The sequence below is a fragment of the Schistocerca americana genome, chromosome 8 (assembly GCF_021461395.2).
Source record: "Schistocerca americana isolate TAMUIC-IGC-003095 chromosome 8, iqSchAmer2.1, whole genome shotgun sequence".
In the NCBI taxonomy this organism is placed as follows: Eukaryota; Metazoa; Arthropoda; class Insecta; order Orthoptera; family Acrididae; genus Schistocerca; species Schistocerca americana.
The window spans coordinates 112,236,411-112,370,281 of record NC_060126.1 but is presented as its reverse complement, the minus strand read 5'-3'; the positions used below and the strand labels follow the sequence as shown (position 1 = coordinate 112,370,281).

Below are 133,871 nucleotides of genomic sequence, written 5' to 3'. Positions count from 1 at the left end.
CAGATAAAGCACTTAAAAAAATTTCACTGGATTCTTTGTCCCTGCCACCCGTTATGAACATCTGAGTCTCCCAGTCTATATCCGGCAAATTAAAATCTCCACCCAGAACTATAGCATGGTGGGGAAATCTACTCGAAATATTTTCCAAATTATCCTTCAGGTGTTCTATCACAACAGCTGCTGAGCCAGGGGGCCTATAGGGACATCCAATTACCATGTCTGAGCCTGCTTTAAGCGTGACCTTCACCCAAATCATTTCACATTTCGGATCTCCGTCAATTTCCTTCGATACTATTGCACTTCTTATCGCTATAAACACGCCTCCCCCTTCACTGTCCAGCCTGTCTCTGCGGTATACATTCCAATCTGAGTTTAGGATTTCATTACTGTTTACGTCTGGTTTTAGCCAACTTTCTGTCCCTAGTACTATATGGGCGTTGTGACCGTTTATTAATGAGAGCAGTTCTAGGACCTTTCTATAGACGCTCCTGCAGTTTACTATTAGCACATTAGTATTGTTATTCCCTGTTGCATTTTGCCTACTCCTACCTTGCCGCGTCTCAGGAGGCGTCTTGTCGGGCCTAGGGAGGGAATTCTCTAACCTAAAAAACCCCCATGTGCACTCCACACGTACTCCGCTACCCTTGTAGCCGCTTCCGGCATGTAGTGCACACCTGACTTATTCAGGGGGACCCTACATTTCTCCACTCGATAGCGGAGGTCAAGAAATTTGCACCCCAGATCTCTGCAGAATCGTCTGAGCCTCTGGTTTAAGCCTTCCACTCGGCTCCAAGCCAGAGGACCGCGATCGGTTCTGGGAACGATACTACAAAGAGTTAGCTCTGTTTCCACCCTGCAAGCGAGGCTTTCCGCCTTCACCAATTCTGCCAACCGCTTGTATGAACTGAGGATGACCTCTGAACCCAGACGGCAGGAGTCATTGGTGCCGAAATGAGCAACAATTTGCAGTCGGGTGCACCCAGTGCGCTCTATCGCCGCCGGTAGGGCCTTCTCCACATCTCGGATGAGACCCCCTGGCAAGCAGACAGAGTGAACACTGGCCTTCTTCACCGACCTTTCCGCCCAACGTTGGAGCTCCCAATAGCTAATAAACCACTCCCCCCATGTGCCTGCTCGGACCTTGCTGAAGGAGCAGCCACATGTCCACTCACAGGCAGAGCGGGTGATGCCACACGGCCAGCCTCCACATTTACCCTCCGCCTCGTGTGACGCGAACGCCGCTGAACCCGCCACTCCCCTTGGGGAGAGGGTGGCCCAACCGCGCCCGGTACCCGCGAATATGTCTCGACAGCAGGGACAGTGGGTGAAGCATGTAACACCTGGGGTGTACCTTGCGACGCACCAGACCCCCCACTGCCACTACACTCCGAGGCAGTAGCCTGAAGACAGCTGACCACGGCCATCAATACGCTCAGCTGCTCGCGAACAGTGGCCAGCTCCTCCTGCATCCGTACATAGCAGTCACACATCCTAAGGAATCAATTTACTGAAGAGAGTTAATCAACTTTTAACTAGACTGCTAATTCACTAAAGGCGGCTGATTATTGACTAAACTGCGATTGCTAGCCACTTCTTGTAGAAAACAATGAAAATAGGACTACCTGTCTCTGGACTGTATTGAAAACAAACACTAGCACTACTGGCACTATGGCTGATTAAAGGGACTCTCTCTGACTGTATTCAAAACAAACACGAAATCTATGGAACGCTATTAATAGCACTCGACAATTAAAGCTTCCTAAAAGCCAGTAAAATGGCTACATAGAGTGGCAAAATTAGGAGAACTCCGTATCCTACACTTACGATACAACTGGAGGAAATGGAAGAGGCAGCTCAGGAGGATGCAGCCATTGCATTTCTCAGTTTTGTGAGGCGTTACCTGCACAAAAAAAAAGGTTGAATTCTTCAGAAACATCAAGTGAAGACTGTCTTCCATTCAAAAAATAAATCACAGGCAGTGCTGGGGAAGACAATCTTGGATTATGAAAATCTGAGGTCTATCAGATACTCTGGCAATGTGGCAAGTAATATATAAGTTAGACAGTGTGGACTGTCACAGATCATTGCAGAAAAACACCAGTGGTATACCATATTGCAGCAGCGTGACAAATTGGCTGTCACCGAACATTGCCTTTTGAAATTACACAAACGGATTATAATCATACTACGGTTCTGACACAGACATCTAACTTCTGGGATTGAGTTATTTAATAATCTATTGAGAGTCAAGTAAGGGAACTGCTGATCAACTGCGATAGTGGCTACATCGTTAATATGGCTTGGGATCAGCATTTAGTCTGATTCAGAAGAGGAAGGAGGTATCACACAACCAACTGACTTTGGGAGTATGCAGGGCAACAGTAGATGTGCTGTCAATACACATCACTGGGCATGAACCAAGCATGGAACAACATGTCAGCTGGAAGAATGGGAGAAGAGCTGCTGGGCATGGACAGCAGACAGAGCAGCAGGTCAGGAGGGATGAGAGAAAATTGCCATGCCAGCTATTAAGCATCAATTCATCTGACAATAGTGAAATGTCACATCAAAACACCTTCAGCCGTCTAAATTTCCAGTTGTTATTTTATTTGAGCAACCATTTTCAGCACTACATCACACCATATTCAGGGCCCCTGAGCAACACGTAGGAAGAATCCCACCTCATATCCAGTCAAACCAGGGGCCAGCACTCAGTGACTGGCATCCATAGATTTCTACTTGACACGGTGACCTCTTCAATCATCACTTGCTGACTAACAGTCAGAAAACGGTGATCTAAGGGATCGGTGTGTCAAGCAGAAATCTATGGATACCAGTCACTGTATGCTGGCCCCTATCTCAACCGGACACAAGGTGGGATTCTTCCTTATATGTCGGTCAGGGGTCTTTAGATGCATGACATAGTGCTGAAACTGGTCACTCAAATAAAGTAACAACTGAAAATTTAGATGGTGAAGGTGTTTTAAATAAATTTCCTTTACTTCACATCAATGGTCACAAATTTCTTTGTCATCAGACTACTGGTTTGGTCTATAATGACCAACTTCAGATCTGCAGCAAAATTTGGGAGAAACACAAATACACTAGCAGATTGTCTACAGCTTAAAACAATAAAATAGACCATAATGAAAAGTATCACTGACATACATGTGCACTTTGAATATGAAGAGGCATACCTGTTTTATAAAAACATGTCCTAATCTACTGGAGCCATAGTAGCATCGTCAAACGTTAAGCACAAAATCAGCACCACCATTGTCAAATATACATAAATAACTATTTGATCATGAATTATTCCCAGAAATGCTGAAGAAACATAGTACCTACACTGACCATCTGTAATGTGAAATAAAAACTTGCTCTGTCCACTGATTTCTGTTTGTTTTGTTTATGTCTTGTAGTTTTTCATTGGCATCTTCTGAAACCCCAGAGGTACTTAAGAATAACATTGTATTTGTACACGATTTGATAGGTCTGGTTGACTTTACAGCAAGTATTTGTTGGCAGAGGTGCTTGCAAGTATGGGTGCTAGTACCTGCTTCCACCGATGATACTCGGATAGAGAAATTAATAGTCTGCTAAACTTGTAGTCACAGCAGCAAAATAACATTGAAAATATTGGCGGCTGTGTATACCAACATGGGTCAAATGGCGCCAAGCACTATGGGAGTTAACATCAGAGGTCATCAGTTCCCTATACTTAGAATTACTTAAACCTAACTAACCTAAGGACATCACACACATCTATGCCCGAGGCAGGATTCGAACCTGCGATCATAGCAGCAGCGCGATTCCAGACTGAAGCGCCTAGAACCGATTAGCCACAGCAGCCAGCAGACCAATATGCTACTTTTCCTTCAGTATAAGGGATTCTCTTTGTGATTTTGATATCTTTTCCTTTCAATGAGTGCTGACCACTTGTGACTACAGACAGCAAGATTCCCAATGCAATTAATGCTGGACAGAGACGAAGAACATGGTGTTCAAAGCTCACGAGGTGATTTACCACAAGCAGTCTGATCTTTGTAATTTATAGTGTTGTGCCCACAGAACTGACATTATGAGCAACACATTGGATTTGGCACATAGTGATTACCCAAGACGAATACATCCACCAGCTCTGCTCTACTCCGATATGACTTAAATGATGAAATGAAGGTGAATGCAAATTGCAGCTGTTTTCTCGCATGGCATCCAATAGTTTCATTACACTTTGTATGTAAAAAACACTTTCATCTTCTCAACTCTTGGATATCTGTCCCTGTCAAATCTCTGCATGTTTAGCAGCTTGTGAAGCTCTGTAAATATTGGATAATCGCTAAGCAATCTTGACTTTTGTTATTGGCTGGTCTGCAGAGAAGCAGATGCTTCTACAAAAAAATTTTTGGTGTTTCCATCTGCAGCTAGGGATATAGAAGTCCACCCAAACAGAACTATATTTGCTGGAGCATATTTTATACAACTGAGCTGTGTCATGTTTCCCAGAGTGTGTTGCTAAAGACTCTTTCATCACAGCCACCAACAATCTCATTAGTTCATAGTACACTTTTCTTGTCTTTTTCAAATGGGGTGATGGGTGTGGTTAAATCAAGATCCTCACTGCCTGTGCCACAATGCTCCACATCACATTAGCATCAGTGAAGTGTTCACAGAGCTTACAGTAGAAGGTGGTTGACAGCACTTGTCAGTTTGCAAACCAGTAGCCGGTCCGCAAAGACCATGTTCTCTTAGGCACTTGCCAGTTGGGGCAACCCAACAAGCACGTGGCCACAAACACAGTGAGCATTATCCTCCACAATGGTATATCACCTGGGAGGACACTCATGACGCCCTGCCCCCCCCCCCCCCCTCCTCCCTCGCCCAACAACCTCAAAGTCTGACAGGAAGTGAGAGTGCGAGTTACTGTTCCTGCTAATGAGCCTCCCCGCCCCCCCCCCCCCCAAAAAAAAAATCATTTAGAGATGTAACTGATCTACAGGCAGAGCCAACAATAAAATTACTCTCTATGTCAACAAATATGCAATTAGTATTTTGGTTGAAGCCATTTTCACTTGTAACTAAGTCAAACTGTCCCATCCAACCATATGCTGGACATCTTGAACCTCTTGTAACTCCAACTACATTCTTGCCCTGTCCTGTCATGTCATCAGTTTCTGTGAAGAAGTGAAAGATCTTGTAAACCAGAATAGTTCATGTCTAATCCATGGCTATATTACAAAGAAGAGAGTGCCATATATAATGCATCAGGCCTTTTCACAGTGTTCTGACATAGCAAGTTGGTAGTATTCCATCTGTAGTGACTTCAACTCATATTAACAACAATTATTTTTCCTTTGCTTATTTGTCAAATTTTGTCCGTTTTCTAAATTGTGTACAGGTGGGAGGGGAGTTCAAATACTCCAAAATGTCAATTAAACTGTTTCCCACTTAGATTCATTATTCAAGACAATAATTTTGACATGCTAATCGAAATACTGCACTTAGTATTACTGGCAAATCAGTTAATTAAAAGTAGTACATAACTGAAAATTCCATCTCATTATATGACAGGCAAAAACCTTGTGAGAAAATATATATTTCCGGGCATAGTGACACTACTGGTTTTCCATCCAAGCCCTTAATATACATACGGCTGCTTCTCTTTTTTCCAGAGTCTCTAATTTTCCTGTAGGTGGTATCTATCTTCCCCCTATTGAAATGTGCTTCTAAAACTACATTCGCAAGCCAACTGTATGGTGCATGGCAGAGGGTACCCTGTACAACTAACAGAAACTTCCTTTTCAGTTCACCTGAAGTAGAGTGAAGGAAAAATAGTCTGTCTAAGCCTCAATATGAGCCCCAATTTATCCTACCTTATCTTCATGGTCACTATGTGAAATGTATGTTCGTGGCATGGCTCCCCATAAACCATGGACCATGCCATTGGTAGGGAGGCTTGCGTGCTTCAGCAATACAGATAGCTGTACCGTAGATGCAATCACAGCGGAGGGGTATCTGTTGAGAGGCCAGACAAACGTATGGTTCCTGAAGAGGGACAGCAGTCTTTTCAGTAGTTGCAGGGGAAACAGTCTGGATGATTGACTGATCTGGCCTTGTAACATTAATCAAAACGGCCTTGCTGTACTGGTACTGCGAACAGCTGAAAGCAAGGGAAAACTACAGCCGTAATTTTCGCCAAGGGCATGCAGCGTTACTGTATGCTTAATTGATGATGGTGGCCTCTTGGGTAAAATATTCCGGAGGTAAATTTGTCTCCCATTCGGATCTCCGGGCGGGGACTACTCAGGAGGACGTCATTATCAGGAGAAACAAAACTGGCATTCTACAGATCAGAGCATGGAATGTTAGATCCCTAAATGAGGCAGGTATGTTAGAAAATTTAAAAACGGAAATGATAGGTTAAAATTAGCTATAGTGGGAATTAGTGAAGTTCGGTGGCAGGAGGAACAAGACTTTTGGTCAGGTGAATACAGGATTATAAATACAAAATCAAATTGAAGTAATGCAGCTGTAGGTTTACTAATGAATAAAAAAAATAGGAGTGCGGGTAAGCTACTAAGAACAGCATAGCGAACACATTATTGCAGCTGTGATAGACACAAAGCACATGCCTACCATAGTGGTAAAAGTTTATATGCCAACTAGTTCCGCAGATGACGAAGGGATTGAAGAAATGTATGATGAGATAAAAGAAATCATTCAGATAGTGAGGGAAAATGAAAATTTAATAGTCATGGGGGATTGGAATTCAATAGTAGTGCAGTGGCACCACTGTTAAAGATGGGAAAAGGTTAGCTTTGGTGCAGTATTTCTGAGCACACAAGTTACAGCCAGGTGCGGGCCTGTTGAGAGTAAGTTATGCTACCAGCGGTTGCGAAGTAGAATGGAGACCACAGGGCGGTAGACCTGCTGAAAAGAGTAAATGCAGTGGCTTGCATGGCGCATGTTACAGGCAGAAGGAGCCCACTGGCCTACCTAGGCATTACGAGTACATGACTTGGAGCGGGGCGTTAACAAAACAGAGGTGCACAGCCGCGTATATATAGGTGCTGGTTCACTAACAAGCATTCAAGTGTGCCAGCTCTCCTGGACTGTGGGGCATGTCACACCACCGGCTACATGCAGCAGCAGATGGGGCGCCAGCGTTCCAGTCCACGGCAGGTTGCTGGTTCGACCCTCTGAGGTCAACACATGGTCCGCAGCCAGCCAGCGGCGGGCCCCGCCATATTCCGCTACTGCAGGCAGTCTTGTTGGCTTCTAACACATTCCGAAGGCATCCTGAGGTGAGGGCCGCAGATTTGGATGCCGGATCACAGGCGCTTGTTGTCACCATGATCTTAGCCATGCCGGCGAGGAAGCACGCCGTGGGCGCCTTGCCGCTTCCCAAAAGCGGCACTGAGGTGACAGGGCCAAAGACCGCTGAGTCGACTGCCGGCACCTCCCGACATTGTCACAACTCCGCGGCCATATGAGGCCAACACACAGCTGTGCACTGTATGGGTCGCTGAGGCAGCCATTCCACACTAAGCCATTTCGCAGACAGCGAAGTGGTGTCCTCAGCATTGTGGGACCCGGAGACGCAGACTGAGGGGAACGAGGCCTCTGTAGCTGAAAATAAGAAATCACTTCAGAAACTCAGACGAGTTTTAATATGGCACATCCCAACAGTTTCCATCCATGTCCAACATCCCCTCTACATTTAGAGTCACAATGGTGGGCGTTGTCTGTACAGTACGACGTTGTCTGTACAGTACGACGTTCAGCATTGTGGGACCCGGAGACGCAGACTGAGGGGAATGAGGCCTCTGTAGCTGAAAATAAGAAATCACTTCAGAAACTCAGACGAGTTTTAATATGGCACATCCCAACAGTTTCCATCCATGTCCAACATCCCCTCTACATTTGGAGTCATAATGGTGGGCGTTGTCTGTACAGTACGACGTTCAAGTCCATCACCTGCATTACAATCACAAAATGTGGTGAGAGTTGACCGATTTTTCTTTTTGAGTGTTGGACGTTTTCTTTCTTTTCTTGATGATACTGAGTATGATGGTACAGACCTGTAGGAAGTCAGGTTATTCTTGTACTTAAATGTTTTGTTTCGGGACTAACTGTGAACGAAAGCAACACAATGGCAGAGTCGGGGACGCAAGGTGTGTCGGACCCAGAAGCGGTACAGATTTTGTGGGAAAAGGCAGCACAACTGACAGCGGACAATACGCAATTGAGAAGTGAGTTAACGTCTAGAAATGAGCGGGAAACCGCATCGGATCAGTTGTTTTTGCCTAGGATGCCACAGCAGGAGATTGATCCAGCCATTGCAAGTTTGATTATTCAGTTTTCTAGCAAGGTATCTGAGGATGTATGTTCGTTTGTAGAGGACTTGGAAACTTCAGCTGTGATGAATGGTTGGTCTGATGAACAGTTGTTACATGTAGCCAAGATTAGATTAACAGGTGAAGCAAAGACATATGAAGAGGTTCTGAGGCCTTCAGGAAGGTGAGACAGTTTAAGCAGTTGAAGGAGGGGCTTTTACAGAGCAATAAGAAACAGAATAGAGCTCGGTACTTCATGGAGAAGTTGAGTACAATGACAAGGATGCAGGGGGAGATGGTAGAGAAATTTGCAGACAGGATAAGAGAAATTAATGAGTATACTTACGAGATAGGTCAGAGCGATGAAGAAAATGGTGTTCGGTTGCAGGAGGCCGAGCAAAGGGCAGTTGTATTTTTGAGGGTGTTACTGGCGCATATGTCGTGGAAAGTGCGTGAAGGGACTCTGAAAGAATTGTGCTTGGTCATTCAGCTGGCAATCCAATGTGAGGAAATAGACATGGCAACAGGGGTACATGATAGACTAGCAGTGTTTACAGTGGTTATAAATGTTATAATTGTGGTCATGCGGGACACAGGCAGAGGCAATGTACCCAGTCACCGAGGAATAGAGGAAGGAGTGGAAATCAGCAGTGTGGAGGATGGAGAGGTGGAGTTGGTAGAGGTGGACAATCGTTGAATGGCAGAGGAGGCCAAAGACCCACCTTAGGGAGCTCCCGTTTAATTTCAATGCTACAAATATGTATGCAGAGGTGGAATGATCAGTGGTAGGATTCATAGGAACTAAAAATATTAAGATTTTGTTGGACACAGGGGTACAAGTGTCAGTGGCTACTAAGAGTTTAATGGGACGAAGAAAGTTAGACCCACCACGTTATAGGTTGCGTGGAGTGGGGGATAAGGAGATTACACCTGTGGGGCCAGTGACAATTGACTTTTCCATAGGGAATGTCTGATTTGATGCATGCATGGAGGTAGTAACAAAGGTAAGCGAGGGCTATGATCCTAGAAGTAGATTTCTTGCATCAACATCATGCCAAAATTGACCTTGGACAACAAACTGTAGAACTTGAAGGAATGTTATTTCAGCTAGGGGAAACTGTTGTTGATGCAGAGCTGCCGCGAGGGGCGTTCAACATAATGAACAAACCAATTGAACCGCATACATTAGCATTAAGGCTTAATTCGCATGAGTGTGTGTCTAGTGGCACCAGGAAGTCGCTTTGGGTAAGTGTAGAGTCAAATCTACTTGTGGGTATGGTATGTGTTATTGGAGGATAATGAACTTTTGGATCGATTAAGTTGTTTTGTGAAACATAGTACTGTACGTGTACAAGAGGGAAACGGTGGGTGAGTAGTCCCCGTGAACATGGATAATTTTAGCATTGTAGACGTGAATTTGAGAAAAGGAGTTTTAGTAGTGAATTTAGATGTTCCAGATGACAAAGACTGGGGTTGGAGAGGTAGGTGTAGCGATTAACCACTAACTGCCGATAGAACTGCATTGTATAACAAACTTTTGCATCTAAAGGAGAAGAAAAAGAGCATATGGAAGAATTGTTGTGGGAATTTAAGGATTTGTTTTTTCTGCTAGGGCTGTTACCAGCAACTCCATTAGTTCAACATAGGATACCAACAGGGAATGAAGCACCTGTTTACTGTAAACCATACAGAAAACCGAGGTATTTGCAGCTGATTGCCAAGGGTTTCATTGATCAGCAGCTTGTGGACGGTATTACAGAGCATAGTAATAGTAGCTGGGGAGCGGTCATTGTTGTTCTGCCCAAAAATTCTATGGATGGAATTAAGAAATACAGGTTCTGTTGTGACTACCGATACCTCAATAACAAGACAGTAATGGATGCATACCCCATTCCGAAGACTTTGGATCACTTAGGACAGTGCCAGGATTTGACAAGTGGTTATCATCAGTTCGAGGTGGCTCCAGAGGATCGTCCAAAAATTGCTTTCTCTACTCTGGGAGGTCATTACCTGCACATCAGAATGCCATTCGGTTTGAAAAACATTCCGGCAATGTTTCAGAGGTCATCAGACAGTGTGTTGAGGGGTTTCAAACCACGGCAGTGTCTTGTCTATTTGGATGACATTATAGTGTTTTCAAGTAATATGGAGCAGCATAGACAGCGGTTAAGGGAAGTCTTTATGAGGTTAAGAGCAGCTCGTTTAACGTTGAGCCTGGAGGAGTATCATTTTGCATTGGAAGAAGTGAAATATTTAGGTCATATCATCAGTAAGGACGGAGTGTGAACAGATCCGAGGATGGTTCAGGCTGTAAGGGATTTTCGGGAGCCGAAAACAGTTAAGGAAGTGCGATAATTCGTTGGAATTTGCAATTTCTATCGAAAGTTCTTGAAGGGTTTTGCAGATTTGGCACAGCCATTGATGCGATTTTTATGAAGGGTGTGAAATTTGAGTGGACAGAAGGGTGTCAGAAAGTGTTTGACAAACTGGAAGAAGTGTTAACATCAAGTCTGGTTCTTGTGCTTCCAGATTTTGGAAAGGAACTTATTCTAGCATGCGATGGGAAAGAACATCCTGTAGCCTATGCATCTAGACAGCCTAATGCAGCAGACAGGAATGACTCAACAACAGAGAGGGAGATGCTTAGCATAATCTATGGAATCACATATTTTAAATGTTATTTATATGGGAGAAGATTTCGGGTAGTGACAGATCAAGTTGCGTTGCAGTGGTTGTTGGGGTCGAAGGATCTGTCCACTAGACTTGCTAGGTGGGCTGCGAGGCTTAGTGAATTCAACTACGAGGTGGTGCACAAGCCTGGGAAGAAGCACGGTAATGCGGATGCCCTGAGTAGAAAGGTGGCAAAAGTAGAAGTCAGCAGTATGGCAAGAATTTCAGCACGCTGACAACAATTGTAAAGTGTATTGGACACAGCCACAATTTAATATGTGTGATGGTCTTCTGGGCAGGGCCAAGGATAGTGGTGCCAGCGAAACTGAGAGATAAGGTTTTATAGGAAGCACATGATCACGTGTTATCCGGTCATGGCGGGTGTAGAGTGACGAACAGGAGCGTGGCGGAGAGGTATTGGTGGAGAGGTATGGAAGTGGACGTGGAACAGTATGTCAAGAATTGTATACCATGTGCGCAGAGAGTAGATTTGAGTAGGCAATGGATACAGCTACAATGATTGCCGGAAGCGACATGTACATTTTCTATGTGAGGAATTGATGTCTTTTGACCTTTCAGTCAAACACCATTGGGGAACAGATTCTTTCTGACAATAATAGACCATTTTTTGAGGTATGTGGAGATGGTGGCTATGCCAAATCAACAGGCAACAATGGTCACGCAAGCGTTAGTAAATAACTGGATTTTGAAGTTTGGTGTACCGAAGACAATAATTATTGACCAAGGGACCAACTTCATGTTGGATTTAATGAAGGAACTGTGTAAATGGTTGAATGTAAAGAAGTTGAGGAGGAGTACGTTGCATCCACAGGCGAAAGGAAGGACAGAATGGGTACACAGAACAATCGGGAAGATGTTGAGTTTTTATGTGGATTCTCATCACCATCAGTGGGACAAGTATTTGAAGCATATTACATGCGCATATGATGCAAAAGTTCATACCAATACTGGTTTGTCTCCGTATGAGGTAGTGTACAGGCGATAAATGTCATCACTGATTTAGTGAAGCTACAGAAAGGAAGGACTGGTGATTCTGTATGTCAATTCGCGAGAACAGTTCGGGATGTTCGGAAATGGATACAAAAGGTGAATTTGAAGGCTTTGGAAAGCTAGGCACACACAGTGAGGCAGAAAGGAAGTTTACTGTAGGGCAATGGGTAATTCTATCCAGGCCCTATACGCCAAAAGGGAAAATGAAGAAGTTCGCCACGAGGTATCAAGGGTCATACCAAGTAGTTGAAACCGCATACCCCATTAATGTTAAGCTTCAGCTGCCAACTAGAACAACGATAGTACACATTGGGCGGCTGTGGTCATTCAAGGGTTGTCCGGATGTGATTCCAGGCATGTCACAGGGAAGGAAGAGGAGGAAGGAGAGAGTGAAGAGAGGTGTTTGGTGCAGAGAAAACCAGGAGTACAGCATGATGAACCATATGCTTTGTGATTCAGGAAGTAGTGATGTATTTGTAGTTTTCTTTTTTTTTTTTTTCCTTGTTATGTGTCGTTGGCTTTGCGTAGGTTAATTAGGCATTGTATTTTCATATGTTGTATGTGTTTTCAAGTATTGTGAGCCTGCTAGGGACAGCAGTCTTTTTGAAGAGGGAGGAAGGATGATAGTGATACTCTGCCCTCAGGTCACTGAGGATGTATTGCTGATCTCAGCAGTTAACAGCCAGTACGCCGAGATGACAAGGGAGCAATTATGGAGTTGCCATAGAGGGAAGGTAATGGTATGGCCAGCCAGGGTGATAAGCTTTGATCTGGACACAAGCATGTGCAGTTATTTTTAGCCAGGAGGAAAGAAATAGACTGTCCAAGGGACACTATGGAGCCAAAATTGAGCTTCCACAGGTCGAGATGCATTAGATCTTCTCCACCTACGAAAAATTAAAAGTAGTAGCAAGTTGTTTTGAGCAGGGAGTATTTGCCGAAGCGGAACATATAGAGCTCAAGGGGAGTGGAATTTCAGTCAATGGAACTAAGTGTGATAAGACCAACCTTCCATCTGCCAGCATCAATTTTGGTAGTCACGCAATTGAATGTTACACAGCCACAGCTGTACTGGCCAAAAGCAACTTAAGAGTTTTTGCCAAGACAGAATCTGACCTTGTTAAATCAAACTCTGGAGTCAGGTCTGTTGAGATCCGTAAACCAGTTCATTTCAGAGCGAGAGGGGCACATATCAGCCGAGCAGCTTGTGCAGCATGTCACTCAATGTAGGGAAAGGCAATGACAAGTAACAATCATTTTGAGCACCTCTGTGCCAAGTGCCATTGCAACCTTAACTTTGTTGTGCATTATTTTCATTCTGATCAGGCGGAGAGTCAATTCCAAGAGGCAACCGATGGTAGTCCAGATCCCAGTGGATTGAATACTGAGAGCATAAGGGGTTGATCGAGTATTAGGTGGAGTGGTCATCCAGTAAGGAATTTTTACGTTTTGTCTCATGTCGTGTTTTAAGAGGACTAGACCAAATCTACATTTCCTAATAGTAGTAGTAAATATATCAGAAATACCTGCCGACCCAAACAAGTTTAGGAGTAGTTAGAGATCGACCCAGGGAACAGGCCTTTCCAAAGGAGGGGGGAAAATGTAGCGACACGATCATTTAAGATGGGAAAAAGTTAGCTCCAGTGCAATATTTCTGAGTGCAAAAGTTACAGCCAGGCATGGGCCTGTTAACAGTAAGTTATGCTACCAGCAGTTGCGAAGTAGAATGGAGGCCACAGGGCCTTAGACCACTGAAAAGAGTAAACGCAGTGGTTTGCAGGGTGTAAGTTACAGGCAGGAGGGGATCACTGGCCTTCCTAAGTGTTATGAGTGGATGACTCAGAGTGGCGCGTTAGCAAAACAGAGGCACCCACCCATGTACAAATAGGCGCCGGTTCCCTAACAAGGCAATCATGTGACAGCTCTCCTGGACGGTGGGGCTGTCACACCACTGGCTACATACAGCAGCATATGGGGCACCAGCATTCCAGTCCACAGCAGGTCACTAGTTCGACCCTCAGAAGCCAACGTGAGGTCCGCAGCCAGCCAGTGGCGGGCCATGCCACGGCTCACTACCACGGGCAGTCTTGTTAGCTTCCAACACATGCCGGAGGCATCCTGAGGCAAAGGCTGCAGATTCGGAGGCCAGATCGTGGGCGCTTGTAGTCGCCATGATCTTAGCCATGCCGGCGAAGAAGCATGCTGCGGAAACCTTGAGGCTTCCCACGAGCGGCACTGAGGCGGCAGGGGCAAAGACCACTGAGTCAACTGCCGGTGCCTCCTGACATCGTCACAGCTCCGCAGTTGTACAAGGCCGACACACAGCAGTGCACTGCAAGGGTTGCTGAGGCAGCCATTCCGCACCAAGCCATTTCGCAGACAGTGGTGATGTCCTCAGCATTGCGGGACCCTGTGACGCAGACTGAGAGGAATAGGGGCACTGAAGCTGAAAATAATAAATCACCTGGAAGACTCAGATGGGTTTTAATACGGCACATCCTGACAGTTTCCATCCACGTCCAACATCCCCTCTACAGTAGGAAAAGGAAGAAAAGAAAATGTAGCAGGTGATATGGACTGGGGGTAAGGAATGAAAGAGGAAGCCACCTGGTAGAATTTCGCACACAGCACAACTTAATCATAGCTAACACTTGGTTTAAGAATAATGAAAGAAGGCTGTATACATGGAAGAGACCTGGAGACACTGGAAGGTTTCTGATAGATTATAATTATAATGTTATGACAGAGATTTAGGAACCAGATTTTAAATTGTAAGACATTTCCAGGGGAGATGTGGACTCTGACCACAATTTATTGGTTATGAACAATAGACCAAAACTGAAGAAATGGCAAAAAGGTAGGAATTTATGGAGATTGGACCTGGATAAATGGAAAGAACCAGAGGTTGTAGAGAGTTTCCAAGAAAGCATTAAGGAACAATTGACAAGAATGAGGGAAAGAAATATGGTAGAAGAAGAATGGGTAGCTTTGAGAGATGAAATAGTGAAGGCACCAGAGGATCAAGTAGGAAAAAGACAATGGCTAGTAGAAACCCTTGGGTATCTGAACAGATATTGAATTTAATTAACGAAAGAGAAAATATAAAAATGCAGTAAATGAAGCGCACAAAAAAGAATACGAAGTCTCAAAAATGAGATCGACAGAAAGTGCAAAATGGCTAAGTAGGGGTGGCCAGAGGAAAAGTGTAAGGATGTAGAGGCATGTATCACTAGGGGTAAGATAGATAATGCCAACAGGAAAATTAAAGAAACCTTTGGAGAAAAGAGAACCACCTGTATGAATATCGAGAGCTCAGATGGAAAACCAGTTCTAAGCAAAGAAGGGAAAGCAGAAAGGTGGAAGAGGGTCTATACAAGGGCGATGTACTGGAGGGCAATATTATGGAAATGGAAGAGGACGTAGATGAAGGAGAAATGAGAGAGATGATACTGTGCGATGAGTCTGACAGAGCACTGAAAGACCTGAGTCGAAACAAGGCCCTGTGAGTAGACAACATTCCATTAGAACTACTGATAGCCTTGGGAGAGCCAGCCCTGACAAAACTCTACCATCTGGTGAGCAAGGCAAAATACCCTCAGACTTCAAGAAGAATGTAATAATTCCAGTCCCAAAGAAAGCAGGTGTTGACAGATGTGAAAATTACCAAACTATCAGTTTAATAAGCCATGGCTGCAAAATACTAACTCGAATTCTTTACAAATGAATGAAAAAGCTGGTAGAAGCCGACCTTAGGGAAGATCAGTTTGGATTCCATAGAAATGTTGGAACACATGAGGCAATACTGACCCTACAACTTACCTTAGAAGATAGATTAAGGAAAGGCAAACCTAAGTTTCTAGCATTTGTGGACTTAGAGAAAGCTTTTGACAATGCTATCTGGAGTATTCTCTTTCAAATTCTGAATGTGGCAGGGATCAAATACAGGGAACAAAAGGCTATTTACAATTTGTACAGAAAACAGATGGCAGTTATAAGAGTTAAGGGGCATGAAAGGGAAGCAGTAGTTGGGAAGGGAGTGAGACAGGGTTGTAGCCTCTCCCCGATGTTATTCAATCTGTATATTGAGCAAGCAGTAAAGGAAACAAAAGAAAAATTTGGAGTGGGAATTAAAATCCATGGAGAAGAAATAAGAACTTTGAGGTTTACCGATGACATTGTAATTCTGTCAGAGACAGCAAAGGCCCTAGAAGAGCAGTTGAACGGAATGGACAGTGTCTTCAAAGAAGGATATAAAATGAACATCAATAAAAGTAAAATGTGGGTCATGGAATACAAACAAATTAAATCAGGTGATGCTGAGGGAATTAGATTAGGAAATGAGACACTCTAAGTAGTAGATGAGTTTTGCTATTTGGGGAGCAAAATAACTGATGATAGTCGAAGTAGAGAGGATATAAAATGTAGACTGGCAATGGCAAGGAAAGCGTTTCTGAAGAAGAAAAATTTGTTAACACTGAGTATAGATTTAAGTGCCAGGAAGTCTTTTCTGAAAGTATTTGTATGGAGTGTAGCCATGTATGTAAGTGAAATATGAACGATAACCAGTTTAGACAAGAAGAGAATAGAAGCTTTTGAAATGTGGTGCTATAGAAGAATGCTGGAGATTAGATGGATAGATCACGTAACTAATGAGGAGGTACTGGGTGGAATTGAGGAGAAGAGGAATTTGTGGCACAACTTGACTAGAAGAAGGGATTGGTTGGTAGGACATGTTCTGAGGCATCAAGGGATCACCAATTTAGTATTGGAGGGCAGTGTGGAGAATAAAAATTGTAGAGGGAGACCAAGAAATGAATACACTAAGCACATTGAGAAGGATGTAGGTTGAAGTAGGTACTTGGAGATGAAGAAGCTTGCACAGATAGGGTAGCATGGAGAGCTGCATCAAACCAGTTTCTGGACTGAAGACCATAACAACAACAACAACAACAACAACAACATGTTGGTGGCAGTAGCATCATTCTACTAACAGCTTCAAATTCCATTTCTCTAACTTTTCTCAATAGTGTTCCACAAAAAGTATGTCGCCTTCCCTCCAGGGATTCTAATATTTGAGTTCCCGAAGCATCTCCATAACACTTGAATGTTGTTCGAACCTACCAGTAACAAATACAGCAGTCCATCTCTGAAATGCTTCAATGTCTTCTTTTAATTCAACCTGGTACAGATCCCAAACACTTGAGCAGTAATGAAGAATAGGTCGCACTAGCATATTTTTCTACATTCTGAGCTAGCTGTCATTCATCACACCAGTTAGAAATTTTGTCCAAGTCATCTTGTATCCTCCGACAGTCACCACAGCCTCGCCAGCAAACAACTGCAATATTTTGCCCACTCTGTCCATCAGATAACTTATGTACACAGAAAATAATAGCACTTCTATTACATTACTGTGGGGCACTCCAGATGATACCCTTGTCTGATGAACACTCACCATTGAGGACAACATGTTGGATTCTATTACTTAAGAAGTCTTCAGACCACTCACATATCTGGGAATATATTATGTATGCTCATACTTTCGTTAATCATCTGCAGTGGGGTACAATGTCAAATAATTTTCAGAAATCCAGATATATGGAATCTGCCTGTTGCCCTTTATCCATAGTTCGCAGAATACAATGTGAGAAAATGGCAAGCCAAGTTTCGCACAGGCAAAGCATTCTAAAAAAAAACCATTACATTTGTTCTATAGCCATCCCTGCTTAGCCATCATGTGCTTCCTACCAATCTCACTTTTCATATGTTCGTATTCCCTTTCACCTGGTTTGTTTTTATATTTTCTCCTTTCATTCGTTCATATCTCCTAGTGATATCAAATATTTCTACTAGCCTTGCCTTTTTCTCTCTTCGATCCTCTGCTGCCTTTACTGTTTCATCTCTCAAAGCTACCCATTCATCTACTACCATATTCCTTTCCCCTGTTCTAGTCAACAGTTGCCTCAAGTTCCCTCTGAAACTCACTGCAACCTCTGGTTCTTTCTAACTCGTCCACGTCCAATTTCCTTCCTTTCTGCAAATTCTTGAGTGTTAAAATACAGTTCATAATCAATAAATTGTGGTGAGACTCCACATCTGTCCCAGGAAATGTGTTACAATTTGGAATCTGGTTTCAAAAGCCCTGTCTTACCATTATGTAATCAACTTCTGGTGTCTCCAAGCATCTTCCATGTATACAACCTTCTTTCATGCCGACCCCCCCTGAATTCCAGTCCTATGTCACTATTAAATTTTCGTTTCCCCTTAACTATCTGAATAATTTATTTTGTCTCATCATAGATTTCTTCAATGTCTTCATCACCCTATAGAGCTAGTTGGCACATAAACTTCCACTGGTGGTGTGTGTGTGTGTGTGTGTGTGTGTGTGTGTGTGTGTGTGTTGGCTATGATAATGCTTTCACAGTGCTATTAGTAATAGCTTACTCGCATTCCTTATTCATTATTAAACCCGCTCCTGCCCAAGACCTCTTTGATTCTGTATTTATAATACTGTAATTAACTGACCAGAAGTCATGTTCCTCCTGTCGTCAAACTTCACTAACTCCCACTACATCTAACTTCAAACTGTCCTTTTCCATTTTTAAATTTTCTAACCTACCTGCCCGATTAAGGGCTCTAATAATTTGAAAACCCTTACTTGATTATCCTCTTCTCTCTCTCCAAAGGATGATCACAGGAGTCATGTAAAGGAACTTTAATATTTGTACACAGTTATGTTAAATGTTTCTGTAATGCCACTATAGCCTGACAGAGAGATGGTAACTCAAAACATGTTGCTGAATAAATAATTTAGAAGTCAACAAATTTTGTGACTGGTAGCTGTATTTGAAAACTTCTTCATAACGGATCTAACATTCCATGCTCCATATCATATCAAGAGCTCAGATAGAAAACCAATGGTCAGAAAAGCTTTTCTGAAGATGAGATACTTGTTAACATCAAATATAGATTTAAGTGTCAGAAAGTCTTTTCTGAAAGTATTTGTCCAGAGTGTAACCATGTATGGAACTGAAACATGGATGATAAACAGTTTAGACAAGGAGAGAACATGAACTTTTGAAATGTGGGGCTACAGAAGAACGCTGGAGACTAGACGGGTAGATTGTATAACTAATGAGGTGGTACTGAAGAGAAGTGGGAAGAAAACAAATTTGTGGAACAACCTGACTTGAAGAAGGGGTTGGTTGATAGGACACATTCTGAGACATCATGAAGGAATCACCAGTTTAGTATTGGATGGAAGTGTGGGGAGCAGGGAAGGTAACAATCATAGAGGAAGACAAACAGATGAATACAGAAAGATGTAGGTTGCAGTAAGTATTTCGAGCTGAGTCTCGTACAGGATAAGGCAGCCTGAAGAGCTGCATCAAACCAGCCTTCGGACTGAAAACCGCAACAACAGCCCACCAGTTACAAAGATTGGCAGTTCAACTTTCAAGTCCCATATTTCAAATTCTATAAACTAATTAATTTATGAGATAATTAATATTCAGTTTTACAAGTAGCAACATTTTCCATTTTCGATTTTCTCTCTGTGCTTATTAGATTCCAACATTTGCAAGCCTACATTTTATGCACAAGATGATGTCCTTACTTCATTAATCACTATTTTTACTTAATTTATTGAAAGTTTCTACTTGCCCACTGTTTCCATGGCACAGCCAATATTTCTAGTTGGAACAAGGATATGAAAGAAGTCCACCAAGACCAGCAAAAGATCTTCCACCGCATTAATCATAGTTTGGATTTTGCACTATAAGAAGTTTCAAGAAGCTGTGATCCATTGTGTGATGTCTTTGTATCTCTGAAATGATGTCTTAAATATAATTATGGTATCTTACAAACAGGAAAAACATGTAAGTAGATGAAGTGCTATCATCAAGTGTCGATGAGGAATCCAAATCCAAAAAGTTCAACAGCCAACAATACCAATGTGCTTGACCCCATGAGTGGTATAAGTTAAACCTTTGGAGCATTTCAGGAAAAATATTGACATGTGCCACAAAATAGTGACCAAATTATTGAGCGCACAGAGCTCAATCAAAGACAAAAGATGGTCGGCCCCGTAAGGTTACGTGAAGCAGCTCAAAAAGTTTGGGACTATTACTTCTGTATGACTGTTGCTATTGAAGTCTTGACTATGAAAAGAACTGATCAGATCTCTACGGAGTCCGCATTATAATATAACTGGAGCGTGAAGTTCTGTAGACATTCAGCAAGAGTTTGGAAGAATTGTTTGGGGTACGCACACAGCAAGCTTTAACATGCACAAGCTCCATGCACAGCTCAAAATACTGCAAACCGTTACAGCTGGTGTGAAATCATATAATGTATCCTCTCTCAAAAGACAACTTATTGCTGAATGTGGTACGTTTAAGGAACTATTTCAAGAAATTATCCATTTGAGCAGTCTCGTAAAGACAGTTCCAGTATCACTGTCAGCTTCTGAGAGGTCATTCATTGCACTGTGACAACTTAAAAACTTGCCACAGATCAACGATGGCCTGAAGGAAAGAGGACTGGGGTTTAAAGTCCCACTGACATTGAAGTCATTAGAGATGGAAGACCAGCTCAGATTGGTTCAAGGATGGGGAAGGAAATTGACTCTGCTCAAAGAAATCATCCCGGCATTTGCCTGGAGTGATTTAGGGAAATTGCAGAAAACCTAAATGTAGCTGGCTAGATGTGAATTTGAAAATTGAGCCATCAACCTCCTCCCCCCCCCTGCCGAAACTGTGGAAAGGAAAGCTAGATTAAGAAATTGTTGTAAGTAAAAGATTTGGAATCTAAAAAGAAACAACATAAATGCCTTCCTCTTTTTCAAAGAAATTATGTTGTTGTATACAGAACTTCTTAATACTAATGATCAATGGCCTTTTGTTACTAAAGTCTATAGTAAATCTGAGCTATTGTTCGTAAGTGACCTCAGAGAAAAGAACTGATTTCTTCCTACTTATGACTTTTTTTTTAAATTAAATGGACAAAGTTTCCAAAAAGCACGGTCTATGAAATGGGGCCCACACTGATATTTTTTAATATTAATTAAAGATTTCTCTTTGTAAAACAAAATACCACTGAACAGAGATATATTAACAGGCATAATAGGGCACTTCAGTCGGCATCACCTATATAGCAGTGGTTGAGACCAGTTACTGCTGCTACAATGGCAGGTTATCACGAATTAAGTAGGTTGAATGTGGTGTTATAGTCGGTACACAAGCGATGGGTCACAGCATCTCCAAGATAGCGATGAAGTGGGGATTTTCTCGTACGACCATTTCACAAGTGTACCATGAATATCAGGAATCCAGTAAAACATCAAATCTTCAACATCACTGCAACTGGAAAAAGAGCCTGCAAGAACGGGACCAATGATGACTGAAGAGAACTGTTCAACGTGACATAAGTGCAACTGTTCCACAAATTGCTGCAGATTTCAGTGTTGGGCCATCAACAAGTGTCAGCATGCAAATCATTCAATGAAACATCATTGATATGGGCTTTCTGAGCTGAAAGCTCACTTGTGTGTCCTTGATGATTACATGACACAAAGCTTTACACTTTGCCTGGGCCCGTCAACATCAACATTGGACAGTTGTTGGCTGGAAATATGTTGCCTTGTCGGATGAGTCTCATTTCAAATTGTATTAAGCAGATGGACGTGTAAGGGTATGGAGACAACTTCATGAATCCATGGGCCCTACTTGACAGCAGGGGATTGTTCAAGCTGGTGGAGACACAGTAATGGCGTGGGGCGTGTGCATTTGGAGTGATATGGGATCCCTGGGCTATGTCTAGATACGACTCTGACAGGTGACACGTGTGTAAGCATCTCATCTGATCATCTGCATCCATTCATCTCCATTGTGCATTGACAGACATAGGCAATTCCAGCAGGACAATGTGACAACCCACATGTCCATAATTCCTACTGAGTGGCTCCAGGAACACACTTCTGAGTTTTAACACTTCCAATGGCCACTAAACTCCTCAGACATGAACATTATTGAGCATATCTGGGATGCCTTGAAATGTGGTGTTCAGAAGAGATCTCCACCCCCTCATACTCTTACGGATTTATGGACAGCCCTGCAAGATTCATAGTGTCAATTCCCTACAGCACTACTTCAGACATTTAGTAGAGTCCATGCCATGTTGTGTGCTCACGGGGGTCCTACACAATATTAGGCAGGTGTACCAGTTTCTTTGGTTCTTCATTGTGTGTGTGTGTGTGTGTGTGTGTGTGTGTGTGTGTGTGTGTGTGTGTGTGTCCCAAAAAAAACCTGTTGGTAAGCCACTGCCTCTCTGTGTTGTGTTACGTGTTTGGTGTCCTTTATGAAGGAATATACACTGCAGCAAATGAGTTAAATAATTTGGTCGTCTTGGACAGGGAGCCTTCCTGCGGAGCCACAATAACCACCTACATTCAAACGTTTCAGGAGTGTTTAGATTTGTGGATTTTAGAAGGTGGGAGTGTGGAGACGGCATGAATGAGACTGATTTGGGAGAGGGTTAGGGATCAGAGGCTATTCTGAACTTCTGGAATATGACATTTTAGTTAGGATGAAGACATAAGGCCTTTTAAAGACAAATGGCTGCTCTTTCTCCCATCACGATGTTTGAGGAAAGACAAGCCAAGGGGAAAAGACAAGCCAAGGTTGGAGGTAAGGATTTCCTGGAAATCAACGAAGGGATGGTCTGTGGTGCTGGGAGAAGATCACTGTTCTACTGAAGTATAAAGTAGCAGATGCAAGGTAAGATAGGTTCCCCAAGTTGGTTTTGGTCAGGAAAGTTGGGGCAGAGAAGTACTTCCATTGGGGATAATGAGTGAAGAAGATTATACCTCCTATTAGTCCAGCATAAATGGATTTTTACAATAGATTGGATATGTTTTTCTTACTGTTTTTGCAATCTAGCTCCAGTTGGTGAAGAGGAACGAGTGCATGAAACTAGGTGTGTAAGACAGAAATACCTCTCCAAAGATGCTGCAGTAGTTCAGGGATGCCAGTGCCATATAACTACTGGACTTTTGAAGGCTAGGGACTGCAGGAATTTTAAGAATTGCAGAGGCCCTTGTGAAAGTAAGTGTGACTTCCTGAGTTGGGTATTTTTAGTCACAGCATTTAAGGAAGGGAGTGTGTGTGTGTGGGGGGGGGGGGGGGTGTTATGAAGTCAACAGATTAGGCAGCATTTCAGAAACAGGATATGCGACTGAGTGTTTGCTACAGATAAGGACATTTTCCAGAGCTGACTTAGCTATATTCGACAAGAAGCTATTACACATGAGATGTAGTTATAGGATGAGAAAGAGAATATAAATGAGATCTGGAAATAAAACTTTTGGGGTGTGTGGGTGTAAATATTTCAAAGGGAACTGGCAGTAAATTAAATTCAAACAGATGAAAATTATGATGATGAACAAGTGTTTGCAAGGCAGGGATGTGTGACATCTCCTTTCACCTTTCTTTTTGACCACAGTTGTTCCACCCCAGTGGGAGATACATATGGGATATGGGGGGGTGGGGGGTGTACATCTCGCCCTCCCCCCCCCCCCCCCCCCCTGCAGAGCCACCCGCACTGCCATCCATTCTTTCAAGAAGAATCTCTCCTTGTGATTAAAAAGAGACTCATGGGATAGATTCTTCAATACAAGCAAACGAGTATAAACACCCTTAATTATCTTGATTCTGTTATGATTCAAGTGTTGTCTGTTTGTCCTAGATCTGACTATCCTACTTGGCACATGCTCCACAAAATATTTGCTTGTCTACCTGCATCTATTGCTACAGTAGAAAGAAGTTTTTCACCATTGCAGCGTACAAAGATATGGCTGAGGTCAGCAATGAAGGAGGTTCAACTTAATGGCTTATCTTGGTTGAACACTCAGCCTGACATTGATTGTCCTATTGGTGATGTGATTAACCAATTTGCCAGGAAGAATAGGCACATAGAATTCATCATTTAAGGAAGAGAACTACAATTGTAACTTTTTTATATCATAAGATGGCATTGTCTTAAATAAAACTTTCTTAAACTTTGCAACATTGCATGTGACTTGATTCATTTTTATTATGGTAAAAGTAAAGGTAGCTCAAGATATCTTTACGGGCCCCCTCCATGAGGTTTTTCTGTATCCGCCACTGGTTCCACCCAACATAACTATCAACTTAGATATGCTACAATGCTGGGGATAACAGTTGTGCTTGTGTCTATGCTCTGAAGAAAGAGTATAAGTCTGTAAGCTCAGCTACTATCTTCCATTTCTAATTTGCATTTTTAAAGACACAGTTGTATATCTGGATCTGTATGAAGAGTCAAATTTTAAATCTACCTCATGTCCTCTCAGTGCTTGATCTTTATAACATTCAATTAGTGAAATTTACCTTATTCAAGGTTACAACTCTTCAATTATTTGCACCAGTCCTTTTTGGCATACCCAATCATTACCAAATTTGTTACTAGGTAACAGCCTTTGCAAAGTTTACTGTATGGTTAACTACTAAAAAGTAAATTATTTCTATACTACACATACTGACTGAACATAGAAAACATGGCATTATAGTTATAATGAGTAAGACTGGTTAATTGTAACAGACAAATTGTGTGTACAGTTCATAATTAGAAAGTAAATGATCAAATAAAGGTATTTAACTGCAGCTATGGGAAAAAGCAGTTTCCTGAATCATATCTGTTGAATGATGTATCTTAGGGACAGTGTCATATCTAGAGAGAGAGAGAGAGAGAGAGAGAGAGAGAGAGAGAGAGAGAGAGAGAGAGAGAGAGGGGGGGGGGGCATTACTTTTACTGACCTCCAGCAACCATACTGAGGAAGTATAAGCAAATCAGAAGTGCATGAAATCTTCATTCACCCTTGTAATAATGGATTCAAACACAGTGAGACAAATATAAACAACAGTGACTCAGGGATGTTAAAAATCACAGTACTGCTTGCAAAGTGATATTAAAAATAAAGATCCATATATCATATAAAAATTATATTTTGTTATTAAATATAAAAATAAAAATACATTACTTCTGGAAGCCTTAAATATATACTGATGCATAAAGTCACAAATCACTACCAGTAAAACAAATGTGACCATTATGGCTCCACTGCAAGAAACCACACACAGTCTCTCTACACATACAATGTCATGACAGCAGCCATCAACAAGGGAAAAAATTTCACACAAACATATTCATTCTTTTGCATTACTGTCGCTGTCTTTTGTGTAATATAACAAATAAACAGTAATACTGCAATCCATTAAATGTGATTTGAATAATATCACTGACAACTGACTAGGTCTACATAAGATATAGCTGCACAAGCATTTCATAACAGCACCAATCATTCCAGCATATTGTAATAGTAGCAGACCATTTCTCTTCCCATAGGTTCAATGCTTTAAAAAGATAATAATTCATAATACAATACAAAATATATGTGAGTCCATTTTCCAATGACAACCCACTACACAGACAAATATTTTACAATTAGACACAATGCAACATTAATTAGAGATTTTGTCTCTGGCAAAATATACATATCTACACTGTCTCTATTAAGTAGAGTAAAGAAAACCTCTCAGAGGTGTATTACTTCTCCATCACTGTTACTGATGGACTGTATCATTAAGTTACAATTAGCATCCAATTTTTTTAGCATAGTTTTGCCCTTCCACCAGAGAAAAGTAAATAAATATAAAGAGTTTTTATAAATAAACATCTACATCAAAATATGATGACTCATTGAAAATCAGTCACAATTTTAATTCTTTCCATGACCAGTACAATTCAGTTTAAGAGTGCAATGGCACATAATTCATGATAAAACTGACGAGGATATGAAGTACTATTTAAGTATATTCTCGGCATGATTGGGACAAAGGGATTGAGTTACAGAAGGGATAAAAGGCCAATGATGAACGGGAAATGTTATGCTTCAAAATGAAGGATATGTCTAAGATACACTTACAGCAATAAACAAATATAAAAATAAGAAAACCCATGATATGTATTTCTGATTTTTCTATGTGCAGTTTAACTTTGATCAGGACAAAGGAAGAAACATAGTCAATTCCCTAACAGTTATCATTAAATATCACATTTGTTCTAAAATTGTGCAAATTCTTGTTTCTTTAGAGTATCCTCACCAGCCTGTTTACTGTGGCTCTCTCTCATAAACTGATCTTCAGTTCTCGTAGCCCTAGGGACTTATGAATAGGTTTCTACTTGTGAGAAAAATGCTTTAATTTTGCCGTAATTACAAACGTGTTAAGGTATTTTCTTCATGCAAATGGGGATGAGGTATAGATAAACACAAAAATATTATAATTTTATTATACTTGCTTTTTTAAAGACAAATAAAAAACTAATGGCACAATGGAATCTTATTTTCAGACATACAAATAAAAGAACAGCCAAATTCTAATATGAATGAAGAAGATTAGTTATTACTCTCCACTTTGCACTAGAATTTTAAATGAAAATTATTTCACATGTTTTTCAGAACAAAATTGTATTAATTCAGGATAGAGACCACAAATTAACACTAAAAGGACTGTCTCCTTCACCTCCCTCCTCCAAGTTTTTCCTCAGTAATTTCCAAAATTAATACACTGTGACTGACACTAAAAATATGGACATTTAAAGACCTGTCATACTTTCTTATCAGTGAAAATAAGTGCTAGTTTCACATAAAACAATCATGCAGTGAATAATTCTATTTCACCGTTTCAACAGGAAAATGGCTTCCTCTCCTATTAATATTTGTCTTCTTTCCATGATCTTCCTCAGCTATTAAATCCATCTACCATTTATCAGAATCTTGAAGGAAAAAAAAAGTGCACACTTCCATTACACTACACTAACATATCACTGTTCAACATGGAATGACTGTCTAGGTTCCAATTATGACAGCTGACTGAATTATCTTACAAGAATCTCGTACATGACATTTTCAAATCATAGGATCACAGGCGTATAAGCACAAAATTCTGAAATACTAGTTTTTGCACACTATAACTCCAGAAAAAACTGCTGTATGTATTTCTAAGTATGAAATGTAAAACAAACAAATTCTACAACAGTAGTCATTTTACAATATCAACTGTCAGAATTACAATCGAGTATAGGAAAGCCATCTTAATTCTTCCTGATTAAAAATAATTACATACATCTGTTTCTCAGCACTCTTACATATAACTTCGAAAGATATTGCAAAAAGTTGTAATTTTTGTTTAAAACTTCAGTTCTACTTATCTGGCAGTTCCTGGATTTCTAAACTATGAACTGTCCATTAAATAATACTCATAAATCTTAAAACTACAGCGTTATTGCACATAAAAACTTTATTTTAATTTCCACTGCGCCTGATGAAGAACTTTTCTTTTGAGTGAACATTATTTCTATATTTATAATTATATAAATATAACTACTGAAATTCTGGTTGCTGTTTCATAAGAAAGTCAAAGTTGCTATCACAGTTGTACAATCCACATTGCCCTACGCCCTAATGCTGAAAACAGCTACTCATATAGTTCTCCTGTTTCAAAGAGTTATAAAGTCCACAGAATCCCTTCAAGTACTGAAAACATATCTACACTCTGTAACAATAGGTTGATCCTTCATTTTAACAACAAGCCAATATATCAAACAAGATGACTCTGCTGACAATACTGTTATGTCCATTTTTAGAAAATTCCATACAGATCAGGCCTCCATTCCTGAAATTTGTTCCTGTTTGACAGACTGCTGATCCGTATCCTTTGTCAGTGCAGCAGCTGCAGTGATGCTGAACACAAAATTTAGACAGCCAAACTTTATGAAAGAGCCGTGGTTTATCAATGCTGTCCCTTCCCAACCAGCTCCAGCATCTCCAATTACATCAGAACTGCTTCCTCGACAACTGCACTGTATCTCTACCTATAGAAATAACACCAAAGAAATAACTTTTTCTAATTTCTCCTCAAACACTGATAAAAAATTAATTTTAATTACAGAGCTGTGACTAAATTTTTAAATCATAAGTTAACAATGTAAACAGGTATTCAATATCTACCAACTACAATGGGCAGAAAGCAAGTGTCTACTTGAAATGTGTAATAATAATAATAATAATATAATAATAATAAATAATAATAATAAATAATTAATAATAAATAATAATATATTTGTATAAAAACAATTGTGTTGGTTTCTCTGCAGAAGTAGGTTGATTTTCACAGATATAAACCTGTCAGTGCTGTGGCATTCTGTTGTGGCTGGTGCTGAGATTGTGGTGGACTGTGCATGGGCCACATGTTACTTTGCATCCAAGCACAATTACGATTGTCACACAAAACACCTGTTTATGGGGATTCGTTATGGACACTATAACAAGCAGTCAACCCAAGACATCCATGTCAGAGGAAAATCAGCAATTGGTGTGGAAATGTTCACATCATGCCCCAAAAAATCAACTTGTTACACAGCTCATGACAGTGGTCTAACACAATACATGATCTGAAGATACTTAAAAAAATGAGTATGAATTTCATTAGTGGAAGCTGTATTACTATTGGGAACTACCTGTGAAGATTGCGACGATCACATGAGATATTATGGAGAAATCGTGGTAGACTAGCTCAAAGACTTTCCCCAGTTGTTTTCAAACATAATCTAGCGAGATGAAGCTGTGTTTAACTTGCGAGAATTTGTAAATTTCTATAGTTCTCACTACTCGCAAAAGATTTTCTGCATGTGACTACAGAGAAAATGCAGAATCACCTCAATGTAATGGTGTGATGCAGTACAACATTAAAACAACTTATCAGTCCGTTTCTTTTACAAAATACAATGAACTCAGACTTCATCTTTACGCAAGTTGGAGCACCACCACATTTTGCAAACAATCAGTGTAAACAAATGGGTCGATAATCATTTTCTGGGATGATGGTTGGGTTGCTGTGGTTCTCGCAAGAGGCTAACATGAAGACTTTGTCTTACACTGTATGGCTACTTCTTGTGATGATGGGCGAAGGACGAAGTTTATCAGACCACACCATGTGTCTCTGGGTTATTTGTAAATTCGTATCCTGCATGTTCTCAACAATAAACCACAAAAGTTCCAGCAGAAGTCAGTTAAGAATATTCTCAAACAATTGAAGACACTGGTGGAAAATATTGGCACCTATATGGAATATACATTGTGTACTCAATGTACACATTCTGCTGATCATAATATATCTGGTTTCAACAAAATAGATCAAATATTTTGGGAAATATTAGCAGTTTCCAATAGGCACTAACTTTCTGCCAACTCAGGAGTTAATGTTGAGCAGCAAGCAAAGTAGAGACTGAAAACTGAAACAACTTCAAAAATTCCTCACCTTTCCTGAGCCAGCAATCATCTTTTGCGGTTCTGATTCTGGATCACTGCATACTTGAGTGTCTCTCTTCCTTCGTTTATGGACTACTTCTCGTATCCTCTGAACCAGTGGATGGACAGTATTTGATGATCCCATAGGCGCAGCCTTCTCCGAAAAGTCACATGAATACAGCACATTGTCAACCATTGTGCCATGTTCGCTGTAGTTCAGTAACTCGAACTGTTTTGTTGTCTGAAGTTAAAAATAGAAATATATCTTAGTTCACTAAAAGAAAAAATAAGCCAGATGTTTTTTGTTTGTCCCTGTGAGTGTGGCTCAAATGAAAACATTAACTGCATGTTTCTAAAATATTTATTACATTTAAAATGAGTATGATCACATCACTTCTTCAAACAATCCCAAAAATGTGTTAGCAACATACTGCACTAATAAAAAATTTGAACTTATGGGAAGTCACTTTGTGGATGAGAGAGGGGAGGTTGTGGAACTTCAACAAAAGTTGAAAACATTTAGTACCAAATTGCAGGTTAAGACTATGTCTAATGCTTTTCTCTTGGCAAATTCTTTCTAGTCCCTTAGGTCTAGTTAATTGTACTGTAGCAATATAATACATTGAAACTAACAGAAAGTACACAAACACAGAAGTGTTTACCTTATCCAGCCAGCCCAGGTGAAAGAATGGTTCTTACTAACAGGCAACTGTATGACAACCTCCCTTTTCCAGGATTAATATTTGTAAATTTTCAGGCTGCACATTTATTATCATCATTTGGAATTTTATGGTGACTTTCTTATTGTGGTGCTTTCTTTTAAGAGGGTATGTATAGGTCACAAGTTCTATAACTGATTCACTGACATTTTAAGTTCGCTTGAATGACAATCAAACTCACAAACAAATCTAGTCTTCTAGTTATGGCTGTAACTACACAAACACTGTGTGCCTCATCTAATTTGATCAGAAGCAACTCCACCAACTAATCAGTAGCTGTGAAAATCACTGAATGGTGCGCAGAATGTGTGTGGAAGACACACAGATTCCATGTTCTGTGTTACACGCAGTATAGGGACTAGAATTGTCATGCAGCACACAAACATCAGAAGTGTAAAGTCAATGATATTTACTCCTCATCGCAGCATATGGGTGACTATAGAAGGCAATTCCTGACATCTGAGACAGTTCAAAGGACAGGTCTCATCCTTGGTACTGTTGCTCACTGTTCTTACAAAATTAATTCTCTTCAGTCTTAAACGAACACAGTCAACAACTGCAACCAAAACCAAAATTTTTCGCAAGTGACTCCAACAACTACATCCTACTCAGATTTATTCTGTTGAAATGAGTATTTTCTTTTTAATTCCCAATTTGGTAAGTCTAGGTATCTTCTTAAGGGTTGGTTTTATTGGGTTACACATTTTACCTCGAAACTTTTACATCCTCGCAGTGCACATGCCCCTTAACTGCACCAAAACTGAATAAAAATTAGGTAATTTAAATCACACTATATGTACATCATTCAAAGAATTAAATTTAATGTCAACTGAACTTTCAGTTAGCTACTCTGACAAAAAGGACATACCTCATCAAAGAATATGCATGCATGTTTTGGTGAGACAAAATTGCAGTGGCCATAATTTTCCAAGATGACATCCATATCTGCACCTGAGGATAAAATTACATTTAGTAAATTAGAGTATTAAAGCCACAGCTCTATAATGTAAATGAGCATTACGTGGAGAATACCATGCAGTAATATAAATATTAATAAATTTTGTCAATTTGAAATAACATACATTAACAAAAATAAAAAGGTAGCTTTTATCTACTGATTTACATTAAAGTTTCCCTGCCCAAATTTTATTTATGTAGAAAGAAAATAAATACCACCAATAAGACATTGGCATGCCATCAATGGGCTGCAAAAGTTTGCAAAACTCTAAATTACTACATAAAGTTCTCACGTAACAATTTGTAAACATACCAGTGAATCATAGTACCCATAGTTACCATAGTGAAAGCTCATATTGAACTCTTTAAACACATGTAGTCATGTTAAAGAAGTCAGGCAGCTTTGTGATGAATCATCATCTAATATTAACAATGTAGAAGAAGACAGACTGCTACTTATCATTAATAAGGCATGTTTGAAAAAACAAATATAAGGAAACTTAATGTGTCTTCTTTATGGTAAGCAGTAATCTTGTCTTTTTCTATATTGTTGATATTCCTACATGGAGGTCCATTGTTTAAATAACTACTAATGTTCTATATTTTCTCTAAATATTTACCTACATTGACTGAACTGTTCATGATTAAGATAAATGAACTCCCATCTGATACTGATAAAAGCTGAAATAGTTTTGTACGCTGATGATGCAAGCACCATAATTAAGTCCCATAGTGGCACCACAACAAACGGGCTGAATGATAAATTAAATTTTCACCAAAAACACTGATTGATTTGCAGCAGGTTCGGCTACAGCACGCCACCCTGCAGACGAAGACTAGGTGTGGACCCCACGTGGGCTGAGGCTTGGCTCAGAAGTACTTTGTACAGTGCAACATTTCATTTAGCACTGCAGTGCAGCATTTATCCATTGGCACGGTTTCCTTCACTTCGGTAGAATTATGGTGTCAGCATTGTTTGTGGCATAAGAGAAGTTCAGAGGTCTAGTGTCTGTCTGCCTAAAAAGAGGCAGTCTAGTGATCTATCATCACAAGCTGTTAAAAATGAATGAGAATGACAGACGAGGAGGATATGGATTCTCAGTACCTATACACAGTTGCATAATCGACAAATACCACAAATTTGCTTTGGAACGACACTACAGCGCCACACAGAAAGAATTTAAAGAATTAGATGACAATTAAAGAGCAAAAAAATTACAATTCTCAACAGACGGTATTCAACAAGGAGTCTTATGTGCTAAATTTGCGGGCATGGAGCATGGCAAAGAAACCTCCTATAAGGATAATATCTGGTGTATGTTCTCAACCCTAACGTTGGCAACTGTTCAAAAATTAAGCACACTCACAACAGCATCACATTATCTTAACCTTCGTATGAATTGCTGTTAGTAATCAAGCAGAATTTGGAAATAAGGGTGGAACCCACAAATATAAAACTTCAAATAGTAAGTAAAGCTGCCACCAACCCACATGTTGCTTTACTGTGCACAGTCCAATTTGGAGATAGTATGCCACTGTCTTTCTTCAACCTTTGAGCTCACTTAGCTAGTTAGTTGTACGGGAACATATAGCTTAACAAATGAAGAGCCAAGATAGACACAAAGCCCACGACTACTACAGTAGTACAAGTTTATATGCCAACTAGCTCTGCAGATGATAAAGAAATTGATGAAATGTATGATGAGATAAAAGAAATTACTCAGGTAGTGAAGGGAGACGAAAATTTAATAGTCATGGGTGACTACAATTCGACAGTAGAAAAAGGAATAGAAGGAAACATAGTAAATGAATATGGATTGGGGCTAAGAAATGAAAGAGGAAGCCGCCTGGTAGAATTTTGCACAGAGCATAACTTAACCATAGCTACACTTGGTTCAAGAATCATGGTCCGCAGCTCGTGGTCGTGCGGTAGCGTTCTAGCTTCCCACGCCCGGGTTCCCAGGTTCGATTCCCGGCGGGGTCAGGGATTTTCTCTGCCTCGTGATGACTGGGTGTTGTGTGATGTCCTTAGGTTAGTTAGGTTTAAGTAGTTCTAAGTTCTAGGGGACTGATGACCAAAGCTGTTAAGTCCCATAGTGCTCAGAGCCATTTTGAGCCAAGAATCATGAAAGAAGGTTGTATACATGGAAGAACCCTGGAGATACTAGAAGGTTTCAGATAGATTATATAATGGTAAGACAGAAATTTAGGAACCAGATTTTAAATTGTAAGACATTTCCAGGGGCAGATGTGGACTCTGGCCACAATCTATTGGTTATTAACTGTAGATTAAAACTGAAGAAACTGCAAAATTGTGGGAATTTAAGGAGATGGGACCTGGACAAACTGAAAGAACCAGAGATTGTACAGAGCTTCAGGGAGAGAATAAGGGAACAATTGACAGGAATGGGGGAAAGAAATACAGTGGAGGAAGAATGGGTAGCTTTGAGGGATGAAGTAGTGAAGGCAGCAGAGGATCAAGTAGGTAAAAGATGAGGGCTAGTAGAAATCCTTGGGTAACAAAAGAGATACTGAATTAAATTGATGAAAGGAGAAAACACAAAAATGCAGTAAGTAAAGCAGGCAAAAAGGAATACAAACGCCTCAAAAATGAGATCAAGAGGAAGTGCAAAATGGCTAAGCAGGAATGGCTAGAGGATAAATGTAAGGATGTAGATGCTTATCTCATGAGGGGTAAGATAGATACTGCCTACAGGAAAATTAGAGAGAGCTTTGGAGAAAAGAGAACCACTTGCACGAATATCAAGAGCTCAGATGGAAACCCAGTTCTAAGCAAAGAAGGAAAAGCAGAAAGGTGGAAGGAGTACGTAGAGGGTCTATACAGGGGCAATGTTCTTGAGGACAATATTATGGAAATGGAAGAGGAGGTAGAGGAAGATGAAATGGGAGATATGATACTGCATGAAGAGTTTGACAGAGCACTGAAAGACCTGAGTCGAAACTAGGCCCCAGGAGTAGACAACATTCCATTAGAACTACTGACAGCCTTGGGAGAGCCAGTCCTGACAAAACTCTACCATCTGGTGAGCAGGATATATGAGACAGGCGAAATTCCCTCAGACTCCAAGAAGGATGTAATAATTCCAGTCCCAAAGAAAGCATGTGTTGACAGATGTGAAAACTACCGAACTATCAGTTTAATAAGTCACAGCTGCAAAATACTAACACGAATTCTTTACAGACGAATGGAAAAACTGGTAGAAGCCGACCTTGGGGAAGATCAGTTTGGATGCCATAGAAAAGTTGGAACACGTGAGGCAATACTGACCCTACGACTTACCTTAGAAGAAAGATTAAGGAAAGGCAAACCTACTTTTCTAGCATTTGTAGACTTAGAGAAAGCTTTTGACAATGTTGACTGGAATACTCTCTATCAAATTCTGAAGGTGGCAGGGGTAAAATACAGGGACTGAAAGGCTATTTACAATTTGTACAGAAAGCAGATGGCAGTTATAAGAGTCGAGGGGCATGAAAGGGAAGCAGTGGTTGGGAAGGGAGTGAGACAGGGTTGTAGCCTCTCCCCGATGCTATTCAATCTGTATATTGAGCAAGCAGTAAAGGAAACAAAAGAAAAGTTCGGAGTAGGTATTAAAATCCATGGAGAAGAAATAAAATCTTTGAGGTTCACCAATGACATTGTAATTCTGTCAGAGACAGCAAAGGACTTGGAAGAGCAGTTGAACAGAATGGACAGTGTCTTGAAAGGAGGGTATAAGATGAAGATCAACAAAAGCAAAACGAGGCTAATGGAATGTAGTCAAATTAAGTCGGTTAGTGCTGAGGGAATTAGATTAGGAAATGAGACACTTAAAGTAGTAAAGGAGTTTTGCTATTTGGGGAGCAAAATAACTGATGATGGTCGAAGTAGAGAGGATATAAAATGTAGACTAGCAATGGCAAGGAAAGTGTTTCTGAAGAAGAAAAATTTGTTAACACTGAGTATAGATTTAAGTGTCAGGAAGTCGTTTCTGAAAGTATTTGTATGGAGTGTAGCCATGTATGGAAGTGAAACATGGACGCTAAATAGTTTAGACAAGTAAAGAATAGAATTTTTTGAAATGTGGTGCGACAGAAGAATGCTGAAGATTAGATGGGTAGATCACATAACTAATGAGGAGGTACTGAATAGGGTTGGGGAGAAGAGGAGTTTGTGGCACAACTTGACTAGAAGAAGGGATCGGTTGGTAGGACATGTTCTGAGGCATCAAGGGATCACCAATTTGGTACTAGAGGGCAGCGTGGAGGATAAATATCGTAGAGGGAGACCAAGAGATGAATACACTAAGCAGATTCAGAAGGATGAAGGCTGCAGTAGGTACTGGGAGATGAAGAGGCTTGCACAGGATAGAGTAGCATGGAGAGCTGCATCAAACCAGTCTCAGGACTGAAGACCACAACAACAACAACAACAACTATGAAGAGTACATTTTCTGAAGTCGCACACGTTATTTCACTGGTAGTTGCAACAGTTTCCAATGGACGGAGGCTTTAAAAATTACAGTACAGTACCTTGGTTACGTCAAGGTGTATGCCTGGAATGATTTTTCAATTTAGAATCCTGGAGCAACTCAGAATTTATCACATATGCAAATCATTGCCAGAGGTGAAATAAGTGATAACTGACATATAAAAATGCTTGGACTATCTGGGGAACAAACCGGAGACATTTGGATCTGTATTTTTGCAATTTAGCATTGAGTCAAACATTGTTCCCACTACTGAAAACATCACTCTTGCAATGAAGGGGGGAGGGGGCTTTAAAAAAAATTGAAATCATTTCAGCTTGGCAATTACTGCTCTATAAATGAATTTTCCAACAGATACCTTATCTGTGCAAGTGAGGGCAACTAAATTTAAATGTAGGGTGCGATTGGGTGTTGCATTAATTGTGTACAGCGGCACAGTGAAGCAATATTTTCATTCAGACTATTTATTATACTTGTATTTGTGATAAATTCCACATTATAGTGAGACATCGTAGATCTGGTGCATGGAACACAAAAATAGGCAAAAGAAACTGACGTGCAAATGACAGTGATACACTATATCCTTTCTAAATATTTACGTGAAGTGACTGAATTTTTGCAATACAAATATGGAAGACATGTTAGTTTCATCTTATGTAATAAAACAAGGAAATGGTTCAAATGTGTGCTTAAGGATAACCAAATGAAAAATTCTTGACTGCAGAGAAGAAATTGGCAACAACTATGCTATATCCTCTCATTCCTTTCCTAGATTTCACATATGCTTTGGCTGTAAGCGATACAACAGCTGTTCCCCAAATGCTGAGGAAATGAATGGCATTCTTAAAATTATATCAATGTCTTTACTTGGTTCAGTGGATGGATAGTCTGAACACCATTTAGACTATCTGCAGACACAGGGAAATGAATTCAATAGTCAAATATCATCTAGTTCAAATCCATCTATAAGCCACACTGTCTGACATAATAAAGAACAAAATGCAGATATAGAGTCAATGAAATTATTCCATACTTCTGAAGAGGAATTTGGCATTTTTAAAGGAGGTCAATTCTGAATTCCGAAGCAGACACAAAAGATAAATGATATTTCTTATGTCACGCTATGTCTGAATAGTTTCTACACAACTACAAAACCCAGTAAATCAGTTGGCTGAAACACTGTATCAGCATTTTCTATATCAAAGTGAACGCTGGGACTATAAACTAATGATTAAGGGCCTGTGCAGACAACACACAACCTCATGGTGCAGCCAGTGACAGTCATGGTGGACATTAACAGGAATCCCTGAAATGCATGCCAATGCACTGCGTTGGCTACATGGAAAGCTCGTTTGATGTGACGCCAGCTGACTGCTGTTACTTATATTGAGAACAATGTGCTGTCATCCTGCCACAGTGAGTGTGCAAAGCTTTTCATGAAAAGAAATTTAAAGTTTATTTTCAGTTTATTTGTGCCCACAGTATCACAACATTTTAGAGAGGACAACATTTTCCATTTGGACTATTAAACATTTATTTATTCATCACCATTGCGATTTTGGCTTATTCTGTCATTTACAACTGATAGTACACTATGAAATGTGTAAATGAATCATTCTCAACAACTCTCTGAAATAGCAATCTGCAGCTGAAATGTTCCCAATTATTTTGTAACACAAATGGTTTAATTTTTTTCTTTAACGTACTGTGTCAATACTTTTGTGGCCTACTTTCCTTTAAACACATTGCTGTCACATTAAGCAGAAAGAGTGACGAGTGACAAGGGACGTAAACTGCTGGGTTGAACTCATCTTGTCACAGAAAAAGACAGCTCTGTCTGATAAAGAGGACAAGTTGCAATGAAGACATAAAATACTGTTACCACCAGCATAGCAAAATCTTGCAATTTCTTTATGAAAAAGGACAACACTTTTGCTAGTTGGGATAAAAGATATGGATAATTATGAAAAACAGCAAGATAAATGGAAATGAATACTAGATGTGGCAGAATGGTGTCACATTAAGATATTTGGTAGCCAATTATAATGATTACTTTCTCACAATGGCTGCAAACATTGCATCTGATAATAAATAACCAATTATAGAAGTATTTTAATTTACTTTGGCAGATATTCTTTACTTTGCAGGCAGACTTTACTATCAACAATATACCCTCTTCAATGCTAACAAAAATCATTATGTCCCTCAAATTTGGTAATTATACAGTAGCGTTTTTAGAAGAGTTTTTTAAAAAAATTCTGACAACAGGACTGTCACTGAACTACCTTTGTAATCACCCAATGTCATAAGAGAGAGATTTCAAAAAGCAGCATTGATACAACTGAATTAAAAAATTCACAAACAACTGCAGATCATGTTCACTTCTTTACGTCAATTGCCAACATTTTATAGAATGTCACCTACCACACAATACAAACTCCTTTTACACAGCCTCTAAAGAGACAGCTATACATAATTTAAAAAAATTAGGTCCTGCCAGAGTGCTAAAATAGAAAAACTATCCAGTTGATACAGTCTGTGACCTTGTCAGATCTTTGACTGACTGACTTACTTTCTTCTCCCATCCTGCTCATAGTTGTTTCCCTTACGAGTTCATTTAGCAGCTGAAGAATGAATCCCATCCTCTTAGGTTATTTGACTGTAGACGATGCATGCATTTATTGCTGCCATATCTAGGATAGTATGAAAGACATGTATGAGCTACTGCCTGATTGCAATCTTAGTTGAACATTTACGAAACATTTGGTCAATGACGTCCACACCATACTCTGTGGTGTTACAGATGGTATCACTTTTTGGTTTCTTCTTTTTTTCACTCACTGCTAGTTCAGGATGTAGTTGACTGAGAATAATGGCATTCTTAGGGCCAAATGTACACTGCAGTTGACTTGGAAATCTGCGTTGTATAAATGTAAATCTCAGATTATATCACCATGAAGTAGATAAACTCAGAAATCTGTGTTGTATGAATGTAAATCTCATAACTGTGAAGTAGATCAACTATGACTGGTAAAATTTCACAGATCAAGTCAAACTCAATTGGAATCGTCAGTTCATAACCTAATGGCAGTTAAAAAACAATGTTTTTGTTTTGCACAAATGAGTTAAAAAGAAGTAAATAATAAAGGAGTCGTTATTAACACAAGTAATGTTAAATAAATATGTGAATTTTGCGCCCCCTCACACTGTTGTTGCTCAATTTTTATTTTTTTTATTTTTTTTTTGTTTTTACCTGTAAGGTTAGGTTAACATATTATCGGTTATGTAAGTAATGAATGCAAATAATAACTGATTCCATAACAATTTGTAAATAATTTGAGTAGTTTAAGACATTTTATAGATGAAGCCGCAGTGTCAGACAGAGAAATTAGAAACATATGATGTCTGACAGCAGCCAATAAATACTGAACACCTCTCACAAAAACGTTCTCTAGGCTTGAAAAGCATCAGCTACACAATTTAAATTTTTAACTATGAAATACATGCTTAAACAGCTTCGCTAACTGCACACACATTGATGAATCAGACTAGCACCATGCAGAAGCAAGTTGCTCTGTAACTCTCAGACTGTAAAATAATAACTGCATCAGTTACTTGTGTTTTGATGGTTAACACAATGTGTTTTGAGAATTTATTCTCATTTTCAAGTGCACTTGTTTACATGAATAAGTTTGCATGTGTGATTTTCTACTTCTTTTGCATCTTTTTGCGGTTGGACTGCAATCGGAAAGCGAGACAAAATAAATCTTTGAATGTTTTTAAATGCTAATGTTAGAAATGTACTGCTTCTTTTCATCACATTTTCAGCTTTCAGCTCGTAAGCACAACACTTTTAATGTTCATGTCTACAAAAAAAAACTTACCTAGTGTTGTTTTGTTAGCCAATAGACGTATGCAATAAGAAACAAAGCAAGGCACACTATTGCATCTTGTGCATGCCAACAAAGTGAATGATTATTGAAATGTCAAAGAAACAGAACTGCATAAAGGTATACCTCCATGCAGAACAGATTTCTTGTTTTATTAGATTGTCAGTGTATTAGTCTTACTGTAGTTTACACAATTTCTCACTTTGTAATCTTACCTATGATGCATCATTCAGTGCGTGGCCAATAATAGCAATTTACTTACTACCAAGACATAGAAAGGTAATCCAAATGTACTTGGATGCCACTTCTGCAGCTATTCAAAACTTGAGCCCATATCTGTCAGCTTTGCTTGACATTAATTAATTAACCAGCACCTTGCTTCGTTTGGAAGCAACTGCTCATCAACTGTAATGTCTTCACATGGGCGGTAACAGCCACAGTATTTTTGTCCGAGCTTGTTCCATATTTCAGAAATAAAAGTCAACTCATCAGCAGGGGTGCTCTGATTCTGGAATGACATCTCATCACAGAGGAGGAATCTGAAAAGTTCACAGAAATTGTCTCTTGACATTCTATCCCTGATAAAATTACGCTCCCATAATGCAACCACTGGGCATGTAAGGAAACACCTTTAGCACAAAAAGCACCTATGGTCTCCAATTCCTCCAACAATATGGTCTAAATGGTGCTTTTTATTTCTTCCCAAGCACATGATCCTGTTCGTTATTATTATAATATGCAGCATAAAAGATGCAGCGTCATCCCATCAGAAAGAAGTTGGAAGGCAGTGATGATAGTCATCCACTCAGTGGCAAGAATATTCAGTCGGCGCTCTCTCTGTCTTTCCTTCAGGACATACAAAGCAGCCCCTCATCCAGGAAACTACATGTTAATGACCTCCCATTCCATTTCTAATCACCATATTCACTGATTTGCATGTTGACTCTTGATACTGTTGTTTGAACAATTACAATGGGGAGACATTTACTGATTACATCCCCTCAATCTCGCTATCTTCATTGTTACTTGCCTCTGGTAGGAAATCAACATTAGTACCTCATAATTCACTTATGGATACAATGACCAGCATTGAAATCTTTCCGACCATGTGTATATCATCATTCAAGGGAGTGATTGTTGATAAAAACAATATGCGATGCAAGTATCTTTCTAATTGTAAGAACAGACTATTCTAAAAAGGAGTCACTCCACAGGTCAATTGAACCCTCCTACTGTTCTGTGTATACCTAATGAAATTTCCATGAAATCATGAAAATTCAACCAACTGTATTACAATACCGTCAAAAATAGAAGAAATGAGGAATAGTCACAAATTTTGGTGAAAACACGTTAAAAACTGATATCATTAGCGGAAAAAGAGCGTTATCGCAGAAATAAAAGTTTCAAATGTGCCTTTTGACCTCTTTTGTTGTTCTAGTGTTAATGGCATTTGTTGCCTGTCTCAAATGAAAAGTGATTTACATAATATATAAATAAATTCCTTGTACACTTTGCCTCCACATTTAGGTTTCAGAGTGGAGTCATGTATTCTGGAGTGAAAGTCTTCCACAAACGTTGTGGTCATTAAGCAAAAACTGAGAATTTTATAAAAATCAAACAAAAGTTAAAAACCAGCCACATCTACTAAAAATTGTCTGAGTTTTTAGGTTTAAAGAAAGAAGATTCCCATTAGAAACGCCCACTGCAAACAAATCTTTAATTTTGTGGCACATTTATTATTGTTCTAAATCAAGTGCAGTGTGGTTGTAAAGATGTTAATCTGGCAAGAGGAGATGAACAGCAGTTATTTAAGGTATCTGAGAAAGTGGTGGATAATTTTATTACATTGGACTTAGCTTGAGCAAGGAAATGGCTTGTAGCAATTTAACTACAGATCTTTATTAATCCACTTTCTAAGAACTGGTACTATTGTTAATATATATCTTGATTCCTGAATGTTGCCTTCATAACAGATCTATGGAAACAGATAAATGAAGAAATGGATGATTGTTGTGGATGACGGTAAATTTTGAAATATGTTTAATGGTTCAAATACACTAAAAATCTCATACTGACCTGTACCAATTGTCAGTGTCCTGTAAGGCATGGCACAAGGAGGACCTGTTGTGCCCAGTGGACAAAGAATTGCACGTGCTCTCACCATATGATGCTGAGTTGAAGCCCTGAGCTGACTAGCCAACAGCTGAGCTAAGTGGTCATCTGTAGATGAGTTAGGCAAAGAGGCTGCAAATATAAATTTCATATTAATATTGCAAGAGTTACAGAAAATGGAGGTCAAATTTATCTGACTTCCTCTGTCTGTTTTTGGCTGGTGTGAAAATTTTTGCAGCTATGTACTGTAAGAACTATTAATGATTGCACAAATCAACAGATACAAATTTTCCATTTCCCTGAGGCTTGATAAAAATCAAGTGAAGTCCACAGATGTTACTGTCCATTTGAATTTAATAACTCCTTCAATTGTGTTTCGATATTAATGGTGCCAAAAGAAAACTGATTATTTTTATTGCACAAAGATCTTAACTTTTTTTTAATGGAGTAAAATATGCAACTACATCTAATTTAGAGAAAATGTCAAGAGATATTTGTTGAGAAGTATGTGGTTTGATGCAAGGTGAACCGCAGACACACTTCTTCAGCATAAATTACATTAGTACATGGTCTTAATATCTCACGAGCCTTGTAGGGACTACAGTCTTTCTACCCCATGATTAAATTTATCCACATGCTTTCTTTGCTTCCTTATTTGGGCTTGTTCCATTTAATCTACTGATACTGATTTACTATTTTTCATTGATTACTATGATCAACCATCTCCCCACATATAAACTGTTGCTTCACATGCAGCTCACCAATAGGTAACCACCTGTGCTGTTACGTATTCTGTGGCTTCCTTTGGCACTGCAGATGTAAACAGTTCAATCTTAGAAGATTTTCTTTCTAGCCTTGATATTGTCATGGACTAGCACTGAAAAAATTTGTTCCATTGCCTTGTCCATCTTTTGAATTAGTATTTTGTTTGTAGACAGCTCAGAAAGCACGTGTTCACTCAGTTTACACTTATTGTTCTAGAAGTGAAGGATTTGAAACAAACACTTCTTAAAAAGCTTTCGTATTAATAATTTAGGGGGAATGGAGACCACTCACCTAATAGCAGAAGTGCTCAGTTGCTGATTAGCAGACACACTGTGTGTATGGTACTCCAGCTTGGCAAAAGATTTCTTCCAAAAGCTAACAAGTTTTCATTATCTTTTGTGTGTGCCTGTCAATGACTCAAGGCTTCTGCTATTAAGCGACTGATTTCATTTACTTCGAAATTATTTACATTCTGCCAAAACTGTCCCTACTATATTTAAATCTTTTATGTTTGTACTTGTATAAAGTAAAAAGCTAACTAAAAGTCTATAGCCTGATCCTTGTGTGTCAGGATTTTGAGGAAAAAATTAAAATTTAATCATGAGTAAAAAGTTCAGCTACTGCCATAAAATTATGAGTAGGGGGTCATAGACTGAGCTTTGTAGTGATAGATTTCACAGGGTCAAATGCAGAAAGGAGGCTGGAGCTGCATGTAACGTAGAGGGAATAGAACGATAGACCAGCAGGATGGGAGATTCTGAGCACTTTAGGCACAATTAGAGGAAGCTAGACTTAAACTGGAAAGGCCATGGACAGAGAGGGTGGAGAGATGGGAACCACGATTGGCAGAGGTGACATTGGGAAGAGAGTCCATCCAAACAGTTTTAATTTGAATACTGACAATAAGTCTAACCAACTATCAATAATACAGTGGAGAGGAGAATTCAAATAGTTGAAAGATAAGGGAAGTCTTCCAAACTGTTTGAAAGTTTAAAGTTGGCAGAAACGACAACAAGTGTAGCCTTCTGCCATTTTGCAGTAGTCGCAGGCAAGGTCTAGGCTTGCTTTGGGTAGGGAGTATCAAGTCAACAGGATTTTTAACTCAAGCACAGGACTTAATGGGACATATGACTTACACGTATTGTGTGAGGATTCTACATACAAAAATGGAAGTAAATAAATCCAAGATGTTTGCTGGCAAGAAGAAAAACTGGCTGTGGCTGTACATAAAATTGTTTTCCTGAATTTAAAATGATGCAAGAAAGTCTAACAGTCACTCACACGTAACCTTCCCCAGTTGAACTTCTCTCCGAATATTCAATTTTCAAAGGCTTGAATTACTACTGCATTTAAGTTTTCACTTGCAGATACAGCAGAAGTTCAATGTAACTTCAACCCAAAAGTATCTCCGTAGTTATGTGTAAACACACACACACACACACACACACACACACACACACACAACTTCTACCAGTCCTTGTATAGAGACAATAAACTGCAAAACTTTAGAATGTGGACAACAGTTAGTAGAGTTCAAAGAGCAGTTCAGCAGCATCAAATGGGTTATAGTATAGTTAATAGAAGTGCAGCAAAGAAACAAAAATCAAACAAAATTAAAGTTAAGTGGTGTTTTATTATAGAGGAAAAAAAGGTGCAGACTTTGCGGCAAACAAGTTTTTTTTTAAACAAAAATCCAGAAATTGAAGTAGTCACAGACTTTAAAAAATTCACAAAAAATACTTTATGGAAGTCTTCAGGTGTATGCGCTGTTATTCTCACACAGTTATGAAAAGGTAGAAGGCCTCTGTAAGTGGTTACAGAAACACAAAATTACAGCAAACCCCACTAAAACATGACAGGGGTTTTAATGCAAAATTAAGACAAAATCTTCAGAACAATTCATCAGTAGGAAACTTCAGATACGATACTAGCAGTTACAGGGGTCACATGTTAGTGAAATTCTAGAAAAAGAACAATATGTGTAACCTTAACATTGTGTATTGAACTGGGGACATATAAAGAACGGGGAGGCTTTGTCCGACCATAGCCCTCAGTGGTTCACAACCCCACAACAGGCCACAGCAATCCACCCACACAATCGGCAGCCCACACCAAACCTGGGGTTATTGTGCAGTTCAGCCACCAGTGGGGCAATAGCAATTACTATTTTGGCAAAGTGTACTGCCAAACAGAAGTATTTGATAACAATAATAATAATGCACTAATGCCACTAGCACTCTTAACAACTCTCTCATGTCTATGCACACTGCTTCTGACAGGTATTTTTATACACAGTCTATATTAAAATACACAGTAACTGACAGAGATGTGGTATTTTGTTGGAATAGTCTGTATCGGCATTTGTTTACATGAATTTTGAGAAACTAATAACTTTGACTTCGGTTGTTCATCATCCGATATTCGCAGATTCAATTACACCTAGTCAAAACTGGTGACGTGTAAGCAAGAAATAACAATGTAGACTGAAATCTCGTAAAATATTTTATTCAGTAAACTACTGGGCTCTTTCTGTCGCAATTATAATAAAAATGCTTCTTGAACAAAATAAAAATATAACAAACATGCCTCACTTGTCTTTGTCACCATTTCTGTGACCATGAATTCAAAATTCTTATATTTCCCAGTTACAGGCATACCTCTTACAATTAAGTCCCAGTGTATATTCACAGCTGCCATCTACAAAATTTCATGTGTTGTAAACCAATAAGAAACCAGGATAGAGCCCCAATGATGTGCATACTTTTAAATATTTGTAAAAAAACAACCTTATAATTTTATTTGATGGTATTTTCCAGTTACAAAATTTACTGAGAACCTACGTGGAAAAACAAATAATTCTATTCAAAACCACTTGACACCTGAAATACATATCTGTCAACTCAATGGCCCTGTATCATTTATGTGTATATGCAACTGTTTTAACTTAAATTTCCTTAGCCCATAAAAATGCCATACCTTAAAAAAAAAATGAGGAAAATATTTGCTTGACATTACACAGAAAAAAAAATCAAAAAAGAAAAGCATTTGCAATATATGTATAAAAAATAAAAAAAATAAAAGTGAAAATCTATCCCCACAAATTGTAGAAATATTCCATCTAAAACAGTAATGAATAAGGAAGACCAAAATTGCTAGTAGTGTACTGTGCAAATTATTACTTACCACAGTTCACTTATGTGCAACATCTGTTCGAACCTTACTCAATAACACTACTTTGTTTTCTGTAAAGCTTTATTTGTTTTGTGAATTTTCTATTACTAGCTGATTGCCAGTGTTTCCACAAATGTGCTGTATTATTTACCACAAGAATGCTTGGCATATATTCCTGAGACGTTCATAAAACAACCACTCTCAAACACAACTGAGATTCATCATTTATCTGAATGGCTTGGAAGTAGTCATCCTCTTGGTCTTATTTAGACTGGCTGACATATCCGCAACGGATCACTGAAAATGATGAGCTCAAATTTTCATTACTATCAATGTCACACAAATATTAGTAACACATACCAGTTTTATTGCAATGCTGTATTTAGCACAGCAGTTGAAACACTGGAAATCAGTAATCAATGTATAATGGCAAAGTCTATTGCCAAATAGAAGTTTTTAATAACAAAAATCATTGTTATTATTACTATTATTATTAGCATTAAAATATTTCAAAAATGGCACTAGTACTTATTAACGACTCTCTTGTGTCTATGTACACTGCTTCTGGTTCTGTTTCATTCCATATATCCTACGATTTAGTGCACGATACCCAATGTTAGCATTACTTATTTCCTGAGCACTTCTTTTTCAAACTACATTTTGTGGCTTAGGTGCACAAAACTACAGGGTGTTTGTAAATAAATATTGGGTTTTTAACGCTTTATAATATTTATTGCATTAAACTTACAGTTGTAAATGATATGTCAAATGAAAGAGCAACTCAAACAGTTTTACCAAGAACCTTATAAATGTTCAATGTGAGCACCATTTGTGCCATATCCTGGCGGAAAGTATATGGGCCTTTCTTTTTTGGTGAACCTACTGTAACTAGCAGTTATTACCTTGATACACTAAAGCAATGGTTCTTCCCTCAGTTGGAAGAAAATGAGCTACAGAACTTCATTTTCCAGGAAGATGGTGCACCACCTCACTGGCATAGCGAAGTACGCAATTGATTGAACTTCACTGTACCCAAGCGCTGGATAGGCCGCAAGGGGCCCAATGATAGGCCTTGCTTTGTATGGCCTCCACGTTCACCCGACCTAACGCCATGCGATTTTTTCCTTCGGGGCTTCTGCTACCAGCAGACCTCCCTGAATTAAGAAACCGGATTGAATCAGCTGTTGCTACAATCACTGAAGACAAACTTATCAACGTTTGGGAAGAACTCGGCTATAGACTTGATGTGTGCCGTGTGACAAATGGTGTGCCGTGTGACAAATAGTGCTCATATTGGACACTTAAAAGGCTCTTGGTAAAACTGTTTGAGTTGCTCTTTCATTTGACATATCATTTACACTACTGGCCATTAACATTGCTACACCACGTAGATGACGTGCTACAGACGCGAAATTTAACCGACAGGAAGAAGATGCTGTGATATGCAAATGATTAGCTTTTCAGATTATTCACACAAGGTTGGCGCGGGTGGCGACACCTACAAAAACAGCAGTTGATCGGCGTTGGTTGGTGAAACGTTGTTGTGATGCCTCATGTAAGCAGGTGAAATGCCTACCATCACATTTCCCACTTTAATAAAAGTCGGATTGTAGCCCATCACGATTGCAGTTTATTGTATTGCGACATTGCTGCTCTCGTTGGACGAGATCCAATGACTGTTAGCAGAATATGGAATCGGCGGGTTTAGGAGGGTAATACGGAACGCCGTGCTGGATCCCAACGGCCTCGTACCACTAGCAGTTGAGATGCAGGCATCTTATCTGCATTTGCATGAACAGTTCGACGACATTTGCAGCAGCATGGACTATCAGCTCGGAGACCATGGCTGCGGTTACCCTTGACGCTGCATCACAGACAGGAGTGCCTGCAATGGTGACCTCAACAACGAACCTGGGTGCACGAATGGCAAAATGTCATTTTTTCGTATGAATCCAGGTTCTGTTTACAGCATCATGAGGGTCGCATCCATGTTTGGCGACATCGAGGTGAACACACATTGGAAGCGTGTATTCATCATCGCCATACTGGTGTATCACCCGGCGTGATGGTATGGGGTGCCATTGGTTACATGTCTCGGACACCTCTTGTTCGCATTGATGGCACTTTGAACAGTGGACGTTACATTTCAGATGTGTTATGACCCTTGGCTGTACCCTTCATTTGATCCCTGCGAAACCTTACATTTCAGCAGGATAATGCATGACCGCACATTGCAGGTCCTGTACAGGCCTTTCTGGATACAGAAAATGTTCGATTGCTGTCCTGGTCAGCACATTCTCCAGATCTCTCACCAACTGAAAACGTTTGGTCAATGGTGGCCGAGCAACTGGCTCATCACAATAGGCCAGCTACTACTCTTGATGAACTGTGGTATTGTGTTGAAGCTGCATGGGCAGCTGTACCTGTACACGCCATCCAAGCTCTGTTTGACTCAATGCCCAGGCATATCAAGGCCATTATTACGGCCAGAGGTGGTTGTTCTGGGTACTGATTTCTCAGGATCTATGCACCCAAATTGCGTGAAAGTGTAATCACATGTCAGTTCTAGTATAATATATTTGTCCAATGAATACCCGTTTATCATCTGCATTTCTTCTTGGTGTAGCAGTTTTAATGGCCAGTAGTGTATAAATGTAAGTTTAACATAATAAATGTTATAAAGCGTTAAAACACCGATATTCATTTATAAACACCCTGTATATCTGTGAAAATTATCACACTAATGAGTACTTTAAAAAATCTGGATATAAATATATTAAATTAGGGATTTCTCCACCTGTTTGTGGCTACATAATGATGAAACTTTGCTTTGGCTATTTTCCTTTTTCATGTTTTGCCATTTTCTTCATCTTGTGTAGCATTGTATCCTAATTTGCTGATTGTTATGCCTCCTTTTACTTCTTATAACTTCTTCCTCACTCTCTCTTATATTTAATTAAAGAGCTATACATTTCCAAAGATGGTGAAACTATCTGCTCCTGTATATGTGTGCTAACCTGCTGCTGCATGTTAGGTAGACTTGTTTCTACATATGTTCAGTTTATCTTTGAGAAGTTAATATGTTTAGAGATGATTGCTATATAATGGAGATTGACTCACTTGTTTTCTTCATCCTTATGCCCATCAAAAACTGGGTGAAAGAAGCTATAATTTCTCTGTGGCTATTGTCTTATAAAAATTACTTACTTGAGACCACTGGTCAATTTCAACACAATGGCCATTACTAACGATGCTCAAGAGAACAAGAATGAACCATACTATAAAGTGATAGTCATGTAGTTATGAACGCTAAAAATAAGACAGAACACTATATACACATACACATGACATTGGTAGAGTATACACGCTGCCAAAAATAAAATCCATAACCCTCCTCCTTATACATGGATATGTATCTACTTAATACATAAACCTACGCCTTACACATGCATAAATATGTACATAATACATAACACGTTAGTACAGATATGATTACAAAATATGTAGACCCTGATCTATAACACAATACCTTACCAGCTGATTGTGCATCAACATAAAATGGTTCACATATTGGAAAATACAAATATGTTTGCTCTACATGCACAAACATCAGACTGGCAGTAAAAGCACCAGTATATTGTCCTATTCAATGTGAAAATACCCAGACATATCCTGTGTGTGTAATGTATGTAAATATGCCACACTAGATAACAAATTAATACTGACAATCAATAGAATGAGATGTAAGTTGTACACAGCGAACTACCTATGGGAACAACTAAATAAGAGGATAAAAAGAGAGAAGTAGACCACATGCTTATATCTGCAAAACATTTAAATATAACCACTATTAGTGAAGATTAACAGCTTACAACTACATTCAAATAATGTACAGATAATTATTATATAAATGCAGAATGACATTTGTCATGGGTAAATGCAACAAAAACATGACGTGTATAAGGGACACAGAGACATGTATTTCGATATGTCTAGATTGTACAAAATTAGCCGTAAGTAGCCAATCTCAACTGCCTGTGGTTATGCGGAGAAATTAACATACATATGAGTATGATGTCCGTTGTTCACTTTCTTCCTTTCTCATGCAGTTGTTTTGGGATATGGTCAGCCTTAAATGTGCACAGAACAATGTTTTTGCATTCTGATGTGTTAGGGTATATTTATGAGCACAATATTACATTGACTTACCGTCAGCTAGTGAAGTTTTGTGTGCGAGTTTAGTGTCAATATCTTTAATATTTGTTTCCATACTATTCTGTGAAACATATTACGTATCCGTATAGATACAGACAAGGACTGTAGCATAAGAAGAGCTCTTGAGAAGATGGGAGAGGAAAATATAAAGAAAGATTTTTGGGTCCGTGTATGAGGTGGGGCCATGGAGGATAAGGAGAAACAAGAAAGAATTGTATAGAAATCCTGACTTGGTGACTGAAATTGAGCATAACAGACTGAGATGGCTGGGCCATGTAGAGCTCATGTCAGAGGACCAAGCTGTTAAAAAGGTTTACATAGGAAATCCAGGCAGCAAAAGGAGCAAAGGAAGAACCCTGAAGCTATGGCTGCAGGGTGTGGAAAATGATTTGAGAAAGATTGGAGTCAGGAGATGGAGGAAACAGTCAGAAAATCGTCAGGATTGGGCTGTGATCATCAGAGAGGCCAAGGCCCTACATGGGCTGTAGCGCCAAGGAGTACATAAGTAAGTAAGTATAGACATAGAGTATGATTATCAATTTCGCTCTTGACAGCACGTATCTTTTACCAATGTCATATATATGACCTTACGTTGATATAAGTTTCATTATTATATCTGGTTTATGAATAAAAGATCATGTTTGTTTGTATCACTTTACATTACGTTCTCATATGTGTCACTGGTATGTCCGCTAGGCACATTTTATACTGCCTATGGGTGAGCGAGTCGAAATTCGGCAGGACAAACACACGCACACACACACACACACGCACACACACACGCACAGAGAGAGAGAGAGAGAGAGAGAGAGAGAGAGAGAGGGAGAGAAATGTTTCTAGTCTGGTTACTATCCTTCATTATCATCATCTTGACTACTCACTTCTTGCAATTCAATAGTTACAACAACGAAAACCTCTACACAACTCTCCTTCATGGGCATTTTGGTAATAGGCAACAAGCTTTGGCCTGCATCATTATCACACCTTTAAAACTTTTAACTACATTTGAACTTTATCTGCATATATAAACATTGCTTACAAAGGTGTTGAAAAATTGTGAAATATTACTGCCAAAACTCTAACCTGAAATTTCCACACACTCTCTGCCACACTCTGTCATCTGTCTCCCAAAATTGCTATTGTTATTAAATAAATTATAATTAAGCTGTTTCTTTGTACTCATAATATCAGCAGTAGCCACAAATGCAAGAAGCACACTTTTAAATGTTCTGAAGTCTCATAATTACATATTTAGAACAGACATCAGTATCTTAAATAAATGCGTTCAAGGCTCTCTCTTTGGGATATAAATTTAAGAGTGTCTTCTTGTCTCAAATTGCTGAAGATACATTGCACTGAGAACGCAACCCATAACATAAGAAAAACAACGTAAGATGTGAAGTACTTACATCCTGCTGTGAGGCCTTTGAACGTATTAGCAACATGTGACTTCTGGAGTCCATTGAGAATAGCGTTATCGGTTACTTTAGAATTATCATCCTGAATGTTTTCAGGGGACTCCCTGCAACCTAACTGCTGAGGCCTAACAACTGATGTAAGTGGATGGCCTTGCCTTGGTTGTAAAATTGGTGCCGACCTGCAATGAAAACCAAGAGGGACAATATGAATAATTGTTGTCAACAAATGCAAATGAGTGAGCAATAGTTCTAACTTTGTCTTCTTTGTGTGATATTTACTGTGGTTCAACCTGAGTCAGCAGTTGCTACATGGAAGAGATATGGATTGAAGAATGAGAAATAGGGAGCTGGAGGGAAGAAGAGAAAAAAGTTGGGAACACAGAAGTGCTAGGTCATGAAGGTACAAGCATGATTCTACTAAATGATGGTGTCGTAGGATTCTCTGCCCATGTAAAATCAACAGCCAACATGGCTGCTATTACTTCTACAACAAAAATTCCTTTTGATACAGTCTTGAAATCTGTGGTTGATATGAAAGAAACTATGACTTAGGCAATAATACACAGAAGGCCTCGCCAACGCCTTCACAGACAAGCAGAAATAGTCCCCCCCCCCCCCCCCCACACACACACACACTCTCTTCATACTTCTCTTTCTCATCACTGTAGTCACAGTTACTGGCCAATAATCAATTTCTGAAAATATAAAGTACTTGTATAGATACAAAATTTACTTAAGTACTGGCAGGAAGAAATACATAATACAAAGGCACTGAAATATGTAAGCTTTTGGAGCCCTTGGCTTCTTCTTCTGACAGAAGGACTGAAGGGAGAGGAGGACAGATGAAGGAAAAGGACTGGCGAAGCTTAGGAAATGAGGGATCAGAAAAGTCGCTCATATCTTTAGGTTTGGAGACACTTACTGGACGAAATAAGAAAGAAAGACTGATTATTGGGTATTACACATGACAGATTTGAAAATCTGAGAGCTTTCAAAGGTGGAAGATAGGGTAATAAGAAAGACAGAGATTATTGACAAAACATTGTGCACAAGTTAATAAGAGTGGAAAGCTAAGTGTACTGTATGTAGTTTGGGAACAGACAGGTCAGAAAATAAAAGATACAGAAAACTAAAAGGGAGTGAAGAAAGGAATAGTTACTAAGGAGCAATGCTGAGAGCAAAGAAATTATCATAGTGAAGAAAGGAATAGTTACTAAGGAGCACTGCTGAGAGCAAAGAAATTATCATAAATTAAAGCCAGGTGGGTGGTGGCAACTGAGGACATAATGCCAGTTCTCACCTGCAACGTTCTGAGAAACTGGCATCCAGGGGAAGAACCCACATGGCATATGTGGTAAAACAGGCACCGAGGTCACGACTGTCATGCTGTAGAGCATGCTCTGCAACAGGATATTGTGTGTTGCCAGTATACATCCTCTGCCTATGTCCATTCATACAAATGGATAACTTGGTGGTGGTTATGAAGTTGCAAAAGGTCAAACAGTGTTCTATCATTCTATCCATCTATACATACAGAAATTGAAGTCCCCCATTACTGTTTCTGTCTGCTTTTTTTTTTTTTTTTTTGGGGGGGGGGGGGGGGGGGGCGCTAACATCAATAACTACTGGAGGGATTTCCACAAATAAACTGACTTATTCAAGATAAAGATTTCAGTGTATAGAATTTATAAAGGTTTCATGGAAACTGCCTGAGCAACAATGAATTAAAGTCCGCCACTCCTGTGAAAATGATGAAATTGCCATTTAGTGGCGAATGTCAGATCTAATTGAAATCAGAACTGATTCCTGAGGGAGACTTGCAAGCACAGAGCTTGGTGGCATAAGGTTATCCAATTGCAACACTCAGTCGATACAAGCTATCTCAACCAGGAGGCTGGGGTGAGCTACTGGTGACTTCCCAGCAACTGGCACTGAGGGATATATTAGATACTCCAGACATAGCTCATGCCAAACTCTACTGAGGCTGGGTGGAGAGCGCTGCAATTGGTTGGTTGGCTGGCTGGCTGGCTGGCATGTGGCCGTATCTCATGCCAAACCGTTGCAGCAGTCAGGTGGGCTGGGTAGTGTAATAGCTTGTAGCTCCCATCATTGTCATGAGATATCAATCCAAACACCAATTAAATACTGAGCAGATAACATTTGTGTCTACTGACAACTTTCCTGCTCTGCTTAAACTGTATAAGTTATATAATACTGCTATGCCAGAAAAGTCAACCGGCCGTAGATACTTAATGCTACCCATGCAAAGCCGGACCAGGTTGTTAGTACTATCTATACCACTTCTGCATCCTCCTTCATGCTATTTCTTCAGTTGTCTACAACCTCCAGCTGCATACTTATGTGCAGAAGGCAGGGTTCTTCCCCCCCCCCCCCCCCCCCCCCTTTGAGTAAGACGCAAGTCAATGCTTTTGTTTATGTAGTTATCTATTGCATTTGTCTTGAGGATGTACATTATCAAGCAAGACAAATACAATGTACTAATGATTTTGTATCTTGTTGGATATTAACAGTTACCAAAAATATTTTAAAACAATTTTGTCATCTTTGGTCATCTATTTATATATTTCATGGACTTATATTTATCGTCTCAGCAAGATTAATGAATACAAACACCTTTTATTATAACTAAGTGACATGTTACAGTTGGCAAGAAAATGATACACGTACCCATATCTTTCTGTTTTCAAGTGAGAGCGACTATGTGACTCTGATGAAAAATCGCCTTTTACTTTCTCCCTGCTGGCTATAGAACCGGAACAGCTGCCACTGCTTTCACTGCATGCAACAGTCATTTGTAGTGACATCACACTGCTTAGCCACTGTAAAATAAATAAGATAAATGTGACATTAACAGAGTAGCAAAAAGTAGTACATAATAGTTATACATGGCAGCAAATGTGCTACTTTCTACACAAGACTGTATGTGGGGTAACAAACCTGCTCCTGTTCATGGGGGGAAGCAAGGCGTGCAGCAACCTCTTGCTCCCTGAGGAACTGACGTAAAGATGGTATCATATCTGGTGGAGAACGATACTGTGCTTTAACAGAGTCTGGAACCTAATGGCACAGTAAACAATCCTATATTATCAGAATTGGAATAGTCAAAGGATTATACAGCATGAAAAATATAATAATAAATAAATAATTGTAACTGGTGCATGAAAATACAGCAATATTACACAACATATTGGAAATTTGTTGCAGCTTAAACAACTTAACAGTAATTGTAGGTGCATGTTAGTTCAAAGAAGGCTAATTAACATGACCAATTACCCAGACCTAACTTACATTAACAATATTATATTGGCAATATCCACACATGTAGGAAGTCTTTTCTGATTTATGAAGGTCATGTGAAAATTTCCCTGCTTGGCAGATTTTTTTTTTTTTTTTTCTGTAGAAAATGGACCTAGATCAACATTTCTCCATCTCCAAAATGTGGTGTTGGTCTGCCAAATTCCGAACAACTGCTGACATAACTATCCACCCACAAATTCTCTGGATGTGAGAGTGCATGGGAAACAAAGTGGCATATCTGATAAATAGGGTGGAACTTCAAAAAATTTCAAATTCCTCAGCTTACCCACAACCAATTTCACTGTGCTGAAGAAGAGCCTTTTTTTCACAATACATAACTTTCATCTTATATTTTTTCATGTAGTTGATCCAAGTGGACTTGTGTAGTATTCAACAGTTTTGTTTAGCCAATTGCTACAAAATTAATAGTGCCGAGACCAGTGTTTGTTCCACAGTAACAAATGGACTCAGAAGAGAAATTTTTAATGACCTAAACATAGCTGGGAGATTTATTTTCCCGTTTCACTTTGGTCAGTATCTACAATAGTAGTACCTGTTCTCTGTAAAACTTTAGCCTCAAAGATAGCAAGCCTATTTTGCTAGAACTATACAAAATGAACTAGGCAAATAAAAATGAAATTACCCTGGCTTCAAGGTAGCCAACACATTCATACATTTTTTTCACAGGTGTTGCTGACTACAGCATATGATAAATGCGAATGCCCAAGTCAATGAATATAAAGTAGGTGCACATCAAGGATCAATGTACATTGGCTCTGTCTCACAAGATGAAGTACCAAAAGAAGAAAAAGACTAAAAAATTTGAACTATGCTGACACTGGTGGTGCCCCTGCAAAAATCTTACAGAAAAGTGCACCAAACTAAATGAAATGCTCACATACTTACGTGACTGCCCACTTCAAGCAGGTACATTTTCTGATGTATTACAAAACATCTAAGATTATTCTTGTTTATAAAGAAAAAGTGTGTGTTGGGGAGAGAGAGAGAGAGAGAGAGAGAGAGAGAGAGAGTAATCAATTACATACTCAATACTCATCACAGTTTCCTCCTGCATTTCAAAAATATTACAAAAAGTTGTGTGTGACAAACTTATGGAATCCGAAAATAAAAACAGTATCCTAAGTAATCATCTACACAGATTCAGAAGTAAGAAGTCAACAACGCATCAGTGGCATACTATGTCTTATCGACATGAAACAGGAATCAACAGGGTTATACACCAACTTATCGAAAGCTTTTGACATTGTGCATCATTAGAATCTGCAAACAAAGCTTGTAAAATATGGTATTCGGCATCTATGCAACAACTGGATCAGTTCCTTCCTGAGCAACTGTAAGTTAGCAGTGTGCATCAGGAACACTGAAGTCCACCAAAAACTATTTCTGAACACTATCAGACTGTAAAGTAATTTAATATGGTGTCTCTCAAAGATCAGTACATACTCCTGCTCCTTCTGTACATAAATAATCTACATTTAAATGTGGATGCTCATAAAATGATCATATTTGCAGATGACACCACAGTTCTACTAAAAGGGGAAAGTAAGGAAGAATTACAGCAATTGGTAAATATTGTCCTAAAACAACTGAGCACAGAATAATCAGTGTGGGAAAAAAACCTATTGCACTAGAATACTTGTATTCCTCTTTTTCCATGTTTCTGAAATATGGGAAACCTTACAGTCTTAAAAATAAATGTAATAGGTAAGAACTGTAGATTACAGGCGAAAAAAACGGTGATATTCATCACCACTTTAATAGGCATAAAAAAAATTTACAACTAGTCAAATTAACACATCCTGGTGCAAAACTGGTACTTTCTACAAGGGAGTTAAATTTTACAACAAACTTCTAGAAAACATAAAAGCATTACTGAGATCAAAACATTCAAAAAATCTTCTTAAAGTCACATTTACAGGATCACAGCTTTTACTTTACACTTTTAAATTGACTTGTCTAGAGTCATATACATAAGCTGCTTTGTAGACAAAAGCACCAATAAAATACAATCTACAGCTTCTTTTCTACCCTAAAACAAACAGTATGGAAAGGTTCCTCTACTGATAAAGTGAATATTTTTGACATTTTGTGAGAGGGAAAACCTTTCATTACAGCAATCTTTGATAGGTGCCTTTAAAAGTTCATCAACAATATCTTGTTTATGTGGTTACTAAATGTTCAACACTTTTTCTAGGTGGTGAATGGTTGTGTTTACTGCAAACACAGTTTGCATAAATAAAATATTTAGTCCTTCTATAACTCTCATTTGTATTCAGTTAAATACTACACTCGGGCACAATAACGCACTACATGCTACTTTCGTTGGGGAGAAATGTCTTTCTCCCCCAATTTAGCACAGCATTTAAATTATGACAATTCAATGAAGCTTTATGTTTCGTTTGTACAGCAACAGAAATATGTTAAATTTTTTTGTTGACATTATTGGGCACTTCATCATAGGTCAGGGGAAAAAAAATCAGGTTTTAACATCCCATTAACAATAATTATTAGGACTGAGCATTAACTTGGACTGGACAAGGAGGGCGAAGAAAATTGGCTGTGAATGGAATGGTTGTCACCAAAACACTGCAATATTTCAACAAGACATAGGCTCAACATCTTTGGACAACTGTGTCAGCTGTTGGTAGACACACTGCACTGCACTAGCTGCCATAGTGAACTGGAGCACAACCAACAGCTTAGTGGTATGTTCCACCAACAGTTGACATCCTAAGCTGCAGCACATAATCAGAACGCTGCAAAGTTTTAGTGACATTGTGCTCATGAAACTCAGCAATGTTTATTATAGTAAGGCAGTATTAAAGAGCACAAGTATGAAACTATTTACTTACCCTGACCCTGTTCCTCCCAGATAAGTGAACTTTTATTCTGAAAGGAGGATACTGCCTGTGTGCTTTGCGCATGAAATTTATTTTTACAGCATCCTGGTCTATTGGGCCAGAATACTGCTCCCATAACTTCAGTCTTTCTGAAACTCTGCATGACGTTAGTAGATGTGAATCCTGTTGAGTATAACAAAGACATTACAAAACAGCTAAAGAGTTAATATATGCAAATTTTAGACATGCAACAACAATTAAAAACACAGTGATTAATGTAATGCAACACCAGTTCTAACAATACGTCATCATATGGAAACAATATTTGAGACATCGAATCGAATGTTGGTAGGAGAGTTCTGGAACAAAAGATGCTATTTTTCCAATGTGAGTATTTGGAATAATACAATTAAAGAGAACACAGCTAAGAAATAAGGAAACGGAGTCTTGGAACATTTGAGATTTGGTATTACAGAGGAATGCTGTAGTAGTAGTAGTAGTAGTAGTAGTAGTAGTAGTAGTGTGGTCTTACTAGTAGATGACACTAGTGGTATATTTGTCAAACTGAGCCCAATATCTGAACTTACAGACATTTAAACTGTATTTTGTGAGCTCAATGAGTGACAACATGCCTGACCCATATGAAGAAGAAGCCACAAGAATTCAGCACCGTTTGGAAAAAAGTAATTTTAGTAATTCAAGATATAGTGCAGACTCTACCAATGTATGTAATTAATCGAAAAGTGACGAAAAGTAATGTATTTTGACTACTGGAAATCTGAACACACACAACAAACTGCAGTGGTGCAAAAACATACTGATGAGTAAGGACCAGAAAAATTACCATTTTGTGATATGAAATAAATGCAAATCCTGCCACAAAACGCGAAATTTTTTAATGGACACTATTTCATGGTGAATTGTATCCAGATGAACTATTTTATCAGACAGCTCCAAACAGCTTATTTTTGGCAAATAAATATCAAAAAGTAACCAATTTTCAGTTATTGGTATTGCACATCATCTGGCGAAGCCCAATTAAGAAAGGTGAAGTATATAAGAACCTGTTTGCAAAATAAAAAGTGTACGAACGTAACACTCCCAATGATCTGATGTCATGCCAAACATGGGTAGTTGAATGGTCTATCTAAAATACATGCCATGTAATGTAACATACTACTCAGCTGTGGGACCTAGCATTTTATAATAAACACACACCTACTCTTGCTTGTTAACTTAAGTTCAAAAGATGGTACAATGTGCACACTTATAAGGTGAAAATTTAGGTCGCGCATGTTTTGAACTGTGATCGTATCAAATACCGCTAGAGGTCGCGCCTGAACTATGTCATTAACAATATCCTGCCAACCTCTACAAGCAACTGAGTGACAAACACCCCTGAATACTTCATTCTGTACATTGCTAGCTGTTCTGTTTTCTTTTCTTTTCTCATTTTGAAGATAAGTGAAACAAGTAATACTGGTCCACTCCGAATTTCAATTATGAACCTTACAACACCAGAAGAGATTGGCGATTCCTGTAACAATGTGTTCTGCTGTAGGCTGCTACCTTGCGAAAGAGAGGCAGGGCTCGTTTTCCCACACCGCACCTTTCCCCACTGGCACTCAGTGTTATAGTTTGTTTAAGCTCGCAGTCATCAGCCACTGTAGCCTAAAGTGCCTGCACTCTGTGCTATAGTGACTGGAAAACAAAATCTGTAACTTACTTGACAGCACCGAAATTCTTTCCGTTATGTTACAATGTAGTTATTGTACTCCCGGTTCTACTTCTACACTAAGTGCCTTGTCAGTTCTATCTGTAGCACTATGAAGCATGCGTTGTACGGCTATGAATTCCTAAGAAAATAGAAATTAATAGTCTGCTGCTTTTTTTAATCACCAAATTGGACGGGAAAAGACAAATAATGTCTAGAAACCCCTTAAATCAGTGATGTATTTAGTTTACCAGTGGAAGCTGCTCCTGCTTTTTAATAGAACAATCTTTTTAAAAGGTTAAATGGAGCCAAACAAGTTTCATAGAGGGAGGAAAAGGCATTGAAGCTTTTGCAAAAGCAAACATTCCAATCAAAAATTTCCCAGTCAGCACGTTTCTAATTTTTTAAACATTCAGTTTCAAAGAACTAAGGCTTTGTGTGTCCTCACTCATGCAGTGTGACAAACTTTTTAATTTGTGCATCTAATCATTTAAATATATCTAAAAAACAAAGATGATGTGACTTACCAAACGAAAGTGCTGGCACGTCGATAGACACACAAACATACACACAAAATTCTAGCTTTCGCAACCAATGGTTGCCTCGTCAGGAAAGAGGGAAGGAGAGGGAAAGACGAAAGGATTTGGGTTTTAAGGGAGAGGGTAAGGAGTCATTCCAATCCCGGGAGTGGAAAGACTTACCTTAGGGGGAAAAAGGACGGGTATACACTCGCACACACACACATATCCATCCACACATATACAGACACAACAAGCAGACATATACAGAGGCAAAGAGTTAGCCCAAACTCACAATAAAGCAATGGCTACACGCACTACAAATTTATTTGACGATAATGCTGTGTCACATTTTCACTAACTGTTGAAGTGTTGGCAATAACAGATGACTGTTGATACTTGCTAGTAAAAAAGAATTAGTTATGTATCGTGAATAATAAAGTACATAATACTGTATGTACAATTTTCTTTGAATAAATGGCATGAATAAACAAAAATTTTTGTACTTTTTCTGCGTGGAATGCATTATCGTATTTTAGATTAATTTATATGGGATAAACTGTTTTGCTTAACGAATGTTTCACATTAAATTACCACTGGGAAGATTTATGCTCGCTATGTGAGGATCCACTGTAGTGTGATCCAGCTTCTCAATAAAAACATTGTTTGACACCGCAAAGCATTTTTCAGAAAAATGTCAGACAATATAATGTTCAATATCTCGTTTTCTTTTCAGGTTTATCAGCGGAACAGTATTGTTCAAGTTCAGCAACTTGTTAGTTGTCAATATGCATCACATTTTGCTAATTCGATCAAGAATGCCTAGTATGCAGCACAATATACAGAACAACAGACGACGACATCTTACTCCATTCTAGTTCTGTCTAAATAAAACTAGTAATTACTATAAAATGCCTTGATGCATTCATTTTTCTTTTATCGGGTGTGCCTGGTGTAAGCAAAATGTTTGTTACCATCATTCGATAGATACTTCGCATTTTGGTAATGACTACAGGGAATAAACAAGGAACTGTTTCATTCTTAACACAATATACATGATTCAAAAATTATCATAAGAACTGTGCTACTGGAATTGTTATACAATGTGTCTTATCAAAAAACTGAAGTCTGGATTGATAGAAATCGTTTGCAATTAAGTTCATATAATGCCCTGATTTTCTTCCCTCTGCTGGTTACTTGTGTAACAAGTACATCTGCAACAGTTGTGGCAAAAATGTGCAACTTTAACATTTTTCTAAAGAAATACTTGCAGTGTGCCTTAGCACATAAAATTTTGACAATATTTTTCTTTCACTGTAGGACGACGATGATTTTGGTTTGTGGAGCATTCAACGGCATGGTTATCAGTACCCTCATTCGGTGTATTCTTACTGTGTGAAAAATTTCAGGGTATGTTTTGACATGTCGGATTGGACCATTCCCTTGTAAGATACGGTGCAAAGTATGTGTGAAATGCTGGACACTGCACTTCCTTGATGACTTTCTTAGACGCACCACATGGAACTCTCATTATCGCCTTCAGTTCCTAAATTTTTCTTTCCCCAGCGTGAACATGACAGTTCATCATGGGATGATGACATGAACTACTGCTAAATTTTGGCAAAAATGTACAGGGTTCATTTGCTTCATATACTTTTGATCTCCATGTAAAACACACACACACACACACACACACACACACACACACACACACACACACACACAGCTTTCCTGCTACAATCAACACCTAATATGGTGGTGTAAGGGTTATAACTTCGCGACATATAAACCCAACTTTAATATACTCTGGTATAATGGGAGAGTTGAATGTTAAAATAAATTATGCAGATTTTTCTACTGTCTCATTTACTTCCTTCATAATGTTTTTCACCTCTATGATAACATTTGACCATTCTTCCTCTAATTCTTTGCGGTCAGCTTCCATTATAAAATTGAATGTGACTACCCCATTGTTGAAATTAAGGGTATTACACACTTCAGTTGCTATAGGACAGTTGCCCCCGGCCCCTCCTTTTATCCATAATAACTCTTGACACTTGCAGTGATGCACCTGTTTAGAGCAGTAGAGTGCCAATTTTAGAAGTTATCTGACTCCTTTCAAAGACCCAGCAACTGCTTCTTCAGCTTTGCAAAAAGGGGAGATCTTTCCAAAGAATCTCTCTCTCTCTCTCTGGCAAACTTATATCCTGTTTCCAGAATGAGATTTTCACTCTGCAGCGGAGTGTGCACTGATACGAAACTTCCTGACAGATTAAAACTGTGTGCCGGACCGAGACTCGAACACGGGACCTTTGCCTTTCACGGGCAACTGCTCTACCAACTGAGCTACCCAAGCAAGACTCACGACCCGTCTTCACAGCTCATATCCTGTTGTTTTATTTATCACAATTTTTACTGTGTGTTTTCTTAGGAGGACTTTCCACTTGGTTGAGTGTTAGTCCTCCCTTTCTGCCAAGAGTTTGGGTTTAAGGTGTAAGGACTACTTTGGTCTCATGGGGTACTAAATATCGCCCAGATGGTCTTGCTTGCCTGGATAAGCCTCATACAATTCGGAGTGGGGTGGAATTGTTGCTCCAGGGGTTGCCCACTAGGAATTATCTTGTCTCAACAATCAACCACCTTGCCAGACAAGTAGCCCCCCCCCCCCACCCCCTCCCCTCACTCCATAACAAATCCAGGCAGTTAAGCCTGTTGAGGCACACAACACTCCACTGTCACACTTCACTGTGGCTGTTTATGCATGTCCAAGTTTACAGTAATAGGAGGATTGGTAGCACTGATCAGCCTACAGCTTGGGAACCCCAGGGTTGCCAGGCCTGTACCCTGCAATTACTGGCTTGATCTATGAGGGAGGAATAGGGCAGACAGAGATTAGACTCACAGTACAGCCCAGAAAGTAGTAATGGAAATGCTCAAGACTCCACATTTGTCAGTCATGTACTCACAAATGAGTCGCAAGTGCCAATCACACAGCAGAGTTGGAAATTACAGTAACAACAGAACAACTGATGACAAATATGTTCACTACATTCGTTCCTTTGGTTGTTACAGGAGAAACAAGAGGAAGTATACGATATGCAGTTTTCACTGTCTCTACCTTTTTCCTTGTAACAGTCAGCCCGCTACAGTTTCTGATACTGGTAATTAAGTGTCAATTACCATGGCCCACGTTTTTCTCTCTTCTTAATCAACACATTTTTTTACTTACAGTTAATATATAAAAAAAGGAATTACTACTTACAATGAAGTTCTGCGGGTGGTTAGGACACATCCAAGTTCCTGATGGTAACGATGTAAGAGGTGGATCCAAGCAGTCTTGATGAAACAGAAGGGGGCAGTAATCACATGCTATTAACGGTGCTTTCCGGCAGCTTCTGTAACATTTAATAACAAATATTTCGGAATTTATAATACAAGTTGCAGGAAGCTACAAAGATATACTCCTTCAAATACATAGTAACTGTTGCTGTTCTGTAGCAATCAAATTTATCAAAGTGAAAAAACACAATATATTTACTACCATATTTGCATTACAAATAAATAAATAAATAAATACAAATTTCTGCTCTAAGTGATTCTGTTTTCCAATTCTTGGGTTAGTAGACCACTTGTGTTATAACCTATCGTGACTTATGAATCAATACTTTAGTATTTAAAAGTTCAATTTTTTGGGTGAGGAAAGGTCACACAGAGCTTTCTCCTGGACCTGCAGTAATGAAAAATGTTAAATTAACATAAAACACATCAGATACTGAGAATTTGCTTCTACAAAAACTTTGAAGAATACTGAATGTGAGCTTGAAGAAACAAAGCCAAATTGTACTAAAATTATTCAAGTACGACAAAGAAACCCTGAACTGGTGACAGAATATACCATGTCTTACACAGATTTTACAGTTACAATATGTTGCTAAAGATTATAAATAGTTAGAATGTAGTTATTCAATTGAATTGAATTTACTTGTGAGACTTCAAATAACCAACAGAATTTATTGACTGCAGGAAGTTTTTACTATAGAAATAAGAACTACGTTGCAATGATGTTGAGATTTGTATTAGTATTTTATTGACCAGTCTTGATCACTACAGAATGGTCTAGAAAAATGTAGACATTCTTTGACAATCAATGTTAACATAGCAAAATTACATACCATTACAAATTTTGCGCGCGGGGGGGGGGGAGATAATTTTACGTGTTCAAAGTAACACCCATTAGCAGCCAAACAACATCGACACCACTGACCTGTAGATTGAACTATGGCTATCAGTGTTGCTGGTGTGATACTCATAAGCAGCCAAACAACGCTGATAACACTGATCTGTAGATTGAACTATGGCTATCAGTGTTGCTGGTGTGATAGTTGCACAAGATACCTCAAATGTTTCTTGTAGCTCGTTCAGTATAGCTAGCTTCTGCTGATAACCTTCAAGATCCCCTATATGTAGAAGTCAAGAAGTGTAAGGTCTAAAGGCCGTGGTGGGTACTCAATAGTTATTCTTTGACCTGTCAATTGTACATGTAGATTTTCAAAGAAGTAGGCTCTGACATCTCCATGGTAATGAGACAGAGTGACAAATTGTAAGTAAAATCTTTCACTTCCATACACCTCTCACATAGCAGGTTAAACCAATGTTTGAAGGATATGAAGATACGCCTCACTGGTTACGGTACCTTCAAAGAAGAATGTGCCAATCAAATCAAGCTATGACAGACCGCACCACACATTTACACCCAGCAGATTAACTCATTTGTCCACGTGAACTTGAGGATTTTCAGTAGCCCAGTACACACAGTTGTGGCCATTTACAGTACTGTTAAGTTTGAATTACACCTCATCAGACAAGATAACCATCCCTGCAAGCCATTCATCCTCACAAAGCAAAACCCTCAAACTACTTGGTGTGCTCCATACTTCAATCCAGGCCACCCTTTGTTCACAGTGTGCAACAATATTAGAATGTACACTTTCCATTTTGCAACCTTCAGAATTTGCTGTACATTTTATCAGCTTAACCTGCTTTTGCGTGCACCCTGCTTCACAGATTTTTGAGGTGACCTAGTAAAATGTTGCCGCATAGCAGCAATGGATGCTGGACTACTTGATGTTTTTGGTCAGCCAGACCTTTCCTTATGCACATCCAGAATAGTTCCATCGGCTTCAAATTTATCCTGAATACGATAAATTGTTGTATATGTTGGAGGCTGAGTTCTATATACATAACGCTATTGCCACTGTACCTCCATCACGTTATCCTACTTTCTGTACCACTTCAATAAGACCTTGTATTGCTCAGATGACAATCTTACTTCATTCATCGTTGCACTGTAATCAGCTGGAAAATGTGGGCGAAGATCTGTTGGGAAACCAATCGACTATGCTACCATGCAAATGTAATGTCATTCTGCTCCAAAGATATTAAGTAACAAACAGTGTCTAAATTTTTATGGATCCCTATGTATATACAAAACTGGACTGCTACTTTTTAAAACTATTGGTATTTTCTTTATGCCCACTCACTATGGTGATAGCTTAAAAAAGCAGTACGCTGTACAGTATTAACACACACTCAAAAATATTGAATAGTAACATTGTATTAGATCTTTATCAAGAGACTGAATCAGCATATGATAACGATTTATTGAAATTCTGTGTTAACACCAACAATGAATTACTCTATCAGATCCTGATAAGCATTGGGATATTCATTTGATTAATGTCACACATTAGAAACTGTTAAACTAACAAAATAGCATTTTTCTAAGACTGAAAAAATATATTACAAAGTAAAAGAATCTGTCCAGCACACTAAAATGAGACTAAAACTGAAGTGTGACAGGGGACTGGAAGCCATCACAGAGTAATGGAAGAGAAGGAAATATGGTACAAAAACATGCACTGGAATAAGGGAACAAAAGGTAAAACTGTCTGATTAAATTTTGCACAGAACACAATTTGACCATTGTGAACTTAGGAATCATGGTGGTGGTGGTGTGTGTGTGTGTGTGTGTGGGGGGGGGGGGGGGGGGAGATATGGGACATCTAGAAACATTGAAATGTTCCAGTTAGATAATATAATAGTAGGACAATAATTTACTAACCAAGTTGTAAGCTACAAAACATTTTCAGGAGCAGATAAGGATGCAAGCTGTTATTTATTGGTTATAAAATGCAGAGATCAGTTGAAAGAAATGAAAAAATTTTGGAGATTAAGGAGATTGGATATGGAGAATCTCAAACAGTTTTTGAGAATTTCGTGGGGGACATTGGGCAACAACTAACTGAAACAGAGAAAAGGAATACTATAGAAGATGAACAGGTAGCTTTGAGGGATGAAATAATGAGTGTAGCAGCAGAAAAACTACGTAAAAAGACAAGGTCAGACAGAAATCCTTGGCTAGCACAAGGGATATTAGACAAACAGAGAAAATATTTTTTTAAATAAATAAAAACTAAAAAAACACAGTGTTTGCAAACTGACAAAGATCGAATGCTAAGTTGTGGAAGCTAGTATGACCATTGGTAAGGGAGATGCCACTTCCCTGAAAATTAAAGAAACCTTTGGAGAAAAGACAAGCGTCTGTATGAACATCAAGACTGCAGATGACAAGCCAATACTAAGCAAAGAAGAAGAGAAGGCTGAAAGGTGGAAGGAATATGTCTACATAAATCACTGATATTTTATGAGGTAGTGGATGAATATGAAACAGGTGATGCAATACTGAGAGAATAATTGAAGAGGACTGAAAAACCTGAATTGAAACAAGACACATGGAGTAGACAATATTCCATCATAATTAACAACAACCTCAGAAGAACCAACCATGAAAAAACTGTTACACCTAGCATGAAAGGTAATGTGACAAGCAAAATATCATCAGACTTCAAGAAGACTTCCATTACCACAGAATGCAGGTACTGACAGGTGTGAGTATTATCTCATCATCAATTTAATAAGTCTTAAACGTAAAATACTAAGAACTGTTACTTACTGAAGAATGGAAAGAGCGGTAAAAACCAACGGGGGGGGGGGGGGGGGGGGGGGGGGGATCAAATGAGATTTTGAAGAAGAGAGATTAAAAATAAATAGAAAAAACAGACAATGCTGACTGGAACACACTCCCTGGGGATCTAAGGAGATCATGGATAGAATACATACAATGAAAGATTATCCACAACCTGTATAGAAACCAGGCTATTGTGCCAAGATTTGATTGACATGAAAAGAAGCAGTAATTGAGAAATGAGTGAGACAAGGTTGTACCCTACACCCCATGTTATTCAAGCTGTACATCTTCCAAACACTACAGTACACAGAAATTTGGAAAGGAAACCTAGTTGAGGATGAAACGAACAGCAACAAAAGTAAAACTAGGGCAAGGAAGTGTAATCAAATTAAATCAGCTGATGTCGAATGAACTGGATGAGGTAGTGAGATACTGCAGGTAAAGGATAAGTTCTGTCTTTTTTTTTGGGGGGGGGGGGGCATAACTGAGGGTGGCAGAAGTAAAGAGGATAGAAAATGCAGTCTGACAATAGCGCAAAAAAGGTTTCTGAAAAGAGGAATATTGCAACATTTGATCTAAATTTAAGTGAAAGGAAGTATTTCTTGAACGTGTTTGTCTTGCATGTAGCTGGAAGTTCAGACAAAAATGGTGCCAAAGAAGAATGCTGGAGATTAGTTAGTTGTATTGGATAACTAACGAAGATGTACTTAATCAAACTGGGTATAAGAAACCATGGCACAACTTGATTTTTAAAAAAGGCTTGGGTTGATGGGACACGTACCAAGACATCAATGAATAGTCAATTCAGTAACAGAAAGATAGGTGAAGAGTACAAACTGTCAAGGGAGACTAAAGCTTGAAAACAGTGAGCAGGTTTAAACGGATAGACGGTGCAATAGTTAAGCAAATATGAAAAAAACCTTGCACAGGAGAGACCAGTGTCGAGATTTGCAGAAAATCAGTCTTAGGACAAATGACTACAATGGTAACAACATGTAAAATATGATGAATTCAAAGAAGCATTAAATGTCATTATTTTCAAATGAATTCAAAGAAGCATTAAAATTACAGCATGTCATTATTTTCAAAAATGCAACTACTATCTGTCTTGCTGCGTAAAACGACATGACAGTTTCCTGTCCCATTCTTGGAATTGTATGTTCTGGGACGATGAATAGAGATATGTGAGCAATTGAAAAACAGTCTGAAAACTATGACATCATCATTAGAAAATATTGCTGATTTATAGTTATGCCTTAAGTAGCTATTTTTGGCCCTGGGTTTTTTGTTCCTGTAGAATAACTTAAAATCTAAAGCTGAGCTGAAAGCCTGATTTTTATTTATGCACCAACTGACAGCTCAATGTCTTTCTACACATTGAATGGCTGCCTTTCTTCATTTAACAATTTTTATCTTCAAGACATTGGTTTAACATGTTCACAAAGTACTTGAGATGTAAATATCAATACAAAAGCTACAGTTTTTACATCTAACCAACTCCTCCTAGTACAATGAAAGTTATTTCAGTGGGTCTTAGCACCTGGTCTAATGCCCTGTCACATTTCCTAGTGAATAATTTCCTGATCTGCATACACTTGTGTCCTAAAAGCAGAATAAACAATGAGTCATCAACCAATTAATCATATTTTGTCCCACCAGAAACCTTATGCAGTTACACAAAATGTAACAATGGAAAATCCAGGTTGGAATGTAACAATACTGTGAAAAGGAAAGTTGCACTCATCACATAGCGAAGAGTCTGAGACGCAGATAGGCACAACAAAAAGACTGTCACAAAGAATAGCTTTAGGCCAGTAAGGCCTTCATCAAAATTAGATGGCAAACACATATACACACTCACGAAAATGCAACTCACACACACGAGTGCAGTCTCAGGCAACAGAGTCCACACTGCGAGCAGCAGCACTGGTACATGATGGGAGCGGCTGGGTGGCGGTAAGGAGGAGGCTGGAGTGGGGAGGGGGAGGGATAGTAGGGTACGCGTGGCGGACAGTGACATGCTGTTGGGGAGTGCGGAGGGACTAGATGGAAAGAGAGTAGGGCAGCTATGTGCAGTCAGGAGGTTAGATGGAGGGAGCGGAGAGGTGAAGAGGGGGGGATAGCGGAAAAAGGGAGAAGTAAAAAGACTGCTTGTGATTGAGGAATGAGGACTGTGTAGTGCTGGAATGGGAATGGAGAAGGGGTTGGATGGGAGAGGACAATGATTAACAAAGGTTGAGGCCAGGAGGCCTGCAGACAATTACTTATTAAACCTGGCACTGATGATCTCAACCATGGTAAATTTGCAACTATAGAACATGTACAAAATGAACATGATAAAGAACTTTACTATTGTTAATGTAAATCTTAACACTGATTTATTGGAGACTCACTTTCGACACTCAAAACAAGATCTAACAGGTAGTGGCACGAGACCATTGTCCAACTCATATGGCTTCTTCTTCACAGAGGAGGTTCTGCGTAAATTAATTCTATTTGCTCCTGGACCTACAGGAAAATGGAACATATTTTAGAATCTTACTAAATACACAAGTTAATTATCTACATTAAATTAACAACAATTTTTTCTCATTTTAGTTTATGGCTAGCTGTGACAGAGACCACACATAATGAAAACTACGAAGTTGCTATTAATAAATGACCAACAGGGAACTAGCTATAAATAACATTAGGAAAAGGATAGATTGCTACTTACTGTACAGATGATTCACTGAGTTGCAAACAGGTACAACAAAAAGACCATTACAAATTACAGCTTTCGGCCAAAGTCTGCTTCCACAAAGAAAACACACACACACACACACACACACACACACACACACATGACTGCTACCACTGGCATCTCCAACCAGAAAACTGGGAACTGCCTGCATTTCCTTATATTATGTGGAGCAATGCGACTTCTGTGGAAAGTGGCGTTGGTGAAAGGGGGTGAAGGGTGGAAGGTGGGGGTGTAAGTTACAAAAATATTTCCCATATGGATGCTGTAGATTTAGTTACTGAACTAACAAATTCTGTTAACTGAAGAATCTTGGAATATCCCATGTTTTGAAATTAATCTTGCAAAGTAGAAAATTATGAAGTCAAACACACAAAAAATCTAATATTTTTAGCAAATACTATTTCTATAACTGCTTTGAACCAAAACTATCATTTTCAAGCCATATGAAAGAATACAATGACACTTCCACAAGCATCAATTAGGAAGGCAACAGAAAGAGTGCCTAACTACCGGAAAATAAGACTTTGATCAAACAATGGAACATTCAGGATAGAATGTACAATATTATGAGAAGGAACGTTGGTACTCACCATATAGCGGAGTTGCTGAGTCGCAGATAGGCACAACAAAAAGACTCTCACAATTAAAACTTTCGGCCATTAAGGCCTTCATCGATAGACACACACACACACACACACACACACACACACACACACACACACACGTGATCGCAGTCTCAGGCAACTGAAACCAGACTGGTGAGAGTCTTTTTGTTGTGCCTACCTATCTGCGACTCGGCATCTCCGCTATATGGAAAATAAGACTTATTTTTTTCCCTTCCAAAATAGGCCCAAGAACTGAATGTGACATATATTGGCAGCAAGTGAGGCTAGGTACCTATAAGCTCCATTTCTTCAACATTTCTGTTTTGGATTAAAGCAATTAATTGTTAGCTTCCTCGTGAATTTTGAGTATTCCACCTGTACAGAGTTCAGTGAATGCATATGCGCCTTCATTAAGAGTTGTCATATTGTTCATTCAAGCTTCAATTATTGTTGTGTTTAGTGTGGGTATCCATTTGTGTCATACCTATGTTGTGGTTTTATTTGCAAACTGTGGCTGAAAAACAGAATTGCAGTACTATTGCAATTTAAGCTGCAAGTGATTGCATATGCTAAAGAGCATGGAAACAAGGCTGCAGAAAGGCATTTTGGGTCATCTCCCAATTGGATAAACAATAAGAACTTGGTGGAACTGGGACGATTTTTTAAAGAAAGCACCTCACAGTAAACATAATCTGGTAAGTGGAACTAATAAATGGCCAAACCTTAAAGTGAACTCAATACTTGGTTTTTCAAGAACAGACAACCAAGAATTTTAGTTTTTACAAAAATTATCATTCATCAACCGAAAGCAGTATCCACTATCCAAGGGATCACCGACTTCACTGCATCAACATCATAGTGTTCAAGATTTATGACGAGATACAGGCTTTGTATGCCGACCAAGACGTCGTGCCGACGTCAAGTGAGAGACTTGTTTGTTTCAAAAATGTGGTGACTGCCCTGGAAAGTGAGGACTATCTTTACAGACATTTGTTCTGGAAGATGTAGCAGATAACTCTGCAGAAATTACACATGCAACATGGGAGGAAAATAAACTAATTAAAAAAACTGGTGCCTTTGACAGTTTCGTTGATGAACTTGGTAAATGGTCAGTGAAAGCAGTAACACACCATCAGCATCTGAAGAAACTGCAACAACAACACATTGTAGAAGTGAAAGGTTGTGTACAGGCTGAAGAACTATGTTTAGTCCTTTACTGTGACTTTGCTGAGGACCGGTCTGTAATTCTCCCACAAGAAGAACAAGTGTATCATTGGAGTAATGACCAGATTTCAATTTTTACAGGAGTGACATATTTTCAAAACAAGACCACAAGTGTTGCAGATTTAAGTGATGACACAGGACATGACTCGACACATGCTTTGCTAGCAATGCGCAAAATTCTTTTACTGCAAACAAGGGCACAGAAGATCATCATTATTTCTGATGGTAATCCTAATCATTTTACAAATTGTTACCAGCTGTTTGAATTGTGCCAACTGACTGGGTATACAGTGCTACTGGTCATAGGAAAGGGCTTTGTGATTGTGTATAAGGCCTGCTGAAGCACCTGCTACAATCAATCTTTCCAGACCAGCAATTCAGAATGCTGAGGATTTTGCAAGAGTCACGAAATCTTACACATCCACAGCCCTCATCGTTTTGTCCAAAGAGGAAATCGAAGAATTCCATGAGCAAAAAAAAGGAAGAATGGTCCAAACAAACCACTCCTGGGAAAGGAATTCAGAAGACACATTTTTGGACTCAAAGTGATGGGCAAACTCATATTGCATGCACTTAAAAGTGCAAGAAAGAAGAAATTTCATTTGTTCAGCCAACACCTCAGAAACATCAGGATAATATTCAGATTCACAACCTGAGAAGGTTTTTTTTTATAGTTGTGTGTGTGTGTGTGTGTGTGTGTTTGTTACTGTGGCTGGTGGATTGCAGAGGTTATAGACACTAGTTATGAGTTAAACAAAATTGTTGTGAACTTTATGCTACCACATGGACCAGCTGCTGGATATAGGTTTCCAGCTGCAGTACAGCAACACCACCATCAGTGCTCACTTCCTGTTCACAATGTTATGAAGATTAAGTGCTCCAGTTCCTATTGGTTCCACAGGAAGCCACCACTCTATACCAAAGGAAGATACTGAAGCAGTGGAATATACTTTTAATTCATTGGCTGGCTAATTTCAGTACAAAACTGAGTGCACAGAAGTTGTATAAATTAAAACTTTTAGTCTTTGGACCTTTCACATACATTTTGGAACCATTTAAAATGCTTGAAAATGAGTCTCTTACTGATCTTCCAAAACTAAAATTATGTTACATAAGGCTGGTTTTGATTTTTATGAGCCTGTTATGTGATAATGTGGTAATAAAACGTTTTATGTATGGCAAAAATTTCAATTGTTTATAAAACCTGTTCAACCTAAAAGTGGAAGCTCTCCTTTTCAGGGGATGTAGAACTTTATGGTACTATTCAACAGAAAAAAAAAAAAAATCAAAATTTTATGGATTCGCATTAAAAAAAAAAAAAAACATAAATTATTTAAAAAGTACAGAATGCTATAGTAGAACTTTGACAGCTAAGTCCAAATGGAAGATTTCTTTGTAATTATAAAGCAATTATCTTTCAAATAAAAAAAACAACAAAATATCTAGAACTGTTCCAGAGATACAGCATTTTAAATTTTTTTCCATACTTCACACCTTCAACGTGGTACACGCAGTGTCATCTTTGAAGGGCTGTATCTTGGAACATAAATTTTTTTGGAGAAAACAAAAAAATGTGTGTTCCTTACTTAGTCCTTCATTTTAACATGTGCTAAATTCAGTAACATCTGAGACTAAAGATTTTTTTCCTAGCCTACCTGAATTGATATGGACTATGCCTGTATTATTATTTTGCATTGAGCCACTGGGGAACATGGGCCCCTTGTACTGAAATGAGAAAACATCACTCAGGAGCCTCTGAAAATTTGTGGATAGAGGTCAGACTTTTCTCATTTAAACTTTCAATTTTTGTGCTAAAAACACCATGGCCAGTTTTCTCCATTCTTATGAGTCACCTAAAACCATGCTTCAACTTACATGAAATAAATGTATTAGCAAAATACAATATGTGCAGCAGGGGGAAAGTGTACAGGTCTTCATTAGTAATTCCCCCCCCCCAAAGCAGATTGTTCCATGCCACATTTCAATAACAAACATCTATGTCACAACACACATTTAAAAAACACTAAAAAATTACTGAAAGTTAATGCTCACTTTTCTATGACCTGGAACAAAAACTAGGCAGGCTTATTACGCTACAAGTCAATTATAGCATATTGAACATTATTTTCAATGTATTGATAGTTAAATCTCACATTTTATATGACATACACATTTAATTTCTGTTTGCAAATTAGTAAAGTGCCTGGCTCTGAAAAGTGAAGATGTCACCACTATTTCAGTAGCATGTTTAGTATTGGAGTAATTAGTTTATACTCCTGCTCCACCAGGGCAATAGTAAATAGTATGTACAATACTAAATGATAAAAATTCTGCTACTTTCTTTTCGATGCAGAAAATGAAGTGTTAAAACATATTGCCCCAAAACTTCTTTTAACCAAGTTGCAAGCCAAGCACTTTAGTATACATGAATTAAAGAATGAAAGGTTAGGACGTTTGGGAAATACTGAAGAATGGGATACAACTCGTTGACTTTCGATCAAAGACATCATGGGTAAGCCATGGGTAAGCCACAGATGACCAACATTTAAAAGCACAACCGAATGTTCTGAAACAACGAAATGTAGCATAGAGAACAAAAATCGTACAGACGTCCCGTGAACTCATAATTGTAAAAGTCACTTACGTAAAAATAAAAGAAAAAAAAAATCAAAACCCATACAATAAATGAAAGTAACAAGACAGACATGGGAATTAGAAGACTTACAGTGGGTATGACCTAAAACCAGAACTAAAAACATAGCCACAACAAGAAACACTAACAAAAATATCAGCAAAACTTATTACACTACATGAAAAATACAACAAATTTAATACTGAAATCCTTTCATCAACTGAGAAACAGGATACCTATGTTACTCGTGAAGGAAAAATCAACCAACCAAACAAAGCAAAAACAACAACATACCTTGGGGAATACAGAAGCGTCCAATTCCAACCGTCTGCTCTGACCCATGACGTCACCAATATGGCGGAAACGACCATCCACAACAACTCCAATATGGTGCCTATGATGTCATTACGTAAACATGACAACAAAGACGAAAATAGATCGAAAAACCAACACACACATCTTACTCCAAAAATACAATCAAACAAACAGGACAAGCGTGGGAAATTGGGGGTTTATGGGTGGGAGCAAACTAAATATAAACAAACACACACCACCATACCAAACGACACAAAATGACGAAATAAATCGACAACACAAAATTCCTCATCCCCACTACACACAATATCCTCTGGAATCTGTCACTTCCCTTCACCTATACAGTTCAACTGCAATTGTCGATACTACATTATAAAACTCCAAAAATTACATCATCACCACCACAACTATTGGCACCATAAAACCAACACCTCCACAAACAAGATTGGAATCAAACACTTCCTGTGACCTATACAGCACAACAGCAGCTCATGATACCAAAACACCCATAGCTATGACACACATTGGAATCTGACACTTCCCTTGACTTATATAGTTCAACAGCAGCTCACAATACCAAAACACACATAGCTACAGCTGCACATTGGAATCGGACACTTTCCTTCACCTATATAGGTCAATAGCAGCTCACGATGCCAAAACACGACCGTACATTGGAATTGGACAGTTCCCTTCACCTACATAGGTCAACAGCAACTCACAATACCAGAACACCGATACCACCAACCAAACAACACAGAAGTACCCCACCAACCATCATAACATGCAAAAAATACACCGAAAAGAATGACTACTAACCACAAAAAGTTACGGCGCTGAACTCTAGGTCAGCCACCACAATCACACACACACCACAATATCTCTCTCTCTCTCTCTCACACACACACACACACACACACACACACATACCAACAAAAAAACGCAACCAAAAGAAACTCCTAACCCACCCACAACCCCCCTCCCAACCTCGACCATCACTCCAAAATCAAAGACCCATCAACAAATAAAAACAAAAAAATAAACAAATCTCAATCGCACACCACAACTCAACAACAACTGCAACAAAATAGATCCTCCACAACATAATCAAACCACCCCCCCCCACCCACCTACCTCCACAAACATTACCAACAAGTACACCCCCCGAGACACAGCGACCCACCCTCACACCACCTCCTTAACCAACCATTTTCGGCCTATACATTTTACTAATTGCCCGTAAGAAAACCCGTAAAATGCAGTAGCCCTCAGGGATGCTCTTCCGCCAACAATACTCATCTAAATGAGACTGAAGGTTAGAAGAGTGCCTCTTCCCCCTCCCAATAACTGACTTAACCACCCCCCAAAACCCCTCTATTATATTTGTACATGCCCCAGTCTCATAATTTTTGAATTCCAAACTATGGTTAACTACTAAATGATGATACCCCCTCTCGCCCAACCCCCTATAAAATGAAAAAGCATCGGAAACTATTGTGCTGCCCACTTCAATAAACTCCTCAATAAATCCCACCAATTTCCTTTTCGTCCGCCCCTCCAAAACCCTAAAAACAAGCTCTGAAAAACCACCCACAGATACAACAGCCCCCCACACCCAGAAACCTCCAGAGACTTACCCCTCCCTACTACTTCTCATCAAACTGCGACTTGTCAACCTCCACCACCACCCTGAGCCCACCCAACTTACCCCTCTGCTTAATATAGGCCTACTCAGAACACACTTCCCTACAAAATGAAAACCAGTCACGAACCATTCTCTCACTCACACCACTCTCATGCGCACAAAAACTGGGAGAGGATCTATAGCAAAAATAATATGTCATCAACACAAACTCTTGCATGCTCAACCTAGACCTCTCAAAGCAGGTACCACACCTTATGGAGCACCATAGGTTGTGCCTACGGCACCGCCACATGTAGCCGTCCCCGGTCCGAGACAACATTTGACAACCGCATTTCCTGCCGACACACGCTGCACCTAATCACTTCTGCCAGCAGCCCATACAGTTGCAAAAATTTTAGAGGGACAACGCATTGCCCCCCATTTCTGCACGCAAACAAGTGCTGTTAAATTTATCTGTCATATCCATACCTAACAAAAGCAGCCACAAATTAAATTAAACAAAATAACACACGACTTATAGCAAACAGCACTACAATAACTTAGACACAACAAAAACTAAATTGTTAACTCAATGAAACCAATTCCATTCGTAGCACAGTCAAAACCAATACCTTGCAGAACAAGCAACAACACCACAATGAACCCAATACACCACATAACACGCAAACCACAAACACACCACCAGAGGACACCACCAACTGCAACAAAACGACATCTATAAACAAAACACACTCATAAACTAAACTCCGCGCCATTGTGACATCACACACCATTACATCACAGGTCAAAGCTGACGGGCGGGATCGGAAGCAACCGTTGACCTGATATCCTGTTCTTCAAATAACCTATATAGGTCAACTGAAGACCAGGACACTAGTATTACCAGTAGTGAATGGAACATGTACCTAAATTTTGCATCCTATACTGAAGAACAGGATACTCATATTACTTATATCGATGAAAACAACATGTCTAACACCAGCAGTCTGTTGCTTTGTAGACAGATAATCTTTTGAGAGCAAAACTACAACTCTTACATTAGTATCCAGTACTTTGTTCATACAGATATGACCTATTGCATAGAAAACAACACCTCTAACACTGGTATCCTGTAACTTAACTGAAAAAGAGAACACTAGTATTATACATGACGAACAGAATGACAAACCTGACACTGATATCTTATTCTTTACTCGTGGCTGATACATCGCTAAATTAAAACGTGCACACAAATTCTTTAAAATGATCGGCAACAACATAACATGCGCAATTTCTTTTTTTTAAATGATACGTTCATTTATTTAAACTTACAATCTGCTGCTTCGTTTCCCAAGATAGACTAAGTGCTTCACTATCTATGGCTCAACAAATTATAATCTATGACTTAAATATGATGTCATTGGTCAAACCCAACAAGTTGTATCCCATTCTTCAGCTGACCTGACTTTTATATATTTCAATAACTTCCAGAAGTATGAAAATTCAAAAAGGGTGTCCACCACAAAAATGTTATAGATAACAGAGTAATTTCCTGGTATTATGATAATTATAAAGGAATTACGTACCTTTATCAGTACCAGGAAATGGCAGTGGAACCATCAGCTCTCTGGGAAGTTCAAACTGCTTAGGATTCATTGTTGATGCAGCCTTAATCAACACATCCATTGCACTTTCCTCATTTTTAACACTTTCAGATAATAATTTGTCATTCTCTATGGTCACATGCCCAGTTTCACTTCCATTCTTTTCACACTCCTTCTTCCCTCTGCATCTCCCTGCATATGCAACAACTTTTGAAATGCCAACTATGGAGAATATTAATTACTGAACTATAAAATCAGTAACAAAGGAAAGAAATATTACCTTTCACATGTTTAAAGATTTTATTCTCACATTTTGTGTTTAAAATACTGGAATTCACGGCAAGTCTCTCAGATTTATTCTAAAAAGTACCAAAAAGTTACAAACACTTGAGAAAATGACATTCACTGCAAGAATTTTTTATTCATATAAAAAACATATGGTAATTTTACTTTTGATAAATAACTTACACCAGCAGTTCTGCAGCAATGACATAACCATTCACCAAGCGGAATGTCCTTGTCATCCAAGGGAGGGTCACTGGAAAGTGGTGAGTTTTGGTGAAATGTTGAACAGGTTACTAATGATGAGGTTAAAACATTTGTAAAATAAATTAATACGTTGCTTATGGTGAGATTAACACATTTGTAAAATAAACTGCTGTTTATTTACTTAAATCCTTTCAACTAGGCCTACTACTTATGCATTACTTAGCCTATATTACATTTCCTTATGCAGCAAATATCCAAGAGGACAGAAATTCACTGTTACTCACTGGCATTGAAGATGAAATGAAGCTGGACATTTATCACAGCATAACAGGTCGCCACCTTCACCGCAAGCATCACAACAATCGTGATTATGCCCTTTCCCTGGTCTCTTGTAGTAGGGATGCAATTCTTTAGACTCTTTTTTCTTTGTTTTGACAACCTCTTCACTAACTGGAGGCGCTATCAAGGCTTGGATTTGCTAATTACAAAAAGAAGATATTTTAAGAATTACTTACTAACAATCGTAACTACAACTGACGGTACTGTAACGTGCCGTTCAATATATTACATATAACAGAAGCCATTTTGCAACAAATATGGCTGCATTCCTTACTTACGGGCATTAAACCTCCAGAAGTGTCTAAATCATACTCTACAGTTGCCATTATATAATTGTTTGAACTTATACCATTAATGAGGAACTTGATTAATGAGAAAACTTCTGTGCACCAAACAGGTCCATTTATATAGTGACTCCACTACCCAAAAGTACTTTTCATCGCTGTACTCGTGCCATATGTATACAGTGACTTGATCCCACGCGTAATAACGTTTATATCATTCATCGTGGAGGCGACACAACCAGGACGAATTCACATAACAGCGATTTTTCCTCATGGTAACAGACCTTGGAACAGCCAGCGTCCAAGTAAACTAAGGATGGCAGAAAACTCGACATTCTCTTGTTCACACGGAATTATTATTCTAGCGCATGCGCTTACGATCAAAGTTAATCGATAAGTCTTTGCTCTAGTACACGTATTTTTCGCCTTTCTGTAAAAAATACACAGAAAGCAGCACAATAAACACATCCAAGACGCACCATATTATTGAACAACTGAAGAAATATTTTTTACGGCAAAGAGAAACCGTGTTTTTTGTCACTGGTAAAGCTGTTTGCTTCCCCGACACCTGAACGGTTATAAAAACATACACTTGTGCCGCACAGAACAAAATTACGTAGCCCGTTAACAAAATAACCGCATTCCAACACAAAACATTCGGAGTAGTTTGTACACTACTTTACAAGACACTGACGTTTTACATCGATACTCGAATAACGAGACATCGATACTTCGATACATAATAAAAGCCAGTCGACACTGGAAATCAAGCGGAATCTCTACCAATGATCAGCGTCATCGCAATAAAATCGTTGTGCATTGTTACGCATTTCTATATCTCTCTTTCGAAAAGTAAAATAATTTGTTTCGAAATACAGTAACCTTTAAAATGCTTAATAATTTTTGGTAATTACCAGAAAATTAATTTTACATGTTAATCGAAAAATATGAACTAGCAGTAGAGACCTAATAATCAATACCTTCACTGAAAATATAAGTATCTAAAACATACCATGCGCACTGTACAACTCAAAAAAATTTTCATTATCATTAAATTATTTACGATAATCGTGACTGAGCTCCGTTGCCATGAAGAGCCACTTTTATGTAGCTTTATTTTTGTAGTTTCACGTTACGGGCTTTCACCCATCTACAAATGACGTTACATAATGGGACACCCAGCGCGTGAGTAGCTGCACCATCTACCATCTCTAGGGAAAAAAGAGCTTCACAGACCTTAAGGCCTATTCATGCTCGCCGTCACGTCACCTCAAAAAATTCCACAGCGCATTTCAAATGGTGGCGTTCACACAGTCTGTCAACTGACCGTTACATCACGTCACGTCATCTCACCTCAAGATTTCCCTGGAAGAAAGGTTTGACAGTGACGTCGTCTGCTAACATCAAATGTTAATCTATATTCGCCACACTCGCACATATTACACCAGTGATTTTCATGATTTTGTATCCTCGTGATCATTATTTTTGTTGTTTTGCTTTCACAAATTCCAAATGTTCCTTGACGACTTGGAGATTTTTTTTTTTTTTGTCGTTCCACAAGCGAGGCCAGATAGCTGAAAGTGACAAACGATTTGGGTTTTATAATGACAGACAGGGCTGACACCTACATTGTGTATAAAGAAGAACATAAGTGGATGAATGAATTTTCATTAAATAACCTTTTATTAAGTGCAACAGTCAGCTATATGAAGGAGAAAAATACAATTGTTGATGACATTATTCGTTACATAAGGAAAGGCAAGGTAATCAAACTCTATGTATTGCTTCTTAAACAGACTCTATTTATTGCTTCTCAGTATTGTATGCTGTGTTTGTGCATATTCACTATCAAATAAATATTTTCACTATCTAATAAATATCGATGTTTTGAAATGTTTTACTTTCAGTTGTTTATGATACAAAATTGTTAAAAAATATTCGTCATGAAGTTTACTTTTGCCATTAATAAACTTGATCGTTGTTAGTTTCTCAATTTCGAGAATATACTCCGACTTTTTGTATCATGGACGGTAACTCATAACCTTAAGCCGGTTTCACACACGCATGTAATGTGCGACGACAGCTTGTTGCTTTTTGTAGAGGCATCATGAGCTCCCATTCACACAGGACGCCACAAATTCTACATGACTACATGGATTTCAGGTTAACGTCAATTGAAGTCACATTGGAGGTTATGAATGTCATTGTTTTGGTTTTGCCATTAGAGTGGTGAAAAGAGATAAATACAAGGAAGCCGAATCATAAATTTTGGCTCTGATGATAGATTTTACACATGGATAAATCACTGATCACAAACACATATAACAGAAATAACAGCTGGAGATGAAAATGCTGTCTGCAGAGGCAATCATCTCTAGACACCATAGTCTTCCAAGACTTTAGAATGTTATAATATTCGTTGAGAAAGGAATTTCGAATAACAAATTTTTAGTTTAACAGCTGCCACAACACACTAAGGAGCTGTTTCCTGCACATAATCCGCAAAATATACAATGCTTGGTATCTCAAATCACGAAGTTCATATAATTCTCTTTTGTGGTTACATATATTAAGTTTATTTATTTTTCATTTAACAGTTTTTTAAGACTGTAGGATATGTCATTAAATTGAAAATATTGACCCCCCCTCCCCCCCACCCCCCCACACACACACTCACTGCTGCAGAAAAGCAATTGTTGCTGTTGTAGTTCCAGAAGCTGAGAAAGTATACGTGCTGACCACTATTTTCACTTTTTTCGGTAATAAAATGAAAACACACTGAAATTGAATGGATTACAGCAACAGTTACTCCATGATAACTGCGATAGAATACTCGTGTACTGCCACTAGATTGAGGAAGTGGAAGGAAAGTGGCGCAACAAAGTACACCCAAATTGGACTTTTTGTGGCATGACAAACGTTGCGTCTTTGAAGTTGTGCCACTAAGAGCTGGGAGTTCGCACATGCAACTGGACAGCAACTGCAGTATTCCACTAGCTGTGGCGACACTGTTGTTGTGTATGTGACCCCAGCTTTCTTCCATTTATCATATGGTACTGGGCTTGTGATTTGGGCTGTGTCCATTGTGAAAACACCCTGAAGTTGACGTGATGTGATGGTCTAGTGTGACTCGGTTTGTACCCTACCCCGCAACACATACAGGCATCAACTCAGTATTAATTTGAAGAAAAACAGAATAAGTGCTGGATAATGTGAAACCTCAAAATTATTTCTCCACTCACTGCAAAACTAATATGAGTAGCCCACTCCCTCCACCCAGCACAGATCCTGAGTGCACTCTTGCGTAATACATTTATGTCTTCATTACCACAATGTTTTACTGACTACATTTTGAACACAGCAGCTATCTTGTGCAAAATAACAATTCTTTTGACTATTACAAGCAGCAAGTGTTCAAAATACAGTCAACAAAAATGTTGTAATTACGGAAATGTACTAAACTAGAAAACTTGGCCGTGCTTCACAAACTGGTGTAGGAACTGAAGATACATCCTAATCTCCTCCCCCCTCTCTCTCTGCCCATCTCCTCCTCAATCCTCTCTTTGTTCATCTCCTCCTTCTACCTCCATCCATTACCTCTTCTCCACTTTCTCTGTCCATCTACTCCTCCCCTTCTATACGTCCATTTCTTCCCCTCCCTCTCTGTACACCTCATCTTTCCCCTTCTCTCTGATCCTGAGCCTGGTTTATTCAGGACTGGGAACTGAAGTCGCTTTAAATGAATGAGTAAATCTGTTGGGGTCATTGATATACGGGGTATGAGAAAACCTCTCCAGCTGCCGGGTCTGTAAGTATATTAACTTCAATGACACTGCCTAGTTTTAATCCGAGAATGGGTAGGATTGTAAGGTTTTGAACATTCCGATTCTTTAGTAATCATAAGCCAAAAAGCCATACAAACAACTTTCCTGTGTTATGTAAAACTGACAGTGAGGAAGAACACAAAACAGTGTATGGCTGTGTATACAATTTTTGTATGAAATTACACAGAAGGAAAAAGCATATATATGTGAGAAAATGTTTGTCTAATGGTTTACATACCCAGATATCATAGTTCAACTGACTGTGAGAAACAAAGCCAAATAGCAAATTTTCACAGCACAGCTCAGCATTTTTCTTTCTGCAGTCTGTTACAAAGGAAAACCCATACATTGACATTTAAAATAAATGTATAGCTCATATCTGCATCAATGTCTAAAAATCTGAAGTATATCTGTTAAGAACTATACATTACATACACTAAAAATATATAGTCTATATCCACCCAAAGGTCACTAGAGTATCATGAAAAACTCCGATGTAAATTAGTAAAGAGCTTTTCGAGATTTTTGGTAACAACATTTCCTCCACATATATTACACATACATGTTATGTGTTACATAGATTAAAATATATATAGCCTGTGTCCATCATATGTTCATAAGAGTAACGTCTAAAACACTGAAGCTAATTGGTCGAGTACTTTTCGGCATTTTTGGTAACAACATTTCTCCATTCTATATTACATATATATTTATACATGATATACATTGTAAATATATATCCTGTATCCATCCAAATGTGCATTAGAGTATCATGCACAAACATGATGTAAATCCTTTAAGAACTTTTCGAGATTTTTGCTAACAATGTTTATATGTATCTACATACTATACATGTATTTAAAATATGTAGTCTCTGTCAGTCTGATGTTCATTAGAGTATCGTGTAGAAATCTGAAGTAAATCGATCACATACTTTTCGAGATTTTTGGTAACAACATTTACAAAAGAACATTTCCACCTGAGACCTGAATAACACTTTAATCCTACTTGTTGAGGTCACAAAGAGAGCTGAGTGCTTCCATACTTTTCTCTATATTGACCTCCATGTGAGGGCACTGCTATGCTAAGAGAGACTGCATGTCTTCTTTAGCCTCTCCCATTCTTCACTGTGAATTGCAGCGACACATTGTTAATGTTTTTGATACCAATGGGCGTTCCTGACCGTGGTGTGTCAACGGAGTCTTTGAACAGTACCACATTCCTCCTTCCCCCTCCCCCCAAACCTCTGCACAGTCATCATGAACGACTGAATGCAGATGCAGAAGAGGAGGTCAAGAGGCAGGGAATGTAACTGCAGCCAATGGTGCCTCCCTGCCCACACCCTCATATACACTGCGCGGAAGACTGGGAAGACAGGCCAGAGATCCAGTCACAGGGTGCATGCCCACATCCAGAGAGAGACGCTGCGGTTGCCTGTCCAACAAGAGGATCTTCTTTAGCAGCATGATGACTATCCAGGGGTGTATCATCCACAGGCATCAGTTTGGGAGCTGGGCAGGCACCAGCATCGCTGATGCCAGTGCCGGGGGCAGAAGCTGCAGCGAAGACGGTGGCAGAGTGTCGATCTCCATGAGCACCACAACGGAAGGTACCAGCCTCGATTGGCAGAGGGATAGTTATGACTGCAACTGAGGGTCTGAGTGACATGCTGGATCTGTGGACAAACATTCTGCCGCACAATCACTGACATACTCGCACGTGTGTTGCAGCTGCTTTTGATGGCTCTGCAGTAGCCCAGGAGCACCATGGATGATATAAGATGAACGACTGATTGCTTTGGCAATAGCTCCATACTCCCAATGCTGGCTCTTTCCCAAGACATTGTAAGGATTTCTTTCTGTGGCTGAAATTTTGTCCGACCTAGTGCAACGGAATGTTTCTGCAGCAGTCACAGAAGTAGCAGTTCTGTCGGCGAATTGCTCTCACATGGGAAGGAGCAATAGGAGGACAGGAAAATTTCCAGTATCTGATTCTGTGTGTGGAGGAATGAAGTTTTTCCATATGATTTTTGAATGTTCGAATGAACCATTCAGCTTCATGTGCGATTGTGGGTGAAAAGGTGCAGTAGTCACATGGATTACACCATAAGTGGTACATAACTGTTGGAAGTCTATTGACATGAATTGTAATCTATAGTCATAGACATTGACCTTGAAAGATTTTCAAGACAAAAACTGGAAGACAAAGATGATACCCCACTTGCAGTAGTGGTGGATGTATGGAGACAACAAAAGGAAACTAACAACCATCCCATGTTTCAAAAATGATCTGTGAAATCAGTATCAGATCCCAACGTTGCAATTTTTGCCCCATCTGACGTAGGACTAGCTTTGCATGACTGAACAAGGTCATCAAAGACCGATGATTTGTCAGCAAGCAGAATCATATTACAGGATACCAGCAGATCAGTAATTGCAAGTCAAGTGCAAATTAGTAAGATGTGTACACTGCACATGTGTGACCCAGACAGTTCAATTCTTTCTTGAAAAAGGACCTTCTTGCAGCACCTTAAGCTAGCAGCAGAAGGAACTTGAAGCAAACAGTTTAAATTTGCTAAGCGCTCAGCAGGCGTACAAGTCACGACGAAAATATCGCCTAAATATCTTGCACAAGAAGAGACTTTTGCTTTTAAGTGTATCAAGAATCGTTGAGCAATAGCAGGAGTTGCAGCACTTCCGATTGATAGTCATTGAAACTGGAACAAACCTAAGTGAATGTTTACCACAAAGTATTGCTTGAACTGTTCATCAAGTGGTAACTGTGCATATGCCTCAGGCAAATATATTTTGGAAAGTGTCTGCCATGTCTCAGTTTGTCCATCAGTTCCGCCAGGCTTGGAAGAGGAAAAGAATCCACTGCTGTTGTCTCAAAGTCTGTGAACAAATTCAAATTGCCTGATTGCTTCTTCAAAATGACAATGGACGATGCCCAGAGACTTGCAGAAACGAGCTGGATAATGCCATTGTCTTGCCATCTTCGTGGTTCCTGAGGAACTAGCTCAAGTAATGCATGGGGGACAGGTTGGGTGCAAAAAAATTGCAGATACGCATTGCTCTTCACAGATAAATGTGCTTCAGAATCTTTAGCCTGTCCTATACCCGGTTCAAACAGCTCCTTCTACTTACAACACAAGTCAAGAACGTTAGTGTGAGGCACAGAATTACTGGTTTGTAAAACATTGTTCTGAACACTTAAACTGAACAAGTCAAATAAATGTAAGCTAAAAATGTCTGCACTGTTTGTAGATTGGATACATGAAAGGAAACATACTTCGTCACTCCCTGAAAAGTTGATGGCAAAGTACACATACCAAGGACTGCAATTTCGTGGTCATTATAGGCAGATAAAATAGAAGCAGGCTACTGTAGATGTGAGCCACCATTTCTGTCATAAGTGTCTTTATTTCTCAGGGAAATGGAACCACCACTTTTAAATTGACGAAAAGTTTGTTTGCCTGCTGGAGCATTGCATTGGAGGATTTCCACAATGCAGAAGTGTTTGGTTCAGTGTGCTCCTCAGTGAGAGGTGTGGCCCATACCGTATGCACCTGTTGATAGTGTAGCTGTGGCCACCATGCACTTGCATGACAGCAGCTGTTGCCCAGATCTTGCTTGCCATGTAAATACGCTCACTGAATGTGACCCACATGTTCACACTGAAAGCAAGTTGCATTACGACATTCTGACCATGCCTGGAAAAACACTGAGGATTTGTTTTCCTACCAGTATCTTGCAAAACATGGTGTGTGGTATTAGATGGAAAGTTATTACTTCCACTGTTCTTACTGTTACTGCTGTTTATCTGAGCCCTGTTTCTAATTACGTGACCATTATTCTCTACATGAAACTGAGTGCCTGGTACACTACGAATAAAAGAAACACATAGAGCCTTAAAATCAATTTCTGTTGAGTCCACAGTTGTCTGAGATTCCGCTATAGACAGAACTTGTTTTTAACTTGGGGTCTGGCTGTTTTAGACTTGTAGTGTGAATGCATGCATGTCAAACACTCTATGTAACAGCATCATGTAACATGACTTCACTATAATTAATTCCACATGGACACTTACACTTGCAATATCTGATGAGATCTCTAAATTCTGATATACTCTGTTTGACTGACTGAGCCTGCTGCTGCATCAGACGAAAAAAATTTAAACCACATAGCTACTATATGGATTTCACTATTAAAATTACCATCCAACTATTTCACAAGATTATTGTCTGTGACTTTCTTGGAAACAGTTTTGACACATGATTTTACACAGAGGCAATACACATCAGGACCAATGTGGACAAAAATTAAGCACTGTGATCCATACCCGTTAATTTGCAGGCGACAAAGTGCGTCCTATAGTTCGACCATTCTCCATTTTGACTGTGGTATGGGCGAAATTTTTGAGCGGCTGCTCTCAGCAGTGCTATTTGTTTTTGTAGTATTGACTGCAGTTGGCTGACAGTGAGCTGCAGTGCTGAAACTGTGCAAGCTCAGTTGGAGACATTTCCTGTGGAAGCTCAGACATCGTGCAGTATGGTAAGACACACTAATATGACAGAAAAAAAACGGGGTGACAGCCAGAAACATGTGCACAACTCGCAAGCAGGGCAGGCAGCTGGTGTTATAAACGAGCATGTTAAGCTCCAGTTCTTGTCAGTATTTGTTAGGAATAGACGAAACTGCATCTGTCCAACTATAAATGTGAGTTCTTTGATTGTTCTGGGAGATAGCTCATCTGAAGTACACCGTATGAAATACTGGAAATGGAAATTAAAGCCCATGCATAGAGGAATAATGCGGGAGATCCGCACTGCCATACTAGGCAAGCTCCTAATGGAGGTGGTTTGCTGTTGCCTTCCTCCAATCGTAATGGGGACAAATCATGATGATGAAGACGACACGACAAGACCCAGTCATCTCGTGGCAGGTGAAAATCCTTGATCCCACTGTGAATCAAACCTGGGACCCCGTGTTCGGGAAGCGAGAACGCTACCGCGAGACTACGAGCTGTGGACATATGGAATATTAGTTCGCTTTATTACATGAATGATAAAAAGTTTTATCTAACTTAATACAATGCTTTGCCACAGGAGTACCTGTTATTTTCAGCTGACATTGAACATTAAGGCATCACTTGATGCACACAGTTATAACTCTTCTCTTGAAGGACAATGTTCAACATTTGCAAAACTACATTTCGATCTGACACTTGAATAACTCTTTAATCCTACTGAATGATGTTATGGCTTGAGCTGAGGCCACGAACTGGGAGAGTACTTCCATTGACCCCCACGTGAGGACGTTGCTGTGTTCAGAGAGAGGATCTCTTCTTTAGCTTCTCCCATTTGTCATTGTGGATGCAGTGAGACATTGTTAATGTGCCTGGTATCGATGTGCATGACGACTGTGGTGTGGCACTGTAAGCTATGGACAATATGACAAATTGTGTAGATTGTACATATATATTTGTGTACCATATCCATTGAGAAAATATGTAATCTAATTCAGTACAAACTTTTATTAGAGTATTAAATAAAAATCTGAAGTAAATCTGTTACCAACTATCCAAGGTTATTGATAATGTTTTCTCTTCATATAGTGTGTATATATTTATATACCACTTATATGCAGAAAATGTGTGACCTGTGTTGGTCCAGAAGCTTATAGGACTGTTTTACAAAAATCTGAAATACATTGGTAAAGAACTTTTCGAAATTTTTGGTAACAACAGTAAACAATAGCTTGTCTTTATATAGTAGTAATAATGAATCATACAAATTGAAGATGGGTAAATCCCAAAACACATACTGCCATTAATAAAGTTATAAAAAGTGGCTGGTTTTGTGTTTATAGAAGTAAGTTTTGTTATTGGAACAAATCTTACTGAGCAGCTTCTCAAAACAGAAAACCACGATTTTGCATTTGCATGATACTCGAATTGAGTGTAAGAAATAGAAAGCAGAAAAATAAAGCAAAAAGCTTCGAATATTATCAAACTGGAAACAGCAAAATTTTGGCAAAAAACTTGAATTCACAAATTGAAAACAAATATAGTAAAGTAAGCCACCCAAAAGAAATAGCAAATTTTGTGAATGTTTACTTCAGCAATAATGTTAATATATTACAACAGATATTTCCAGACATGTACACCTTACACAACCAGGACCAATCACCATACTAAACGGAAGGAGAAGTGGCACAAGTTGTATGGCAAATCAAAAATTAAAAAGTCGACGTGTCTATCTGAAATCTCGGTTTGTGACATTGAAGAATGCGCAAATACCACAAAACTTGCATTAACAAAAATAACCAATGAATCGTTCAAACCTGGCTGTTGTCCTCAGTACCAAAATTAAGCAATTTCAATACCCATTCTTTAAAATGGTGATGCAGAAAACATAGAAACCTTGAGGCTAATCTTTATACTATCCACCAGTTCCGAAATTATTGAAACACTAATGAAAAATACATTAACTTTCAGCGTGAGGCTGACATAACATTACTGTAGTGGCGGGAAATAGGAATGTGCAGCAGAATGTAATATTCCGTCACGTTAGCCACGATGATTTTCTGCACTGTCGAACATATATTTAAGGCTCCCCCAAACATCTGACAGGTCTGCAGGCTTAATAGTTTCTGCTGGAACCGCTGGTTGGTAGCAGCGGAACCACTCGAAAAATTAGCTGTTTTTGAAATCGTTATCTCTACTTGTTTCATAGGCATTAGCTGACATTGGAGATCTCTCTGCTTAATGCGTTTTATAGGCTTTTGTTTTTCTTTTGTGTTCGAAATGTGCAGTGAGGAGGAAAAGCAACCGGAAAAAAAATAGTTTACACAGTTCTTGATTGTCTACATATGATGAAAATATTTGATGACAAAAATATTTGATGACGATTCAGGTTACACATCATCTGAAAATAGTAGTAATTCTAAGCTTTTTTAAGATGAATTGCTACATACATTTATCATATCGCAATATTCACAAGGTGACTGTTTATCATTTTATTGTCATAGTTTGTATTGTTGTGAGGCATTCTTCTGCAGGTAAAGCAGGAAATCAATGTGATCATATGACTCCAGTGAGTGTAATATTAGACTATGTGTTTCCCCAAGTTTCAGATTGTATCACACCCTAAATTAGGCTTTCATCTTGTGTTTTACGTGGTTTTTCAGATTTAAATTCACATATTTGCTTATATATTTTGTATGCTAGAACTCCTTTTCAATTTTTTTGTCTATGATTATTACTATAAAAATGAAGTTTAATCTGTGTATTCAGATTTAACACTAGTAATATTAAAATATATGTGTACAAAGTAGAAAGTCTAATAAATCTGAAAGTGTTTTGCAATTCCAACTACATATTTATACACAAGATTTACAATGTACAAAAAAAAATGTATTATAGCCAGTCCACAGGCAATGGCAGCTAACTACAAGACCAGCACTGTAGGCATTAATGAAGTACATAAATAAATATAACATTCTTTTTAACGAAAAACATCGTCTCACATCCAGAAAAGCTATACAGCATATCCTCTAGAAGTCATTGTTAAGGCACTGGAGAAAGGTGATCATACGAATGGAAATTTTCTGGATGTATCAAAGGCATTGGACACATTTGATCACAGAATTCGATTGCATAAATTAGAGTTACTAGAAATGAGATATATGGCTCTGAAGTGGCTTAAGTGATTCCTGGAAAATCAGGTGCAATGAGCGGAGATCTCATATACTTTAAAAGGATTTCTTGTTGCACACTTGTCAGATCCAAAATATATTAACATGGATGTCCCACAGGGAAATATATCAGGCCTAAACCTTTTTCTTATTTATATTATTGACTTTCTACAGAGTGTCAGATGTGGAGAGAAAATAATGTTTACTGATGAAAGCAACATAGTGATCACAGGGCAAACTACAAAACAGTTGAATGAAAAGTCTAACACACCTATAAAATGGTCAGTAAAAAAATGAAGTAGCTTAAACGTGAAAACTAACTGTATGTACTTATGATTAAATTAACAACACAATGATACTAGATGACAAAGTAACAATGATGTGTTGGAATGTGTTATGGTACCATATTCTTGGAGTTAAATGCAGACTGCCATTTAAAATGGTCATAATGTGTAAAGGCTTTGGCAAAGAGACTATCAATCATATGTTACACTTGACAAACTGTTGCATTAGTGTGTAATATTTCATGCCTCAAAATGATCTATTTTGGATACATACAATCAGTGCTCAGTTATTCAATGACGTTTTGGGAAACAAGTGCTGGAACATACAGGTTGTCTTCAAAAAAAGGCTGTATTGATAATACTAAACAGTAGCAGTAGGGCTCATTGCACGAATTTATTCAAGAAGCTAGGACTGGAGTGACCTTCCCATGTGAATACATCATCTAGACTGTATTTTACATAAAAAATCATCTGTGTACTACATCAGTACATGACCATGAAACTAGATCCACGGTCTACTTATATCTAAACAGGAAAAACGAGTCAAAACAGAGAATAATTTGCTATATAACAGCCTAGAAAAGTACAGCACCCTGTCACAGAAAATTAAAGGTATAAATGAACTCCTAAACAAAAGTTGTCGGACTGTAAATGACTATTGAAAATAACTATAGATAGACACTTAATATTTGTAAATACCGTAACATGTTTATTGTATTGAAGTTAATGCACTGTAAACGAATATTTAAAATAAATTTATGTAGCCACTTAATATTCATAAATATAATATGTATAACACGTCAGTGTATGACACAATTATAAATGTTGTAAGACAAAGCATAAGATCTGTAACAACTGTAATAATCTTTGTATATTTATTTAATAGTAAACACCATGTCAACAATTGACAAAATCTATATAATTTGTATTGTTTAATTGATGAATAAGTATCAACCATCTTAAAAAACGACTATTGCAGGTTGATATATCTTACTATGACATCTGCCAGTTTACATGATCATAGGTCATGAGCCTGTGCCCAGCAGTCTATTCAAAAACCTAGTATGTACCTTTTATCTGTATTTTGTTGAGGAGTTCCATCATAACATTAATAAATTTATAAGGGTCACCACGTTTCGTTTTGTTTTCCTGTGTTTTTATTTTGTGGTTCACGTAACTTTGTGGAACCTGCTGTGCCACAGTCCCATAGTTAGAACACTGTAGAATAACAGTCATCACTTATATTTGAATTTGATGGAGATAGGCTAAACTCTGACTTTCCGATATCACTGATTTCTGCAAATGCTACTTTTTGGTAACTGCAATACTCAGTTGCGATTTGTCACAGTTTAAAATCAAATGTGACAAATTCACTTCTTGTATGACTTCACTCTCCAGCAACATTAAATGCGTTTTCTATGCTAAATGGCATATACAGTCAGGTGAAGAGTAAAAAAAAAAAAAAGTGCAGCTTCTTGCCTGTAAACTGTGCAAACTATTGTAACAGTGTGTCATTGAAGTTATTATAGTTTAGGGGCTATAATTAAATCTGAGAAATACTGTGAACAAATAATGAAAATTCCATTCTCCTCTTGTTAAAGTCAACCCACACATTTAAATTTTCTTCCATGTAGTTACTGATAAAGTATTGGTTATGTGTTTTAATATTGACGATATCCAAGTGAAAGAGAGGCAAGTACAGGTCTTCCAGTTTAAAGTCTATGCTGGATATAGTTTAAATGCAATACTTGAAGATTCACTCAAAAGTTTAAATTGTATTGTGTTGAAAAAAACAGTCATTTTGCAAATATGCTACTGTTAAACTTTTCACAAAAGCTATGAAGTGGATCCCTTCCCCTTATGTTTTTCATTGTTTAAGTACAATATACAAGTAGGTCAATCTATTGCAACAACTTTTACTTGGCATTCAACATTCACATTCGTTGGCTCCACTACTATCAATCGAATTATCACCCTTCAACCCAAGCCTAACTTCAGTCTCCACTTCCCAACCTTGCACACTCCAGCCAAACATATTAATGCTGCTGCCAGGTAAAACACAAGCTGTGTACTGTTCATGAGCTTTGCTGCCATAGCACCTTCCAGTGTACTGAATATATCTGCAATATGCTCATTCAGGTTAAGTGGATGGTTGTGGATGGTTCACATTGCTAAAACCAGAGTGTGAGTGTGGAGACCCCTTCCATTTGCCTAACAAACGAACATGTGATTGCTTTAAAGCCATATCCACGTGGATACATGAGGAGGGGGGAGGGGGAACTTAGTTATTGGGAGTTCCAATAAATATGTTGTGGAGCCCCTTGGAATAGTATAAGATAACTGCATCTTGAGGTGGAAGTAAAATCTGTATATACTCAGGATTTTTGACAAAGAGCATCATCTGAGATGTGGAGTGATTATCGAAGATGCATAGTGCAGGCATCTGCAGGTTGCTGCTCATGTGAGAACCACTGACTTAGGGTCTGAGACTCCCCTCAGTTGTAATTTGCAGTAGGAGGAAAGGGTGAAAACAGCTGACCTCACTTGTTGGGTGTAAACGGAGCTTACCATTTTAATTACTGTACACAGTATTGCTCAATGCACTGCAATGTGGAACCAAGTGGAGTGTCGCAAACAGAGATTATCGTTTCCATGGTGGTTGAGTCAGTGGATATTTGGACCTGTGCTATAAGGACCATAGAACTTTCAATGATATGTCTCATCAATCTACAGCTAAATCAGTTACACCGGTAGCAGAGTACATTTGGAGTGTGCATTTTTTATACTGTAAAAATTTCTGGACCACTTAATGAATGGTTGACAGTTCATATACAGATAGTGAAACTGGATCGACAACAAAACATAGAGACGTAGAACATCAAGATTCTAGCACTTAATTGCCAAAGAATTGGTAGAAATGTTATTGAATTCATCACTCGTCAGGAAACCGAACTATAGTCGAAACTGAGGACTCAATGAAGCTTCAACTAGAAAGTTCTTATACTAATAATGACGCAGGGAGCATATATCTCAAAAATAGGTTAGGTTATTCGAGAAGGGCGTATTCATTTCACTAAACAAAAATTTTATGTCTAGCGAAAGTTAAAATTCAGTTTGACTGCTAAATTGTCTTGATGCAACTAAATAGCGTAAGTCCACTCAAATTACTTCTCAGATGCTTTTACCAGCCACCTGATTCTGCTATGATGACTGCATAATCATTCGAAGAAACACTACAGGCCACTGTATGCAATTATTATGCATATGCTCGCTGCTAGTGAAATAACCAGGCGATCTTGTCATGTAATACTGAATGCTTTCTTCGTAAAATTGTCTAGAACAATTAGTTTGACACACCATATAACGCAAGTATTTCAGACCTAGTGGCAACTAACAGATATGACCTGGTCGATACTGACAGTGACGGTAAGAAACCAGAGATTAGCAACCACAACATCATTATAGTCACAATGACTACTGTAGTATGATTTAAAGTACTTGACATTTGACAGCTATATAGTGAGAAGGAGTCCTCCCAACACCAACCCCGCCAGTGTGAGATTGGCACTGTCAACACCGACTGTATTGTTTCTCCAGCTGTGTAAACCAACTGACTGCCAGTTCTCAAGTAAAAGACTTATCTCCATGCAAAAATTGCACCTACTTCAAAGAAAAACGTAACTCTGGAACTAATTAAATGCTTAAAGACAATATAGAGATATATAAATATGCAAATTTCAGAATTTTTACATCGATTTTGTAGGAAATATAGACTTAAAAGGTAATGTTCGTAACAAATTAGACACTGACGAAACTGCAAAAAAATCCCGTTTTCATAAGTTTACACATAGCAAGTGCAATGTGATACATAACTTTTGATAGTGCCATTGTCGATCAATGTTTTTTAAAAATGAATAAAAAATTATTTCCACTGACTTCAATAGTTTTCAATAATAGGCACATAAGATTTGAATCTGTTTACCACAGAAGAAAATTTTATCTGGAAAAAATAAATAAAAAACAAACAGGAATTAAATTAATAATAGATATTTGACATATTAAGAGAGACTATAGAGATCTATACAGTATTCGAATTTCTGCATTTTGTGTGATTTTTGTAAAAGATTGAATCTTTAAGGAGATTTTCTATCACTGGACAGAGTGGCATGCTGTGATGACAGCCATCAGATAACATCACAGCTCATCAGGTGAGGAACAACACACAGACCACAGCGCTGTGTCAGGTGCTCACTGGTTGCTACCAGCTACTCTGTTGTCCCAGCCACCTGCAGCCTGCAGTGACACCAGACTAGACACAGATCCAGCGTTCATTTCTTGGAAGGCAGGGATATGGGGGTGGAGGGGGGAGCGGATTACAGTTTTCTAATGTTACTCCGTCTCTAACCCAGATTTAAAACGCCACAGGTAACTGTGATTTTAATGCTAATAATGACAACAATAATAACAATAAAATACATGAAATGTTTTAGTGTAATACTAACAATTTTATTACATCTGTGATTAGTGGGATCATTACAATGTAATGTCTAATAAATTGCAAAGGGGTGGGAAATAGCATTTGAAAAGCGCACAATCGAAAATTTGAGAAGTACATCTGTCATGCAGCTAACTTAAGAACTATAACAGCAACAGCAGGATAATACTGTAATAGATTATATCATCACAGACGAAGAAAGACGAAGACTTACAGATATTAGAGTAGTATCCCATGAGAGCCTTGACAGTGATCATTGTCTGTGGACAGCAGACTTGAAAAATATCTACATACCAAAATCACAGAGTGGGAAAACGCCAAAAATCAAGGTATGGGAACTCCAAAAAGTGGATAAGCAAGTTGGTTATCAGAACTGTATAGTAGCTCATACTCCTAAAGATTAAGTGAACACTGGGAGGGCTGAATGGACTATGCGATGGGACACTTTGGTGAAGGAAGTGGAAGGAGTTTCTGGGACAAGAAGTATGAAAACGAGGGAAAAGAAAATGCCTTGGTGGAACTAAAGAGTGAGAATAACAATAAAAGAAAGAAATCTTTGTGTGGATGAAGTGCATATGAACATGATGAAGTCAGCAGGCGTCCAGATTTTACAATGGCCACACAGAAAACACAATGCACATGGTAAGAAAACTAGGTGCCCACGGACGGGTGTAAAGGTGTTATAATTCCTCTGTTTAAAAAAGGCAGTAGACAGAAACTTACTAATAATAGAGGAATGACCCTACTGCCACATAGGTTGAAAATTCCACATCATAGAGCGAATATTGAGAACAATAATGGCACCACACGTGGAAGAGAAGCAGTATGGCCTAAGAAATAACAGATCAACGGTGGCTCTAATTTTTAGTATCTGCATGCTGTCGGAACAATACTGGAAGGAATGCAAGAACTTGTTAATTGTGTTCCTAGATTAAGAAAGGCATATGAAAGTTTCAAATAATGCGCTGCAAACCATCAGCTGTATCAACACAACTTTATTCCTCTACTAAAAACTTACAGTTGTAAGATACCCATATATATGTCAGTACAATGGTACTTCCCTATAAACTTGCCTCTGTATTGGTATTTTTCTGTATTTGCCTGCCTATCCTCCATTCTGTTTATTGCACTGTTACAGACCTTCAGTGATGATGGTTCAGTGAACCAAAACCGGTAAAGAAATAAAGTTGTGTTGATACAGCTGGTGATTTGCAATGCGTTATTTTAAGTACCTGACAGACTGTTACTTAAAGAAAATTGTGTACTGAGGTGACAAAGGTCATGGGATAGCGATATGCACATTTGGCGTTAACAGGCTATGGCAGCAGACGAGCAACGCAAGTGTCTTTGCTAATAGCATGACATCACTTGCATCGCCTTTCCTGGGCTCATGACCACATCCATTGGGCCCTAAACTACTGGAAGACCGTAGCCTGGTTAGTTGAGTCCCGATTTCACTTGGTAAGAGCTAATGGTAGGGTTCGAATGTGACATAGATCCCATGAAGCCATGGAGCCAAGTTGTCAACAAGGCACTGTGTGCAAGCTGGTGATGGCTCCATAATGGTGTTGGCTGTGTTTATATGGAATGGAGTGGGTCCTCTAGTACAACTGAACCAATGATTGACTGGAGATCGTTATGTTCACATATTTGGAGACCATTTGTAACCAAATGTGGACTTTATGTTGCCAAATAAGGATGGAATTTTTACAGGTGACAATGCCCCAACTCACCAGGCCACAATTTTTATACCAGTATTGCCCTACAGTATAAAAGCATGCTGTCTCACAGAGAGACAGCCATCAAGACTACAGATATCAGGAATGAAATTCCTTAGATCCACTAACCAGAAGACCACGATGGATTGTTTTGAAGAGCATTCTGAATAATTCGAGCGAATGATTTGGCTACCCAGATTGCCCAACATGAATCCTACTGAACATTTGTGGGACACAATTGAGAGATCAGTTGATGCACAAAATCCTGCACCGTCAACACCTTCGCAATCATGGACAGCTACAGAAGCAGCATGGCTCAAGATTTCTGCAGGGAACTCCCAATGAGCTTTTGACTCCATTCATACTCCGAGTTGCTGTTCTACGCCACACAAAAGGAGGTCTGGCATGACATTATGCGTTATCCCATGACATTTCTCACTTCGGTGCAATCATATATGTTACAAGGGAAAAGATATGCGAGTACCTAAGGAAAACAAAATTACCTGAAGGACTGATAAGGAAAATACAGGTGATGTATGACGACTGTTATTAGCTGTGCACAAGTTGGAGGGGGATGATCCTTCATGACTTCAGACAAAGAGTGGAATTCAGCAAGGTAATGCGCTGTCCCCACTACTGTTAATCATCGTTAAGCCTGCTGTAATAAAGAACATCAAGAAAAGTTTTGGTGAACTTAATGCACTTGTCTTTGCTGATGATGTCAGGACATGGGGTGAATCAGAAGTGGTAGTTCAGACCAGAGTCAACGTGTGGAAACCCCAGGTCCTGGAATACAATCTCCACACTGACAAAACCAAGGCAGTTGTGATAGCAGTCAACAGGGATTGGCATTCCACAAGTGTGAAATTAGGAGACCACCTGCCAGAGTGTGCGGACAGTTTTCTTCGGAAGCATATTCTTCAGTGATAATTTGACTAGGTAAGAGATTACCAGCAGAGTACAAAAGGGTTCTGAATACCACCAGCACGGAAAACTCTTTCTATGGGACGATATGATGACGGAAATAAGCAAAATGAGTGAGGTTCAACAGCTATTTTATACCAGTATTGCCCTACAGTATAAAAGCATGCTGTCTCACAGAGAGACAGCCATCAAGACTACAGATATCAGGAATGAAATTCCTTAGATCCACTAATCAGAAGACCACGATGGATATGTTAAGAGATGAGGGAGAAAACCACTATCATCATGTCCCTTTTAGACCAAATTAATACATCCAGACTACGGCGACAAGTGGATATACGAGTATGTTGGCGGCTACAACAACAGCGACAATAAATCCGGAAAAAGAAGTGGAAGGAAAATGTCCTATAGGAAGACCCAGAACCTGTTGGATGGATATGATCAATGATGACTTGGCTGCCAGGAGGATAATGGATGACATGCTGTGACAGGTTATACATGGTGTCCGTAATCAAAGTTCCACTTTCAAGAGACTGTAGAAACAGAACCACTGCTCAGGATGATATCAACTTTGAACAGCACATTACTGACACAGGGGGAACCGTTATGAAACAAAACGAATATTTAACGAACATTTGACAAATAGATGGCACGGTTAGTATCAGAATATGCATACTAACAGATGTGTTGCACATGCCTGTTCTTCATTTTGTGTTTGAGACACCCAACATGACTGCTAGTCTGAGGATCGTAAGCTGCTGTAAAGCTCTTTTACAAGAACTATGACTGCGCCAGTATCCCTGAAGAAATTCCAGACACTCAAGAGTATGAAGAAAAGGCATTTGTCCGTTTCTGCGAAAAGTCTCTAGAAAACGATTACAAATTTCTAAACTACAGATTGTACTGAAGTGCAATGTAGCAAGTGAGAAAAGGAGTTGATCCAACGCTTGTCAAAGATGTTTGGTTTGTGAGGCGCTCAACTTTGCGGTCATCAGGGCCCATACAAATTCCCAACTTTTACACAGTTCAATTTTTACACAATCCAATCCAGCCACTGTCACGAATGATGATGATGGTGATGAAATCATTTCAACACAAACACCGAGTCCCCAGGCAGAGAAAATCCCCAACCCGGCCTGGAATCGAAACTGGGACCCCGTGATCCAGAAGTAGGTCAAAGATGTGCTCACGGCACTGCAGGAGGAGTCGAGCGCTGATGTGCAAACATACAGTGCAACGAGAATTGCCCAGATGTAGACATCCCTGCAGGTATGGTACATAAGATCCTACGAAACATCCTGCATTACTATCCATCCAAGTTCAGGAGTTGTTTCCCGCTGACAGGCCAGCAAGACAAACGTTCGTTCTGGAATTTCTTTCTCGAATGGAACTGGATAATGAGTGGCTATGGAACATTCTGTGGTCAAACGAAGCCTGTTTCCAAGGACACGTCAATATGCAGAACTGCAAGATATAGGCAACTGAAAATCCGCATGCACATCAGTCGATAGCACTTCATCCTGTGAAGGTGACTGGGTGATGCAGGTTGATGGCATCCTTATATTAGGGCCGTATTTTTTCGAGTAGCTGAGCCCTGCGGGTCCCGTTACTTGTACCGTCAATAGTAGACGGTATGAAAGTGTTTTGCACTCCAATGTCATTTGAACCTTTCAACAGCGTGAATTGTGGGTAGGGTAATTTTTATGTAAGATGGCGCACCTCCACACATAGCACAACCACTGAAGCAGCTGCTGCACAGGCATTTCCGAAATATTCTTAATCTATGAGACTTCTGATTGTGGGGTTATCTGAAACATTTTGGACATAGCTGCACTTCAGCAACTGTGCATGCAAAAGCTTCAATGGATTAGAAATAACAGCCAACCAGTCGCAAAATCTAGGTTTATTAAACCTTAGCCATTATTTCAATGGTTTTCAGTACGTATCATACCTGGTAGCAAAATTACGACATTGTGGGTGGAACAAAGATAGTAACTTTGCAATAAGCAAAATTACAGGAAATTTTTACAAAACAAATTAATGCACTGTACTCAAGCAGAATCACATTATCTGCAGCCAATGTGGGAGTCGTTGACGCTGTCTAGTGCATGTCACCCACTTAATCACCATTTAAAATACATTATATAAAATCAGTAGCTATCTACTGTAGGGCTGTCTCTTACAACTTTTTAAAATATCAAATATTCGATGATGGATACTTTTTTAGGCAAAGTGTTCTATAGAATAGAACGCCTTTTAGTGAATAAATATAAATGCAAGATAACTTTTTCTACTAATAATAATCTAAAGAAAGGTCTTGTAAACACTATCAAAAATATTGGGGGTCAGTTGCCAAATTCCGGCATTTGCAAAATGATCTGCAGTAACTGTCCCAGTTACTATACTGGACAGACTGGTAGAGCAATGAAAGTGAGATATAAAGAATATCCATTGGAAAAAGGTAGCAATGAACTCAACTTCACCTTTGAAGAACATTGTTTATTGCTCATAAAGCAATCTTACACAAAGAAGTAAAAGGGTGTAAATTAGATTTATGGGAAGAGCTCGAAATTTTCAAATACTTTTTTTTTTTGGTCATCAGTCTACTGACTGGTTTAATGCGGCCCGCCAAGAATTCCTTTCCTATGCTAACCTCTTCATCTCAGAGTAGCACTTGCAACCTACGTCCTCAATTATTTGCTTGACGTATTCCAATCTCTGTCTTCCTCTACAGTTTTTGCCCTCTACAGCTCCCTCTAGTGCCATGGAAGTCATTCCCTGATGTCTTAGCAGATGTCCTATCATCCCGTCCCTTCTCCTTATCAGTGTTTTCCACATATTCCATTCCTCTCCGATTCTGCATAGAACCTCCTTATTCCTTACCTTATCAGTCCACCTAATTTTCAACATTCGTCTATAGCACCACATCTCAAATGCTTCGATTCTCTTCTGTTCCGGTTTTCCCACAGTCCATGTTTCACTACCATACAATGCTGTACTCCAGGTGTACATCCTCAGAAATTTCTTCCTCAAATTAAGGCCAGTATTTGATATTAGTAGACTTCTCTTGGCCAGAAATGCCTTTTTTGCCATAGCGAGTCTGCCTTTGATGTCCTCCTTGCTCCGTCCGTCATTGGTTATTTTACTGCCTAGGTAGCAGAATTCCTTAACTTCATTGACTTCGTGACCATCAATCCTGATGTTAAGTTTCTCGCTGTTCTCATTTCTACTACTTCTCATCACCTTCGTCTTTCTCCGATTTACTCTCAAACCATACTGTGTACTCATTAGACTGTTCATCCCATTCAGCAGATCATTTAATTCTTCTTCACTTTCACTCAGGATAGCAATGTCATCAGCGAATCGTATCATTGATATCCTTTCACCTTGTATTTTAATTCCACTCCTGAACCTTTCTTTTATTTCCATCATTGCTTCCTCGATGTACAGATTGAAGAATAGGGGCGAAAGGCCACAGCCTTGTCTGACGCCCTTCTTAATACGAGTACTTCGTTCTTCATCGTCCACTCTTATTATTCCCTCTTGGTTGTTGTATATGACCCGTCTCTCCCTATAGCTTATCCCTACTTTTTTCAGAATCTCGAACAGCTTGCACCATTTTTTATTGTCGAACGCTTTTTCCAGGTCGACAAATCCTATGAAAGTGTCTTGATTTTTCTTTAGCCTTGCTTCCATTATTAGCGGTAACGTCAGAATTGCCTCTCTCGTCCCTTTACTTTTCCTAAAGCCAAGCTGATCGTCACCTAGCGCATTCTCAATTTTCTTTTCCATTCTTCTGTATATTATTCTTGTAAGCAGCTTCGATGCATGAGCTGTTAAGCTGATTGTGCGATAATTCTCGCACATGTCAGCTCTTGCCGTCTTCGGAATTGTGTGGATGATGCTTTTCAGAAAGTCAGATGGTATGTCGCCAGACTCATATTCTACACACCAACGTGAATAGTCGTTTTGTTGCCACTTCCCCCAATGATTTTAGAAATTCTGATGGAATGTTATCTATCCCTTCTGCCTTATTTGACCGTAAGTCCTCCAAAGCTCTTTTAAATTCCGATTCTAATACTGGATCCCCTATCTGTTCTAAATCGACTCCTGTTTCTTCTTCTATCACATCAGACAAATCTTCACCCTCATAGAGGCTTTCAATGTATTCTTTCCACCTATCTGCTCTCTCCTCTGCGCCGGCCGGAGTGGCCGAGCGGTTAAAGGCGCTTCAGTCTGGAACCGCACGACCGCTACGGTCGCAGGTTCGAATCCTGCCTCGGGCATGGATGTATGTGATGTCCTTAGGTTAGTTAGGTTTAAGTAGTTCTAAGTTCTAGGGGACTTATGACCACAGCAGTTGAGTCCCATAGTGCTCAGAGCCATTTCTTTCCTCTGCATTTAACAGTGGAATTCCCGTTGCACTCTTAATGTTACCACCGTTGCTTTTAATGTCACCAAAGGTTGTTTTGACTTTCCTGTATGCTGAGTCTGTCCTTCCGACAATCATATCTTTTTCGATGTCTTCACATTTTTCCTGCAGCCATTTCGTCTTAGCTTCCCTGCACTTCCTATTTATTTCATTCCTCAGCGACTTGTATTTCTGTATTCCTGATTTTCCCGGAACATGTTTGTACTTCCTCCTTTCATCAATCAACTGAAGTATTTCTTCTGTTACCCATGGTTTCTTCGCAGCTACCTTCTTTGTACCTATGTTTTCCTTCCCAACTTCTGTGATGGCCCTTTTTAGAGATGTCCATTCCTCTTTAGCTGTACTGCCTACTGCGCTATTCCTTATTGCTGTATCTATAGCGTTAGAGAACTTCAAACGTATCTCGTCATTCCTTAGCACTTCCGTATCCCACTTCTTTGCGTATTGATTCTTCGTGACTAATGTCTTGAACTTCAGCCTACTCTTCATCACTACTATATTGTGATCTGAGTCAATATCTGCTCCTGGGTACGCCTTACAATACAGTATCTGATTTCAGAATCTCTGTCTGACCATGATGTAATCTAATTGAAATCTTCCCGTATCTCCCGGCCTTTTCCAAGTATACCTCCTCCTCTTGTGATTCTTGAACAGGGTATTCGCTATTACTAGCTGAAACTTGTTACAAAACTCAATTAGTCTTTCTCCTCTTTCATTCTTTGTCCCAAGCCCATATTCTCCTGTAACCTTTTCTTCTACTCCTTCCCCTACAACTGCATTCCAGTCGTCCATGACTATTAGATTTTCGTTCCCCTTTACATATTGCATTACCCTTTAAATATCCTCATACACTTTCTCTATCTGTTTATCTTCAGTTTGCGACGTCGGCATGTATACCTGAACTATCGTTGCCGGTGTTGGTCTGCTGTCGATTCTGATTAGAACAACCCGGTCATTGAACTGTTCACAGTAACACACCCTCTGCCCTACCTTCCTATTCATAACGAATCCTACACCTGTTATACCAGTTTATGCTGCTGTTGATATTACCTGATACTCATCTGACCTGAAATCCTTGTCTTCCCTCCACTTCACTTCACTGACCCCTACTATATCTAGATTGAGCCTTTGCATTTCCTTTTTCAGGTTTTCTAGTTTCCCTACCACGTTCAAGCTTCTGACATTCCACACCCCGACTCGTAGAACGTTATCCTTTCGTTGATTATTCAATCTTTTTCTCATGGTAACCTCCCCCTTGGCAGTCCCCTCCCGGAGGTCCGAATGGGGGACTATTCTGGAATCTTTTGCCAATGGAGAGATCATCATGAGATTTCTTCAATTACAGGCCACATGTCCTGTGGATACACGTTACATGTCTTTAATGCAGTGGTTTCCATTGCCTTCTGCATCCTCATGTCGTTGATCATTGCTGATACTTCCGCCTTTAGGGGCAATTTCGCACCCCTAGGACAAGAGAGTGCCCTGAACCTCTATCTACTCCTCCGCCCTCTTTGACAAGGCCGTTGGCAGAATGAGGCTGACTTCTTATGCCGGAAGTCTTCTTACTTAGAGGAAAACAATAGCTACACTTTAAACGATCAGCTTCAGCTTGCACATAGGCCTTTCCTGGAAGGCTTTAAGCCTCTTCTTATGGCCCGGTAGCCAAGTTTAGACTTGTTGCTGGTCTCTATGTAATGTTTGTTTTCCTCAGGATTCTATGTTTATTAAGAAGACATCTCCTGGTATTTTGTCATCTACAGTTAAGTTGTTGTTCAACATTTTAGTAGTGAGCCATCTTAGACCCATTGCCCTTCCCCCTTTCTTCATTTTTAGTGTGTTTTTATTCTGCCAATAACATTTTGAATTCTAGGCATGTACAGTGTTTAGTGAGGATTGCTTGATTATTTTACTGGCTATCTTATAACACCCCCTCCCTCTTCTAGTATACTTGTTCAAATACCATGATTTATCAGTATGAAGACTCCCCTTAGCTTTACAGGCGAGGCTGTACCACCTCTACTAGGCCCCTTTTCTTTTCCCAATTTGCATTTGTCTTCTAATATTTGCAATTTCTCTGCCATACTGTGTCCTTTTACAGTAGTCCAGTATGCCTGTAGTCAACTGGAAATGTCTAGTGTTGGACTTCTTATACAGCGATAGTGGTCTTTGAAGCGGTTTTGCTTTGATACTTGTGCTTGTTATGGTTGTGTATTCATGCACGTGCATCTGGTGCGGTTTGCACGTTTTCTAAAGAGTCTGCTCTGTTTACCTGAGACTACAGGCTCTTCACTAGTCATATGACTTTAATGACACACTTTTTACCCCATTTCATCTCCCTCTTTTCAACTATTTATTAATATGCTAATTCTGTTAATAATATGTACTAATGAAGTCACACATGATGCTCATTGCCGCTACATGCATGTAGGTTGCACAGGAGCACCACCTACCAGAGGTCACTTAAGGCTAGTACCTCTACTTTTCAGCCAGTAGGAGCATGCCACTAGCTCTGAATGTGACATGTTTACGTTCCATAGGTTCTAATGCCACGGTTTTTATTTAAATGTCAGTTTTATACAAATATTTCCAGTGGCACTCTATATGACATTGTATCCAGCATTAAACATGTGATATTTTAAAAAGTCTTAAGACAAAGCCCGTCAATAGATGGCTACTACTTCCATATAAATGGTGATCAAGTGGATGACATGCACTACTCCACATCTCCTTACAATTCAACACAAAGCCCACAACACACCTTGCCTCCTGTCTGGCCAGACATGGGGCTGCATATTTCCACCATCATTCACACCTACAACTCCTTGATCCACCCCATCCTTTGTTATACTGGTGTTGCTTGGATTTCCACCCCTCCCAGGTTCTATAAGGCCGTCCAAATCCTAGAACGCCACGCACTCCGCCTCGCCTTCCATATCCGCCTTCAATCCCCCACGACCTCATCCCCTTCCCCCACCGTCTCCTTTTCCTTGAATACGTCTGCACCCTGTATATTGTCCACCAACTCAGTCCCCCCACCCCCTGGTGTCCCCCTGCCTCTCCAACCCTAGACCGTTGCTGCTCCCCAAGACACTCTGATCTGTTGTGGAACATGCTGTTCCTTGATTTCAATTTGTGGACAGCGTGCTGATCATGTCTTGTGCCATTCTCGTAACAATTAGCAAGCGATGTCGTTTTGCTTTTTATGCGGTTTTTGGCACCAGGACAGTTAAAAACCGGTGTCAGTTTGCTTTTTGTGCGGTTTTTGGGCTCAGGACAATTAAAAAACGAGTTTCCCCATCCGATGTAGTTCGATCTCACTGTGGTGGATGGGCTTACCCAACTAACACCGCCACAACTGTCGACTTCCGAAATTGTACAATCATGCACATTGAACAGTACAGACAGTGTAATGTGCAACCCAAACCATAGCCGACGTATTGCGCTTCATGTACCATTTGTAGCCGACCTCATTAACGTTAAGATGCTATCAGGGCCATCTATTGCTAAAAGTTTCCTTTTTTTTGTTCCTCAATGTTTACCCGCGTGTGAATAATCTGAGGTTCAAATTTGACGTCACTCTAAGCAGTGGTTCTCTGTCTACAGAGTTTTGTAACTGTAACTTTAATTATGGACACACTGAAGGAAGAGTCAAATTAACAGGACATGGGAAACTGGGATGGTACACTGCTGATGTTGATGACGGTGAATATCAGCAAACTCTCACAGCTTTGACAATGTCATAATTTACAAAATACAAAATCACTAAACAGTATAATTGTGAAGGCAGGTCTGTAGGCTATGGCTACATAAGCGTATAAATAATGGGAGACTAATTTCTTTCAACTGTTGAATTTTGGAAATCATTGTTTCTATTATTATCTTATTAATGAGTCTTTCCTTATGCAACTTTCTATGATTTGCTAGTTCTACATGTAAACTCGTGTACCATACGAAATTTGTAGTTGACAGCTTGTGAATGTCACCTTGACCTAGCTGGAATGTTGCTAGTGAGCAAGACAACTGAAACACATCCGGTGTTACAAGACATGGTACGTTCTGGAGTATTTTTCGTTTTTGGAGCTCTTAATACCCATGTTACTTTCTTCTCTGAAAATCAACTTCGAAATTTAGAATTCGATATATATGAAATATAAACATTTTCACTGAAATGTTTTTCGAGTTCATGACACCCGTAACAACCCTCCGCCCTCCCTCCTCCACTTTGTTATTGCAACTGTATGTGACGTGCACAGCACTGCTTCTTGCGAATCAGCAGGCAGGGTGGTAGGTAAGGCATTGGCAGAGTTTAATGTGGAGGCCATGCACAGCAATGGATTTAACATGAAGTGGGCAAACAGATGCAAAAAAATGGTTCAAATGGCTCTGAGCACTATGGGACTCAACTGCTATGGTCATCAGTCCCCTAGAACTTAGAACTACTTGAACCTAACTAACCTAAGGACACCACACACATCCATGCCCGAGGCAGGATTCGAACCTGCGACCGTAGCAGTCGCATGGTTCCGGACTGCGCGCCTAGAACCGCGAGACCACTGCGGCCGGCCAAACAGGTGCAGCCAGGATGACAAACTGTGAGTGAATGGCGCCAGTTAGTATGGTTAATTCAGAAAACGATAACACCACAGAGAAAACAGCAGCAATTAAAAAAGCAACGAATGTAGTAAACTGTACAACAAAATCTATGAGTTAAAATTCTAATTTGTTGAACAAAATACATAAGGTCAAGAACAAATAATAAATCGAAGATAGTGCAGCAAAAGCTGACGAACTTAGTGAAGTTCACTAAAGAGAAACTTTATAGACAGAAAATCTAGCATACTAATACAATAGTCATCGTGCAAAGTGTTGAGCAAAGTGGCATGAAAATGATGATGAAAATGGAAAGGTGCAAGAAACGACAGCCTACGAAAAATAGGCCTTTGATGATATTTACAGTATGCCAGAAGACACAGATGTAAAGACATTAAAATACAGAGTATATTTGCAGAGCTTTGAAGTTGAATGGGTCAAGGAAACCTTTGAAAGAAGCTTCACAATACGATTTTAGATAGGGTCAGATGGAAGAAAGGTGGTCCACTAAGGTATTGAAGTGAACCCTGGGATTAAAACAGCTCCCTTGAAGCGTCAAAAGTTTAACCTCGGATGTCGTTCAGTGACAGTGAATACTACCTAGCAGCGAAGCAGTGCAGGAATTGCCAAGATCTTGGGAATGTGACAAAATACTGTGATTAACAAGAAGTTATTTGTGGGCACTGTGGGGGGGAAAAGGACATGTCAGGAAAGGCTCCATTAAAAAAGGAATGTGACAGTGTATGTACAATGGAAAAGTAGGGGTAAAAGCTGCTTGGGACGAATGTTACGCTACATATATCAATCAAACCCTTCTATCAAGGCAGATTTGAAGAACAAGTTATGAAAAAGCGACTCATAACATTAGAAAGCAATGGGGATTCTAATAACGTGATTACTGTACATTCTGTCTTTGTAGAAAACGTAAATCACATTCGAGAAAAAGGAGGTGTGCAGAAAGTGTTAGGAATTTCTGACACAAAGCTAGCAGGAAGTGTCATAGGAAAAAAGCGAACGTTTCTCTTGGCGAAGTATAGCTTTATGTCCCAATGATAAAGCAGGAAAGAAATTTTTGGTGGACATTCATAACTGTATGGTGTAGCAGAGGAGCAACTAAACTGGAATCCATTGGGTACCTGTGGCGCATTTGAACAGAGGATCAATCTGACAGGCGGCAGTGGGAATGGTGTATCATGCAGGTGACTAAGAACTGTTGACAGAAACTGTGCAAGTACATGTAGGATGCTATGCCACCTATAGAGGTAAAAGAAGGTTTGTCAATGCAGGATATGAATCTGCAACTAATAATATCGTCACGTCAAACCACAGTCAAGTCCAAATCTGATGGTAGGGCCACCAATGAAATACAAAGCTTAGTACTGAAAGCACGTTTATTATTGACTCCCATGTACAGCCAGAACACAGCTCATTCCTGGTCGCAGAGTACAGCTATTTAGGCAGACATCGAATATTTCAGAACGTTGGTCTTTATACAAATACTGAATATTCCAGAATATTTAAAGATAAGATATTTCAAGAACCTTTCAGAACTGCAAACTAAGTAACACATAATTGCTGGTGGTCAGGTTTGAGATGGCGACCTACAGCATGCCAGCTAGCGACGCTAACCGCTACGGTTCTGATATTGTTCATCTTAGGGACCAGAGGTAGCGGTTTTTAAGGTAATCATAACAAATATTTTAGCATACAACTACTAATATCAGGAGTAACTTAATTCCACATAAAATGCACTTCGAAAACAGTCACTGTCAAAATACGGAGACAAATAATTTTATCTGTTTATGTTTTTTACTTTGAGTGTTTCTGAAGTGCATTTTATGTAGGATTAATTGAGACATTGAGATTATGGAATGTTGACTTCCGAACGGCGTTGCTGTGATTGTGTGCTAAAATATTTATAACAACCACTGTGGCTGGCGAATCAGAAGTTCGCGTTGGAGCCGACTACAGCACCCACGACCTTCTCTATGGTGGCACTCTCAGATCCTCGTCTTCTGTCATGTTGTCACAACCTCTTCCCTACGATGGGTATAGAAGGTAGCCCTTCGGACTGAAGCTTCGAGATCATCGAGCGAGTTTTCAGTTTCCTAGAACTCACCATAGTGGACTTGTGCCTTTGCACCATACTATGGCTTCGTAGGGATGACACGAACGATATCTCTGTGCCTTTGTCTTCTTGATGATGGGTCATAATCCATGAGTTCATATGTGACGTTTGACAAGCAACAAAGGATAAGACAGGGTGTAGAGTAGCACTTTTGTAACTTTTCCGATGCTTCTTTTTCCACACAGATGTAAAAATCTATACCAAATCTCCTAGGCCGCATCTCACTGGCGAGTGCATGGCTTCCTAGCTCATTCGGTCCTTCCCCTGAGTGTCCATGGTCTGTAAGTGAGCCAGCTGCCTTGCTTCTTCGGTCCTGGTGTTGTAGTTTTCCACGTAGTCACAAACTGAGTGGCGTTGAAAAGAGAATAGTGTGTTCATTGTTGTATTGGCATCGTAACTGCGTAGCAGAACGAACGGTGTGACGCCTGTGCTGTCTTGCTTCACTGTATTGTATGTTAATGTGACAACAGGCAGTATTGTATCCAAATCACTCTGTTCCACATCAGTCTACACAAAGAGCATATGGGTTATCGTCTTATCAAAGCATTCTGTGAGGCCATTCATGTATGGATGCTAGACAGTTGTCATGCTGTGGGTGATGTCACAATGTGAACTTACTCTGATACTACTCGCGACTGGAAACTTTTCCTCCATACTAGATCGTAATAAGGGGTGCTCTGTACTGGAAAATATTGTCTTCTACAAGGCAATTTTCAATTTCCAGAGGTTCGACAGCCGACACAGCTTTAGTGACAGCATAGTGGGTGAGGTAGTAAGTGATACTATTACGCATCGATTCCCATTTAGCGATACCGGGAACCTCTTCAAGAAGCTGATTCCAGTTCAGCAGAATGGCGCTGCTGCAGGCGGTATTTTTGAGGAAACTCCTCTCACAAAGAGAACATTTTCAAAATTCACAAACGTGTCATTAGAATAATATTTGGTGTCAGTCCTAGATCATCATGCAAAGACCTGTTTAAGAAACATGGTATTCTAACTACTACTTCTCAGTATATATACTCATTGATGTCCTTTGTCATTTCCAATATGTCTCTTTTTACACGAAATAGTGCAAAACATTATTATAATACCAGAACCAAAGTACTATAAAAGCTTAATATTAGTACAAAAAGAAGTCAAATACTGGCCACGGCGGAGGTTCGAGTCCTCACTCAGGCATGGGTGTGTGTGTTTGTCCTTAGGATAATTTAGGTTAAGGGGCTCTGGAAAGGCTCAAAATCATGAAAAGTTCAATTTTTACTTTTTTGCGTTTTCTGAATCTGCAGACTATTACCTTTTAATAGATATATAATTGATTCAATTCCAAAGACTACAACTATTTTTAAATTTTTTTTGAAATGTGTTCTACATGGGCGTGACCCACTGTGGCGCTGTTAAACTGCTGTCAAATGGTGTTATTATTAACGTCCGTGTTCATCAGGTACATTTTAGTGATGTGAGATAAAGTATGTGTTATGGCTAACCTGTGATGGTTCAATATATATCGGTGGTGTGATTGTCGATTGTTTCATATTTATTTACTCTGTCGTTATCTCGAAAATATTCGTAATTAATTCTGTTTCTTGAGTCTCTGTTTTGTTGAAGTATAATAATGAGTAAATGTAAAGTTATTAGAAATCCTCTGAAGGCTTTCAAGAAAAGGAGAAATGTTGGAAAGCCAAAGGTATGTGTTATTACTGTAAACAATAAAGACGATAACCAAGTAAGTGAACCTAACTTCTCAAGTACACCTGCCCATAGCAGTCAAAGTGGGAAAGAAAATACTTCACAGAAGAAGCTTGGTTCAATGAGTGAAAACTATGAATGTTTTATGGGCGAATCGGATGTGAATGAAATATTTGATACGTCGGTTCTCAAAGGAATTTTTTCAAACTGTGTAAGATGTATTCATTGTAGTGAAGTTGGTCTGGAACTCTACATAATAAAGCACATAGGACTTGCTAGTGAAATACAACTGAAATGTGATAAGTGTTCATACATGACCACCTTTTGGAACAGTGTTGCAGTAACTGCAACTGAAGAAAATGGTAGCAAAATCTACGAACACAACGAGCGATACTTGCTTTAGACAAGGAACGCCTTCGGGCTGCAGACAGGGCTGTAAAGAGTCTAGAAATACAAGCAAGAGTAAACAGGAGGAGGAACAAGAGGAAGCTGGAGGAGGAGTTTGCAGAGGATGAAGATAATCCATCCTATGGACCTGGAATGCACTAAACAGTTAATCCAATCTTTGTCGCTCGATTCCCAAAACTTTTATTTTCTCATACTAATTACATGTTTTCTAAGGATCTTCCAAACATATTTGTTTCAACCTTTCAGTAAATGTTACACAGTACCTTCTGCATAATTTAACACAGCCTTTTTCCAAAAAACTGTATATTTTTGAATATATAAATAAAAAATTGCAAAAAAATGTTGTGAATTTTCATTACAATTGAAAAAAAAAAATCATCTTTAATAACTGAACTAAAATTTTGTAAAATCCCTGTGTTAAGTTGTAGCCCATATTCCAATAAATAATCTGTAAAAAGTTCAACTTCCTACCTCAAATACTTTGTGAGGAAAGATGTAATTTATAAGCGTTATTTTAACATTGCAAGTATAGGGCATTCCGGAGCCCCTTAAGTAGTCTGTAAGCTTAGGGACTGATGATGTCGTGAATCACAGTAGAGCAGCGATTAGCAGTCCAACAACACTTTATTCCATAGTCACAGAACATACAATATAACAAGTCAAAGATACATTGTCCTAAGAGTAAACAAACAGTCTCTCACTTGCGAGAAGTACATCACTCTGTGACATCCTCCCCACCCTGGTCGACCTCCAAAGGTACGGCCAGCTGCACAGGACGACTAATGATGTGACCTTCTGGTGTCCGGAGTATTATCGTCCTTACCCTGCCGTCTCTTCCTGGTAGTACCTTTTCTATCCTTACCTTCTTCCACATATGTCGCAGACGAAGGTCCTCTTGGATCAGCACGATGTCGCCAGGGCGAAAGGGGATGACTCGTCCCGATGGGCGTTTAACTTCATGGTAGTTCCGGAGCTCCAATAGGCATTCTTTAACCCAACGGTTCCAAAAACTGTCACAGAGTTGCTGTCTCAGTCGGAATTCCTTTGTTAAATTCGTGCTAGCTGAAGGCTCTGGTCCCGTCGGAATAGTCGTAAGTTTTTCTCCCGCCAGAAAATGGGATGGTGTGAGTGCATCACAATCATCTGGTGTGATGGGCCTGGAGTTCACCGCGGCTTCAATACTGATCAAGGTGGTGTTCAGTTGCTCCTCAGTGAGCTTTGCGAGTCCCAGTACCTTCCGTAGGCAACGCTTTATAGTGCCCACCATTCTTTCCCACCATCGTCCCCACCAAGCCGCACGGGAGACAAGGAATTTCCAAGTAATACCGTGGTGGGCGAGGAACTGATAAGATTTTGTGGTGGTTAATGCCTTCCAAAGTTGGGCTAGTTCCATATTCGTGGCGTGGAATGTTTTCGCCTTATCTGTATATATCGTGTGGGGTAGTCCGCGTCTTCTGGCGAATCGCTGAAGTGCCATAAGAAACTTGTCCGTTGACAAGCCTGTACAGAGTTCGAGGTGTACAGCTCGTGTGGTAGCACATGTGAAAAGAGTGATATATGACTTGTGCGTTTCCCTCCCCACTTTGATGAATAGTGGGCCAGCAAAGTCTATTCCGGTTACAGCAAATGGTTTGGCAGGTGAAACTCGTTCAGGTGGCAGCAGTGCTTCGATCTGTTGCCCTCGTGGATTCTTCAAGATCTTGCATGCGAGGCATGAGTATAGGATTCTTTTGATGGCCTGACGAGCTCTAAGGATCCAAAATTCGGTTCGCAGTTTGGATAGTACAGAACGAACACCAAAGTGATGAAGGCGGATGTGTGTCTCTCGAATAACCAATTGTGTGAAGTGGTGGGAACCGTCAAGGAGTACAGGATGTTTTTGTTCCCTATTTAGGCTAGTGCACTGCAGTCGACCTCCTAGACGTATCAGTCCATCTTCTAGGAAAGGATTGTATCGTGCGATTTTTGACTCTCTTGGCAGTGGTAAGTTATTCTGAAGTGCATGTAATTCGTTGGGGAAGGAATCTCTCTGGCACACTCGAATCCAATACATTTTGGCAGCTAATAATTCGGTGGCTGTAAGTTCTCCTGAAGATTTATTCTTCTGACGAATGTTGTGTAGGAAACGGAGAGTCCATGCTGTGATACGAATGAGCTTCCCGTATGAGCTGAATTTAAGTAAGTTCAAAAGGATGGTTGGCGTAGATATCGACAAAACTTGGCTCTGCGTTTTCTTCCTCTTTTCTTCGGGAGGTAGTCGTACCATCGTTGGAGTATCGTTGTTTGGCCAGCATTCAGGGGGGCGTGTAAGCCAAGGCGGCCCATGCCACCAAATGTCCAAAGAATTCATTTGGTAGCCGAGGAGTCCACGTGAGAGGTGGTCAGCAGGATTGTCTGGTCCTGGGCAGTGTTTCCATTGTGTGGGAGTCATGTGTGTTTGTACCTCAGTTACACGATTACAAACGAAGGTCTTCCATCTGTTAGGATCACAGCGAATCCAACTTAGTGTTATTGTAGAATCCGTCCACAGTATCGCACGGGCAATTTTAAAGTCTGTTGCGCAGCAAAAGTAACACAATAGTCTGGTCCCAACTACTGCTGCTAAAAGTTCGAGTCGAGGCAATGTCATCTTCTTAATAGGAGCAAGTCTGTTCATGCTACAGACTAAATGGGTTACGACGTCATCATCTAAGACAGTACGAATGTACAAAGCTGCTCCATATGCCTTTTCCGAGGCGTCACAGAATACGTGCAGCTGAGAGTCTCTTCCATGAGCTGTAGCTATCCATCTAGGGACATGTATATGTGACAATGAAGGTAAGCTAGATATCCAAGTGCGCCATCGTGCCCCTAAGTCCCAGGGCATAAGTTCATCCCAGCCAATTCCTCGGCACCATGTGTCCTGGAATAGCAATTTCCCAACAAGAGAAACTGGGGAAAACAGTCTGAGTGGGTCATAGAATTTAGCCGTACATTGTAAAAGGAGTCGTTTGGTGGCTGGCTCTTCTGACGACCTTCTGATGATTTCGCTAGGATCGATACAGAAGTAGTCACCTGCGGTGTTCCAGTCTACACCTAAAACTTGAGTCTGGGTGTGGAGTTCTCGCCCTTCTGCCCTCCAGATAGTGTGAAGTTGTTCACAGTTGGTAGCCCATTTTGATAAGGGGAGACTGATCAATTTCATTAGGGTTACAAGTTCATAGTATATAGTTATCACCAAATTATCACCTTCTACTGAGATCACAAAATCGTCCATGTTTGCAGTCTTGTTTATAAGTGGCGCTACGGTGGGAAATGCTGTCATACACTTGTCGGCAAGTTCTCTTAGTGTTGGAGAAAGTAAAAATGGGCTGCAGGTCAGGCCAAATGGGAGTCTGTTAAAACGGTATTCTGTTAGTTCGTCCGTCGTTTGAAGATTTCCTGTTTGATCCTGGCTAATCTTGAACCAGAAAAATCTGGTCAAGTCTTTGTCCTTTTCGTTCAAGGTTAATTGAAGGAAAGCTTGTGTGATGTCCACGAGGATAGCCATAGAATATAATCTGAAACGCAGTAAAATTTCCAGAATCTCTGGTAATAGGTTCGGTCCTACTTCTAATACCTCATTCAGAGAAGGTGCATTGTTTTCGTGAAATGAGGCGTCAAAGACTATTCTCCACAGTGGTTCCGTATTTCTCCTTCCTCAATGCATGATGAGGGAGATAAAATAGCTCCTTTCCTGAGAGTGGGGTGGGAGCGACCTCTACTTGCCCCTTCGTAATGTAGTCTAGCATAAGATCGAAATACATTTGCTTAAATGTCTCTTGACGTTGAAATCTTTCCCTGAGGTGCTTGAATCGTTTTTCCGCGATAGGTCTGTTACTCGAAAGCCCTTTATGTTGCATTTTGGGAAGTGTAACGACTGCTCGATGATCCTTTATAGAGAAAGATGCTCTAAACTCTTCAAGAAGTCTCGTATCCTTGTTGTTCACAGGTAGATCCTGATCGGCAGTAATCCCTATAGTTTCCAAGTCCCAAAAGCGTCTGAAATCATTGTCAGAGTGCAGAGGAGATTGGTCAGTCTGAGCAAAATTTACCACGGTTGCATGCACACAGGCTTGTGACTTGTTACCACTAAGTATCCAGCCAAACAGAGAAGGAACTAACACTAAGGTTTCAGAGATGCGTATGGGCGAATTGTGCTTCACTATCTTCCAATAAAAATCGCCTCCTACAAGAATCTCCACGGGAAGATCTTCTGTTGAATCGGTTTTCGGATCTGCTAGCGTAATCTTACGGGCATCTGGTAAACTCTTTATATGTTGTGGAACCGAAGGCTGGTGAGAAATAACGTGAGTACTTTCGAAGGCAGTAAGTGGCACTGAAGAATTCTGCCAAAGCCCCTTCATACTAAACTGAACAAGCCTGCGGTGGCGTGGGCGTGTAGAGTTTGATTCAAAGGAACAAACGGTTAGTTCTTGTCGGTCTACCGTGCGCAGTTTCAGATCATCAATCAGCGATTTTGCTATGAAGCTGGACTGACTACCTGTGTCCAGTAGACATCGCGTTGTCCTGCTCAATCCTGTAGGTCCTGAGACGCATACTTGGGCTGTCTGAAGGTACGTGTAACTGTGGGGAGCGACAGATACCTTTCCAACGGAAGTAACGTTTGTCTGACCCGCAGGACCCCTAATATCCTTTCGTTCCCCACAAATGGACTTATGATGCAGTCTTTTACAGTTAACACACTGAGCCTTTTCTTTCCTTTTGCAATTTGACACTTTGTGGCCACATTGAAGACAAAGAAAGCATCTGTTTGCTAGTTTCAATTTATCTATTCGATCATTAACGTGTACGATCTTCTTACAGTCTTGCGCCCAATGACCGTCAGATTCACAAAAGACGCAGAATGGTTCCTTTACGCTGGTATCCTTCGGAGTCGATCTTTTAGATTTCGCGTGTACGTGAAGTGTGGACGCTGTGGGAAGGTTACTAGAAGTGCTTGAAAATTCACCGTGTATCTTCTGCGTGGTAAGTGCCCCGTCGACTTCCTCGTTCAGAAACTCCATCAGTTGCAAAATGTCCCCTTCGGATATTCCTGTACGCTTGGCGTGAATTATCCAGCGGCGGCATATGTCATCCGGAAAAGCGCGTAAAATTTTCGGCGCGAGGACTCGACCGTATCCGTTCACGTCTTCCCCAAGTGCCCGGAGAGCTTGAATACGTCGCTGGCATTCAATGAATGTTGAATTAAGTTCCTCTGGGGTGGACAGCTTAATTGGTTTTATGGCTTCGAGATAATCTAAGTGGGCTCGAATTATTCGATCCTTGTTGCCATAACGCGCTCGGAGAATCCTCTTCGTTTCTGCGTACGTCTCGACCGTCACCGCAATACCGTCCACTAAATGCTTTGGTTCTCCTGAGAGATAACCGCGAAGAAAAATGTGTTTATTGATTGTAGTTACCGTCGGATATTTGTCAACCGACTGCTCAAACTGTTCCCAGAATCGCGCCCATGTCTCAATATCGCCTGAAAAAGGCTCAAGTTTGATCGGCGGAAGTTTTACTGAAGCTGTGGGAACACTCATTGTTACAGATTGTGCCGGCGGATTGTCGGGAATCCTTATGTCTGCTACCGATTTCGCAAGCTGTTTCTCTATTTCGTGAGACAATCGGGAAATTGTGAGTTTCGCGGTGTCTATATAATATTCGCTAATATTCGCATTTAGGAACATCTTCTTCGTATTCGCCATCGTCTAACAACTCGTGAATATCCTCATCTAATTTAACGAGGCGGTCCAGAACGCTTCCCAATCTGTCATTGTAATATTTATAATCCGCGATTTCCGATGTGTCGGGCAACCTTGCAACTTCCGCCACGAGTCGCGTAATGTTTGCTCTTTCTCTCATACGTTTTCTCTTTAGAGAGTGTAATTGCGCTTCTGGTTTGTGGTCTGGCACGTCCATTCCGTCCGATTACTCAAAAGTTTAAAGCAGTGTCGGCTAGCGATCAGCTGGTCCTAGTAAGGCGTTATCTTTGGATCGCTAGTCGAAGTAGTTCAATTGATGGTCGCTAGATGGCAGCACTAGTCATAAACAATCTACAGGCGTAGCGTAGGATCTGATAATTCGTTAAAGCGCTAATCGAACAGCTACAATAGCAGTACACAGCGGCAATAATGTAATCAGTTGCCTTTACAAATGGCACTACAAAACATGTTGCGTGATAATTCAATTGAACTTGGTTGTGTATGATGGCGGTTGTCGTCGTAGAGCTTGTTGCGTGGTGTAACAAATCGCTGCAGTAAACCCCGTCGTAGTATTGCCGCGTGACGTGCGTCCAGAATTCGGTTCACTACGACAATCGTGGAATTGTCTCGGGCAAAGTCTATCCCGGGTTTCGGCACCAAATTCTTATGTTGTGAATCACAGTAGAGCAGCGATTAGCCGTCCAACAACACTTTATTCCATAGTCACAGAACATACAATATAACAAGTCAAAGATACATTGTCCTAAGAGTAAACAAACAGTCTCTCACTTGCGAGAAGTACATCACTCTGTGACAGATGACCTTAGCAGTTAAGTCCCATAAGATTTCACTCACATTAGAACAACATTTTGAATCAAATACATGGTTATTCATATATTCAATAACCTACCGGAGCATATCAAAGGTCTTGTAAGTAATAAAGATCGGTTTCAGAGTGAACTAAAGAACTTCCTGTTGGCCAACTCCTTCTACACCATCGATGAAAATCTTCACAAGGATTATAGCTCATAACTCTCTCTGCATTAAGCCCGGTCCACACGCAACGATCTGTCTGCGCAGACATCGGCGCAGATGCCTGTACATGCAAAAGATCGCTGCAAATGTGGTGTGTTCACACGACACAAACCCCAATCTACTACTCGCCCGCCATCTGTCGGTGTAGAAAAGAAATATCAGTGGCAAGCGACTACGCTCCCCGAAAACGTCAAAATTTAATTCAGTTATTTTGAAAAATAGAAATGGAGGAAGTTCTGTTGTGGTCTGTGTTCGCAACTTGTGTTGCAAAAAACATTCAGACCAACCGCAGGAAACAGAGAAAGCGGTCAAAATGGTGCAGACGGTGGCTGCTAAAGCGAAAGCAGTTTTGTCACGTAAATTTACTATGAGAGTTGCAGGGCGAACCTGTTTTGTTTTACATAACCTCGTGTTCCATTTCCTCGCACATTGGCACTCCAATTTCATCTGCAATTGTGCTCCTGCTTGGTCTTGGCGTTTCTTGATCACTAAGAAAGCCAAGTAGATAAAAATACCATAACGTTGGCTGGTATACTTGATCTGCTCCTACACCAGATATTCTAGATTTCTGAACTTTGGATAACTCTTTTCGGTAAACAGTTCGCTGACAGACTAATTTACTTGACTTGCCTTCATGAACTCATCTTTCAGGAAAGCGTAAATAGCTTCACATGTGTTGGGTATTATTTCACTCAATGCTTGTTTCGATATTGCAGATGAAAATTCCAAATCATTGTAGCTCCTTCCTGGTGCTAGGAATCTTAATGTTACTCCCAGGCGTTCATGAGGAGAAATTTCCCTTCTCATACAAGTATTTTTCTCATAATATGAGGGGTTACATGCTTTAAGAGATAATTATAAGTTTCGACATCCATCCGCAAATAATTTCGCCAGTTCGCAAAGAAATTATTTTTTTATTACCGTTTCTCTGTTTGCCGAGGCGCCAACTGCCCGCAATTTTTCAATTAGAGCATTGTATGCTGCTGTCTTTTTGTCTCGGTCACTATATTCTTTACTTTTAATCTTCCACAAACAGGGGTGGTTTCTGTATATTTCAATGAATTCACTTACAAACTCTCGAGAACACTGGCGAGTATCAGCCATTTTAATGCCCAGTGCACACAAATACAAACACTAGACTGAGCAAACAGCTGTTTCGCGCCAGATTTGCGACGATCTCCTGTCCACACGCTCCAACTTGTCTGCGCAGATGTGGTTTGAACCGACAGATTTGAGAGGTTTCGCTCAAACCTCCAACTCCAACTTCCAGGTTTGCACACACCTCAGGTTGGTGCAAATCTTCTGTTCACACGCAACGATCTGTCTGCGCAGATGCGATGTGCGCAGACATTTGCGCAGACAGATCGTTGTGTGTGGACGGGCCTTTAGAATTGTACAATATTCATGTATCTAAGAAAAAAAAAAGCAACCAATTGCCCTAGGGTAAGACAACATGCTTCCATAACTGGCATTTCTTACAGTGGCTCATATAGTGTCTTACAGCAGTTGGCATCCTTGTGTTTGTGTCCACTTTTGTATCTTTTGTATAATACTGAGATGTCATACTCGTGAATCCATAGGACGCTATTAATGGTGCCCTAAAGATTCATTTCAAAGCCATTTTTTTCACTCTTGCACTCCACATCAGCTAAATAAAAATAAATAATATAGTTGTTCTATATCGAATTTTGGAGTTAAGCTTCATGCTTGGGCTCTAATAGATTTTGTATAGATCTGACCAGTGATACCTGCATCTGATTCTGTCTACAGTCCTCACGAATCCCAGGCGGCAAGAAGTTGGAGTATCGTGGAAATACTTCAGGATAGATGTTCCTCAGTGATCTCGGACGACGAACAACCATTTCCGCCACATTTTATCACAGTTCCTCTTATGCAATGCCTATTAATTAAATGAATTCTCCTTTGGTCAGTTACTCCTCCTTCAACTCTTCTATGGTTTTCAGCAGTGCTGCATCTTCCCTCTGTTCAGCAGCAATGTCATGTAACAGAGTGATGACTGAGATTTCACACACACTACATGTGTTGCACCAAAGGATTGTTTGAAAGACAGTATATATCTTTGTGATTGCATCCGCTTTTTATATCTTTGTGGTATCTACTCCTGAAGCCTCAGCATGATATTTATGATGTCCTAAAACCTCATTTAAAAGGCATTATTGTCACTCTTGCACACTATATCAGTTAAATAAGACAAGATATTAAAGTTATTCTGTATGGAATTTTGGAGTTAGCATTGTACAATGACACTTAAAGACACTGTAATATAGTTTGTGATTTCCTTTATTAAATGCTACAGTTAAGCAGAAATTATACTGCCACCAGAAATCTTATTTCTTCCTTATTCAGATCCACTGGGCAAGTGTGTAACAACAATGAAGTTGCGAGAATGTGTATAGACTGTCAGTACTGCATTAATTTCCCCATTTGTAAAATTAAAAAAGCTGCTGTCAAACTATGCATCATCTTCCTCTAATTACTCATATATCTTACCCGTGCATCATATATAATAGAAACATCATTCACCTTCATCACATAAATCAACATTACGTTCTCATAACTGCAATGGCAAAACCTTCAACTACCAGAAAATCTTGAACATAGAAAGTTAATATAATGTATGTGATAAAATACATATCATGTTCTCGTGGTTCACGGCACACATCACTTAGAACGAGAACACACATATCATGTTGCCAGAGTTGCTAGGTACTCAACATACATAATGAAACCATACTTGACATCATGTTACTGTCAGGTTAGCTGTGCTTTTACCATACAACACCAAATTATTAGCTTTGTATATTGACTTATAGCATTATTATTACTATTAAACTTTCGCAGATATATCACTTGCATTTTAAGGAAAATGCAGGATTTTTTTTGTAAATACACATAAAGGAAATGAACAAGATATTTTAAGAAGGCTATAATTTACGACTATACAGTTTCTAAATAATTTTCAGAAATCGTTATTGCCAGTGTGCCAGATAGACCCGGAGATGTATCACTCTTTGCAAGAGTGTAACACTTTGTCGCGCTCATTCATGTAAGCATTTCAAATGCTTTGTGTTTTAGTTTTTTATCAATACATAAATCAGAAGAGGGAACAGTTTCATACAAGCCATACACAATTTCATGCAATGACTTCATCGCACTCGTTTTTCTGTCTGCACAAACAGTTGCTGCTAACTGCCACTTTTTAGACTTTTTTTGAACTGTGAAATACACACAATTGTTAACGCGAAAATCATGTTACTGTGATGGTGGTTCAGAATTCAGCCACGAGATGACATTCGAATGATGCTAATTGGTGGCGGGAAAATCCAAATGGCGTCACAAAATCAAAGGAGACTTTAACTTTTGTGACATGGTTAAAATTTGCATAGCTCGAGTGGCATCACAAGAATTTGGGTTTTTCCACACGCATCCACAGTGGTGCCACTCGAGTAGCGGTTAGGTGGAGTCACTTTTCTTACATCTGCAAACCTAGTTTCAGTTTTGCACATGCACCATAATAAGACATCTGCAAAGACGTCCTCCCTTGGTCGAAAAGATGCCAAATACTAGAAACGCTCGCTACTTATTAGTGCCCTGTCTGCACTAAGTCATGTGTCAGATCTTCGTAATTGCCTTAGTCAAGGTACTGGACGTCGGCACTTTCAGCAAAGAGTGAAAGAGAACGGTTTCCAGCCAAACGAAGTTGAGTTATGTGATATAAACGTGATCGTCTTACATGCAGAGCCGCAGCTGGTTTGGTAAGATCATTCCCAAGTGGCATAGCTTGTACAGCACAGAACTTTAAAGTATAATTTTCACATTTTACGTCTAGCAGTTTTTTCTTCTGCAGTTTAATGTTTTTAATTATCTTTTAAAAGCAATTTATTTTGCAAATTTTAAACATGGTATATCTTCTGAAACTCCTTTAATTTTCAACTGAAAGAATAGTCAAACTTTCCATTATTTCAACCGATGACTAATGCTACGTATTATAAAGCCACATGTTATATTATGTAATTCAATGCTGCGTAAATTTGCGCCAGGCGTTTATGGTTGGTGTTCTTCCTGAGTTACTTTGTGAGGATTCACGTGGTAACTGTCTTGAATACATGGGAACTGCGTTACATACTAGTGGTCCATTTGGATTATGTTTACAATACCTGCTTTAAACATTTTGGAGAGGAGGAGACCTGGTGAAAGCGCGTTTAGCGCTTCTCACGACTACTAAGTTTTTGTGTAGATAGTTTGTGTATTTGAAACTTGTGGGAAATGAATAGTTTAAGACAATGGCCTAGAAAGATAGGCTCCATGCCGTAAGGTGGACTACTTGCGGCAGAGCACTCGCCCACCATGACGCCGAGGCGCCATGGCGTCTATGTCTGCTTCCCGGCCTGTGCCCCAGTGCTTACCTCGACCAGGAACATTTTAGCACACACGGAGGTAACGCCACCTAATATCATGTCGGATCTCCTTTTACCCGGCGTAGTACAGCAACTCGACATGGCATGAACTCCACAAAACGTTGAGCCCTGCAGAAATATTCAGCTACACTAACTCTACAGCCCTCCATAATTGCGAAAGTGTTGCACATGCAGATTTTGTGCACGAACAGACCTCTTGACTATGTCACATAAATGTTTGACAGGGTTCGTGTTGCATGGTATCGGTGATCAAATCATTCGCTCGAACTTCCCAGAATTTTCTTCAAACTAATTGAGAACAATTGTGACCTGCTGACACAGTACGTTGCCATCCACAAGAATTCCATCGCTGTTTGGGAACATGAAGTCCATGAATGGCTGCAAATGGTCTCCAAGTAGACAAACATAACCATTACCAGCAGAGGACTCAGTCCATTGCATATAAACACACCCCACATCATTATGAAGCCACCACCAACTTGCACAGTGCCCTATTGACACTAGAACCCTACCATCAATTCTTGCCAACTGAAATCAGAAGTCATCTGACGAGACCACGGTTTTCCAGTCGTCTAGGATCCAACCGATATGGTCACAAGTCCAGGAAATACCGCAACAGGTGGTGTTTGTGTTGTTTGCAACAGGTGGTGTTTGTGTTGTTACCAACAGCAGTCGTGTCGGTCTCCTGCTGCCATTGCCCATTAGTGCCAAATTTTGCCGACCTGTCCTAACGGATCGTTCGTCGTACGTCCCGCATTGATTTCTGCGGGTATATCACGCAGTGTAGCTTGAATGTTAGCACTGACAGCTCTTTGCAAATGCCACTGCTCTCAGTAGTTAAGTGAAGGGTGTCGGCCACTGCGTTGTCCATGTGAGAGCTAATGCCTGGAATCTGCCGTTCTTGGTACACTCTTGACATCGTGGATCTCGGAATATTGAATTCCCTAAAGATTTTCGAAATGGACTGTTCCATTCGTCCAGTTCCAACTACCATTACGCTTTCAAAGTCTGTTAATTCCCGTCGCGCGGCCATAATCACGTCGGCAACCTTTTCACATGAGTCATCTAAGTACAAATGTCAGCTCCGCCAATCAACTGCTCCTTTATACCTTGTGTATGCGATCTACTGCCATCTGTATATGGCACATGGCTATCCCATGACTTTTACCACCTCAGCGTAAAGAAAATGTGACTGTAGTAACTGTAACAACTCAACAGACCTGTTTTTAGAAGTAGAAGTAATGGTCGCCTGGCTAAGCAGGTAATCGCTGCATCGGCGAATTTGGCAAGTCGTCAAGCCATCAACAACCACTGTGCTGACTTCTGCAGCGAGGCTGCCACTGCTCTGCCATCATCTTGACAGGTCCACCTACCGGGGAGAGGGAGAGGTCCAGCCACTGACTGAAGGACCAGGGGTTGAATTGAGAGCCTCAGACCCTCAGATCACAACATGTTGGTGATAGTATCAAAGACTGTACAAACACAGACATAGATTACGAGCAACTCACCCCCTGTATCCGCTGGAGAATGCCGGTTTGATGAGGAGCTTCCTGATCTACAGCAGCCGCTACCAGATCCATGGCTATGAATGACAGATCACCACACCTCCTTCCAGCACTAAGCCAGTACATTTTTCCAGGCATGAGAAATTTGCACAATGTATGTGTAATCACTTCTGATCTGGTACCTGGCACAAAAGACACTCAGTCATTCAGGAAGGGGACACCTCGCTGCAGCAAACCTGTCATAACTCACATACACCTCCACGTTCATCAGACGAAATCTATGGACTCCTTTGAGGACAAACGTTGCTAACAGTTTAAGTTCCAATCACTTCCATCCCCTCCACTTTTCTCTGTAGACCAATCAGCAAAAATATCCCCACCTCGTCCAATATTTTCGCTTTTAAAGCTAACTTGGTGTTGGGCGACCCCATTTTTAGCCAGGCAACGCTCCCAGGTGGAATAGACACGTAATTACAATTAAGATACCTAACCAAAATAAGCCCTGCAATATAATTAGTTTGGAGAAACGCTGTAAGACTACTAAACTTAGTCGTGCAAGAACCCTATGCGCAAGATCCGGCAAGACTTCCAGCCAGAATAAGAAGATACATAACTCATGCAATATTAATGTGTGACGTCACTATAAAACTCGTAAATAGATGCAGAAGTAATCCAAAGTATATACTTCCTCTCCACGCACGTACGAGACTTAGCAATGGCCACAGAACAGCAAAAATAAACTCTTCCTACATATAAAGTCAACAAATGATGGAGATCACCATACCTGTCTCGCTATACGACAAAAAAATGCCAGCTTTAAAATTGAACACTGTCTGTCGATTAGCATGTTCTACAAACACCAATTAATCTACCACTAAAATGATTCAAATTGCGAACTACAAATGCACAATGACTGCTGGAGGAAACAGGCTGTGCATACCTGATAACAGTAGAATCACCACTATTTCTTTACGATTCCTACAATCCACAAAAAAAGCTCCAGGTGGCTGAGATGTGTAGTCAGAACATTACTCTTGGCGCAAATGTCCTGGAGTCTGCAGACTCAGAACGCGGACGGCAACTATGTGTGAAACGGCCTACGCACGCTGATAAAGAATCACCATAGCTCCACAGTTCAGGCTCATCGTCTATCGAAAAATAGATTCTCCAAAGACCAACTAACCTACCACTAATGGGATTCAAATTGTGAGCAACACACGAACAACGACTGCTGGAGAAAAAGGCTCCACATTCCTCCTAACAGTACAATCACCGCCAATTTGTGCCGAGATGAAGTGCGTTTCTATCGACTACCCAGTCATGGCTGCGGGCAGTGACTCCTGCAGGAGCCAGATTTGGAGTACAAGCCAACAGAGACATCAGTCACCCCTCCTGCTAATCCCACAGGAAGATCAATCTCATTGGCTCCAAGCAACAGCACGAAAAATCACCCTACGCGAACGATAAATGGAGGGAATCTCCGACATGTGTGTGTCGCTGGTAGTAACAGTCCAGAATTCCTTCCAATGGCGTGCAACAACTTTCATCAGATAACTCATGTTGCCTCTTAAGACAGTCGCACTGCGGCCAATACGAAACGATATCTGAGCAGCGCATACATTAGCCATGGCATCTGTAATCGCCAGAGACGGTTTTGATAAGGCTGCCACCGAGCGCCAGAGGAACCTGTATGAATAAAAGCTTTCTAATATTATTTTTATTACGTCTCTGTGAGGTTTTGGATTCACCCATACAGTTTTGTCATTACCAAAAAATGCGCTGTTTAGTAGCAAATATACGCCCTACTTCCATTATTTACAATTATTTCATCAACCTCTTTCTCCAACGGTCATTGTTCGCGTGCTGCCAACTATCTGAATCCCACTGATGATAGGTTAGTTGGTCTTTGGAGAACCAGTTTATCAACAGACGATGCTCATGAACTGTGCAGCTATGGCGATTCCCCCCTTTATCAGCGTGCGCAAGCCGTTTTACACTTAGTTGCTGTCCGTATTCTGAGTTTGCAGGCTCGTGGACTAGGCGTTTCATTTACACCAAGAGTAATGTTCTGACTACACCACTCAGCTGCCTGGAATCTTTTGCGGATCATAGGAACCGTGAAGAAATACTGATTTTACTGCTATTAGGTACGCGCAATCAGCTTCTTCCAGCAGTCGTTGTGCATGTGTAGTTCGCAACTTGAATCATGTTGGTGGTAGATTAATTGGTCCTTGGAGAATATGCTTATCGACAGACAATGTTCAGTCTCAAAGCTGACTCTTTTTTATTGTACAGTAATCTCTGTCATTTGTTGACTTTCTATGTTGGAAAGTTTATTTTTGCTGCACTGTGTCCATTGCTTTGTCTCGTTTGCGTGTGGCGAGGACGCATGTACTTCAGGTTATTTCTGTCCTGACATCTCGGATATTCGGGAATCCAGCCGGATGTTTGCGTCGCTCTCGCACTATATTTCAACAGCGTGCCTCACTGTCTTCTTCAGGTGCTACCTGAGACTGGTCCTTGGGTCGACCGAATCCAGTATTTATGCCTGGAAGGAGCTGGGCGGTAATCGGTCCGCGCCAAGTCGAGTGGTCCGTCCGTGGTCCGCGCCCGCCAGACTCGGCTTCAATGGACTCCTCCAGTCGTGGATGTTCCGACTGCCGTTCGCGCCCGTTTTGGCCGTCCTCAACGGTTGTGGTCGTCATCTGAGATGTTGGGTACTCTGTCTCATGACTGTTACTATCATTTCTACTTCTGTTTTGTGCTAGGCGCTCCATAATCGGTCCGCACATTGGGCCTCTCTGGCCGCCAGTGTTCCGATCGCCGTCCGCGCCCAGCCTGGCCGTCTTCTGAAGTCGAGTTCATGATCTGGGGTGTGTCAAATCTGGTCTGTAATGTCCGACACCTTGTCTCACGGCTGTTCTCTCGGTCTCCACTTCTATTTTTGTAGAATCCCGGAGGGTCCTGTGTTGAGTTTTCACAAGCTCAAGCGCTGGATTCCAAGCAGTGCTGATTTGGTATCCCGAGTCATGGTTGATTAGATTATCTGTGACATTGATCTCAATGGTTTCTTTAATGACACTGTCGCAAAATCTTGAGCTCTGTGTCACAATCTTGGTGTCATTGTAATCCACTGAATGGCCAAGTTCCAGACAACGCTCTGCTATGGCTGATTTAGTTGCCTGTCTGAGTCTGGTGTGTCTCTTGTGTTCTTTACACTTGATGTCCACAGTTCTGGTGGTCTGCCCAATGTATGACATCCCACACTGGCATGGTATGTTGTAAAACCTGGCTTGCATAGCCTGAGGTCATCTTTTACATTCCCCAGCATAGCCCCAATTCTGGTGGGTGGGCAAAATATGCTCTTGATGTCATATTTCTGGAGAATACTGCTGGATATCTATAGAGGAGTACCCATTCCTACTGCACACTGATCGTAAGTGTTCTATTCCTGTGGCCAAACTATCAGGATCTGACAGAGTTTGTGCTCTGTGGACCAGTGTTTTCAGCACTCTATTCTTCTGTGCCAGATGGTGGCAACTGCTGTCTTGTAGGTATAGGTCAGTGTGCGTAGGCTTGCGGTAGACACTGTGTCCAAATGTGTCATCTGCCTTTCTCTTTACTAGAACATCCAAGAACGGAAGTAGTCCAGCCTTCTCCATTTCCATTGTGAACTGAATATTTTGATGGCAAGAGTGCGGATGTAGCAGGAATTCATCTAACTTCTCCCTACCATGGGGCCAGATGACAAAGGTATCATCCACATACCTGAAAAAGCACTTAGGTTGATATGTGGCTGAAGAGAGTGTCTCCTCTTCGAACCTCCATAATCGGATCCTCCAGAAGTTGTTGCACCTTTCTGTCATATTCTGTTTTCTCTAGGATGACTGTGGAGTTCCCCTTGTCTGCGGGCATCACCACAACGCTGTCATCCTCTTGGAGTCGCTGTCATCACCTGAAATGTTGGATTTGGGTGGCTTGGTCTTGGTGAGCGCCCTGCAGGTCTCTCTTTGGATCTCTTTGGCCACACTGGAAGATAGCGTGTTGGCCACTTGCTCTACTGCACTGAAGAAGGCGGCGGCAGGCACGTTTCTAGGGGTCACTGCGAAATTGAGGCTCTTGCTTAGCACTTTTAAGGTGGTCTCATCGAGCTGGAGAAAGAGACCAGGGTACTGTTGAAGGAGACAAGCCTGCCTGTTGAAGGAGACAAGCCTGCCTGAACAAGTCATCAACAAGCTGCATCCCAAAGCGCTAGCGCCACTTAGACTGTATGGACTCCCCAAGGTTCACAAGGATGGGGTTCCTCTGCGACTTATTGTCAGCAATATTGGCGCAGCAACCTACCCTACTGCGAAATACCTGAAGAAGATGTTGACACCACATGTGGGTAAATGTGCACGTTACATCCGGAACTAAGAGGATTTACTGCAACGGCTGAGCCAGCAACATATCACAGACACAGACATCATGGTTAGTTTCAACGTGTGCCTCTCTTCAGACAGTACCACTGAAGGAGGCACTGAGGCTTATTGGAGAAATGTTCACTGGGACTATCCTTAACTTATTCAGCCATGTACGACCTCGATATAGTTTCTATATGGGGGTCAATTTTACGAACAAACAGAAGGCATGGCAATGGGCAGCCCTCTATCACCAGTGATGGCCAACCTATTTATGGAATGGTTTGAAGAGGAGGCACTCTCTTCAGCCACGTATCAACCTAAGTGCTTTTTTAGGTATGTGGATGATACCTTTGTCATCTGGCCCCATGGTAGGGAGAAGTTAGATGAATTCCTGCTACATCCGAACTCATGCCATCCGAATATTCAGTTCACAATGGAAATGGAGAAGGCTGGACTACTTCCATTCTTGCATGTTCTAGTGAAGAGAAAGGCAGATGGCACATTTGGACACAGTGCGTACTGCAAACCTACACACACTGACCTATACCTACAAGACAGCAGTTGCCACCATCTGGCACAGAAGAATGGAGTGCTGAAAACACTGGTCCACAGAGCACAAACTCTGTCAGATCCTGATAGTTTGGCAACAGGAATAGAACACTTATGACCAGTGTTGAGCAGGAATGGGTACTCCTCTAGAGATATCCAGAAGGCACTTCAACCTGCCAATCAGCCAAAGGATCCAGAAAAAGAACCAGAAGAGGCAAATAAGATGACATACCTGCCATATGCTGGACCTATCTCTGCCGAGATCAGCAGGATTCTCCAGAAATATGACATCAAGAGCATATTTTGCCCACCCACCAAGATTGTGACACAGACCTCAAGATTTTGGGACAGTGTCATTAAAGAAACCATTGAGATTAAGGTCACAGATAATCTAATCGACCGAGACTCGGGATACCAAATCAGCACTGCCTGGAATCCAGCGCTAGAGCTTGTGAAAACTCAATGTAGGACACTCTGGGATTCTACAAGAAATAGGAATGGAGACCGAGAGAACATCCATGAGACAAGGTGTCAGGCATGGGAGACCAGATTTGACACACCCCAGATCATGAACTCGACTTCAGTAGACGGCCAGGCCGGGCGCGGACGGGGGTCGGAACACCGGCGACCAGAGAGGGCCAATGTAGCCTCGTCTGGTGAGCGCAGACACCAGACGGAACACACGACGCGGCGCGGACCGTTTATGGAGCTCCCAGCAGGAAACAGAAGTGGAAATGATAGTAACAGTCATGAGACAGAGTACCCAACATCTCAGATCGGGTCTGATACACCTCAGATTACGACCACAACCGCTGAGGACGGTCAAAACGGGCGCGGACGGCAGTCGGAACATCCGCGACTGGAGGGATCCATTGAAGCCGAGTCTGGTGGGGGCGGACCACAGACGGAACACTCGACTTGGCGCAGACCGATTATGGACCGCCCAGCTCCTTCCAGGCATAAATACTGGAATCTATTGTCCCAAGGACTAGTCTCAGGTAGCACCTGAAGAAGACAGCGAGGCACACTGTTGAAGTATCGTGCTAGAACGACGCGAACCTCCAGCTGGATTCTTGAATATCCAAGATGTCAACAGATCACCAGGAAAGCATGAAGTATTTCTGTCCTATTTACAAATCCTACACGGGCGCCACACATTAATACTTCATAAGTTATGTCTTCTTATTCTGCCTGGGAGTTTTGACAGATCTTGTAAACAGTCAGTGTTCTTGCACAGGCGTGTTTATGAGTCGCATCACTGCAAACTAAAAAAAAAAAAATTAGGGTTTATTTTGGATAGGTATCTTAATTATAATTATGAGTCTTTATTCCACCTGGGAGTTCTGCCTGGCTAAAAAAAGCTTTGAAAACGTTATGGTTGGAAGGAGGAGGGGATCTTCTTGCTGATTGGTCTAGAGAGAAAAGTAGAGGGGAGGGAAGTTCTTAAGCACTTAAAGTTTTAGGAACGTTTGTCTACTAAGAAGTTCTCTGATGAGCCTGGAGGTGTCTGTGAGTTATGACAGGTTTGCTGTGGCGAGATGTCCCCTTCCTGAATGATTGAGGGTCTTTTGTGCCAGCTACCATATCAGAAATGATTACACATACACTGTGCAAATTTCTCTACGATGCCTCAGAAGAAGGTATGACTTAATGTTGATCGGAGATGTGGAGGTCTCTCATTCGTGACCATGGATTCTCCAGTGGCCATAGCCGCTCGAGATGTTCCACACTGTATCGGTATTCTCCAGTGAATGCATGGGTTGAGTTACGCATAATCTATGTCTATATTTGTACCTGTCTTTGATATATCCACCAACGTGTTTACCATTATTACCACAGGCAGAGATCCGTCGGACAGGACTGATACAGCAGCAGTGTCAGCCAACAGGTTGGAGATGATTACGCCACAACTTTCTCGTCAATTGCTTGATTGGGTAGTATTGTGAGCACAATCATACTCCAAGCATTGGTGTGTGCAGCAAGGTGACTGTAACTAAAGTTCCAGTTTAAACGGAATAGTATGGATGAAATGGGAAACGTCATGGAAACACAAAAAAGTTTAACGAAAATTGTACCACTAGATGGCAGGTAAGAGGCAGAATATGCTAAGTAAAAGACGCAAAGTACATGTTCCCTAGTTTGCGGTCTTGAGACACTCGGCACGACTGTCTCAGTGCAGGAACATGCACTGTGACTGTACGCCAGTAGCCCTGCAGATATTCCAGACACTCAAGTGTAAGAAAAACGGCGTTGGCAGATGTCTGCCAAGAATCTAGAGGAAATGATTACGAAATTCGAAAAGACAGCTGCTTTTGGAGTGCAATGTGGCATAGTGAGGAAAATTATTGATCCGACATCAGTAGAAGATTCTTTTTTGTTTTGTTTTGAAAGAATACACTGTCGTTTGACTGTGTATCACTGTATTTATCTTATAACTATCAGACTTCGGTTTTTTGCCACTATCGAGTACAATGCTAAAAGCTCTTAAGACTATTAACAAGTGATATCTGTTAAGGCAGATAACCAAGCGCTGCATCATTGAGGACTTTACATTACACAAAATATTACATGACACTTAATATTTTTAATTTTTTTATGTGGGGGTTGGGGAAATTACCCACTTACTATATCCAAAAATTCATCTAATGAGTAGAAGGAGTTGCCATTAAGAAATTCTTTTAATTTCCTTTTAAATGCTATATGGCTATCTGTCAGACTTTTGATGCTATTAGGTAAGTGACCAAAGACTTTTGTGACAGCATAATTTACCCCCTTCTGAGCCAAAGTTAGATTTAACCTTGAGTAGTGAGGATCATCCTTTCTCCTAGTGTTGTAGCCACGTACAATGCTATTACTTTTGAATTCGTTTGGGTTGCTAATAACAAATTTCATAAGTGAATATATATATTGTGAGGCTACAATGAAGATCTCTAGCTCTTTAAATAAGTGTCTGCAGGATGATCTTGGTTGAGCTCCAGCAGTTATTTTAATTAGACGCTTTTGTGCAATGAACACTCTTTTACTCAATGATGAGCTACCCCAGAATATGATGCCATATGAAAGCAGAGAATGAAAATAAATGTGGTAAGCTAATTTTCTGAGATGTATATCGCCAAAATTTGTAATGATCCTAGTAGCACAAGTAGCTGAACTCAAACGTTTCAGCAGATCCTCAGTGTGTTTTTTCCAGTTCAACCCCTCATCAATGCATACACCTAGAAATTTTGAATATTCTACCTTAGCTACCGATTTCTGATTGAAGTCTATATTTATTAATGGTGTCATTCCACGTACTGTGTGGAACAGTATATACTGTGTTTTGTAAAAGTTTAATGAGAGCCCATTTGCAGAGAACCACTTAATGATTTTCTGGAAAACATCATTTACAATTTCACCAGTTGATTCTCGTCTGTTGGGTGTGATAGCTATACTTGTATCATTGGCAAAAAGTACCAGCTTTGCATCTTCGTGAATATAGAATGGCAAGTCATTAATATATATTAAGAACAGCAGAGGACCCAGTTTGAGAAATCACCAGTTTTTTGCATATTATGTGAACTACTTATTTCAACTTTCTGCACTCTTCCAGTAGGGTATGATTTAAACCATTTGAGCGCTATCCCATTCAGACCACAGTACTTGAGCTTATCTAGAAGTATTCCATGATTTACACAATCAAAAGCCTTTGAGAGACCACAAAAAATCCCAATGGGTGACTTTCGGTTACTCAGAGCATTTAATATTTCATTAGTGAAAGCATATATAGCATTTTCCGTTGAAAAGTCTTCCTGGAAACCAAACTGACATTTTGTTAAAACTTTATTTTTACAAAGGTGTGAAGCTACTCTACAATACATTACTTTTTCAAGAATTTTGGATAAGGCACTCAGAAGAGAGACTGGAATGTAGTTGTTGACATCAGACGTATCCCTTTTTTTATGCAGTGGTTTAACAATGGCATATTCAGTCTATCTGTGAAAATACCCTGCTTCAAGGGGCTATTACATATGTGGCTAAGAATCCCCTTATCTCTTGGGAACAAGCTTTTATTATCCTGCTGGAAATGCCATCAATTCCATGTGAGCTTTCATTCTTGAGAGAGTTTATTATCTTCCTAATTTCAGAAGGAGAGGTGGGTGGAATTTCAATTGTATCAAATGGTGTGGGTAAGGCCTCTTCCACTAACTGCCTTGCTTCTTATAATGAACATTTAGATCCTATTTTCTCCACAACATTTAAAAAATGGTTATTCAAAATGTTTTCGACTTCCGGCTTGTTGTTTATCAAGTTTCCATTCACTTTGATGGTGATGCTGTCATCCTGTACTCTTGGTTGCCCTGTCTCCCTTGTAATAATATTCCAAATTGTTTTGATTTTGTTATCAGAGGTATTAATCTCAGACATGACGCACATGCTTCTGGACTTTTTAATAACCTTTCTTAATGTAGCACAGTAGTTTGTATAATATTTAGCTGTTTCTGGGTCATTACTCTTTCTTATTGTTAGATACAGTTCCCTTTTGTGGTTACAAGATATTTTTATTCCTTTAGTAAGCCTAGGATTTTTGCATGGTTTCTTATAATTAGATTTAACTACTTTCCTGGGGAAATAGTTTTCAAATTCTCTTACAAGTGTATCATGAAATAAGTTATATTTTAAATTAGCATCAGGTTCCTTGTATATCTCATCCCAGTCTAACTGCTGAAGATTTTCTCTGAAATTTCTAATTGTTGAGTCATTAATTGAACACACAACTCTGGAGGGTAGTTTTGAATTACTGACTGGAGCTATGTCATATACTGAACTAGCTAAGCATCATGATCAGAGATGCCATTCTCAACAGGCCAAGAATTTATGTTTTTAAACCTATCTTGGTCTATAAAAGTGTTATCTATCCATGTGCTGCTGTCCTTTACTAACTGAGTAGGGAAATTAATGACAGATGTCAAACTGAAAGAACCATGCAAGACTTCCAGGTCATTCTTCCTATTACTCTCTTTCAGTGAATCAACATTGAAGTCCCCACAAATAATAATTAGCTTTCCCCTATCTGACAGATAGCACAAAGCATCCATTTTTTCCAGGAATTAATGAAAGTTTTCTGAAGGGGACCTATGTACTGTTACAATTATAAAAGAGCCCTCCTTCAGTTTAAGTTGACAGGCACATGCTTCTATTTGTTGCTCTAGACAAAACTTTTTTGTATCTAAGCTTTCTACACAGTGATAACTTTTGACATAATTGGCAACTCCTCCTCTCACCTTGTTCTCTCTACTCATATGTGCAGCTAGTTTATAATCACTGATATTTACCTTTTCCATATCAGACACAATGTGATGCTCAGACAGGCATAGTATATCTATTACATTATCAGATTCAATGTCATCTAAACAAACCAGAAGCTCATCAACTTTATTCTTCCATCCTGGAATATTTTGGTGCAAAATGGTAACATTATTTTTTACTTTACTTTTGTGAGAATCTACTTTTTTCTTTACTCCACCAATATTTTGGTTAAATATGGTAACATTATTATTTACTTTCCTGTTGTGAGAATTTTGAGAGTTTTGGACCTCTTTAGCACCTGCCTGCCTGAA

General features: G+C 39.8%; 1 protein-coding gene across 1 annotated transcript; it reads right to left on the bottom strand.

Moving 5' to 3' along the window:
• Nucleotides 1–25,018: 25,018 nt before the first annotated feature.
• Nucleotides 25,019–79,111, bottom strand: LOC124545289 (PHD finger protein 12). The gene is made up of 15 exons (XM_047124176.1): nt 78,426–79,111; nt 78,093–78,286; nt 77,788–77,857; nt 77,600–77,678; nt 77,302–77,511; nt 68,966–69,080; nt 62,808–62,940; nt 57,326–57,496; nt 54,093–54,212; nt 53,823–53,974; nt 51,126–51,313; nt 41,530–41,697; nt 30,988–31,070; nt 29,411–29,641; nt 25,019–27,965 (listed from the first exon to the last, which is right to left on the bottom strand). The coding sequence occupies exons 1-15, from the start codon at nt 78,471–78,473 to the stop codon at nt 27,753–27,755; spliced, it is 2,175 nt and encodes a 724-aa protein (XP_046980132.1). The 5' UTR covers nt 78,474–79,111; the 3' UTR covers nt 25,019–27,752.
• Between the last annotated feature and the right edge of the window lie 54,760 nt (nt 79,112–133,871).

Excerpts from the sequence above, each read along its gene's own strand:
- LOC124545289 (XM_047124176.1), bottom strand. The coding sequence starts at position 78,473 with ATGGCAACTGTAGAGTATGATTTAGACACTTCTGGAGGTTTAATGCCC. Across the intron at positions 53,975-54,092 it reads CCCCCCATGAACAGGAGCAG|TGGCTAAGCAGTGTGATGTC; the intron begins GTTTGTTACCCC and ends TTTATTTTACAG. Across the intron at positions 41,698-51,125 it reads CAAAGGCCTCACAGCAGGAT|CCTCTTTGCCTAACTCATCT; the intron begins GTAAGTACTTCA and ends TTATATTTGCAG.